Source organism: Marmota monax, unplaced genomic scaffold (genome assembly GCF_021218885.2).
Source record: "Marmota monax isolate L192 unplaced genomic scaffold, Marmota_monax_Labrador192_F-V1.1 WCK01_AAM20220418_F8-fsc00001, whole genome shotgun sequence".
Classification (NCBI taxonomy): domain Eukaryota; kingdom Metazoa; phylum Chordata; class Mammalia; order Rodentia; family Sciuridae; genus Marmota; species Marmota monax.
Genome location: NW_026693777.1, coordinates 58,319,995 through 58,464,173, shown reverse-complemented (window position 1 = coordinate 58,464,173; position 144,179 = coordinate 58,319,995).

Below are 144,179 nucleotides of genomic sequence, written 5' to 3'. Positions count from 1 at the left end.
CTGCTGGTCTAGCAATTAATTTCTCTCAAAAGTAATCTCTCAAAAGCACATGGCTATGGAATGAAAACAATGAAAAATGAAGACAGCATTTCACCGTGTCCATTTGGCTCCACCCAAAGCATGGAATGTGACAGGTAGCTTCCAGAAGCCAGAGGCAGCACCTTAAAGCAAGCCTCCATGGTCAGGGATACATAGAGAAGGCAGGGACCTGTGACCCACACACAGTGCAGTTAAAAAAGACCCTCCTGTCCGAAGATTATCTGGGCTGCGGCAAGTGAGCAAACCCGCCCCAACAGGTAAGGTGGCAGTGGCTGGCTTTACAAAGCTGCTGTGTTCCTTCCATGAACACTTTTATTTAGGATTCCTGTGTTCCACACCCCACGCACCCCAGATGCTTACCCTGGTTGTTACTGTCAGCTCTACCCTGAGAAACAGTTTCCCAAAGAAGAGCTGAGCCTCCCCCAGGGTCAGCCTCTTTCCCGTTCTGCCCAGGCTCTCTAACTTGCCTTCCTGGTGTCCCATGGTCTTTTACCCACAATGCCTCTTGAGTTGCCCTTTCCTCATGTTCATTGATTGTGAGTGGGCCGGAGTTTGTAGAACTCCCCAGGTTGGTTCTAGCAGAAGAAGGTGGGTTTGGCTTAGCCTGTTCTTTGCTGCCTTCACTCTTTTGCTCTTCTCCCTCCTAGCAGGCTCCTGCTGGCTTTGATTAAGCCTGTGGAGCTTCCCCCAAGGCTGGACCTCATGAAACCAGGTGACCCAGCTCACCAGGGTTGCTCCCCAGAGGTTCCTCAGCTCCAGGCTTATCACAACAATTTCTGCTTCACATTTTCCATAGAACAGTGCAACCTGCACAGGAAAACATTGGCCACAAGTGCAGGAGGTTTCAAACAAGAAGGCTCCGGATGCTCTTGTTGCCCAAAGGGCTCAGCCTTTCGAGAGATTGCCAGTGAGGAATTTAGCTTTTCAATACCAAGGAAAATGGCTCCGGGACAGAGCCGGAGAAGCCAAGTCTCAGTCAGCACAGCTTTGCAACTGAGCCACTGCCCTTTCATGCCTCTCAAAGACTGAATGCTGCATGTCTAGCTGTGAGGGCATCCCAATCACCTAGTCAACGCAGCCTACACTTTCAAATCTGGAATTCAAAGTCCTTAACAACTTTATCCCCTCTTCTGACTGGTGTTATAACCCACAACTCTTACACAGATCCTCAGATCTCAGAAAAGGAAGCTACCAGGAGGTGCAGGATAGTGGTTATACCATTCAGAATAGGATGTGTTATGCTGTAATAACAAACTGACCCACAATCTTAGTCACTTAATATACAAATTTATGTTCCTTTCCTGCTACTTGTTCAGTATATATTTATGGGGCCACTGTTTAACATAGACATGTAGGAACTCTGGGGGACACAGGCTCTACTGCTCTGTGATGAGACCACATGGAACACATACAGTGTCCGTTGCCATCTTAGCAGGGGAAAGATTGGGGAATCAGCTCTTTGCTGCTCTCACTCTTTTGCTGCTCTCTATCATGGTGGTTATGAGTACAAGCTTTGGAGTCAGATCTAGATTCAAATGCCTATTTTATTATTAATTATAGATCTTAATCAACTTAACTACTCTATTAAAAACAAGATATGCATACAGTAAACTAATCCTCTTTTGTCAAATGCATATCTTTGGATAACTACCACTGCAATTTGGATATAGAATAGTTCCATCCTCACAGAGATCTCCTTTTCTATTATAAATGACTTCTTCCCCAATTCCTGAAAACGACTGATGTTTTCTGTCCTTATAATTTGCATTTTAAGAATGTTGTATTAGTGGAATCATATGATAGATAGCACCTAATTTGTGTGTAGTATAATGCCCCTGAGATTCATCCATGTGGTACTGTGCATCAGTCACTTATCCCTTTCATCAATTGGTCATGTGCTTTTTCATGGACGTGACAGTGTGTTTACTCATTCACCAGCTGAAGGACAGTTGGTTCCAGTTTTTGTCAATCATATACAAAGCTGTTATAAACATTTGTATCCATGTTATTGGGTAAACATTAGCTATCCCAGGTAAATATTTCTGGGTTGCATGCCCATATGTTTAACAGAAATTGACAAACTGTTTTCCAAAGTGGCCAGACCCATGTTGCATTCCTATGAGGATTGTATGAGAATTTCAGTTTTTACCAGCCTTGTCAGAACTTGTTGTTTAGGGTCTGTTGTTGTTGTTACTGTTAAACTTGCTAACAGGTGGTTTGGTATCACATATTTCTGAGATTTACATCTACATATTTCATTTATTTTTAATGTTATTATAAACTCATTTATTATTATTATTATTATCATCATCATCATCATTAAAATTTCCTTGCCATCTTATAAATAACTTATTGTGTCATCTGAAAATATTTTCGTATCTAGTTAGATGCCTTTTGTTTCTTTTCATCTCTTATTGCTGCTCCAGCACAATGTGAATAGGAATGTTGAAAGCAGGCATACATACATTCTATTCCAGTTCACTGGGAATTTTGATCCTAAGTAGATGTTATCTTTGTCAGTTTTTTTGCATCTATGGAGATGATTATGTGGTTTTTATTTTTTTACTCTATCACAATGGTTTATTGCATTGATTTTTAAATTTTAAAGCTACTCTGAATTCCTGAAATAATCCTGTTTTTATTCCTTGGGTCAACTTTTTAAAAATTTTCCTTTATTTCCAGGGCTGGGGATCATAGCCAGGAACTCAAGCATTTTAGGCAAGCACTCTACCACTGAGCTACATCCCAACCCACACTTGTTGACATTTTATTAAGGTGCTTACATCTTTGTTCATAGAGTATTAGCCTGTTGCTTTGTAATTTCTTTTTATATATAGGTAATTTTATATAATTTATTTTTTTTCTTTTAATATAGTTTTTATATTAGAGTAACATTGGTCTCATAGAATGAACTGAAAAATGTTCTCTTCAATTTTCTTGAAAAATTCATCTATATAAAATTTGTATTATTTCTTCCTTAAATATTTAGTAGAATTAAGCAGTTAAATATATCTGAATTAAGGTGTTCATTTGTCTCTTTGTGTGGTGGGAAGGTTAGAACTACAGATTCCATTTACTTTACATATGTAGATTCTCAGGTTCTCTCTACTTCTTCTTGAGTGGACTTCTATTGTTTGTTCTTCAAAAAACCTGTTTCATCAAAGCTGTCAAATGTATTGGCATAGATTTGTTCAAAATATTTTCTTATTGTCCTTCTAATGTCTTTAAGAACTATTGGGGTGATGCTTCCTTCATTCCTGATAATCTTAATTTGTGGCATCATTTTTTTCAGTTTGGGTAGAAGTATAATCATTTTTTTGTTTCATTGATTTTTAATTATTTTCTCCTTTCTATTTCATTAGTTTTTGCTCTTTGTTCTTATTTTTCTCATTTTCCCCTAGTTTCTTAATGTGAAAACTTGGGTCATTTGTTTGAGTTCTTTCTTCTAATATTCATATATGTACATAACATAATTTGGTCAATTTCATTTTGCAGTTTCTTCCTTTTCTTTTCCCTGCCCCTCTAGTTCCTTTCTCTCTGCTTATCTCCCTTCTATTTTCATGGGGTCTCCCCAGCCCACACACTTTTTCCCCCTCATTTTGGTCTAGCTTCCATATATGAGAGAAAACATTCAACACTTGACTTTCTGAGTCTGGTTTATTTTACTTGACATGATGTTCTCCAGTGCTATCCATTTCTCAGCAAATGCCATAATCTCATTCTTCTTTATGATTGAGTAAAACTCCCTTGTGTATAAATACCACATTTTTAATCCATTCATTTGTTGATGGGCATTTGGGCTGGTTTCATAACTTGGCTATTGTGAACTTCACTGCTACAAACACTGATTGCCTATATCACTATAGTATGCTAATTTTAGTTCTTTGGGGTAAGTACCACAGAGTAGGATAGCTATATCATACAGTGGTTCCATTCCTAGTCTTTTGAAGAATCATCACACGCTTTTCAAATTAGTCGTACTAACTTGCTATCCCACCAAAAATGTATAATTGTATCTTTTCCTCCACACCCATTTATTAGCATTTATCATTATTTGTATTCTTGGTGATTGTCATTCTAACTGAAGTGAGATGAAATCTCAATGTAGTTTTGATTTGCATTTCCCTGATTGCTAAGGATATTGAACATTTTAAAAATATATTTGTTGGTCATTTGTATTTTTTCTTTAGAGACATGTCTGTTTAGTTCTTTTGCCCATTAAGTTATTTGATTATTTATGGGTTTTGATGTTAGGTGTTTTTGTGTTGTTGTTGTTTTGTTTTGTTTTTTAGTTCTTTATATATTCTGTGAAAGAACAACCAAGGCTTGCCGTTGGAGAAAATGCCCGTGTATTGAGGAACAGCTCTGCATATTTATAGAGCCAGGGGTGGTTTGACAGTTATGACAGTTTAATTGTTGAATGGTTTGACAGTTGGCTGGGGTGCTTTCTGATTGGTGGGTAAGGATCATGTGAGCCAGCAGGGCTCACCATTGGACAGCTCTTCTTGGGGGATGAGGAAGTTAGTCTTTGGAGCTGGGTCGACTCCCAACATTCTGTATATTAATCCTCTGTCCAAGGAGTGGCTGGCAAAGATTTTCTCTCATTCTGTGGGTTCTCTTTTCATGCTCTTAATTGTTTATTTTGCTGTGCAGAAGCTTTTTAATTATTGATTCTTGGTTTTATTTCTGAGCTTTAGGGATCTTGTTAAGGAAAATTGTGCCTGCAACAGTATGTTGGAATGTTGACCCCGTGTCTTCTTCCAGCAGTTGCAAAGTTTCTGGTCTAATTCCTAGATCTTTGGTCCACTTTGAATTGATTTTTGTGAATGGTGGGAGGGATCTAATGTCATCATTTTACATATGAATATCTATTTTCCTCAGTACCACTTTTATCTTTTGTCCAATATATGTTTTTGATCTTTGTTGAGTATCAGATGATTTTAACTATGTGGGTTTATCTCTGTGTCTTCTATTCTACTCCATTGGTCTTCATGTCTGTTTTGTTGCCAGTACCATGCTGTTTAATTACTATAGCTCTATAGTATAATTTGAGATCAAGTATTGTGATGCCTGTAACATTGCTGTTCTTAATTGGTACTTCTGTGGTTATCCTGGATCTTTTATTCTTCCAAATTAATTCTAGGACTGTTTTTTCTAGTTCTGTGAAGAATGTCATTGGTATTTTATGGGTATTATATTAAATCTATGTAATACTTTTGGTAGTATAGTCATTTTTACAATGTTAATTCTTCATATCAAAGAATATGGGAGGTCTTTCCACCTTCTAAGGCCTTCTTCCATTTCTTTCTTCAGTATTCTCTAGTTTTCATTGTAGAAGTCTTTCACATCCTTGGTTAGATTTGTTTCCAAGTTGTTTGTTTGTTTAGGTTACTGTGAATAGAATAGTTTCTGATTTCTGTCTCAGCAGATTAGTTATTAAAGTTTAGGAAAGCAATTGATTTTTGTAGTTGTATCTGGTATTCTGCTACTTTGCTGAATTTGTTTATCAACTCTAGAACTCTTCTGATGGAGTTTTTGTTTTGTTTTGTTTTTTATATATAGGATTATGTTGTCAGGACACAAAGATAATTAGAGTTCTTTCTTTCTTATTTATATTACTTTAATTTTCTTCTCTTACATGATTGCTCTGGCTAGAATTTCAATAATTATATACAATAAGAATGGTGAGAGTAGACATTTTTGTCTTATTTCTGATTTTAGAGAAAATGCTTTTAGTTTTTCTCTGTTCACTATAATGTTGACTTTAGGTTTGTTTTATATATCCTTTATAATGTTGGGGGTAAGCTCCTTCTATACTTAGTTTCTTCAGTCTTTTTAACATGAATGGATGCTGGATTTTATCAGAGGCCTTTTCTGTATCTATTGACATGAACAGATGGTCCTTGTCTCTAATTTGATCTGTGTGTGGTGAATTACATTTTTTGATTTGCACATGTTTAAGCCACTTTGCATCCCTGGAATGAAACCCACTTGATTATGGTGCATTATCTTTTTAATGTATTTTTGAATGCAGTTTAACAATACTTTATTAAGGATTTTTGCATCTATGTTCATCAGAAATATTAGTTTGAAGTTTTCTTTCCTTGATGTGTCTTTGTCTGGTTTTAGTATCAGGGTTATACTGAATACATAGAATGAATTTGACACGTAGAATGATTTGTTTTCTGTCTTTTTAGTTCATGGAATAATTTGAGGAGGATTAATATTAGTTCTGCTTTAAAAGTCTGGTTGGACTTTACTGAAAAATCCATCTGGTCTTGGGCTTTTTTAGTTAGAAGATTTTTACTGCGTCAATCTCACTGCTTGATGTTAGCTTATTTAGGTTTTTTGGTATCCTGGTGGTTCAATTTGGGTAGATCATATATATCTGGAGGGAAAAGGGGGCAGGGGATTAGAAATTTGTCAATATCTTCTAGATTTCCAAGTTTATTGGAGTATGAATTTTCAAAATAGTTTCTAATGATCCTCTGAATTTCAGAAATATCTATGATGATATATCCTTTTTTATCTCTAATTTTGTTGATTCAGGTCTTCTCTTTTTGTTTAGTTCAATTACAGATTTATCAATATTGTTTATCTTTTGTTAACCAACTCTGTTGCATTGGTTCTTTGTAATTTTTTTTTATTTCAAATTTAACTATTTGGGGCTTTGATCTTAATTATTTTCTGTCTTTTACTGATTTTAGAAATAGTTTTTTTCCTTTCCTAGGGCCTTGTATTATGACATTATTTACTTGGGATCTTTCTGTCTTTTGTTTTATTAATGTAGGCACTCAATGCTATAAACTTTCTTCTTAGAACTTCATACTATTCATACTGTTCCGGAGATTTTGATATGTTGCACCTCTATTCTCATTTGTTTCTAAGAATTTTTTAAATTTCTCCCCTGATTTCTTCTATGACACATTCCTCATTAAAATTTTAATTAAAATGTGTATTATTTAAATTTAAGTGTTAAAATGTTTTCTTTTTAATCTTGTTGATTTTTAATTTTACTCTATTATAATCTGATAGGATGCTAGGAATTATCTCTATTTCTTGTATTCATGAAGACTTGCTTTGTATACTAAAATTTATGGTGTTTTTTTTTTCTTGAGATAAAGTATCATGTTTTTTATCTTCATTTTTTTTAATGACAGTAGAATGCATTTTGACACATCATACATAAATGGAGTATAACTTCTCATTCTTTGGTTGTACATGATGTAGAATCACACCTATCATGTAATCATATATGTATATAGGGTGATAATATCTGATTCATTCTACTATCCTATCTACCTCCAAACCCCCTCCCTTTCACTCCCCTCTTCCTAATCTGAAGTGTCTCTATTCTTCCCTAGCCCACCCCTTTATTATAAGTTAGCATCCACATATCAGAGAAAACATTTGGCTTTTGGTTTTTTGGGATTAGCTTATTTCACTTAGCATGATATTTTCCAGTTTTAACCATTTACCAGCAATTGCCATACTTCCATTCTTCTTCAAAGCTCAGTAATACTTCAAAATTGTGTATATATACCACATTTTCTTTATTCATTCATCTGCTGAAGGGCATCTAGGTTGGTTCTATAGTTTGGCTACTGTGAATTGAGCAGCAGCATCACTGTAGTATGCTGATTTTTAGTCCTTTGAGTATAAACCAAGGAGTGGAATGATTGGGTCAAAAGATGGTTCCATTCCAATTTTTCTGAGGAATCTCCATTCTGCTTTCCACAATAGTTGCACCAATTTGCAGTCCCACCAGCAATGTATGAATGTACCTTTTTCCCCACACTCTCAACAATATTTATTGTTGCTTGTATTCTTGATAATTGCCATTCTGACTGGAGTGAGATGGAATCTCAGTGAAGTTTTGATTTGCTTTTCTCTAATTGCTAGAGATGTTTAACATTTTTTCATATATTTGTTGATCAATTGTATTTCTTCTTCTGTGAAGTGTCTGTTCAGTTTCTTAGCCCATTTATTAATTGGGTTATTTGGTTGTTTGGTGTTAAGTTTTTTGAGTTCTTTATATATCCTAGAGATTAATGCTCTATCTGAGGTACATGTAGTAAAGATTTTCTCCCATTTTGTAGGCTCTCTGTTCACATTCTGGATTGTTTCCTTTGCTGTGAAGAAGCTTTTTAATTTAATTCCATTCCATTTATTGATTCTTGGTTTCACTTTTTGTACTTTAGGAATCTTGTTAAGGAAGTCAGTTCCTAAACCTACATACTGAAGATTTGGGCCTTCTTTTTATTCTGTTAGGTGCAGAATCTCTGTTCTAGTGCCTAAGTCCTTGATCCACTTTAGTTGAGTCTAAAATATAGTTTATTTTGGAAAGGGTTTAATGTGGAGCTGAGTAGACATGTTCTATAGATGTCTGTTAAGTCCATTTAATAAATATTATGTTTTAGTTCTAAAGAATGTTTACTTCATTTATGTCTTAATGGCCTATCTAATGGGAAAAGAGGTGGATTAGAATCACTCAATGTTATTATTCTGAGATATATTTGATTCTTTATATTGAGTAGGGTTTGTTTTATGTGCATGTTTGTTTTGTGTACACTGATGTTCAGAACATAAGTATTAACAATTGTTATCTTCTTGTTGGATGATTTCCTTAACCAGTATGAAGTGAACTTCCTGTCTCTTCTGATTAATTTTGTCTTGAAGGGTATTTTGTTAGCTATGTAAGTAGTTACTCCTGCTTGCTTTCAGTCTCCCTTTGCATGGTATATCTTTTTCCATTCTTTTTACTTCAGCTGTGCATCTTTGCCTATAAAATGAGTCTCTTGTAAACTACATGTGGTTGGGTCTGGTTTTTAATCCATTCTGCCAATCTGTCTTTTGATTGGACAATTTAGATCATTTATATTCAGTATTATTATACAAGATGATTTTTATTTCCTTCATTTATTTTGATTTATTTCTAATGCTTAATTCAAGCTTGGTTATCTATTAATTAACTGCTTCTAGAGAGATTCATCTATATGGTGGCTCTGTATTTATTTTTCACCTGTATGAAATATTTTATAGAGTATGTTTTGTAGTGCTGGCACAGTGGTTATGAATTTAGTTTCTGCTTGGCATGGAGACATTTTCTTTTTACTCAAAGATAGTCTTTATGAATGTTTTCCATAATCATTCAATTACCTTTTCTGGGCATATTCTACACATAGTTTGAAAGTTTAATGAAAACAGCAACTTGGTATGCTCTGTCATAGATTGGTATAGAATCAAGTCATTTATTCATTCATTTGCTAAATATTTATTGACAATCCTCATAAGTTTAAGTGTACATATTACCTTTTATTTTATTTATTTATTTTTTTAAATTTTTTATTGTTGGTTGTTCAAAACATTACATAGTTCTTAATATATCATATTTCACACTTTGATTCAAGTGGGTTATGAACTCCCATTTTTACCCCGTATACAAATTGCAGAATCACATCAGTTACACATCCATTGATTTACATATTGCCATACTAGTGTCTGTTGTATTCTGCTGCCTTTCCTATCCTCTACTATCCCCCCTCCCCTCCCCTCCCCTCCCCTCTTCTCTCTCTACCCCCTCTACTGTCATTCATTTCTCCCCCTAGTATTATTTTTCCCTTTCCCCTCACTTCCTCTTGTATGTAATTTTGTATAACCCTGAGGGTCTCCTTCCATTTCCATGCAATTTCCCTTCTCTCTCCCTTTCCCTCCCACCTCTCCTCCCAGTTTAATGTTAATCTTCTTCTCCTGCTCTTCGTCCCTACTCTGTTCTTAGTTACTCTCCTTATATCAAAGAAGACATTTAGCATTTGTTTTTTAGGGATTGGCTAGCTTCACTTAGCATAATCTGCTCTAATGCCATCCATTTCCCTGCAAATTCTATGATTTTGTCATTTTTTAATGCAGAGTAATACTCCATTGTGTATAAATGCCACATTTTTTTCTTATCCATTCGTCTATTGAAGGGCATCTAGGTTGGTTCCACAGTCTTGCTATTGTGAATTGTGCTGCTATGAACATCGATGTAGCAGTGTCCCTGTAGCATGCTCTTTTTAGGTCTTTAGGGAATAGACCGAGAAGGGGAATAGCTGGGTCAAATGGTGGTTCCATTCCCAGCTTTCCAAGAAATCTCCATAGTGCTTTCCAAATTGGCTGCACCAATTTGCAGTCCCACCAGCAATGTACAAGTGTACCCTTTTCCCCACATCCTCGCCAGCACTGTTGTTGTTTGACTTCATCATGGCTGCCAATCTTACTGGAGTGAGATGGTATCTTAGGGTGGTTTTGATTTGCATTTCTCTGACTGCTAGAGATGGTGAGCATTTTTTCATGTACTTGTTGATTGATTGTATGTCCTCCTCTGAGAAGTGTCTGTTCAGGTCCTTGGCCCATTTGTTGATTGGGTTATTTGTTATCTTATTGTTTAATTTTTTGAGTTCTTTGTATACTCTGGATATTAGGGCTCTATCTGAAGTGTGAGGAGTAAAGATTTGTTCCCAGGATGTAGGCTCCCTATTTACCTCTCTTATTGTTACTTTTGCTGAGAAAAAGCTTTTTAGTTTTGCTTTCTCTATTTCTACAAGAAATGCCGTTGGGATTTTGATTGGCATTGCATTAAACCTATAGAGAACTTTTGGTAATATCGCCATTTTGATGATGTTAGTTCTGCCTATCCATGAACAGGGTATATTTTTCCATCTTCTAAGATCTTCTTCTATTTCTCTCTTTAGGGTTCTGTAGTTTTCATTGTATAAGTCTTTCACCTCTTTTGTTAGGTTGATTCCCAAGTATTTTATTTTTTTTTGAAGATATTGTGAATGGAGTGGTTGTACTCATTTCCATTTCAGAGGATTTGTCGCTGATATACAGGAATGCCTTTGATTTATGCGTGTTGATTTTATATCCTGCCACTTTGCTGAATTCATTTATTAGCTCTAATAGTTTCTTTGTAGAGCCTTTTGGGTCTGCTAGGTATAGAATCATGTCATCTGTGAATAGTGATAATTTAAGTTCTTCTTTTCCTATTTTGATGCCTTTAATTTCTTTCGTCTGTCTAATTGCTCTGGCCAGTGTTTCGAGAACTATGTTGAACAGAAGTGGAGAGAGAGGGCATCCCTGTCTTGTTCCAGATTTTAGAGGGAATGCCTTCAATTTTTCTCCATTCAGAATGATGCTAGCCTGAGGCTTAGCATAGATTGCTTAGCATAGATTGAGGTATGTTCCTGTTATCCCTAGTTTTCCTAGAGTTTTGAACATAAAGGGATGCTGTACTTTGTCGAATGCTTTTTCCGCATCTATCGAGATGATCATATGGTTCTTATTTTTAAGTCTATTGATGTGGTGAATAACATTTATTGATTTCCGTATATTGAACCAGCCTTGCATCCCAGGGATGAATCCTACTTGATCATGGTGCACAATTTTTTTGATATGTTTTTGTATCTGATTCACCAGAATTTTATTGAGGATTTTTGCATCTAGGTTCATTAGAGATATTGGTCTGTAGTTTTCTTTCTTTGAAGTGTCTTTGTCTGGTTTAGGTATCAGGGTGATGTTGGCCTCATAGAATGAATTTGGAAGTTCTCCCTCTTTTTCTATTTCCTGAAGTAGCTTGAAAAGTATTGGTATTAGTTCCTCTTTAAAGGTTTTGTAAAACTCTGCTGTATACCCATCCGGTCCTGGGCTTTTCTTAGTTGGTAGTCTTTTGATGGTTTCTTCTATTTCCTCAATTGATATTGGTCTGTTTAGGTTGTCTATATCCTCCTGACTCAATCTGGGCAGATCATATGACTTAAGAAATTTATCTATGCCTTCACTATCTTCTAATTTATTGGAGTATAAGGATTCAAAATAATTTCTGATTATCTTCTGTATTTCTGAAGTGTCTGTTGTGATATTGCCTTTTTCATCCCGTATGCTAGTAATTTGAGTTCTCTCTCTTCTTCTCTTCGTTAGCATGGCTAAGGGTCTGTCGATTTTATTTATTTTTTCAAAGAACCAACCTTTAGTTTTGTCAATTTTTTCAATTGTTTCATTTGTTTCGATTTCATTAATTCCAGTTCTGATTTTAATTATTTCTTGCCTTCTACTTCTTTTGCTGTTGTTTTGCTTTTCTTTTTCTAGGATTTTGAGATGAAGTATGAGATCATTTATTTGTTGGTTTTTCCTTTTTTTAAGGAATGAACTCCAAGCAATGAATTTTCCTCTTAGAACTGCTTTCAATGTGTCCCATAGATTCCGGTATGTTGTGTCTGTGTTTTCATTTATCTCTAAGAATTTTTTAATTTCCTCCTTGATGTCTTCTATAACCCATTGATCATTCAGTAACCTATTGTTCATTCTCCCAGTGATGCATGATTTTTCCTTCCTTCTTTTATCGTTGATTTTCAGTTTCATTCCATTATGATCAGATAAGATGCATGGTATTATCTCTACTCCTTTATATTGTCTAAGAGTTGCCCTGTGACATAATATATGATCTATTTTTGAGAAGGATCCATGTGCTGCTGAGAAAAAAGTGTAACTGCTTGATGTTGGGTGGTATATTCTATATATGTCAATTAAGTCTAGGTTATTAATTGTGTTATTGAGTTCTATAGTTTCCTTATTCAACTTTTGTTTGGAAGATCTGTCCAGTGGCGAGAGAGGTGTGTTGAAGTCTCCCATGATTATTGTATGGTGGTCTATTAGACTCTTGAACTTGAGAAGAGTTTGTTTGATGAACATAGCTGCACCATTGTTTGGGGCATATATATTTATGATTGTTATGTCTTGTTGGTGTATGGTTCCCTTGAGCAGTATGTAGTGTCCCTCTTTATCCCTTTTGATTAACTTTGGCTTGAAATCTATTTTATTTGATATGAGTATGGACACTCCTGCTTGTTTCCGAAGTCCATATGAGTGATATGATTTTTCCCAACCTTTCACCTTCAGCCTATGTATGTCTTTTCCTATCAAATGCGTCTCCTGTAGGCAGCATATTGTTGGGTCTTGTTTTGTGATCCATTCTACTAGCCTGTGTCTCTTAATTGGTGAGTTTAAGCCATTAACATTTAGGGTCATTATTGAGATATGGGTTGTTCTTCCAGCCATATTTGTTTATTTATGTTACTAAACATGGTTTGTTTTCCTCTTTGATTATCCCCCCCCCTTTACTGTCCTACCTCCCACTGTTGGTTTTCATTGTTATTTTCCATTTCCTCTTCCTGTAATGTTTTGGCGAGGATGTTTTGAAGAGATGGTTTTCTAGCTTCGAATTCTTTAAACTTTTGTTTATCGTGGAAGGTTTTAATTTCATCTTCCATCCTGAAGCTTAATTTCGCTGGATACACAATTCTTGGTTGGAACCCATTTTCTTTCAGTGTTTGAAATATGTTATTCCAGGATCTTCTAGCTTTCAGAGTCTGTGTTGAAAGATCAGCTGTTATCCTGATTGGCTTACCCCTAAATGTAATCTGCTTCCTTTCTCTTGTAGCTTTTAAAATTCTCTCCTTATTCTGTATGTTGGGCATCTTCATTATAATGTGTCTAGGTGTGGATCTCTTATGATTTTGCACATTCGGCTTCCTGTAGGCTTCTAGGATTTGGGATTCTGTCTCATTCTTCAAGTCTGGGAAGTTTTCTCGTATTATTTCATTGAATAGATTGCTCATTCCTTTGGTTTGGACCTCTATACCTTCCTGTATCCCAATGACTCTTAAATTTGGTCTCTTTGTGTTATCCCATATTTCTTGGATGTTCTGCTCATGGTTTCTTAACAGTCTTGCTGAGCTGTCTATGTTCTTTTCAAGTTGAAATACTTTGTCTTCATTGTCTGATGTTCTATCTTCTAAGTGTTCTACTCTGCTGGTAGTATTCTCAATTGAGTTTTTAAGTTGGTTTATTGCTTCCTGCATTTCTAGGATTTCTGTTTGTTTGTTTCTTATAACTTGTATCTCCCTGTATAGTTGATCTTTTGCTTCCTGGATTTGTTTGTGTAATTCCTTGTCGAAGTGATCTTTCATTGTCTGATTTTGCTGTCTAATGTCTTCCTTGAGACTCCAGATCATCTGAAGCATGTATATCCTGAATTCTTTATCTGACATTCCATCTGCTGCAGCTGTTACCTCTTCTAAAGTTGAGTTGACCTGCATTGCTTGTGGTCCTTTCTTTCCTTGTCTTTTCATACTGCTTGCGTTTCTTTCTGCTTGGTGAAACTGTTGTGTTTTTGAAAAATTTTTCCCCCTATATATTTATATTGCTCTTGTATAGTTGAAAAGTCTCCCTTGCAGGGTTGGGCGGCGGCTCTGCTCTGCCCCTCCTCCAATTGGTGTGACGTGTCTACCACGCCCGCGGACCCCTGGGCCTGTTCTGCAGGTCGGTCGCAGGTCTGCCTACCTTGCAGGCGCGGGCGGCGGCTCTGCTCTGCCCCTACTCCAATTGGGGTGACGTGACTACCGCGCCGGCGGGCCGCTGGGCCTGTCCCGGGCACGGGCGAAAGCTCTGCTCTGCCCCTACTCCAATTGGGGTGACATGTGTACCACGCTGGCAGGCCACCGGGCCTGATCCGCCAGACAGTTGCAGGTCTGCCTACCTTGCAGGCGCGGGCGGCGGCTCTGCTCTGCCCCTCCTCCAATTGGTGTGACTTGTCTACCACACCCATGGACCGCTGGCCCTGTTCCGGGTGCGGGCAAAGGCTCTGCTCTGCCCCTACTCCAAATGGGGTGACGTGTCTATCGCGCCGGCAGGCCATTGGGCCTGTTCCGCTGGTCGGTCGCAGGTTTGCCTACCTTTCGGGCGCGGGTGGCGGCTCTGCTCTGCCCCTACTCCACCTGGGGTGTCGTGACTACCACGCCGGCAGGTCGCTGGGCCTGTTCTGGGCGCGGGCGGCGGCTCTGCTCTGCCCCTACTCCAATTGGGGTGACGTGTGTAACACGCCGGCAGGCCGCTGGGCCTGATCCGCCGGTCTGTCCCAGGTCTGCCTACCTTGCAGGCGCGGGCGGCGGCTCTGCCCTGCCCCTCCTACCACGCTCGCTGACCCCTGGGCCTGTTCTGCGGGTCGGTCGCAGGTCTGCCTACCTTGCGGGCGCGGGTGGCGGCTCTGCTCTGCCCCTACTCCAATTGGGGTTACGTGACTACCATGCCGGCGGGCCGCTGGGCCTGATCCGGGCGCAGGTGAAGGCTCTGCTCTGCCCCTACTCCAGTTGGGGTGACGTGTGTACCACGCTGGCAGGCCGCTGGGCCTGATCCGCTGGTCTGTCACAGGTCTGCCTACCTTGCAGGCGTGGGCGGCGGCTCTGCCCTGCCCCTCCTACCATGCCTGCGGACCGCTGGGCCTGTCCTGCCGGTCGGTCGCAGGTCTGCCTACCTGTGGGCGCGGGTGGCAGCTCTGCTCTGCCCCTCTGGCTTGATGACAAAGTGAGAGAGACTCAGGTGTTTGTGACTCACTTTCTTTACCAGGAGACCAACTGTTTCTGTCGCCGCTGGTATCGATGAAGTTCTCTCCTCCGCCGCTTTCTGATGACATCAGATCTCTGCCATGTTGGTATCCCATGCGAATGGCAGCATTTCGTTCCCTTTGCCGGGTGACCAAAGCAACGGGTGAGTCCTGACCGGCCCTCACAAGCCCCGTCTCAGTCCTGTTGCCACTGCCTATGAAGGCTCGGTTGGTATTTACCTCCACAGTATTCAGCAGGACCCGGACCGAGAAGCAGTTTCTGCGGATTCTTTAGCCCTGGGCCAGAGCAGTTCTGGGAGCCGGAATTTGGCCGCTCCGTGCTCGGTGTATGTTCTGATAGGAGCAGGCTCCAAGAAGCAGTTTCTGCGGGTTATTTAGCACTGAGCCTGAGTAATTTGTCTGCAAGCCGCAGGCGAATGGCAGCCTGAAATTACCTGTTCTATGGCTGAATGAGCTGCGGTCAGTCGAAAACAGGGATGGTGACATCAGCTCTCCAAGATGGTGGCCGCTGGCTTCCTCTGTGGTCTGACCGGTGTGGAGAACCGAACTGGACCGCTTCCTTCCCCCGTCTCAAACCCAGAATTCATCACTGAGTACGGTGATTGCACAGCTGGCAGAAGCCTGCGGAAACTGCAGCGCTGTATCTTTGCGTTGCTATCTCCTCCTTTCCCAGCGCGAGCCGCAGACTCTAGCCGCGGGACGATTTGCTGAATAAGCAGCGTGACCCTCCGTGCGGACAAATCTCTCGCGTTTGAGCCCCCGTAGCTGATCCTCATGCGATGGAAATCCTTCCTCTAAGTTTTGGAGCACCCCAATTTTGCTGGAAATTCCTAACAAGATAGCTTTTAGCCTTTCTAACTCGTCATTCTCCCGCACAGTGACGCAGTACACGGGGGTAATGCACTCCCTTCGCCGCCATCTTCCTCCTCCTGTCATGGAGACATTTTATTTCTTCTTCAATTCTGATGAATATTTTTGCTGGATATAGCAATCTTGGTTGGCACCCATTATCTTTCAGGGCTCCTTTTCAACTTTTAAAATTATATCCTTCTTGTGTATATAAGGAATTTTAATTATAATGTGTCTTAGAGATCTTGGTTATTTGAGATTCTAAAAGAATCTTACATTTGGGTATCCATTCTGTTATTATTTTGTTGAAAAGTTGTGCATTCCTTTAGTTTGTATTTAAGTGTGTTCTTCTAAACCAATGATTCTTACATTTGGTCTCTTAATGTTATCCCAGATTTCTTGAATATTCTGGTCATGATTTTTTAACATCCTTTCTTTATTGCTGACTTTATTTTCAAATTATATATTTTGTCTTTTAGGCCCAAGAATCTGTCTTCTACATTGTCTAGTCAACTAGTGAAGTTTTCAGCTGAATTTAAGTTGATTTATTGAGTCTTTCATTTTCAGGGTTTCTGTTTGATTCTTTTCCAGAATCTCTATCTCTTTAATAAAATGGACTTTCACTTCCTGTATTTTCTCTCTTAGTTAATTTCTTACATCTTCTTTTCATTCATTGAACATTTTGAATATAAACTTTAAAAATTATTTACCTTAAATTTCCTCCCCTGTGGTGTCAATGGGATCAGTTGTTGAAGTATATGGTCTGTTAGGGGTGGCTTGTTCCCTTGCTTTTTCATATTGATTGTATTTCTAATTATCGCTATAATTATTATCTCTTCTACTTATATGCATTTAATGAGATTCTTTCTCTTAAGTGCCCCAAGCTGAGTGGATATCCAAATATTGATACTCCTACTCAATGTGTATCTCCTGCTAAGCCCAGGATCAGCATCACTTCAGAAGATACTAAACCCTATTTACTGTAATCACTCAGAGTAAAACCATGTACTAATAAACCTTAGGAAAAAACATATTAAAAATATTCTCAAAAGTTTCTTTAATTCAAGTATATAATTGTAGTAATGTTCTTGAATAGGTTGAAAAATTAGTTATTTAATATTGTAAAATTCCTATTACACTATAGAGGGGTTGAAATGGGGAGAAGAGAAAATGAAAAAAAAAGAGAAAAGTAAAGATAGAAAAAATACTACAAACTAAGAAGAAATAAAAATGGGGGAGAATTTGAGGCATGAGCAGGTAGTACAAGAGGGTAAAGAGAGACTAATAGCAGCAAGTGTAAACCTGAACTAGGAAAACAGAATGCTTCCACTTAATGCTTAAAAACATTAGAAGAAATACAATCAGTTAGGTTGAGGATTGCAGTATCAAATAATAAGGAAAAAGATCTATCAGCTTGGTATGAAAAGTAATATCTGTAAGATCAAAATTGACTTAGAAATATTTGATCTTCCAATCAAGATGGGGATATATATTGTTGAGTCTTCCTGATTTGGATTTCATCAGAATTTGGGACCTGTAGAAGATTCCCATCACTCCTTGGCTTTAATTCTAAGTTTCCCTGAGTGTGGAAGTAGTGATTACACTAGCTCACCTCTGAGAAAATTCTAAGAGATCCCCTCTTCCCTTCTGATCTTTGGTGTGTTCTGGCACTTACTAGCTTTCTGTTGGGCCAGAGGAAATGGTCCTTTATTTCTGTCACTTACTAGCCAGCTTACTTCCTGTTAGGAATGCAGTCTTTTATGCCTTTCTAAAGAAAAGGTCCACATATCCACTGGTCTCAGATCCTCTGTGTATATTTTGGATATGTGCATGGTGTAGCAGTTTGAAGTAGTCTGGTTGATGTGATGTTGAGTGGCCCATGGCAGGGTGTAGGGCTGCTGCCCCCTCTGGAATGCACAGGTAATGGGTCAGTTGGTTTCTATCTGGGCACACTGGGCAGTGGCTGGTGTCTGTTGGACACTCCTCAGTAAACCTCTTTGTGGGGTGTATTGCTGTTGTGTATGCACTAAGGTTCTCTGCTGACTGCATGGGGTTATCCTCAGAAATTGAATTCTGTGAATCTATGCATTTGAATGAAAATTGAATTAACTGGCAACTTTGGCAGCTGTGAACCCTACTAGAGGTGCTGGGGCCCAGAAAGGACTTCCCTGGTCACTATGGTTTTCTTATCAGCCAGTGCTTGTTAGTCAGTCCAGAGGCCCAAATCTGTGTTTGGAGGGTACTATGTTTGCTAGCTATTTCGGGTGGGTGCAAGGACACAGGATTCAGGTTAGGACTGTCACTGACTACTGTAGGACACTGAGTTCCCATGCCCTCCCCAGGGGCTTCTTTGTAGCAGCATAGAGCTTGGTGGCTGTCTGCAACTGTGGGGCCTGTGAACACAGGCTCTCTGTGGGTGATTTGTGGCACAGACACCTCCACCATGACTTATGAAGGCACTGGGGTATATCTTCATGATTGGGGTAGAGTGTCAGGTGGCCCACCTTTGTCTGAGCTCCTATTACTTGCAGTTTCAAATCACTGAGTGCCCACCCCCTTCCTCTGAGGCAGAAGTTTCTGCTGCTGCTGCTGCTGCTTCTCCTCCTCCTTTTTCTTCCTTTGCTTTTAAAATGTTTTTTTATAAATGTATTATAACTCTACAAAACAGTGAAATTTATTTTGACATAATTACACATGCATGGAATATAATTTTCTCCATTTCAGTCCCCAGTACCTCCTCCCTCCCTCTCCTCCCCACCCCATACTCCCTTTTCTACTCCACTGGCCTTCTCCTCATCTATTTATTGTTTTTATAAATTAGTGCTTTATAGATATACATAAAGGTGGAATTCACCATGATACTTTCCATATGCACACAGTATAATTTGTTCAACTCCATTCCTCAGTTCTTCTCCTTTCCTTTCTCTCCTCCTCCCCCTAAATTCCCTTCCTCCACTCCACTGATCTCTCTTCCATTTTCATTATGTCCACCCTCCCCCGAGTTTTCCCTTATTTTGCTCCAAGTTTTGCACATGAGAGAAAACATTTGATGTTTAACTTTCTGAGTCCAGCTTATTTCACTTAGCATGATGTGCTGGGGCTTCTGTGTTGTGGTGCTCTTTAAGCACTTGGGGACTATCTGCAACTGTGGAGCCATGAATGCAGGCTCTCTGTGGGCAGGTTTTGGCACAGAAGCTTCCACTCTCACTGCTGAAGCTAACTGGGGTTTTTCCATCCCTGTAACTGGGGTAGGGTGTCAGTTGACCTGTCTTTGGCTCCTACAGAGGTAGCATGACCAGAGGTGGTTCACTCTCAGGGCAGCTCCACCACACTCCCCTGTCCATAGTTAGGGAAAAGGCATTTCAGTAATGTTCAGCTAGCAGCAATTCCTCTATGAGTTCCTTCTAGATGAATTAATGAGTCAACCCATTTCAGAGGCATTCCCTCTGGTTTTATTTGTTACTATCTGCCTGTGGGGAGAAGTTGTATTAATTTAATTTCTTCTAAGGAGGCTGGTTTGCTGTTGATTATACATAATGGCTGCCCTGCCCAGGACAGTTTTCAGTCCACAATTTGGGCTAAATTGTGGGATCAACTTCACTGTCTTTGCTTCTCCTATCCCATAAGCTTGGTTTACTTTTCTTTCAAACTGTCATTAAAGAAGTAATCTTATGTGTTTTTCCTCTCCCTCTTTCTCTATTACCTCCACCCCACCCTACTCTTGTCAATGTTGGCAGTTAAGAAATTCTGTTCTTATTTCTGTTCTAGTAAATCAAATTCCAATTACCTCCAAGTCTCAGGCTATACAATATTGAGTTTTAGAGTGCTTACTCTCTCACCCACCTCTATAGTAAGCTGTTCTTTCCATGCCTCATTTCTGGGCTCTGGAAGAGTCTTGGGTTGCTGCCTAGATCTGCTGCATCATCTTCTAAGTCTCCTCCTAGAACTTTCATTGGGATAAAAAACATGATGAATGTGAATGCTATATAAGTTGTTCAGGGCTTCATGAAAAAAACAGTTGTTGTTAAAGTATTAAAGAAGGTCTAAATTTTGCAGCTGTTATATGTTTGAATAGGAAAATATCTCTTGGTTTTTGCCAGGAATCCATAGAGAATAAGCTCACAGAGAATTCACCATGCTCAGAAGCTGGATAGACCCACAATGGCTGTCTACAGGTTGGAGGGTTGGAGGAACCAGTAGCTTCTCTGTCTAAGAGGCTGGAGCCTCAGAATAAGACACGGATAACACAACCCCAGTCTGAAACTGAAGCCCTGGGAACTCCCTAGAGATTCACTGGTCAGAGTCCACACTGGAAGATTGTAGGAGCTGGAGTCTGATGTTCTACAGTGATGGCAGCAGCAAACAAAGCACCTGCTCAATCTTTCTTCTAATATAGGCATGATAGCTTATAATACATACACATAATTAGTTAGGCACTGATTTAGCAATAACTCACAACTTTGATATTCTGTGTTTTCATCTTCATTTGGTTCAAATTTTAATTTCTCTTTTAGTTTTCCTTTGATCTCTGGTCCCATGGGATATTCATAAGTATGTCATTTAGTTTCCAAGTATTTGGGGATTTTCCAGTTATCTATTTGTTATTTTTCCTTAATTTCACTGTGATCAGAGAACACATCTTATAGGATTTTAATCCTTTTAAATTTACTGAAACACATTTAATGGCTCAGAATATGGTCTCTCCTGGTAAATATTCCATGAACATTTATAAAGGATGTGTGTTCTGCTATTGTTAGTGTCAGTTGTATGTGAGTAGAGAGAAAGTGTACAAATGACTCTATCTCTGGTAACATGTTACATAATGCAATGAAGGAAGCAGTTTCTAAACTATAACTGTAAATTATGAAAGTGAAAGTCTTTGTTGTAATTCAGGAAAAGGTCAGGAATTTTGTAAAAAAAAACATGGAAGATTCAGAATTGTAGCTATGATAGACTGAGCTCTCATAGATATGACCATATTTAATATACATAATAGCAGTTTTAGATAAGAACTTCTATCCTGGTTTTATTAATGAGGGCATTCAGACTTGAAAAAGTTAAATAATTTGTACAAATTTATAGAAAGTAATAGGGTGAAAAGTTGAACATAAAACCAGAAAAGCCATGCACTTAACTATGGTACTATAATACTTAGAACATGGGAAAAGCCCAGAATTAGGAGTCACAAGTATGTCCTTGGGCAAGTCACCTCACCTCTATCTGATCTGCACAATGGTAAAGATGCTCTTTTTAACATGATTACAGTGGGGGTCAAATAAGGGCAGTTATGAGAAAGTGTCTTAAAGTCTATAGTTATCATCACTATCCTAATTAGCAACACTGTCAGAAAAGGACATGTTAAAAGGAGTTGGTCTAGACAAACAAAAATATTAGAATTGAACTCTACAAAAGTGAAGGCTGGAGAAAAACCGTTTGTAAAATCATAAAGCATTTATGCAAATCTAAGATATGAATCTAAGATTCTAATATTAGGGAAAATTTTTTAAGCTTCAGAAAAGCAAATTTAGGACAAGCAAAAGAAACTATTACTTTATATAGTGGATGATAAACTTATGAAACATTGTATTATATGTTGAAAATTATTTTTTCTAAGTTTAGATTGATTTACAGGTTATATTTCATGACTTTTTAGGAAAAGCTATATTCTTTGACATACACCTATAAGTTTTCAAGTTTAGAATCAGGAAGTTTTCTCCTAACCATTTGGTACCTATGTTGAAAATGACAATCTGGGCTGCAGGAGCAGGGCCAACACTAGAAGGGTTGAATGAGGCCTGGATCAACCCACTAGTGCAGGTTAGGTCCCAGAAAATCATAGTTGTAGAAGTTGTGTCGACTACAGCAGCTTTTATAAAACCCTTGGAATAATATTAATAATATAAAATATGATCAGGTCTCTCTCTCTCTTTCTCTCTCTCTCTCTCTCTCTCTCTCTGTCTCCCTCTCCATCCTGGCCACCAGGAACAGAGCAGCACTTCTCCATCACACCCTCCTGCCATGATATTCTCTCTTGCCTTGGGCCCAGAGCAATGAAATAGTCTGACAATGGACTGAACCTATAAAACCATGGACCAAAATAAATTTTCCTTCTCTAAGTTGTCCTTGTTAGTTATTTTGGTCACAACAATGAAAAGCTGACTAACATATAAATTGGTACTAAGAAGTAAATTTGTTGTTATGACTAACCTGACCATGTATTTTAGAAGGCTTTGGAACTGGTTTGCAGAATGCATTTGAAAATTTTTGTAGATAAATATTGGAGAAGACTTAGAATGTTGTAAGCAGAGGTTAGTAGGTGATTCTGGTAAAAGCTCTAAAGACCATAATACTGATAAAAATGAGGATAGTAAAGAGAGTGCTCACAAGGTTTCAGAGGAAACTGAGGACAGTATTAAGAAATAGAATTGAGGACATTCATGTTAAAGTTCAACAAAGCATTTGTTTACATTTTGCACACATCCTGAGCCTTTGTGTGAACATGAATTTAAAGATGATGGAATAAAAATTAATCTGGTGGAGAAAATTTCAAGACAGCATGGATTCAGGTGGTGGCATGGATATTGCTATAATCTTTCACCAGGTTTAGTGAGAGAATTGGCAGATAGCAGAGCCCAAAGATCTTAAAACTTTCAGTTTGTCCAGAAAAGTGTATGTAAAATTGGAACTAAGGAAAGTGTGGTTGTTGAAAAGATTATAGTCACTAAAGAGATGCTAAGTATCTTGCACAGAGAGTAGGAAAGATACCTTGAAGACATCTCAGGAATTGGCAAGACCACACCAATTGTAGGCTCAAGGGTATAAAAGTAAAAATTCCTTTGAGACAAGAACATGGGGCACCCTACCCACACAGGAGGCCTAGGAAGTTGTTTCACCATGTTCAGCTGCCCAGGTACTCAGAAGTTGTACATAGTGCTGGCTCTGCAGAAATGCAAGGTGCATTAAGTTAAGGGGTCATGGAAGCTTTCACTGAGATTTAAAGGGGAGGACTGGGAGTCCAGGCAAAGTGTAGCAGGGTCAGAACCTTGCTGACCTCTCCTGAGATGGCAATGCATGAAGTTGTGAAAGCAGAGCCAAAGCTGGAATGGAGACCCTCATCTCCCCCCAGATTAAGTGATGTCAGTAATATGAAATGTCTATCAAGGAAAGCTTCTGGCTGCAGATAGCCAGGCTAAAAGAGAGGCCACATGGGCTGCAACCAGCAAAGGCTAAAAGAGTGAAGCTTTCAAAGACTTTTGGAGAGTACAACTTCTCACCATGTGCTCCGGATGTCTGACAAGGAGCTACAGGACCTGATGTTTACACAGCCGGGTTTTGGTCTTGCTTTGGGCCCATCTCTTCTTTCTATGTCCCTATCCCTCTCTTTTGGAATGGGAATGTTTATTGGATGTATGTAACTAGCTTTTGATTTTTATAGGGGTTAATAGACAAGAGTTTGCTTTGAGTCTCAGAGAAGACATTTGACTTGGATTTTTGGGGTGGCAATGCCAGGACTACTAAAAGAATGGGAACACTTGGAGAAGTGCTAAGTTCATTTTGCATTGTGATATGACATAAGCTTTGTAGGGGTGGGGAAAGCAGGGGTGGAAAGTAATTATTTGGATATGAGGTTCCCCCTAAAACTCCTGTATTAATGCTAAAATATTCAATATTGAACTGACTAGCTGGGTACAAGTGGCACATCCCTGTAATCTCTGTGGCTTGGGACGCTGAGGCAGAATGATCACAAGTTCAAAGCCAGACTCCGCAACAGTGAGGCACTAGGCAATTAACTCAGCGAGACTCTGTTCTCTAAATAAAATGCAAAATAGGGCTGGGGATATGACTCTGTGGTTGAGGGAGTACCCCTGAGTTCAATCCCCAATACCAAAAATAAATAAATTATAAAAGGTGAGCTGATGAGATGAGAGCTATAACTTAATCAATCCATTCTAGTTTGAGTGGACTAACTGGATGGTAACTAGGCAGGAGAGGTGGGCTGGAGGAGGAGGGTCATAGATGGCATGCCCTGGAAGGGTTTATCTTCCTTGTGGCTCCTTCCCCTCTCTCTCTTTGCTTCCTTGCTGCCATAAATTGAGCACCTTTTCTCCATCATTCCCTTATGCCATGTTCTGTCTCACCTTGGGCCCAGAACAATAAAGTTGGTCAACCATAGACTGTACTTCTAAAACTGGAGCCAAAATAAACTTTTCCTACTCTTAAAAAAAAAAAAGGAAAAGAAATGTGATCAAGAAAGAGGAACGAGGGGCAAGAAGCACTAGGACTGGCTTCCCTGCCCCAAGTATAGTCTGTGAGTAGATTATTGCTCTCATCTGACACTCCTCTTTAGCCACCCACATTCCAGGTCACACTGAAGACCTTGTCTTCTACCAGAACTGTTCCATTTCCAGCATCTCCAGGCCTGACTATGACACTTCGTCCTTTAGGCCTTTGGTTCTTTGCCTTCTTCATGTCATCTAGCTTCCTGACACCTCTGTTTCTCCCTATTCATCTTTTCCTGGTTCCATTTCTGCCTCTCCTAGTCTTAATAATCCTTACAAGTAGGAAATTTTGTTCTTCTTCCTTCTATACAACTACCTGCAAACTCCAGCTTTAGATTATCACAACGGTCTGCATCCCCATTCTTGAAACTGGACTTCTGAGTGATACTAGAAAAACTTTCATGACCTTGGATAGCAATCACTACTTATTTACTTACTAAGTGGCAAAAACCTTCCTCTCTGCTCAGTTAACCTTTTCACCTCCAAGGTAAGCCTCTTTCCTACTCCCACAGTGGCCATTGAAAATACTCATTGCTTTCTTCCAACCCCCTACAAACTCTGCATCTTTCACTCAGCAGATGATTTGGACCCCTGCCATCAGATAGGCTGCCTTGACTCCCACCTAGAAGGTGTATGAATCCACCATTACCTTGGCCTCCTTCTTATTGGTCTCAGTGAAGGCAATGACCCTCTGACATCCAAAGCTAATTTCTATGAGTTCTGCACTCCATATTCCCTATCTCCTCTAGGTTCTTGATCTACTAATTCTCTTTTTTCCTTTTTACTCCATATTTACATAACCCTCTTTGCTTTCTCCATCCTCTTACTCCATAAACACAGTCAGTTATCTTCTATGTTAAAATGAAGTAATAGCTTCTTTTGGTTCTTGGATGTCTTTTACTTTTATGGGAATTAGCATTTCTTCACAGCAAATATTTTTATCTTGTTCCCTATACACACTGTTTCTGCACTTTAACTTTCCACTCACTTCTCAATAGTTTTATGACATAGAAAGATGATCATTCTTAGAGTTATAACATCTGGCTCCTGGTTTCATTAAGACTGCTCCAAAGTTGTGATACCTCAAGAAATCATTTCAAACCTTTCATACTCCATTTATGAAGTCTCTGGAAATTAGTATCATCCTGGAAACTCTACTTTGTCTCATTTCAGTTATACACAAATTCACATTCTTGTCTATGAATTTGCTAGTGTAAATAAAGAAATGAATCTTCAACAAACTTTTAGACCTAAGCTTCAAGTTTAAGAAATTTAAACCAACTGTTGAATCCCCCAATTTCAGTGTAATAAAGATAACCTACTTGCCCTGTCTATGTCACATAGGGCTGGGAGAAAACTCATGAAGCAGTAGGCAAAAGAGCACATGCAGAAATATAGACACCAGGTGTCTAAATATATATATATATATATATATATATATATATATATATATATTTCTCTCTCTCTCTCTCTCTCTCTCTCTCTCTCTCTCTCTCTTTCTTTCTCCTCTTGATTCTTAATGGAAAATGTTTTGGAGATAGAATTGTTCAACCTTGAAACAGAGGACCAACAAGGCTTATGCAAGGTTTGTGCGTGGACTATTCCATGACTCAACATGCGATCTTTGAAAGCCAGGCATCATATTGCCTGAAGGCAAAGGGACCAACCTGATGGCCTTCTGGGGTCCCTTCCTGCACATGCCTTCCTGAATTCCAGGAACAATGGCTAGGGAACAGGATGCAGTGGTAAAGAAACGGTGTTTTCACCTGTCCAATCTGGGGCCTGACTAGTAAAAGGTGAGATCACAATGGATAATTCAGGAAATGGCTTGAAGTTTTCTTATTTTCCATCCATTTTATATCCTGACTCTATGTGTGGGGGAACCAGATGAACCATGTGAATGAACCAAGCTCAGATTTCACAAACAGGGTCTGAGGAGGCAGGAAACTCCCTAGCTGTGTGATTTGTTTTCTCCCCTCACTTGCCCACATTTTACAAATCTCTTTCCTCCTTTCCCTTTCTGGTTTCTTACCCTCTTGCCTCTGGCACTGTAAAATCTTGGCAGGCCCTGGAGCCAAGTTTATTTGGGTTGAATAAACAGTTTAATGAGGTTTTATTTTCTTGTTTTACCCTGAATTGGAGGACGGGGAGTTACACCGGTGAGTGGGCCTCTTGGGAAGCCATACATAATTCAGCTGTTCCTCCAGGAAGAGTTCTCATAAATAACCCTTTCTTACAATAAATCACCAAGATGACGGGGAAACTCAGGAGGCCATTTCATACAAGAAAGGTGAATGAACTGAATGAAATGAGTCCAAGTTCCAAATTTGGAAGTGGACACATCTCTTCCTTTGTCCAGTAGTTTTTTGGAGGAGCCACCCTAGACCAGCTCCTTCCTCCGTTTCCTGAAGTGAAAAGCTACCTTTGAAAGAGTTACCTTGACCATGATTCACCATTATGACTAAGAGATAAGATTCATAATTAATTTCTTTTAAAATACCAGAGAAGTGACTTAGGAGGTGCCTCTGAGTAAATGCCTATTTACTAATCACATTTGATTTTTAATCATAATTAAAAATTTTAAATCAGCATTTGTTTATTAATCAAAGACTCAAAGGGTTAAGGGTGCATTCCAGGATAATCCCATTTACCAGTTCAGTTCCCAGTTGTACACTGGGATGCTAGAGAGACTGTTGGGAGTATATAGACCCTGGGTGATTTTGTTTCTCTTTGTACATTATAAACAGTGAAGTGAAAAGTAATGAAGATGAAGGGAGTTAACAGAAATGTTGTGTGTGTGTGTGTGTGTGTGTGTACATGTTCATTCACGTTTGTGAGTATGGATGTAAAATGTAGTTCCACTGAATAGATGACTTATCTGCTGCTCAAACTAACAATTCCAAAAACATACAGGATCGTAAGTGTGATAACATTCAAACTAATGGAGAATACGAAATAAACCACGTGCCTCTTTCCATCACCTCCCCTCACTGCTACTCCCTTGAACTTCTACTCATGACCAGGGAACCATCCATAGGACAGTAGACTGAATATCCAATATACAAATTTTGTCAGAAAGGAAAATCTCTGTGATTCTTGCCAGTATCTAACAACCCTCACTACCTAATTCTCAGTAGAACAGATCTGCTATAAATCTCACTCATTCCAGTTCTATCCTCAGGGGAGGGATTGAGTACATGTTTTCCAAATATTGATATGTTCTTCAAGAAGAAAAGTGACTTGGTTAAACTCTTCTCAACCATTGGGGGAAGAGTATAGAATGGCCAAGGCCAGAATTCTAGTTCCAATTCTTCTATGAACTAAGATAATGATAAGTTCTATAGGTTTCAATTAATGTCCCCAACAGGAGACAGAGAGACAGACAGACAGACTTGGACTTAACTTTCTCTAAGGTGCTCTCCTCTTCTAACATTCCATGTTTCCAGGAAATGTTCAAGACTGAGAACTCTTGTTGTTTTGTATAAAAGAATCAGTGGAACCTATCCATGGTTATTCTATTGGTTTAATCCCCACAGCTTTTTGAAAGATTTTAAAAGTTCTCTCATCTTCTTGGCTAAGGGAAGAGACAAATGGCATCCTCTCTCTACCCTTTGCTCCAATTTCAGTCCCATCTGTCCCAAGAGTATTCTGCAGAAACCTCTATTAACATCTCCTAGATTGTGTACAATAATAATTATGGTAATGATAATGATAATGTAATTATCCCAGTTTATTGATGTCAAGTACATGTTGATTACAAATGGAACAGGAAGTATTTACTTGCCTCCTGCTTCTCCAAGCTGGTTGTGAAATCAGAGCTGGGCTTTGGAGCAAGCATGAAGCCTGCACCTTTCATAATGGTAATGGGATCCAGATGTGGCTCCGTCCCACGAAGGCAAGTGATGAAAGCAGTAAATGGGTCCCATGCACATGTGCTCTGCCCAGGTGGGGTCCACTCCCAGCTCCTTCTCTGAGCCAATACTGTTCTGCATTTCCTCCAATTAACTCTCATGATGTAAAGAGACTGAAATGCTTCCTCCATAGCAGCTTGCACATAGTAGGTGCTCTGCTGACATTCACTCATTTACATTCCAGTGATGGCAGGGAATCACAAGGAGAGTGAGCTGAAGGCGGCTGGACATGTGGTGCTCTTGGGGTGATTCTGGATGAGGTGGAAATTTATTGAAAGACGAATGAGCCAGCCATTTGTGGGAGGTGGACATGTCAGTGAAGAAGGAGCCTGTGAGGGGAACTGCTGCGGAGTGCGAAGGACAAGCCCTGGAGATGGAATGAAGGACAGAGCTCAAGTCTGATGAGTTGGAGGATCACAGAATACAGTGTCCTGGAGGTCAGGGATTGAGAGTGCCAGGAAGGATAAGGTGTTGGGAACATCATGCTCAAAGGTGTCTTTCTTGCCATCAAAGTGCTGCTCTTACGCTTCCACTATATTCAGAGTTCTCCCAGCCAGCAGTGGGATGAGGTGGTCTTTCTCTGCATCCCTGTTTTATGTTTCTCAGCCTCCACAGTTCCTTTCTCTTCTCCTCATTTGACCCTCCAAAATTTGAAGGATATTTCTGCAATGTTAAGCTCATAGTTTTAAGAAAATTGTTTTTTTGTTTTCTAAACTGAATAGAATGAGTAAAAGCTCTGTTTTAATGAGGCCTACGGACAGACAGATCTTCATTAATTTCTAGGAACAACCACGTTTCCAGATAATGGAGACAAGTAGGCAATTTTAACACAGTATAAAGACAAAATGCTCCTCGAGAATAATTAACAACAGCAACCAAAAAAAAAAAAAAAGGCTTTCTCAAAACCTGAAAATTTAATATACAGAGATTCTTATTAATTACAGAGACTCAGTTGTTATATGATTTTAAAAAGAAATGGCCTGGTTTGAAAACCATGCTCCATTGTGACCTACATATTTTTCTAAATTATAATTTTCATTTTTGTTCTAGTGTTCTAGAGTCTGTTAGCATGTAGTCTGAACTGGACATGGTTTTTATTTTTTTGATTCTGTGATTTGGAGATAAATTGCAATGTGTAAATTATTATCAGGAAATTAAATAATTCCTTTAACTGAATATACTGGATAAATGAAACTGATTTGGACAAGAATCAATTTTTATTTTTTATCTTAAAAAAAAATCACATTTCCCCCCATTATACAAATGCATATATTTATGGTATAAAATTTAGAAAATGCAGATAAATCAAAAAGAATAAATAAAAACAAATCTACAACTCCATTTTTCATAAATTATTCACTCACAAATATGCAATAATGGGTGACACCTTTGAGAATGAAAGGGAGCGCTGAGGGAGTGGTCCCCAGGAAAACAAACATAAACAGGCTGTCCTAGGAAAGCCGGCACACATGACCATCCTATTTATTGAACAGCAACTATGCCCCAAATTTTGTTGGGACTAGGTGCCATGTGATGGGGCAGGAATGGCGGTTTGGGGACACAAAATCTTCTGAGACGCTGGGGACGCGGGTTATAATGTATTTTTACCTGTCAGCTCTTTTTCAAAATACATTGCCCAATCTACTCCTCTGTCCTTGTACTCCCCAAATATCTGTGGTCTAGAACAAGCCAGCAGGCTGCCAGGTGGATTGCTCATCATAGGAGCCAGCAAAGCCAGGAACTGAACCAGTAGAACTCAACATAAACGAAGCAGTGAAGTACTGGCAGTGTGGGGAATGTCAGGCTCCTACAATGGCACATCGAGAATGAGAGGGGGTCAAAGACAGGAGCACATTTGTAGTTGCCCAGGACTTGCGTTTTAAAGGGAAATGATGGTGGAAATGGGAATTTGCTTTGTTTTCTGAGATGGTTGATACTTGGGGTTGAAGGGGCATCTCTCCTCTATAATAATTTAGTGTGGTGGTTGGGCAAAGGCAAAATTTGGCCCTTTATCCATCAGAGGGGAGGAGGCAGACGAGGAATGTGAAGGAGCCTCGCCCTTGGAAAGAAAGCTTGGACCTCTGGCTGGAGGTCTGAGAGGCTTCTGGCTCTGGCCTGGGGAGACCTGTAGAATCAGCTAAGAGAGAGCTGGGGTATAGGTGGAAGGGTGTACCTAGGGAACAGAAAATAAATACCAAGAGAAGTTCTGTTATCATTTTGGAAGCTCTGTGATTTCTCCATGCTCTGCTACCCCTTCATGGCTTTATGATGATGAGATGAAAAATGTGAGAAGAAGCATTTTGTTTATTTTGAAGACCAGCAAAGGGAAGCTGGGGCTTTGAGGACTCCAGGTAACTTTTCCCTTGGGCTTGGGAAACAGCAGCTGTGAAAGGAGAGGAAAACAGGATGAGTCTGGAGAGCTGGAAAATTTGGAAAAGGGAAGGGCTGAGTGAAGAAACAAACTGAGGATAGCAGAGTCCCTGCGCTCAAAGAAGGCATGAACGAAGGAGAACACAGTTCCCTTCTCGCGTGGCCTGACTAAGCCTAGCAGGCCCAGTTAAATTTGAGTTCCAGGAAAAGAACAATGAAATTTTAGTATAAGTATGGCCAGTGAAATATTTGGGACATACTTATACTAAGAAATAATTGGTTATTTATCTGAAATTCAAATTAAATGGAGCATCTTGTACTTTTATTCGCTAAATCTGACAGACTTGCTTCCATATTTTTTGTTTGTTTGTTTTGACTAGACATTTAGGCACTCTGTGATCAGGGGTTGCATGAACCCCATATTGGAGAGGAAGGTAGTCCAGAAAGCAGCCAACTGTATTTGAAGTGAACTGCCCACCAGAGGTCTGGAGGCCCAGGGACAGAATCTCCACTTAGGAAAGGAAGTGCTGTACATGGGGAAGAACAGTTCCGACATGTGAGTCAGATACTCATCCTACCTCCTACTAGATTTGTGATCCTGGTCAGGGAATGTGATGTCTTTGAGACACAGTTTTCTCATCTGTAAAATGAAACAAATGACATTTCTCCAATGAGATGATTATGTAATATTCTTAGCATAGTGTCAAGGTAAATTGATAAAATGGTGGGGATCATTTCTATTACTTTATTCATAAGGTACACTTAGCAGGGCACACTCCCTTGGTAATGCCCTGTCTAGAGGAACCAATCCCAATACCCTCCACTAGACATTAGCCAAAATTAATTGTAGGCTACTTGTGTTTCCTTGAAGTCCTTGAAGTTTTGTAGAAGATGTAGGGAATATAGGAGAATTTGGTACTTCATCAAAACTCTATATATAATTTAGGACTTGCCTGGTTACTTCTCTAAAATAGAGCCAAACCATAACAACAACCTCTCACTCCACATAGACTAGAGAAAAACATTAGACATCATGGTATCTGATTTTTGCTGCACTGCAAGCAAATAAGTGCAGACTCTCATGCTGATCTTTCCCTGAGCTGGAGAGCAGGTAGCCAGCTTCCCTCCTCCCAACATTCCTTTAACAAACTCAGATTCCCCCGAATTAAGAGTGTTGCCAAAGAATTTCAAGGCACACAAAGGTGAAGCTTGGCATTTGCAGAAAAGAAATTGCTTCTAGATTGTTTTAGTTAAAAAAAAAAAAAGAAAAGAAAAAAATGCTTAAGTCTATTTATTTTCTCTGAATCACTTTGTTACAAAAATATAACAATTGTCAGAGTTTCAGCTACATTTCTTTGGCTCTGATTTTAGTGGTGGGGGGGGGAAGAGATGGAGGGTAGTCAACTTTGGGGTGGGAGAGATGTTTATTCTCATGTTCTTGGATTCCACCAACAGCATGCAAAGGGAATCCAAGCGGCTGCAACCTTTTCTTCCTCTCATTTATAAAGGAGAGTTTTCAGAGAGATCATCAGAAATACAGCAAGAACAGAAGTCTGGTAATACTAACACTTTATTTCTCTCCAGACCATGTCACAGAATAATAATGCTGCAAGGAGGCCCCATAAGGTCAACTCCTGACTTTGCTGCAGAAGACCGTGGGCAAACCCCAGTTTCTCAGAGCTTCTCACCTCTCATCTATAAAACGACATCCCAATAGCCTCTGTTCTGCCGACCACAATGGTTACAGTAAGGGCAAATGAGATAATGTATGTGAAATGTTGACGTGACCGGGACCCCATCCTCAAACTTTTTCTTGATGTCTCATTCTCAGAAGTCAACTGCCACCGTCACAAATGATTGGCTGATGAATGTGAATGGCTGAGCAATCCTTCCCAATGCCTAATGGATTTTTCAGTTATCTTATGGTCCATAGAGTAAAAACTGAGCCTGCTCAGACCTGCCGCTCATATCTGGGATTCATCTCGAGTCCAATCTCAGCAATTGAACAGGCAGGTACCCACTGTACTTCTAGGAGCTATTCCCACGTCAGACTTCTGTAAAAGTAATACTTGGACCTAGAAATTAGAACTAAAACTCTTTCTCTTGTTTTATGGAAGAAAAAAAAAAGCTCTGGATTTGAGGACAACCAATAAAAAATAATAAAATAAAAACCTGCCTAGCTGAATGAAACTACATTATCCTCCTACATATCTTGTTTTCCACTTGATCAGGGACAAAGAGCTGATGCTGAATACAGCAATCTCTTAGACCCCTGGGTTCTGACTGTCAAGTTGGTGGGAGCAGTACCAGCCAGAAAAATCATGCTATTTGAGGAAGAGAGTATGAGATGTTTGAGGCAAGTACTCTATTTAGATTCTTTGCTGAATTCCCAGTATCTAAAGCAATGTCCAGAACATAGTAGGCAGTCAGAAAACAAATTTTGACTCAATAAATGAAGGTAATGCTTTCAAAGTGGACCAGTACAGATCAGATGTTCATGGCTGTTACATTTCATCTTGGTGATTCATGGGAGAGCTGGTGATATTCTTGTGGGCTGTATAGCTATTTTACCCACTTTACAAATTACTTTCAAACTCCCACATAAACTCTGAATTCTATTGTTGGACAATTTTCAAGGTTAAAATTCCCTCTCTGTAAGCCTATAGTTTTCATGATTTAATGTTTATTTTTTTGTGTAGAGCTATTTCAAAGATAATAGTAACCAGTTATTCTTTGCCTCCTTGGAAGATAATTAAGAGCCAACAGACAAATTGAATCTTGGCATTTTTGTTGATAATTGGGAGGAATTACTTTTCCTAATGTTATGAATGGTAAATCACAAAGTGAGTTGCTTTATCTGGAACCCTTGACAAAACAGAGATTCTGTTATCACTGGTACAGGGTAACATGGTACAAACTGTGCCTGAAGAAAGGGTGTAGGGTTAGAGCAAGGAAGACAAACACATGGTCAGCATGATTCCACTAGTTCTCTCACACACATAGAAGTTATCACTAATCAATTGCAGCACTTCTCCCGCTAAGCCCAGGCAATCATTCTTATTAATGCAGTGCTACCAATTGATGACAGAGTATCATGTCAGATTTAGCCATTTAACAGATATTTATGGAGTGTTGGCTATATGCTTGGTATTAGGGTCTTTTTTTTTTGCATGAACAAAATAAGCAAAAAATTTCTATCCTCCTAGCACTTGCATTGCTATGGGGATTGATGTCAGTAATTGGGATAAATAAGTAAAATATGTAGTATATTAGATGGTAATAAGTATGGTGGGAAAATATATAAGGAAAGAGGGACAGAGTTTGTTGGGAAGAGAGGGTTACATTGTTAAATGGGTTAGCTAGGTGCATTATCACTTTTTTTCCTGAATAAAAATTTATCCCAGAATTTAGTGGCTTCAAACAACATTGTTGTAATTTCTGTAGGCCACAAATGCAGGAGCAACTTATCTGGGTAGTTCTGGGTTGGAGTTATTCATGGGATGCAGCCAAGATGTCATCTGATGGCCTACATGGAGGTAGAGAATCCACTCCAAGGCATCTTACTCTCGTGGCTATTGGCAGACATCTTCAGTTCCTTCCGGCACAGGCTTCTCCACAGACTTGCTGTGTCTGCTTGTGGCATGATGGCTGGCTTCCCCCAGAGTGAGTGATCCAGAAGGTCAAGATGGAAGGGAGAGTGTCTTTTATGACCCAGCCTCAGAAGTCACATCCTGTCATTTCTACCCTGTCTTACTGGTTCCAGGAGTCAGTATATCCAGTGGGGGATGAAGCTATGTCATAGCATGATGCCAGGTGGAAGCTCTCATTGAAACCATCTTAGAGATCGGCAATCACAGTGGGAAGAGTAAAAAGAAAAATCAGAAGAAGAAAAGATATTGAGTTTGATGATAACTGGAGGCAGAAATCTTCAGGTGGTGAGAATAGCAAGTATATAGACCCTGGGGCAGGTGACTGTTACATGTATTTAAGAATTGGCAAGCAGGCCAAGATGCCTATGGTTCAAGTGGGAGAGTTGTGGGAGCTGAAATCAGTGTCACAACAAAGACCAAACTACTGGGAGAACATGGAGCTTCTGTAAGGACTTTGGTTTTTAACCCAGAGTTCCAGTTATCTTTGTTATAAACCACTCCAAAACTTATTGGCATAAAACAACCATTTTCTTGTGCTCATGGGTTCTGTGGATCAGGAATTCAAACAGGGCATGGTGAGAATATCTTGCCCATGTTTTATGGTGTGGCCACAATTATTGGGGCCTCAACTGGGAGACTCAAAGGCTGATAGCTGAATATTAAAATGTTTGAAGTTTTTTTTCTCTCACACATCTGCAGATGATTCTGGCCATTGTCTGGGATCTCAGCTTTGGTTCTCAGCTACAGTATATATATATATAGCCTTTCCATATGTCCTGAGCTTTCGCACAGCATGTAGCCTCAAGATAGTTGGACTTTTTGAGGGAGTCAAAGGCAAGTGTCTCCAGAGAACCAAGGGTAAACTATTTGCTTTATATGATCTGACCTTGAAAGTTACATTTATTTATTTATTTATTTATTGCCATGATCATGAACCTGTCCAGATCAAGAGAAAGAAAATACAAACACCACTTTTCTAAAGTCATATATTATAAGAAGAGTATGTGAGCTAGAAAATATGATTGTAGCCATCTTTGGAAAATGTAATCTGCCACCCTTTGCACAATGGAAAACCAGTGCATTACTAGAAGAGCAGTAACATGATCTAACTTAAATTTAAACTGTATTTTTCTGGTTGTTCTGTTAAGAACAGATTGAAAGGGAATAAGGTTAAGAACATGAAAACTTATTTTAAAAGCTATTGCAATAATCCAAGCAAGTGATTCGGAGTGCTTAGATGATGGAGTAGCAATGGATGTGGTGAAAAGTGACATGGGCAAGACTCTAGGCAAAATAAACTTTGTTGGTAGTTTTGTTGAGCTTTAATAGGAGTTCAGTTTCATGTGTGAAGTTTGAATGCCAGTTCATCATAGAGTCTAGAGTCCATGGAAGAAATACAAGATGGTGATATAAATGCTAAAATAAAGATAATGAAAACCATGAAATTGAATGAGATTACCAAGACAGCGGTAGACAAGAGATGAATTCCAAGAATTGAGCTCAGGGATACATCAATATTGGGTGTCAGGAGGTGCTAGCTTATAGACTGAAGAGATAAGGTAAGAGAATGTGGTGCCCCAACAGCCAATGGAAAGTTCTATAAGGAATTAGGAGTGACAGCTTGTTAGCTATTGGCTCATCGAGGAAGGTAAGAACTCAAGAGTTCCCCATCAGATCTATCAAATGAGGGCATTGCCTATTTTGGTAGAACAATTTTGGTGTGGTGGTGGGGCAAATGCTTGATTGGAGGAAATTTATGAGCAATGGGAGGAGAAAAATTGGTGACAGCAAGTATAATATGCTGTTTGAGAAATTTTCAGTAAAGGGAAGAAGCTGCAGAAGAGGGGGCTGGTGTCAGGAGAAACACCTGCTTGCCACCCCAGGTTGTCATTCATATCAGAATGGAGGTACAGAAAGGAGGAGGTAGCACAGACTCTGAAGTTCGAGTGCCTGATTTTGAAACCTGGCTTTACATTTTACCACTTGTGTGAACCTGAACAAATCAACCTGTCTCAGGCTTGTTGTCTTCCTCTGCACATGGAGATAGCAAAAGTAACTCCTTTTAAGTTAGGGTGAGCAAGTTGCCATATGTAGTGTTTCAAACAGTTCTTGGCACATGGTGAACACTCAAATAAGTGGCTGTTGACAATAAAAATGCTGGTGATATGAGGGGCCCAGCCACATGTATCCTGGGAGAACCTGGAGCAGGAGAGAAGTGTGAACCTCTAATGACACATGGCAGGCTGACCTGTCATCACCCCACATTGGGCGGGTTTGACTTAGGAATGAGCTAGAAGTTGAGCCCAGTGATGGCTTAGAAAGGGACATGAGGCTAGGTGGCAGGAAATGACAACTCTGTAAGTCTCTTCACTCATTGCTGAGAACACACACAATTTTTTGTTGTTCTCATTTTTTTTCCCAATCAGGCACTGCTCAAGGGACAATAGTTTAGTGGCAGAACATTTTGTTTATATCTCCTCATTTCCTGAGGATCCTCCCAGGAATGAGAGATTTGATTCTCTTGTCTTTTGTCTTACCAGGCCTGGTAGATGCTAATTCTAAGATTTGAAAACAATTCTGGCTTTTTACAAAAATCCAACTCCAGTATTATCTGATGGCCTTTAGCAAGTAGATGGATTCCTCAAGTGAAAGGGCACTGAAGCAGAGAAGAATCAACAATCTCCATCAAAAAGTCTCTGAAACTGCCTGAGAGACGTTTTAAAAATTATTGTTGGATTCCTATTGCATTAATATTAGAAAACTTCACAATGTTGCAAAAGTTATTTTTAAACAAGCATCTCTCCTATTTCCATTTCCTAACCTGGTTTCCTTGCTTCATTAAAGACAAACAATTTGAAAAGACAAAACATATTGACTTACAAATAATGTAATATCCATGGGTGGGGGAGCCATGTAACTTGTCCTAAGTGGGACCTTTTCTATTAAAAAGGGACATTCTTTTTTATATTAGTTCTGTTTAGTTATAACATTAGGATTCATTTTGACATTATTATAAAAGCATGAAATATAATTTGTTCTAACTCAGTCCCCAGTACTTTCCCCTTTTCTTTCCCTCCTCCTTCCCCCTGTTCCTTTTTCTCTACTTATCTTTCTGTTATTCATTTACAGTTCTTTTTCTTTATAAATTTGTATCTTGAGGATATACATAAAGGTGAGATTCAATGTGGTATAGTCATATATGTACAGAGGAAGGGTTAGGTGAGATTCATTCCACTGTTTTCCCCTATCCCATCTCTCCTCCCTCCCCCTCAATCTCCTTCCTCTACTCCACTGATCTTTCTTCTATTTTGAAGGAATTTCCCCACATAATGGGACATCCTTAATAACTATGTAGGCATTAGAGATGTAAATGTGGATTGTCCTGAGTAGTAACATACGCATGAGAAACCAGAAGGCTTGTAACTGCCTCGTTATACATAACCAGCTTTCAGGAAGAAGAAGGGATTCCCATAGAGATGAACTAAATATTGAATTTAACTTAACTAAACTAAGGATTAGTTGATGTAGGATCTGAAGATCATTAAAAGCTCTTCTCAGAAATCATTGAAGAGATCTTTTGCTAATGCCCACCACTGCTCTGAGAATCCTGAACAAATGTTCAGATGTCAGAAGATCTAGAACAGGAGGCATGGCCCATCACTCAGTAGTGGGACTGCATCACAGAACTGGTCTCCAGAGCCCATATCCCTCTAAACAAGAACGATATCTTCATACTGGGCCTGAATTCAGAGCCACCCAAAACGACAATCTAATTCCTTCTAATCTGAGGAAGATGGACAGGACATTTTGAGAGGCAGGATTTGTTCCTCAGTAAGAGGAGATGCTTCCTATTTGGAGGACTTTTTGTTTGTTTGGTTTTTGTTTTTGTTTTATTCTAATTAGTGATATATGACAGCAGAATGCAATTCAATTCATGTTACACAAATAGAGCACGATTTTCATGTCTTTGGTTGAACACAAAGTAGAGTCACACCATTTGTGTTTTCATACATGTACTTAGGGGGATAATGTTCATCTTGGAGGCCTTTTTGACTCCAGCGTGTTCACTGCCGTGGATGGTTACCCCTTCCCTCCAACCTCCTGGACCAGTTGAGCAAAGCTTGAGTCACACTGTTATAATGCCATTCAATTAGTGAAATGGCTTCACTATGTGCAATGGTAGGTATAGTGACACCAAATCCATCCTAATATCACTGTGATCCACTCATTGGACCTGACCAGTCTTGAGCCTGGTCTGGGATGTCTTGAGCTAATTGGCTTAACATTTTCTTTTAGGCCAATGTGGAAAGTCTTGGTTTGAGAGCTCAGAGGCAGAGATGTCCATGTGAAATGAGACAGTAATAATAGTGATATTGGTTTGGGAAGCTCCAAGATAATTAAGATTGACTACTGATTCCTGGATTCCTACTGATTCCTGGAGTTTACTACACCCTATACACAGATCATTCCTCACTTCTCTGATGTGACAGCCCAACAGAATCAAGGTCCTCATGAGAGGAAACAAATTCATCTGGTCTTTGCTGAGGTTCCAACACTTCAACCACAGAAAACTTCCTTCAAATTTCTGCTTATTCAAGTCTACCTTGATCTAATCTATCCAGACAAACAACTGAAAGCAGAGTTCTTCAAAGCTGGACTTCAGGAACCACCTATAGTGGCATCTCCTGGGACACTTAGTTTAAATTTCAGAGTCCAGGATCCTACTCAATCACAGTCTTTGGCAGTGGTGCTCAGAAATACAGTTCAAACAACTTTCCTAAATGATTCTAATGCAATTGACCTCAAACAAGCACTAATACAGAGCTACTGCAGTGGTTCTCAACTTTGATACACATTAGAGTCCCTGAAGATCTTCTAAAAATCCTCAATGCCCAGGCTATTCCCCAACCCGATCGAATCATGCTTAGGGATAGAAGTCTCTTAGTCTTCCACATGATCCCAATGTGTGGGCAAGACCAGAAACCACTGTGATAAGTCCATATTCTCAAGATGAAAAGACTGCCCTTTCCAGGTCCTCTGATGGCATCTAGGACCCAGGCGGCAGTCACAAGAAAGTCCCCTGTCTGACTGTGTACACTGGGGCAGATCTAGCTGGTGTCACCCTGCCAGTCTGAGTTCTTTCTTCACTGACCCTCAAGGAGCTTTTGCCATCATAGGAAACAACCATATCATTAAGGATTTTTGTAAAAAAAAAAAAAAAAGAAAGAAAGAAAAGAAGAAGAAGAAAAGAAAAAAAAAACTTCCCTTACGAAGTAAACAGAACTTTGACATATGTTCAGATGCAAATTCCTTATTTCTTAATGCATCACAAACAAATAGTTTGCAGGTAAGCACTTTGAGCAGCACTGACATGGCACAGCTGCCCAGGCATGAGGACAGCAACAAGTCCAACCACTGACTCCTGGCGCAGCAGAGGCCAACCTGGAAACCACCCTCAGCAGGGGGTGTGCTACTTTCTTGAAATGCTAAGCACTGCCTGCAGGACAGTGTACTGGGCACCAAGAAGGGTGCAGTGGGAACTTTCAGGAAGTCCAAACACAAAGGGGCAACCCTGATAAAATCCAATCATCCCAAACTTGGTGCCTCCTAGTTCATCATCCAGCGTGAACAATAGGTAGTTGGTAAAAATGCCCCACCAGTGTACCCCATGATTCTGGGCCTTAGAGCACAGATAGCATATCCTAGGCATGGCTCTTAGCTTATATATATGTAAAATCAACTTCCTCTTGCTTAAAAAAGAAGGAGAATGTATAAGTTCATGTCAGACTGTTATGGTTTAGATATGGTGTCCCCCAAAGCTCATGTGTGACAGTGAGGAGACTATAACCCAATCAGTGAATTAATCCACTGATAAGAATTAACTGAGTGGTAACTGTAGTGATCGGGTGTAACTGGAGAAAGTGAGAATTAGGGTGTGTCTTTGGTGCGTATATTTGTATCTGGCAAGCAGAGTCTCTCTCTGCCACACTCTTCAGCCATGATATTCTGCCTCACCTCAAGCCCAGAGGAATGAAGCCAGCCTTCTATGGACTAACACCTCTCAAACCGGGAGCCCCCAAATAAATTTTTCCTCCCCTACTGTTGTTCTGGTCAGGTCCTTTAGTCACAGTAATAAAAAAAAAGCTGACTGAACCACAGCCTTTGGGCACATAGTGACAAATATGGCCACTGGCAGCAGCATGCACACATTTCCCAGTTTAGCAACCACAGCAGAATGACAGCCAGGCCTCTTCCCGACAGTGACAGCACAGGGACTGACTCCTACTAAGCCAGAATGGGCCGTGTCTCCATCTCTAAGCCAACTGTGATTTTGAGTAGACATATCTAAATCACATGACCAGCATTAGATTCAGGAGGAATAGCAAGTTCCATCTGAATCACATGGTAAGAGGTGGACCCAGCAAAGGAAGCCCATGGGCTCTCAGCAAAAGAAAGGGGAGGGCGTGCTGGGCAGGCAAAATCAACAGCTGCCTTCTCTGAGAGCTCCTCAGAATCGCCAGCTGTGTGTGCTGCACAGAAGCCTGAACCCACATGGTCCAGCACCCCCATGCCTCCATCCTGGCCCCACATCAGTTTGTACTGACATGTGGAGGCACCCCTATAGATACACAGTCCAAAATGGACGCTAAGGGATTTATTGTTCTTGTTGCTTCTCCAATACCAACTGACATAATCTGATTTCTTCTCATTCATTATTTCACTCATCCCTTCGTGTTTCATTCAACATTTATTGAGGACTGCTGATGCTGATATGAGGCGAAACCAAGGCAGATACGGCATATTGTCCTTTTTCAAAACTAGCTGCCTTATAATTCCCTACAAATTCAATTTCCTTTTCTTTCTGAATTCTCTCTCCTTTCAGGCCTGGAGCAAAAGCCAGAGGAAGAAGTAAATGCTCCATAGGGGGCCTCCATGCTAAGAATGAGAAAAATTCTGTCACTTGATTCTCTTTAGCCAAAAAAACAAAACAAAACAAAAAGAGATAATGCTTTTAAAGAAAATACCTTCTCATAAGCTTTCCAGGGAAATGGAACCTGGATCTGGACTAGAGGATTCCTTTCCAAGACTGTTTAGCCAAGTGTGAATTTTACAACTGCCTCCCTAAAGGAATCTCAGGAGTCGCACTGAAAAAGTTTAATAGACAAAATGTGGCACTTTAAATTGTAAACTCATGAAAGAGATGGGGACAAAGATTTCATCTACGACCCTCCAATTCCTGTATTTGACTTGAGAGGCCACAAAAGATAGCAGTGGAGGCAGACAAAACCGAAAGGTGGCCCTATCTCCTCCCCATCTGCAAAGGACCTGCTTAAGGAAAGGGTGGGGCCTGAGGGCGAGGACAGGGTGGGAGGTGAGGCTGAGCTGGCTGCAGAAGTTGGGGTGCTGCATTGTTAATGACACTTTCTACCACCAGAAGAGCCCTGTTCAGGGCCATATATTCTGTGACCACAAAGAAGAGTCTGCAGGAAATCCTCAAGTGCCCCTTCCTACCAGCCTGCAGCATGAACTTCTCATTGCAAGCAACATGGCAAGGATGTGCCCATCTACCTCAGCATTGAGCACCAAGCATGCCACTGGGGACACAGGAGCTGTGTGTTGGAGAAAAAAAAAATGAATGCATGAGGTTAGTTTAGTATAATGGTAATTCACAAAGAAACAAAAATCACTTCACAATTTGCCTGCTCACTAAAGCTGCCTAATTGGGAATTCTTTTTGCCACCTTTGTCTACCCTCCAAACTGCCCTGTGATACTGCAAGACCAGGACATTGCCTGGAGTAAGATGTGCTGGAACTCACAGGAAGCAGCAGTGATAGAGCCCAAATGTACACAAGCAGGAGGGGGACGTGTCTGCACTCCGGCTGGGCACTTCTGTGATGGAGCCCCTTTAGTTGGGTGGAGCCCAATTAGGGGCAGCTGAGCAAAATACATTCTCTGGATTCTAGAGAGGGTAGTTTTGTAAAGGGTGTGTATGTGTGGGGAGTGGGAGGTGGGAGGTGGTGCAGATGTGAGGGAAAACCAGAGAGAAAATGACTGTTAAAAAAAAAAAATCTTTGTTAAGTAGCAAAACCAGCAGCTGGACCAGATTAGCTGTTCCCTTCTCTTTCCTATTTTTGGACTTGGAAAGAAAATGTGCAAAATAATTCCTGTTTTGGAGAAAAGTAGAAAAGGAGGTTGGGAGCGGGGAGGGTCAGGGGAAGATAGGGCTGAGGAACAGGATAGAAAAGGCAAGGGAACTGAGGGGCTGCAGGCTGGGTGATGCCAGTCCTCCCCTGGGGGGGCGGACGACACCAAACACTGCTCTCTTCTGGACAGGGAAGGTGGGAACTGGGTCTCTGCATGATGACTGAGCAAATCCTGGGAGACACGTGCCAAACTTGAGATTTTTGTAGGGTGACAGCTGAGGCCAGATACAGACCTGACAGTACCTCGAAACTCCTACTCTCCTATTCTTGTAGTGGGCACAAAAATGAGTATGGGAAACTTGGCCAGTATTCACTAAACTTCAGCATACACATGTCCTCAACCCAGCCTTTCATCTTAGATATATGTTGAATAGAAATGAATGTACATATGATCATGAGTTATCTAGGGCAGTATTCTTTAAAATTCTGTTATAAAGAAATTATGAAAAAAATATGAAAAATTCAAATGCCCATCAGTAGAGGACTGGATATACAAATAATGCTACATTTACAGAATGAGAATGAATCATCCATCTTTCAGCAACAATATGGCTGAAGCTCAGAAGCCCAATGATGCCAGGTACCAAAATGCATTTGAATGTCTAATTCCACACTTACAAAGTGCAGGATAGGTGAAACCAGCAGATGTTGTGGGAAGTTGGAATAGCGTTACCCTTGGAATGGAACACACAGGGCTTGCCAGGGAGAGGGAGGGACCTTTGGTAGCTACCTACATGTGTGGAGATCACACACTTTTAAAGAGCTATTTATGAAAATGTGTTCTATTCTGAATATTTGCTATAATTCAATTTTTTAAAAAGTTTTCAGGCTCCCTCACATGACTCCAGTCATACTGTGTGAATAGCTGGGCTGCAGGTGGGCTCTAGGTGGGAAGTTGTGACCCTCTGGTTCTACTCTCCACAGGCTACTGACATGTGGCACATGTGTCTTTGTGCCACAGTCCCTAAGGGCCTGTGCAAATTTGTTTCTGGCTGCAGATACCACTTTGTCAAAGTCAAACAAAAATATAGAGACAGATCTCCAATAAAGGAATGTTTATTTGGGAATGAAGAATATGATTGCAATCCGGGACACACATTGCACAGACCAGGGTGGCCTCTGGTATGTGCAGAGAACAAAGCAGAGGTTGGGTGTTTTATTAGGACAGACAAATCTAAGTAAATTATTTTAAATGGAAATTTGTTAGCACTTTCTGTGCTTGCAAGAACTGGCAAGATCTGGTTATAGGGCAGTGGCAATTACTATGTAAGATTAGTCTTAGGGTTGGAGCTGGCAATTGCCAACTGCCTTCAGTTGCTCAATCCTCAAGCTTCCTTGCATTGGTTCTATGAGATTGTTCCTGGCAGGTCTATAACCTGAGAGTTTCCCTTTCTTTCCCATGGCCCTTCAACTCCATTTTGGTGGGTGTGACAAGAATGACTATTTGTATATTGGGTTTTCACACCTCTTTTCTCAAGCCCTCTTGATGGGACCCAGTCTGTGTTCTAGAACTGCCAGATGTAAAGATGACTTCCCTCTATGGGAGAGGCCTCAAAATGATTCTTGTCAGCTGGTCTGAGCTTTTGTTTGTTTGCTTTTATTCTCCTTCATTTCTCATTCCAGACAGTGCTTCAACCTCCAGCCCTCCCCTAGGGGAAGGAATACTTGGACCAGCCAAGAAGACATGGACCTCCAGGTTGTCTGCACTCTTCTGAGCAAAGGGGGCCCAGAGGGGGAGATGCACAACCCATAACCAAGCTCCATGGCAGGGCCTAAAGCCAAATTCATGTGGAAGGAGCTCTGACCCTTTTGGTATTTCCCCAGGGGCACACTCAGTCTTACCTCATTGAAATCATTAATGGGCCAGCACCTCCCCTACTTTCTCACAGATTCAAACAAGCATAATTCCTGGACCAGAAGTGACTTTTCACAGGAATATTGTGAACATGGCACAGAAACAGGCACCCAGAGCTTAGTGTGACTGCCCTGAGGACTGGGCAGTAGTTACACTTGGTTAAGCCCATTTGTTCCCCAGAAAAAGAAGCATCATTAATACCCTGTTGAAGGTCAGCAAGGTCTTCAAGCTCTTGAAGGAAATCTGACCAATAGTCTCCTGCGGTGGTCTCCATGTTCACCATCTTGATTGTCCTCTTTTGAAAATCCAAATTGGAATGATTTGATTTCTGAAGTAGTAAGAAAAACTGATGTCTAACAGTCCATTCTGTTTTAGGTTCAGCCACAAAGTCATTTAAAAAACATTTATGCTGAAAGAAGGGGATTTTTATTATTATTATTATTTAAAGACAAAACAGCCTGTTTATACAGAACTCTACTTAAGACGAAGAATGAAAAATACAGCTCTGGCATGTCAATAAAAGATGTTTTCCTAGCCAGAGAAGAGAGGGCCCCTGAGTAGAATTCCACTTTGCTGACTCTTGATTGTTATAGATTGTATTACATAACCATCACTGCCTGTGTCTAGACAAGACCAGCTATATAATTTGTGGTGCTCAATGCACAGTGAAAATATGGGACCTCTTTCTCAAAAATTACTATGATTTCAACACAGCCAGGGCAAAGCATTAAAGCAAGCCTGGGGCCCTGTGCAACCGTACAGATCACGCTCAGCCCCAAATTGGCCCTGGACGCAAGGAAGCCTGTGTGGGCTGCCTCTAAGATTGGGAAGAAGTCAAGAATGTCAATAATTTACACGATAATGGAGGGTCTGCCTGTGTATAAGAAAAACTACGTGGTAGTAAGAGAATTGAAAGTGAAGAGCTAATACTGTCACTATTGCAGATCTTATGACATAGCTAGAAAAGTATATCGACTGGTGAATGAAGCTTATATTAAGTTAAGAAAGCTCAGTATTTGCAGATAGAACGTCCAAATAAGAATAAGAGGTGAAGAGTGGAAGTGGAGGATGGACTTGTCAAGGGGGTGTCTTTGGAGAGCAGCTGCCATCTTCTAGTAGGAGTGGGAGGGAGGAGGGCTCTACCTCCTTTGCAATCTGCCAGGAAAGGGTTTGGTGCAGTCTTTGAATGCTTTATATTCCCTGGAGGCTAGGGAGCCTTTATAAGGATTTGTATAGGTGTGAGGGATCCCACCCAAGGGGCTCAGCACAGAGGCTGCAGGGCAAGGCAGGGCAGGCAGAAGGCTGACTGGGGAGGAACCTTCCCCTGCTGAGGACAGGTCTAAGGCTCCAAACGTGGGGAAAGAGTTGGAAACCTGCATGGGAATGCTTTGCCCAGGGTAATTACAAAAGGGATTCAGCTCAGGAGGACCACTGCGACCAGAGGGTGATTTTACATAGCGAGCTCTATGTGAAGTCAATCCCAGCATAGGGCTGAAGGAGACTGGATGCTAATTCAAGTCTGGAATTTTCAGTATTAACAAGTAAGGCTGCATGGCTGGAAAGCCAGCTCTTCACCCCTTGCCTGCTCTGTGAATGTGTACAAATCCCGTCACCTCTACAAAGCAGGGTTTCCCCGTCCCTGTGGATTTGGTGTTATTCTCACAATGATATCTACCTACCAAGATTATGGTGACAAAAACAAAAAAGTACTGTAAGGATTACCTCCGATAATCACTGCATGTGGGTTGTATTCATAAAGCCTCTTTCGGGTCCACACTTCTTTAAATACATTCTACGGGGCTAGTTTTTTCCTGCTCCTGGATTATATTCAGGGCACATCTCATGGGTTTCATGGTCCCTTTCAGGTAATAAAAGCAGCGTCAGCATAATAATTCATAATTTTTAGCCAGTGGAAAAAATGAACTTTACACTTGATCCACAGTTGTGGCTTTGCACGCTCACTACTTGGGCCCATAGAGGGGCAGCTGCGGCATCGACCTGGTGGTGATATACAGTTTGGGGCTCTGGTTCCACCTCCCTAATATTGTTAATCATTGTTTCTGACCACTTCAGAATCCGAGTATGGGAGAGAAGGGCAAGGAGGAGCAAGAGTTTTCACCTGACTGACCCTGCTGTCACCTGGAAGTAGGGCTCTCTGGTGTCAGCGCCTCTCCTGGGGACAAGTTTGCTGGTGCTTCTCCCTGTCCACTACTGGAAAAGCATCTAAGTTTTCTCATGAGGTACAACGATTGCTACAAGTTTTTAATATATAACTTTTATTAAATTGATCTATTCCGGTTCTAAACAGGTTTTCTTTTTCTTTTAAATCACAGGTAAATGTTTTTTTTTTTCTAGTAGCTTGAAAAACAATGTGTTTTCTGTTGTTCAATCTAGTAATGAAACAAATTCCAGTGATAGAATTCCCGGTACTAAACCATCCTCAGAGTTTTTGGATGAACTACTTAATCATGATGCCTTTTTAAAAAATTCAGTATCTGCTTTGGTAAGCTAAACTTTTGGTTTGATTTTCACATTTATGTTCACAAGTGAAACAGGCCTATAATTTATTTATTGGTTTTTTATCTGATTCTGTAATCATTAGTACACTAACTTCTTAAAATAAAGAGGCAAACTTTGTCTCTCTTTCTCAGGTTTTTCCAAATCCAGGCATTTTGAAAATTATTATTATTTTTATATATGTATATCAAAATTATAATTAATTGTATGCATAAACATATATAATCATATGCTTAATCAAAATTAATTGTGATAATAATAATTTATTATTTTAAAATCACATTAATTAATTTTAACAAAAAATTTATTTAAGATTAGAATTAACTGTTTCTTGAAAGTTTGGTAGAATTCAACTATAAGACCATCAGGCCTGTGATTTCTGGGGAAGGAGAAATATTTAACTCCTATTTTAATTTTTTTAGTACTTACTTGTCAGTTCAACCTCTCAGTTTTGTTTTTGTTTTTCAGGGCTAATTTTGGCATTTTGTATTTTCTTGGGTATTTATTAACTTTATTTTATTTTAAGATATATGAAAACATAACTTTTCATAACACCTTTTTAATAATAGCTTCATTGAATATAATCTATACACCATAATATTTACCTTTTCAGTGTACCTTTCAGTGGCTATTCAGAGTTCTGAAAACTTCACAACTACCCAATTTCAGAACTTTTTTCATTGTCCTAGAAAAAAAAAATCCTATCCTATTAACTGTTGTTTCCCATTCTCTCCTCCCCACCCCACTGCCCCAGGTCTGGAACCACTAATCTGCTTTCTGTGTATAGATTTGCCTGTTCCAGACATCTCATTTTAGTGGAATCATATATTGTGTGATCTTTTGTTTCTAGCTTCTCTTTCTTACCTTTCAAGGATCATCTGTGGTGTGGCAGGTACCCCTACTTCACCCCTTTGTATGTTTGCATAATATTCTATTATGTAGATATACCATGTTTTTATTTTATCCACTCACTGGTTGAGAGGCACTTGATTTGTTTTCATTTTGCTTATTATAAATAACACTGTTATGAATATAAGTGTTGGCAAACTATAGCTGACCTGAGCTTCCTGATGCACACTTTTGCCTCATTCACATGTCCTTCAAGATACACACAAACACATACAAATGCACACAACACTTTCTTTCCAATGATCACAGAAGTAAAAGGTAAATGCCAGGCAGGGCAGTAAGTCTGCTACAAGACTGCTGGTAATGTGTATTCTTATTGGAAGGAGGCCATGAACTCCTGGTTGTTAAGTACTTTAAATATCAGCCTGGGGTCTTTCCATGAAAGGTTTCATCCCCCCAAAAAGATTTCACAGTGTAGGAGAAAATAGAAAATCATCAATAACCTAATTCCTTTATGTTATATTTGAGGAAACTGAGCTCTAGAAGAGTTAAATCATTTATTCAAAATCATGCCTATAAATCGCACATCTAATGAGTGACAAATTCAGTATTAGATTTCTTCTTCTGCTTTCTAATGTGCTGCCCACTCCATGTGGATAAACCAAATCAAAGAGAAAAACTGTCCACAAAACCCAATAGTTATTTCTTTTTGGATTTATGCCAAAATGTGGGCAAGTTAGTCTATGAGGATTTCTTTTCCAGAAAGATAAAACATAAAGTAGAACTATAAATAAGGATACTATCAGAGACATAACAGTGCCAGAAGTAGGCTTAAAAATTACCCTAAATTTTTTTTTAAACCCACCACAATTCCTGCTTCATATAATGCCAGCCATATTTTTCCTAAAGCAAGTCTGACAGATGCATCTGTGTGGGTAACTCATCTATGAGAGCCCCACCTGTCCATGTGAAGCAGGGTTTCTGTGGTCTCCCTCCACATCTGTGCACTGCACATCTGCATCTGCTGAGTTGGGGTCTGGGATGAGGTCTTGACACTAGGATCCTCCTCAGGCTGCTGCACCTGCTGAAGATTGTATCTTTATTATGCTTATTCATGGGGATGTCCCAGTGTCAGCCATACCCAAGAAGGTCTTGGGGAGTAGAAAGTAGGCCAGGCTGCTCTGGGAAGCCTGGAGGCAAAAGCTAAGAAGTCCTGGTAGGGGCCTGAGTAGAGGCACTTCCTCCCCACTCCCCTGCCTCTTCTTGTCTTTCTTCTCCCTTTCTCCAGCTTCCCTCTCTCAGGGGCTCTACCTTCTCCCAGTTGCTGTAATGCCCTGATAAGGGTGGATTCATTTAACCGCATTGCCTTCGTCCCTCCCTTCCACAGCAGGTAGGGATGGAATCTAGGCTGGTACCTGAAGCTGAAGCCCCTACTGCTGAGCAGAAGACCTTGCTTCCTCCAGCCCCACCTGAAGGGAAACATGGGGGGAGGCTTGTGTAAAAGGCTAAAACTGTGTTTGGAGCAGATGGATCCACAAATCAGTGAACACCTTCCTTCTGAACAGAGAGGCAGGATTGAAGGATCTGGTTATAGAAGGTAGAAATCTTCTATTCAATGGAATATCATACATCCAACAGGGATTGCATTTTTGACAAATTTTAATGATATGGGAAAATGATATCATTATAATATCAGGTGAAAAAGTACAGAATTGTATAGAAACTGATCTCTATTATGTAAAACATGTATTATGTGTGTTATATGTGTGCTTTATTTTTTTCTCTATTATGTGCTTAGGAAAAAAAAGTAGAAAAAAAAACATTGACATTGAGATTCTTTTTTTCCAAGTTATAAGACTATAGGTTCTTTTCTTCCTTATGGCGTTAGGTATATCCCATCTGTTCCATAATGAACATTCACTTCTTATGTTCATAAAGTTATTTTAAAATGATGAAATTAAAATCAACAAAATTTGAGAGCTGAAGTTATTACAGAAGTCATGAATCTCATTTCCTCACAAAAAACTGGAAACTAGGCTGAGTGCAATGCTGCATGCCTGTAATCCCAACACCCGGGAAGCTGAGGCAGGAGGATTTTGAGTTCAAAGACAGCTTGAGCAATTTAGGGAGGCCCTAAGCAACTTAGTGAGACCCTGTCTCTAAATGAAAAATATACAAAAGGCTGGGGATGTGGCTCAGTGGTTAAGTGCCCCTGGGTTCAATCCATGGTACCAAAAAATAAATAAAAAATAAAAAAAAAATGGAAACATGGACCAAATTAAGTGAACTGATCAATTTGTTCTATAAGTGAAGCTGAATCTTGGAACTCCCAGCTCTGAAGTCAGAGTTGGCCCACAAGTTGTTGCCTGGGTGCCATTTTTTTATGTGAGTATTTATTTCTCCTTTTTAAAATTAGAGCATTAGAGTTATACATAGAAGTTGGATTCATTTTTGACAAAATTCATGGAACTGGATTTACTTCATTTCACTCCCCATTCTCCCCAGTCACCTTTCCCTCCTCTCTTCTTTGCCTTCCTCTATTGATCTTCCTTTCACTCATTTATTTATTTATTTATTTTTGATTGGTTTTATATATACATATATATATAACCAATCAAACATATAATATGTATATATTATATTATATATATTTTATATATATATATCCCTGTGGTATATTTATATATGCATATAACTTGATTTTGTTAAAGTGATTCTGCATTTCCTCCCCTTTCACATCTCTCTTCCCTCCCTCCCATGATCTTCTCTATATTTTTATGATTTCTTACCCACCCCCACCCCCACTGCCTTTTCCCCTTTATTTTGCTCTATCTTTCACATATAAGAGAAAATATTAGACCCTTTATTTCCTAAGTTTGGCTTATTTCACTTAGCGTGTGTTCTCTAGTTCCATTCATTTGCTGGCAAATGTCATGATTTCATTCTTCTTTATGGCCAAATAAAACTCCCTTATGTATATATACCATATTTTCTTAACCCATTCATCTATTGAGGGACATCTGGGTGGATTCCATGGTTTGGCTATTGTACATTGTGCCATTATACATTGAAATGACTGAATCACTATAGTATGCTGATTTTAGTTCTTTGGGATAATTACCAAAAAGTGGGATATCTAGATCATATGGTGGTTCCATTGCTAGTTTTTTGAGGAATCTCCCTACTGCTTTCCAGAGTGGTTGTACAAATTAGCAGTTCTACCCTTGATATTTCTTTTTCCACTTTCTAATGAGTTTTTTTTTCCTACCTCAAAGCATTACTTTATTTTTTTCTTTATTTTTATTGTTGGTTGTTCAAAACATTACATAGTTCTTGATATATCATCTTTCACACTTTGATTCAAGTGGGTTATGAACTCCCATTTTTACCCCATATACAGATTGCAGAATCACATCAATTACACATCCATTGATTTACATATTGCCATATTAGTGACTGTCATGTTCTGCTACCTTTCCTATCCTCTACTATCCCCCCTCCCCTCCCCTCCCCTCCCCTCTTCTCTCTCTACCCCCTCTACTGACCTTCATTTCTCCCCCTTGTATTATTTTTCCCTTTCCCCTCATTTCCTCTTGTATGTTCTTTTGTATAACCCTGAGGGTCTCCTTCCATTTCCATGCAATTTCCCTTTTCTCTCCCTTTCCCTCCCACCTCTCATCTCTGTTTAATGTTAATCTTCTTCTCATGCTCTTCGTCCCTACTCCGTTCTTAGTTACTCTCCTTATATCAAAGAAGACATTGGCATTTGTTTTTTAGGGATTGGCTAGCTTCACTTAGCATAATCTGCTCTAGTGCCATCCATTTCCCTGCAAATTCTATGATTTTTGTCATTTTTTAATGCAGAGTAATACTCCATTGTGTATAAATGCCACATTTTTTTAATCCATTCGTCTATTGAAGGACATCTGGGTTGGTTCCACAGTCTTGCTATTGTGAATTGAGCTGCTATGAACATCGATGTAGCAGTGTCCCTGTAGCATGCTCTTTTTAGGTCTTTAGGGAATAGACCAAGAAGGGGAATAGCTGGGTCAAATGGTGGCTCCATTCCCAGCTTTCCAAGAAATCTCCATAGTGCTTTCCAAATTGGCTGCACCAATTTGCAGTCCCACCAGCAATGTACAAGTGTACCCTTTTCCCCACATCCTCGCCAGCACTTGTTGTTGTTTGACTTCCTAATGGCTGCCAATCTTACTGGAGTGAGATGGTATCTTAGGGTGGTTTTGATTTGCATTTCTCTGACTGCTAGAGATGGTGAGCATTTTTTCACGTACTTGTTGATTGATTGTATGTCCTCCTCTGAGAAGTGTCTGTTCAGGTCCTTGGCCCATTTGTTGATTGGGTTGTTTGTTATCTTACTATCTAATTTTTTGAGTTCTTTGTATACTCTGGATATTAGGGCTCTATCTGAAGTGTGAGGAGTAAAGATTTGTTCCCAGGATGTAGGCTCTCTATTTACCTCTCTTATTGTTACTTTAGCTGAGAAAAAACTTTTTAGTTTGAGTAAGTCCCATTTGTTGATTCTAGTTATTAACTTTTGTGCTATGGGTGTCCTATTGAGGAATTTGGAGCCCAACCCCACCGACTGTAGATCGTAGCCAACTTTTTCTTCTATCAGATGGCGTGTCTCTGATTTGATATCAAGCTCCTTGATCCATTTTGAATTAACTTTTGTGCATGGCGAGAGAAAGGGATTCAGTTTCATTTTGTTGCATATGGATTTCCAGTTTTCTCAGCACCATTTGTTGAAGATGCTATCCTTCCTCCATTGCATGCTTTTAGCCCCTTTATCAAATATAAGATAGTTGTAGTTTTGTGGATTGGTTTCTGTGTCCTCTATTCTGTACCATTGGTCCACACGCCTGTTTTGGTACCAGAACCATGCTGTTTTTGTTACTATTGCTCTGTAGTATAGTTTGAAGTCTGGTATCGCTATACCGCCTGATTCACACTTCCTGCTTAGCATTGTTTTTGCTATTCTGGGTCTTTTATTTTTCCATATGAATTTCATGATTGCTTTCTCTATTTCTACAAGAAATGCCGTTGGGATTTTGATTGGCATTGCATTAAACCTATAGAGAACTTTTGGTAATATCGCCATTTTGATGATGTTAGTTCTGCCTATCCATGAACAGGGTATATTTTTCCATCTTCTAAGATCTTCTTCTATTTCTCTCTTTAGGGTTCTGTAGTTTTCATTGTATAAGTCTTTCACCTCTTTTGTTAGGTTGATTCCCAAGTATTTTATTTTTTTTGAGGATATTGTGAATGGAGTGGTTGTCCTCATTTCCATTTCAGAGGATTTGTCGCTGATATACAGGAATGCCTTTGATTTATGCGTGTTGATTTTATATCCTGCCACTTTGCTGAATTCATTTATTAGCTCTAATAGTTTCTTTGTAGAGCCTTTTGGGTCTGCTAGGTATAGAATCATATCATCTGCAAATAGTGATAATTTAAGTTCTTCTTTTCTTATTTTTATGCCTTTAATTTCTTTCGTCTGTCTAATTGCTCTGGCCAGCGTTTCGAGAACTATGTTGAACAGAAGTGGTGAAAGAGGGCATCCCTGTCTTGTTCCAGATTTTAGAGGGAATGCCTTCAATTTTTCTCCATTCAGAATGATGCTAGCCTGAGGCTTAGCATAGATTGCTTTTACAATATTGAGGTATGTTCCTGTTATCCCTAGTTTCTCTAGAGTTTTGAACATAAAGGGATGCTGTACTTTGTCAAATGCTTTTTCCGCATCTATCGAGATGATCATATGGTTCTTATTTTTAAGTCTATTGATGTGGTGAATAACATTTATTGATTTCCGTATATTGAACCAGCCTTGCATCCCAGGGATGAATCCTACTTGATCATGGTGCACAATTTTTTTGATATGTTTTTGTATCCAATTCACCAGAATTTTATTGAGGATTTTTGCATCTAGGTTCATTAGAGATATTGGTCTGAAGTTTTCTTTCTTTGAAGTGTCTTTGTCTGGTTTAGGTATCAGGGTGATGTTGGCCTCGTAGAATGAATTTGGAAGTTCTCCCTCTTTTTCTATTTCCTGAAGTAGCTTGAAAAGTATTGGTATTAGTTCCTCTTTAAAGGTTTTGTAAAATTCTGCTGTATACCCATCCGGTCCTGGGCTTTTCTTAGTTGGTAGTCTTTTGATGGTTTCTTCTATTTCCTCAATTGATATTGGTCTGTTTAGGTTGTCTATATCCTCCTGACTCAATCTGGGCAGATCATATGACTTAAGAAATTTATCTATGCCTTCACTATCTTCTAATTTATTGGAGTATAAGGATTCAAAATAGTTTTTGATTATCTTCTGTATTTCTGAAGTGTCTGTTGTGATATTGCCTTTTTCATCCCGTATGCTAGTAATTTGAGTTCTCTCTCTTCTTCTCTTCGCTAGCATGGCTAAGAGTCTGTCGATTTTGTTTATTTTTTCAAAGAACCAACTTTTAGTTTTGTCAATTTTTTCAATTGTTTCTTTTGTTTCGATTTCATTAATTTCAGCTCTGATTTTCATGATTTCTTGCCTTCTACTTCTTTTGCTGTTGTTTTGCTCTTCTTTTTCTAGGATTTTGAGATGAAGTATGAGATCATTTATTTGTTGGTTTTTCCTTTTTTTAAGGAATGAACTCCAAGCAATGAATTTTCCTCTTAGAACTGCTTTCAATGTGTCCCATAGATTCCGATATGTTGTGTCTGTGTTTTCATTAATCTCTAAGAATTTTTTAATTTCCTCCTTGATGTCTTCTATAACCCATTGATCATTCAGTAACCTATTGTTCATTCTCCAAGTGATGTATGCTTTTTCCTTCCTTCTTTTATCGTTGATTTTCAGTTTCATTCCATTATGATCAGATAGGATGCATGGTATTATCTCTACTCCTTTATATTGTCTAAGAGTTGCCCTGTGACATAATATATGATCTACTTTTGAGAAGGATCCATGTGCTGCTGAGAAAAAAAGTGTAACTGCTTGATGTTGGGTGGTATATTCTATATATGTCAATTAAGTCTAGGTTATTAATTGTGTTATTGAGTTCTATAGTTTCCTTATTCAACTTTTGTTTGGAAGATCTGTCCAGTGGCAAGAGAGGTGTGTTGAAGTCTCCCATGATTATTGTATGGTGGTCTATTAGACTCTTGAACTTGAGAAGAGCTTGTTTGATGAACATAGCTGCACCATTGTTTGGGACATATATATTTATGATTGTTATGTCTTGTTGGTGTATGGTTCCCTTAAGCAGTATGTAGTGTCCCTCTTTATCCCTTTTGATTAACTTTGGCTTGAAATCTATTTTATTTGATATGAGTATGGACACTCCTGCTTGTTTCCGAAGTCCATATGAGTGATATGATTTTTCCCAACCTTTCACCTTCAGCCTATGTATGTCTTTTCCTATCAAATGCGTCTCCTGTAGGCAGCATATTGTTGGGTCTTGTTTTGTGATCCATTCTACTAGCCTGTGTCTCTTAATTGGTGAGTTTAAGCCATTAACATTTAGGGTCATTATTGAGATATGGGTTGTTCTTCCAGCCATATTTGTTTATTTATGTTACTAAACATGGTTTGTTTTCCTCTTTGATTATCCCCCCCCCTTTACTGTCCTACCTCCCACTGTTGGTTTTCATTGTTATTTTCCATTTCCTCTTCCTGTAATGTTTTGGCGAGGATGTTTTGAAGAGATGGTTTTCTAGCTGCATATTCTTTTAACTTTTGTTTGTCGTGGAAGGTTTTATTTTCATCTTCCATCCTGAAGCTTAATTTCGCTGGATACACAATTCTTGGTTGGAACCCATTTTCTTTCAGTGTTTGAAATATGTTATTCCAGGATCTTCTAGCTTTCAGAGTCTGTGTTGAAAGATCAGCTGTTATCCTGATTGGCTTGCCCCTAAATGTAATCTGCTTCCTTTCTCTTGTAGCTTTTAAAATTCTTTCCTTATTCTGTATGTTGGGCATCTTCATTATAATGTGTCTAGGTGTAGATCTCTTATAATTTTGCACATTCGGTGTCCTGTAGGCTTCTAGAATTTGGGATTCTGTCCATTCTTCAAGTCTGGGAAGTTTTCTCGTATTATTTCATTGAATAAATTGCTCATTCCTTTGGTATGGAGTTCTATACCTTCCTGTATCCCAGTGACTCTTAAGTTTGGTCTCTTAATGTTATCCCATATTTCTTGGATGTTCTGCTCATGGTTTCTTAACAGTCTTGCTGAGCTGTCTATGTTCTTTTCAAGTTGAAATACTTTGTCTTCATTGTCTGATGTTCTATCTTCTAAGTGTTCTACTCTGCTGGTAGTATTCTCAATTGAGTTTTTAAGTTGGTTTATTGCTTCCTGCATTTCTAGGATTTCTGTTTGTTTGTTTTTTATAACCTCTATCTCCCTGTATAGTTGATCCTTTGCTTCCTGGATTTGTTTGTGTAATTCCTTGTCGAAGTGATCTTTCATTGTCTGATTTTGCTGTCTAATGTCTTCCTTGAGACTCCAGATCATCTGAAGCATATATATCCTGAATTCTTTATCTGACATTCCATCTGCTGCAGCTGTTACCTCTTCTAAAGTTGAGTTGACCTGCATTGCTTGTAGTCCTTTCTTTCCTTGTCTTTTCATACTGCTTGCATTTCTTTCTTCTTGGTGAAACTGTTGTGTTTTTGAAATTTTCCCCCCCTATATATTTATATTGCTCTTGTATAGTTGAAAAGTCTCCCTTGCAGGTGCGGGCAGGGGCTCTGCTCTGCCCCTCCTCCAATTGGTGTGAGGTGTCTACCATGCCCGCGGACCCCTGGGCCTGATCCGCCGTTCTGTCGCAGGTCTGCCTACCTTGCAGGTGGGGGCGAAGGCTCTGCCCTGCCCCTCCTACCACGCCCGGGGACGGCTAGGCCTGATCTGCAGGTTGGTCGCCGGTCTGCCCACCTTGCGGGCACGGGTGTCAGTTCTGCTCCGCCCCCACTCTAATTGGGGTCACTTGACCACCACACAGGTGGGCCGCTGGGCCTGATCTGGGCGCGGGCGAAGGCTCTGCTCTGCCCCTACTCCAGTTGGGGTGAAGTGTGTACCACGCTGGCAGGCCTCTGGGCCTGATCCGCAGGTCTGTCGCAGGTCTGCTTACCTTGCCGGCGCGGGCGGTGGCTCTTCCCTGCCCCTCCTACCACACCTGCAGACCGCTGGGCCTGATCTGCAGGTTGGTCGCAGGTCTGCCTACCTTGAGGGCTCGGGCGGCGGCCCCGCTCCTCCCCTCTGGCTCGATGACAAAGCAAGAGAGACTCGGGTATCTGTGACTCACCCTCCCTACCAGGGGACCAACTGTTTCCGTCGCCACTGGCACCGATGAAGTTCTCTCCTCGGCCGCTCTCCGATGACATCAGATCTCTGCCATGCTGGCATCCCCTGTTCTATGGCTGAATCCCATTTTCTTCTCTTCCAATAGGTGGAGCTGTGCCCTCTGAACCGAGCTTCTGCCCTCTATGTGCTGACAGAAATCCCTGTACGGTGGCTCCTGGGAGTCTCTCAATCCTGTTAGTCCAGAGCCCTTTCACTTATCCAGCCCCTCCCCCTGTTCCTCCTCCCAGCCAGCCAGCCAGGTCCTGTTCACCAGAGGAGGTTCCCCAAGGATCTGATTACACTTGCAGCCCCACCGCGTGTCCTATATCCCGAACGATGAACACCCTCTCTGTCATTCATCTAAGCCCCAGTGCTGTGGTGGGGTGATCTGGGAACCAACAGTTTAATTTTTCCGGACCCCTTTGGTGGGCACGCCCCCAGAAACTGGCGGCTAAGATCTTGGGTATCGCCGCTGGTGTTAAGGGGAGGTGGGGATCTGGAATCCCCTCTGCTTCCCTACAGACACGCCCCCGGAGAGATTCCCGAGGTTTCCTGGCTGCTTGTATCTGGAGGGGGTGGGAGTCACACACCTGCTAATGTGGATTCCGCTGGGAAGGAATTCTGTCGGTGGAACTCTGGTGATGTCACCTCTCTGCTATGGCGGGCCCCAGGCTCCTTGCCGGAGTGTCCGTAGGGAGGGGTGGGACTGGTCTGTCTCTGGTTGGTTTCAGCTCCCGGTTCGCTATTTCATGAAGGCTTGGCGAGAGACCTCTTCCTAGAGTCCCTGTGCCGCTCCTGCTGTGCTGCGCCTCGGAGGCTATCCGCCCTGACGCGGGGGCGGCGTGCAGGCAGCCGACAGTCGCCGAGTCGCGCGGGCAGCGGCTGGCGGGTCTGGACCTCTGCGCTGCGTGGCGGAGATTCACTCGTCTAGCGAAAACTGTCACCTCCAAAAATCCTACCGATTCCCGGCCGGTCTCTCTTTAGTGGAATTTTGCTAGGAGTTTCTCAGCAGGTCGAATCTAAGCGTATCCATGCGTCTCTCTGACCCCGTTGTTGAGGAGGTACTGAAAGCGCTGCCTCCCCTCTCGCCGCCACGTTGGATACCCCCCTAATGAGTTTTTATTGAGTCATGATTCAGGACTCTGGGGTAGGGACACAATGTACTCAGGTTCCCCTTCACTGACCTTGAAGTACAAATGACAGTGGGGAGGTGGGTGGAAACAGTTCAGATCGTCCCAGGAACAGTGCTTCTGCCATTTGGTCATCCCTGGCTGACACCCAGGACCTGGGGCAGAGGGATTTGTACATAAGCCAGTGCCATCTGCACATGGACACAGCATCCCTTGCAGTGGCCACTGCCTTCTCCCTTGATGGAAGCCCAGATTGGGAGGTCAGTACTTCCTGCTTCTGGGTAGGGAAGCAACTATCAAAACGACAGTCTAGTAGTTCTTGTTTGGGTCTCAATGTCTTTTGCTGTGGTACTGATTCCTAAGGATGGCCAGTGAAGCTCAATTGACCCTTAGTCTATTTTGATATCTTTTGCAGTATTTTGTAGCTTTTAGCATACAGATTCTATATATATTTTATTAGATTTACACCTGAATTTTTTTGTGTGAGTGTAAATGGTTTTCCAATATTGAATCAGCCTTAAATACCTGGAATAAACCCCACTTGTTGGGCATGGCATGTAATTATTTTATATATTGTTTGATTCTATTTGCTATATTTTGTTAAGGATTTTTTTGTATCTATATTCAAGAGATATATTGGGCTATATAAGTTCCCTTTTTAAAAATATCTTTGATTTTGGCATTAGGGCAATACTGGCTACAGAATGTAAATTGGAAGATATTACCTTCTCTTTTATTTTTTAGCATAAATTATGAAAAACTGCTATTTATTCTTCTTTAAGTATTTGGCAAAATTCTCCAATGAAACCATCTGGACCTGGAAATTTCTTTTGGGGGGCGGGGAGTTTTAAAATTATGAATTCAATCTCCTTAGTTGTTATAGGACTACTCAAATTAGTTACTTACTGTTGGGTAATGTGTTAGTCAGCTTTATGTAGCTATCACCAAATTACCGGAAAAGACCAACTTAGACCAGGAAAAGTTCATTTAGGACTCATGGTAGAGGTTCTGTCTATGATTGGCTGATTCTATTGCTTTAGGCCCAAAGTGAGACCCAGACGCATGATGGAAGGGTGCAGTGGAGAACTGCTACTCAGCTCACAGCAGCCAGGAAGCACAGAGCAAGAGCAAGGGGACGAAGGGAAGATGAACCCTCCAGGGCAGTGGCCTGCCCACTCTAGCCTTGCCCCACCATCCTACCATTACCACCCAGTTAGTCTTTTCAAATTAGAATGGGCCCGTTTGGTTGCAGCTTCCATAATCGAATCATTCTGCCTCTGACTATTCCTTCATTAACACAGGAGCTTTTGGGAAACACCTCACATCCAAACCATAACTGGTTAAGTTGCAATGTTTTGTGCTTTTCTTAGAATTGGTCAGTTTTCTTTAATTTGTTAAATACTTTTGTATGAAGTTGTTGTAGAATTATCTTGTTATCTTTTTTGGTGTGGGCCAAGTCTGTAGTAATATCCCCTGTTTCATTCCTGATAGTGGAGATTTCTGTAGTCTTTCTTGTCTGTCAACTTTGCTGGAGGTTTGTTATTGCTATTGATCTTCTCAAAGAATTCTTTATTTTAGTTATGTTCTTTATTGTTTTTCTATTATCAAATTAATTTATGTCTGTTCTTTACTATTACCTTATTTCTACCATTGGGTTTACTTTGCTTTGCTTTTCCTAGGCTCTTCAGATGGGATTTTAGATTATTGAAATTTTTTTCTTCCTATGTATATGAATTTAGTGCTTTAAGTTTCCCTTTTAACACTGCATTAGCTGTGACACCCAAGTTTTGATATGTTTTCATTTTTACTTAATTCAATATTTTATATTATATTTATTTATAATTATAATTAATTTATATTAATTCAATATCTTTATTTCTCTTAAGACTTCCTCTTTGACCCTGGAATCATTTAGAAGTATGTTGTTTTGCATCCAAGGGTTTGCAGATTTTCTTGTTATCTGTTTATTTCAATTCTACTGTGGCCAGAGAATATATGCTGTGTGATTTTAATTATTTGAAATTTGTTTTATGGTCCAGGATATGGTTTCTCTTGGTAAATGTCCCATGAGCACTTGAAAAAACAAAAACGTGTGTTTTGCTTTTGTTGAGTGGAGTGTTCTATAAATGTCAACTAGATTCTGTCAGCAATGGTGTCATTGAGTTCTTCTATATTCTTGTTAATTTTCTATCTTATCATTGTAGTAATCGCTGAGAGAAGGGTGTTGATGCATTCAACTGTTTTTAGGAATTTGTTAATTTTTCCTTTTCAGTTCCATTTTATCACAGGTCTGTGTTTGGTGCATACAGATACATACTTAAGACTACTCTGTCATCTTGATAAATTCATGCTTTTGTCATTATTTAATGTTCCTCTCTGTCTCTAGTAATTATCTCTGTTCTGAAGTATGAAATATAGACACCCCTGCTTTGTTTTGATTTTTTCCATTTTCTTAACTTTCAACATACTTATGTCTGAGTTGATTTTCTTATGGACAGCATATATTTTTGTCATTTTTAATCCATTATTTGTTTTTATGTTTATGTTTTATATTTAAATTATATTTACATTTAATACAATTATTGATATATTAGGACAAATTAAGATAATGAATGAAATCATGACATTTGCTTTTTAAATATGACTACTCTACATATTATTTTGTATATATGAAATAAACCACTTGTTTGACTGTCGCGACCCCCTTGCCAGCAAGGAAGACATGACACAGGATTCTTCTTTCAGCGGTTTATTCAGGCCTTAACTCTAGTTTTCTCTCAAGCGCTCTCCCTCCTGCACCCACACACAGCCTAATAAAGCTTACTCAAGTCCAATCCAAGCCTGCTATGTGGGGTTTTCTCATAGGGTATTGAGGGACAGCACACCAACTCTCCCTAATAAGGAGTTGTTTACCAAGATCCACAACGGAGACCGGCACCATCTTCTAATGGCGGCAACGGTCTACAAACACGGCTCACCACAGTTCCCCCTTATTTCTTAAAAAACAATGCAGGCGAAAGTAGAGGTCCTATCCCACTGTGCAAACATGGCTGCAATGTATGGCTCAGTCCTAAGGAGGCGCCTTCCCTAGATCTGACACCATATCAGCCGACGCCTTTTTTCGTGGGACGGGGCGTGGACGCCAAACCCGTATGCTATAGGACATGCTTCCCTTGAGGTCCAGAGACCGGATCACTCAAGTGCAGTGCCTTGCCTCGCATCCTGCATTGTGATGACGGCGAAAAGGAAAGGGGATTTTACAAGTAGCCGGTCAGTGACTATGAGGTTGGAAGTGGCAATACCATCTCTCAGCCCCTGAGAAAACGAAGAGTCCAAAGCAAAAAGTGCAGCACCAGCATGGAAGCCCACCTGCGTGCAATGGCAACAAGGCCTGCAGAGTTCATGGGCCTTCCATAACTGGGAAGGCAGGAAGAGGAGGGCATGCCAATCCCAGTACAATGTCAAAGATAACTTGGGGTGCAATGGCCAAAACCCAGGAAATTATTGCTTAAGTTGCGCAAGCCAAACTTGTGGAGAGATACCATTCTCTAGGGCTGCAAAAGCCTGGACGATCATAGCCTTTTCTTGGCTATGTCGAGCTCTTAGGCGACAGAAAAGCCACAGACAAAGGACAACCCCAAAACAACACATCTCTCCAAAAATGCCTACTCCCACCCATTCCTTAAAAAAAGAAAAAGCAGAAGACAACCAATTCGTAAATTGGCCCAATGTCACAGGGTCCACACGAGTGTTGTTCAACAAGGCAATTTGTGTCAGCTGGGTCTGAATCAACTTCTCTGCTTCCATGGACCAGCTTCCGGCCAGGTACCGTCTGATAATTTGAGAGGTATTTCTGGAATTATTAAATCTGAGAGATGTTATACATAGATGTGCACGATGATCAACACAACCCAAATGTACTAGGTCTAACAATTCCTCAATCTGAGCTTGGAGGAGATCCACCCTTTGATTAACGGCCAAAATTCCTGATAAAATATGTTGATTGATTTTATTTTGAGACTCTAAAATGCTGGAAGTTTGTTGGATGACCTGATTAACCGTGGCCACAGTCTGCACTTGATTAGCCATGGCCACTCCAGCAGTGACCGCTGCAGCAGCAGACACTGCAACCGCTGTTACAATAGCTGCCGTGATACCAAAATCCCTACGGCTCCTGAGCACCTCAATAATAGGGAAGGAGTCCGGATCCGCAGTAACCGGAATCGGGACGAAAGTCGGGACCTTCATAACAACTGCCGTGCTCCAGGATCCATTCCAACACTCAGACAAGACACATGTACAATTAGAACAGTCAATCATTTCTGATCCTGTAGTATCGGTATCATTGGTCAAAAGGAACAGAAACGGAGAATGAAGGCAGACTGCTGCAGAGGGCAGTGTAGCATTGGACACCTGAGAATTGTATGAAATGTTTTTAAGCCTCCTACCATTACCAGTGTCCTGTACAGAGCCAGACACATTAACCAGCCAGCTCTGGACTCCTCTCAATTGGGCCAGAGCAGAGACATCGGCTGTGGCCCCCTTTTCATTGGAAATCAACCATTGAAACCAAGACCAGCCTGTTCCTGTAGTGGAATTATCCTTGGAAGAATTATACAAATACCTTTTAAGAGAAGGGGAAAGAGAGAAACCCACAGCAACTTGGCGCTTCTCCCAAGAATGATCTTGACAAGGCGTGAATGTCGGGGGGAAAGAATAGTACGGGGTACAATAAGTAGAGGCCTTAAAATAAGTGGCATTACTAGCGTTAGGAAAAGCCACCGGGAGTGACACCTGGGAAATCATAGCCAAAGTGGTGATATTCATTCCAGTCGAATTTGTAGTCTCTCCTGAGCCCTCCTTTTCCCCATTACTCACTCGGTTAAGCACCACAGACAAGGTTCCCAGTGAGACCCTACTGTTCTGTAAGGGGTCCTCCCAATTGGTCAAATTGTTGCGCTGTAAGCGAATACAATGGGTTCTCAAGAAACTGAAGCAGAAAACTCCCGTGAGATTAACATGAGAAAGGTTGAAAACCCATTCCCCGTCTCCTCTAGGGGAGACACAAGGGGCAGACATTTCACATGAAGTAGAAAAAAGAGTGGGGAGGACACTAGAATTTTTATGGACCGGCATCGGCATCGGCCATGTCCGAGCTACCGCCCACCACTGCATCGGTAACATCTGGACCATCATCGTCTGTGATAGGGCCAGGATACTCAGCAGGATGAAGGGTCTCATCGTTGGACTCTTGTAGGGTCCCCCGTTGTTGGTCAGTTATCTTCGAGACTTTTCTCGTTAGTCGTTCAGGGATCCACACCGGCTCCGCTCGGTCCTGTGGGAAAACACAGACAGAACCTCGTGCCCATGCCAGCACGGGATCAGGCCCATACCATTGTCCAGAAAGGACATCTTTCCACTTAACATACCCAAAATTCGGGGCAGAGGGCGAACAATGTCTATCTGCAGCAGAGCGCCCTTGAATGTCCAAATTTAAAAAATTGATAGTAAATAGAGCCAGGGAGAGGCGCTCTTTTGGGGAGTGGCCTAAGCCAATTCCCCCTTTTTGTTTTAGTAACATCTCTTTTAGAGTCTTATGAGCACGCTCTACAATACCCTGGCCTTGTGGATTGTAAGGTAAACCATGGACAAGTTGGATACCCATCTGGCTGCAAAAGGAAGAAAATTGTCATCCAGTATATGCTGGACCATTGTCCGTCTTAATGGACTGTGGTAATCCCCAGGCTGCCCAAGCTTCCAAGCAATGTGTGATAACATTTCCAGCTTTTTCCCCAGACAAAGCGGAAGCATAGATAATGCCAGAACAAGTATCTACAGATACATGGACATATTTAAGTTTACCAAAGTCAGGAACATGAGTAACATCCATTTGCCATATAGTTAAAGGCCGTAAACCACGAGGATTTACGCCTATAGAAGGAGGATGATGTAAAATCACACAATTAGGACAATCCAACACAATCTGTCAAGCATTAGCACGGGAGATGGTAAAGCGTTTCTGAAGTGCTCGTGCATTAATATGAAACTTACTATGAAAGTTTCTAGCTTGATCTAAGGAGGAAATAAGGAACACCCAAGAAGGACGAGTAGCAAGATCTGCCTGGGCATTGCCCGCAGAAAGAGCACCCGGTAAACCTGTGTGGGCTCGAATATGCAAGGGGTAGAAACAGGCGGAACGATTCCAAATCAATGTTTGAAGATGGAGAAAAAGGGAAGACATTACTCCTGATGTATGTATGGGACCCACTGCTTCCAAAACCTTTAAAGCTTGAACCACATAAACAGAATCTGAGATTAAATTAAAAGGAAATGGACATTGTTCAAAAACTTTTATGACAATTTGCAGCTCCACCCATTGTGGATTACCAGGAGCAAACTGATGTTGGATAGGAGGCTGATCATTTACCACATAGGCTCCAATACCAGTCTTAGATCCATCTGTAAAGATATTTGCAGCTCCTGGAATAGGCGTAGAAGAAGTGATTTTAGGGAAAATGATAGGATGTTCCTTAACAAATGTAATAAGAGGATGTGATGGATAGTGATTATCTATCTCTCCTAAAAAGGAGCATCGTAATATAGCCCAATTATCCAAGTTAGCACATAAGACCAGAATTTGTTGACATGTATAAGGAACAATCACAGACGTTGGAGAGAAACCAAAAAATTGTACACTTTGTTGTATCCCTAACATAGCTAAGGAAGCAACTGCATCAGGATAATACTCAAGGGATTTTCCAGGGGACATACGTGGATGTATCCACAGTAAAGGACCATCTTGTCATAAAACTCCAGTAGGTTGTCGCACAGTGGCGAGCACACATAGTTGGAGAGGTTTATCCTCTTGAAACCTACAAAGGCTAGCATGTTGTATAGCCTCTTCCACTTTAAGCAACACTGACCTGGCCTCCTCAGTAAGATGTCGAGGGGAAGTAAGATCTGAATCACCTTTAAGAATTTCATACAAAGGTTTTAATTCAACATTGGGAATATGTAGGTAACTTCTAATCCAATTTATATCACCCAATAATTTTTGGAAATCATTTAGTGTCTGTAATTTATCAGTCCTCAGAGTTATCTTTTGGGGTGTGATAGCTTTACAAGAGATAATAGCACCAAGATAATTAATGGAGTCCCCCATCTGTACCTTATCAGGTGAAATAAGCAAGCCTTTTAACTGTAGCAAATGTATTAAGTCAGTATAAGCGGTCTCCAACATACATTGGGTCTTTGCTGCTAACAAAATATCATCCATATAATGCACACACCTTAATGATGGATATTTTTGTCTGAGTGGAGCAATAGTCGCACCTACAAACATTTGACACATGGTAGGACTATTTTCCATGCCCTGCGGCAGAACCACCCACTCAAACCTCTGATCAGGCTCCTCGTGATTACACGAAGGCAAGGTGAAAGCAAAACGTTCTGAATCTAGAGGATGTAATGGGATGGAAAAGAAACAATCTTTAATGTCTATACATATCACTGGCCAATTTTTAGGAATAGTAGAAAGAAAAGGCAACCCTCTCTGAATAGATCCCATGAGTTGCATTTGAGCATTAATAGCCCGTAGATCGTGCAGCAACCGCCATTTTCCAGTCTTTTTTTTTATAACAAAGATGGGTGTATTCCAAGGAGAAGTGGATGGCCTTATATGTCCTAACTTTAACTGTTCTTGAAGTAAAACATGTGCTGCAGTCAGTTTATCAGAGGGGAGTGGCCACTGAGGCACCCATACTGGCTCCCCTGACTTCCAGGTAATGGGCACCTGATCCTCAGCAGCCCCTAAGAAAAACCCAACCCATGTCTGTTAAGTTTTGGTATTGACTGTATGGGACGTCTACGTCCCTGTAAATTTTTACCTAATCCAAGACCTGGTCTATATCCCATGTCTTGCATTATCTTTTGGGCAACTGCTGAGTATTCATTACTAAGTTGAAACCCCATGTCCTTCATAAGATCACGTCCCCATAGGGAGATTGGAAGATCAAGCACATATGGTTGAAAAATGCCAGAATGTCCTTCAGAATCTTTCCATGATAGATGTCTACAGCTGACTTGTGGAGCTTGAGCATATCCTAAACCCCTCAGCGATTGATCCGAGAGTTGCACCGGCCACCCCTTCGACCAGTCCTTCATTGCTATTATGCTACGATCTGCTCCAGTATCCAATAATCCTAAAATTGATTTGCCTTCTATAGTTAATTTTAATGTGGGACGGTCATCCATTTCTAAGGACAAAAATACACAATTTCCCCCTGTTGTTCCAATCTTATCGTTTAATCTCAAATGAGAGCCAGCAGGAAAACGGGTATGTAGACTGGGTAGAATTAACAATTGAGCAATCCGGTCTCCTGGGGAGATGGACACAATACCTTTCGGAGCTTCTACCATAACCTTTACTGTTCCTATTGTATCTGGATTAATAATTCCAGGGAAGATGTAAAGGCCTTGTAAAGCGGAAGAAGCACGCCCAACTAACAACCCTACAGTACCAGGTGGCAAAGGTCCTTTAAAGTCAGTTTCCACCAATTGGACTCCCATTTTAGGTGTTAATACGAGTCGGGAGGCGGAACAGAGGTCCAGCCCCGCGGCACCTGTAGTGGTTCTCCGCGATCTGTGGGATGTCGTAGGGATGGCCATGTTTCGCTCTTCATGGTCCCATTCTCCATTGCCCCATATATTTGTGGGCCCTGAGGTCGAGGGCCCTTCCGGCTGTTTTTTGGCACCTGTCTATCTGATATTGGCTGTCCATGAATGTCCTTGACTGATCTGCATTCATTAGCCCAATGTTTACCCTTCTTGCAACGAGGACATAGTCCTGGCTGTCGAACAATTGAGGATGACCCCTTTTTGTCCTGTAACTGACATGTTCGGGGACAATCACGCTTAAAATGTCCCTCCTGGCCACATCTAAAACACTTTCCTGTATGAGGGGGTGGTTTTCGGGTTAGCTGGAGAACGGCAGCAGCCAACCCTGCATTAGTAAGGGGCCCACCTATTTCCCTACAGACTTTCATCCATGCCTCTATTCCTTTATTTTTATATGGGGTTATAGCTGCTTTGCATTCCTTAGTACATTGTTAAAAAACAAGTTGTTTGATCAAAGGCATAGCTCTATCAGGGTCTCCGAATATTTTCCCCGCTGCATCTACCATCCGAGCCACAAAGTCAGAAAAAGGCTCTGTGGGGCCTTGAATGATCCTAGTTAGATTACCAGATACTTCCCCTCTGTTAGGCAAGGACTTCCAGGCTCAGATGCAGATGTTGTTGATTTGCTCATATACTTCCGGTGGGTACCCTGTTTGTTGATTGGCAAATCTGCCCTGTCCCCAAAGCATATCCTTATCCCAGGCAGGGCGTCCCGCCGCATGGTTTTGGGCCGCCTGCTCTACTGCCCCCTCTAACATAAATGCTCTCCAATCCAGATACTTTCCTGGAGAAACACAGGCGCGCACCAGGCTCGCCCAATCAGACGGAGTCATACAAAAGCGAGAAAGGCCCTCCACCTGGGTAAGTGTAAATGCAGCATCCACACCATAGGTTCGGACTGATTCAGCCAATGTCTTGACAATTTTAAAGTCAAGGGGTTCATGATATCACCCCCGATTGGCATCTTGAAACACAGGGAATGCTAGACCCATGTCTGAATGAACCTTTCTCCATGTTTGTGCATGAAACGTCCTATTGAGTCCTGGGTTAGGATAGGGTGGAGGGTCAGGAGGAATCTCCAAAGCATCCTCCCCCTCTTCCTCATATCCCACATCTGTCTTTGGGTACTTATGTTCTGTGTAGACAGCCTTACGGGGATCACCTCGCCCTTTAGTTTCACCTTTTCCCCTTTTCTCTCTAGCTTGCCGTGATAGCAATTCCAATACTTCCTCATTGTCTGGACTACTGTCTTCCTCAAAGGCTTTCAATTCAGTCAAATCTGGATAAAGTCTAGTCTTTGGCTGACTTGAACGTTCATCATCTCTATCACTTCCCCCACTCTTAATACTTTCACCTCCCTCGGACCTCTCCTCATGCAATTGTTCAAGAACCTCCTGTCCTTTGGTTAGGGCATCCTGACATCTACTGTCAGATAAACAACCCCTTACTAACTTCCATAAAGGAATCACCCCACCTTCGAGGGTCCCTTGTTCGTGTGCAAAATCTAAATCCCTGCCTAGCTTTTCCCAACTGGGGGTCGTGAGACTGCCCGAGTAAGCAAACCACGGGGCCGCTAGATCTACTTGTTTTAAGAACATCTGCAAAGTACTCTCTTTAACTTTTAAACCTTTAGATCGTAGCAGTCCATCCAGGGCTAACAAAATAGGGCTAGAAGCAGAGGCGCCCATGGCGTTAATGTAGAAGCGAAAGCGAAGAAATAAAGCGAAAGTCCAAAAAATCCCCGCTCTCTCTTTTTACAGAGGAGCAACCCGCTAATTTTTCCGCGGATTCCCACTTACCTGGGAACTTACCGGTGCACCACCCTGACCGCTAAAAGTTCTGGATCCTGGGATTGAGAGGTATTCGGTTCCCCGTACGGGCCACCAATTGTCGCGACCCCCTCGCCAGCAAGGAAGACACGACACAGGATTCTTCTTTCAGCGGTTTATTCAGGCCTTAACTCTAGTTTTCTCTCAAGCGCTCTCCCTCCTGCACCCACACACAGCCTAATAAAGCTTACTCAAGTCCAATCCAAGCCTGCCACGTGGGGTTTTCTCATAGGGTATTGAGGGACAGCACACCAACTCTCCCTAATAAGGAGTTGTTTACCAAGATCCACAACGGAGACCGGCGCCATCTTCTAATGGCGGCAACGGTCTACAAACACGGCTCACCACATTTGACAGTGAAAAATCTGGATCACATTTCCTCTCTGTATTGACTTCTATGCTTGATATACACCAGCCACCTCTCCCGCCTGCTGCCTCCTGGCACCCCTCCACTACTGCCGCTTCCTTACCTGTTGGGGGTGACACCAGCCTCATGACACGTACACACACCCTCCCTTTGCTTCTCAATGCTGATCTTGACAGTGCTTTCCTCTGTGAAGGAAAGGACAGAGGGTAGGGAAAGGAAGAGAGGAAGGGGTCCTACCATGCTTTTAGACATCAGAGGCTTTTAAACAGAAATAAAACAAACAACAAAACTATGAAACGGGCTTACTGACTCCCTTAGCAGGTTCCTCTATAAACTTGGAGGAGCAGTTTGCCCAGGACATCTAACTTCCTTCCCAATCTATAGCCCTCTGTTCCAAAACAGAAGTACAGCTTCTGTGTGACAGCTAAGTAAGGACTGATGGTTGGGTTTTCATTACGATGATTTTTGCAGAAGAAGTCCTTTTTAGGTGAGGGTGGCAGTAGGCTGGGGTGAGTGTCTTTTCAGACACAGAAGCAAAGTCACTGAGATACATAGCTTAGCCTAGAAAGGAGCTCTGGTGATCATCCAGCCCACCAGTTTCTGACCTCCTTGGTGACATTCACTAAGGATGGATGACATTCACGTGCTTGGCACATGGGGTGTGCCCAGGTTAAAAACTATAGCATAGACAAGATAGGCTATGAGTGATATACAAATTCCAGCACTCAGAATCTACCTACTTTTTTTTTCCAAAACAGGAATTTGTCAGCGTGTCATAATACTAGAGCTGAAACTGGTGACCTAGACCACTCCTTCACTTTATATGTGAGAAACCGAGTCCTAGAGAACATAAGTAACTTGCCTGGGAGCCCACAAACAGAATGAGAGATCTTTTTTTTTCTCTTTCCTATCTCTTTTCACCACAGATCCAGAAAGCTCCAGATTGTCAACTGAAAAGCCCAGTTGGATCTCCATAGCAATAACTGGGTTTCTGTGATTCTATTTTGCTTCTGACATTGCCAGGGGGTGCCTCAAACATGCCTATATGTCTTGTTACCTTTGTGCAATCACTTACTCTAGGATTCCAGTTTGGGGCTTTAATCAGATGGATTTAATCAAAAACATCTTGTGAAGAGTTTGGATTCAAATTAGATGTTAACATGTAAAACAGCCATTTAAAAAACAGTTGTCTGTGAAGCATTCTCCAAAAATGACCCTCCCTTTAGAATTCCTGGATTCCTCTTAGATCTCCCTTGGAATAGAATCCTGACTTCACACATGCAAAGCACTCCACGGAGGACCTCACATATAGCAAGTGCCCACAAAGTTAGCAATCATTAGAGAAGCCGTATGGTATGCTGGTTAGGAGTGTGAGTTCTTGAGCCATCTATCTGGGTCTGAGGGCTGACTTTTGTTTATTAATCCCACATAAATTCTAGTTCCACTACTGAGCCGTGGGAACCTGGGGAGTTACTTAATCTCTCCGTGCTTTGGTTTTCTCCTTTATAAAATATTACATAATAAAGGCCTAATAAATGTTATATTTCACTATTGTACCATCCATTCAGGTTTTCCCTCCTCAACCAGATTGTGTGCTGTCAGGGCAGGTGCTATAGCTTACTAAGGTAGGGCCCTTCTAGTCTACAGTGAAGGTCCTGCTTAATTGTTCTCTGTGGAACATAAAAGTGTGCCATCAAAGCCAACCTGACGTGTCTCTCAAAAAAGTATTGGTCCACAAAAGCTTGGAGGAAAATCCTGGTTCTTGGCCATGACAGTTTGGGAAACAGTTCTAAATCCACCCAGAAGGTCTGAAGCCCAAAGTCTCCACACAGCCCCTGGGGCCTAGGGGTCTTGGTGCAACCTTTTGATCTGTTGGCTGATGATTAAAAAGGCTTCCTGAAAAGTTAGTGAAATTGGGGTTCCTTTCTTTCTCCACTGACCTCAGGAGGGAGAAAGAGAGAAGGACAGAAGTTAATGGAGTGGATAGGGCCCTTCTAGGATCAGTGATAGGTTTCCAAAGACCTGCCTACTGGGACTAAGAGTTGTTCCCAAATTTTGCTGTCCATCAGAATCACCTCAGAGCTTTGGAAAAACACAGATTTATGATTTTCTCTAGATATTTAAAATCAGAATTCTTAAGAGGTGGAACTCTTGTGTTTGTGTGTGTGTGTGTGTGTGTATTTGCAACAAATTAACCTGAAAATTTTTGCAGCCAGCCCACGCAAGAGATATCTGGGGAATATTGCCAGAGGAAAGGTGACCCAGGCAGGTCAGGGCTTCACTTTCCTTCCTTTTTGTCTTTGGATCAGAGGTTCTCCCACTGGAATGTGCATCCGCAACACAAAGGGCTTGTAAAAGTAGATCGCTTGATCTTAGCCCCAGAATTTCTGGTTTGGAAGGCGTAGAACCAGTCCCAGAAATCTGCATTTCCAGAAAGTTTCCAAGTGATGCTGTTGCTGCTAGTCTAGGGAACAGACTTTAAGAACCACAGTTTTTGTTCAAGTAGGTCCAGCTGGAATTAGCCTTTTTGTCAGATTCTCAACTGAAGATCTAGACCTCCACTGGTTACATGTAACTGAAATTGAAATTAAATGAATTAGAATTAAATTGAATTCAGAATCTGGTACTCCAGCCATGGGAGACACATTTCAAATGCTCAGCAGCCACACATGGTCAGTGGCTTCCCTATGGGGCTACACAGATCTAGAACATTTCACTTATCCCACAAAGTTCTCAGTTCTTCAGATATTGCAAAGTCCTTAAATTTAGATCAGTCTTGCTTGGACATGATTTCACTAAACAAAGCAATTCTGTGCATTCATATGTAGAGGTTTAATATTTTTTAAGTTTTTAAAATTTGTTGTAATTAGTTATACATGACAGTAGAATGCCTTTTGATACATCATACATAAATGAAGTAAAATTTCTTATTCTTGTGGTTGTTCATGGTGTAGAATCACACTGATCATGTATCATATAAATACGTAGGGTAATAAAGTCCGATTCATTCTACTGTACTTCCTACCCCCCAGACCCCCTCCCCTCCCTTCACTCCCCTCTACCTAATCCAATATACTTCTGTTTTTTCCTAGCCCCACCCCTTATTGTGAATTAGCATCCTCATATCAGAGGAAAGATTCAGCCTTTGGGTTTTGGGGATTGGCTTATTTCATTTAGCATGAAATTATCCAGCTCCATTTATTTACCAGCTAATGCCATAATTTTATGCTCCTTTAAGGCTGAGTAATATTCCATTGTGTATAAATACTACATTATCTTTATTAATTCATTTGTTGAAAGGCATCTAGGCTGGTTGCATAGATTGGCTATTATGAATTGAGCTCTATAAACATTGATGTGACTGTATCACTAAAATATGTTGATTTTAAGTCCTTTGAGTATAAACCAAGGAGTGGGATGACTAGGTCAAATGGTGGTTCTATTCCAAGTTTTCTGAGGACTCTCCATACTTCTTTCCATAGTGGTTGCACCAATTTACAATCCCACCAGCAATGTATGAGTGTACCTTTCCCCCACATCCTCGCTGATATTTATTGTTGCTTGTATTCTTGATAATTGCTATTTTGATTGGAATGACATGCAAAGCAATCCTTTGCAAGAAGAGTGAAGCCGAGATTGCAATACCAGAACTTATACTACTCTACAGAGCCATAGTAACAAAAATGTTATAGTATTGGTATCAAAACAGACATGTAGACCAATGGTATAGAATAGAAGACACAGATACACCCACATGAATACAGTTATCTCATATTAGACAAAGGCACCAAAAACATTCATTGGAGAAAAGATAACCTCTTCTACAAATGGCTGGGAATACTGGAAATCCATGTGTAGCAAAGTGAAGTTAAATCCCTGTCTCTCATCCTACACAAAACTCAACTCAAATTGGATCAAATACTTAGGTACTGGAACAGAGACCCTGCACCTAATAGAAGAATAGGTAGGCCCAAGTCTCCATCATGTCAGCTTAGGACCCAACTTCCTTAACAAAACTAAAGTACAAAAAGTAAAATCAAGAATCAATAAATTGGATGGATTCAAACTAAAAAGCTTCTCAGCAAAGGAAACAATCAATAACATGAAGAGAGAGCCTACAGAATGGGAGAAAACCTTTACCACACGCACCTCAGTTAGGGCATTAATCTTGAGGATATATAAAGAACACAAAAAAATTAACACCAAAAAACCAAATAAGCCAATCAAAAAATGTGCTAAGGAATTGAACAGACACTTCAGAGAAGAAGAAATATAATCGATCAACAAATATATGAAAAAATGTTCAACATCTCCAGCAATTAGAGAAATGCAAATCAAAATACCCTGAGATTTCATCTCACTCCAGTCAGAGCTTTAATTTTTTTTATTTAAATGTTTATTGAGTATCTACTATGTAAACTACTGGGCTACACAGTATGTGAGCCACAAAGATGAGTGAGACAATATTTTTACCTTCAAGATGAACCTATTACAAAGGAGTTGTACATTTTATACCTGTTGAGGTTTTACTCAAAAACTGTTCCCACTCCATGCCACCTTTAAAACATAGTCAGGCAATTCCCAGTCAATTAGGAATAGTCCCAGTCCCAGGCAGAGGAGCCAGTTACTGAAAAAAAATAACTGTAATAATAAACAATGTCAACAAGCACTCACTCATCTTGTGCCTGGAGCAGTGCTGTCTTTGACATGAATGAGTTCCTTCCTCATCTTATTTCTGAGAGCACCAGCATAGCAGGAGGAGAAGTGACTGGGCCAGTGTCACACAGCTGGGAAACAGTGGGGCCAGAGTGGAAGATGGAGAAGTTCTTACTCCACATGGGCCTTGCCTTTAAACGTGATGCTACATTGGAAGGCACTAGAAATCTGTAAGGCGTTGGTTTGAGCATCTTTCTAAGACATTGCCAGCATTTAGATCTTGTGGGGAGAGGTCAAAAGAGGTAAGGAAAATCTACTTTTTACTCTATCTCGAGAAAACTTCAAAATGTCCTGACATTCTTCTATCAATTTTACAAAAATTCTCATTTCCTCTAACTCATCCACTCTGAAGTGCTGCGCTAGTCACAGATGAGCAACGGCTTTAAGGGTGAGCAGGAGATTAGATGTGAGATTCCCACACGGCTACTGCCTCTCAGCTTTCCTCGGCCTTAACTAGTCTGGGTGGCTGTCCTTCATGATTAATTAGATAAAGGCTAATTTTCAGACTGGGCAGCTCCTAAGTAATCTTAGAAAGGCAATTTAATAAAAAAGAAAAGCTCTCTGTGTGGGCCTCACGTTACAAAACTACACGCAAAGGTGTCACTGGGTATAGAAATAGAAGCTCAGAAGGGAAGCAGGCATCAAAGGAATGTAAAAACATTGCACCTTTTTCTCACAGACACACAAAGCAATTTTCTTCTCAAATGCCAAAAGAAGTAATGCAATGATCTAGTTAATACGGGCTCCAAATTCCTGCCCTTGAAGAAAGGGACGATTGGAACATTTTTGTCTAAGAAATGACGATAGGGATCAAATCTCCTAGATAATTTCTCCTCTTCGTTCCCCTTTGCCAGAGTGCTGTTTGCATTTTGAAACGGAAAGCCTGAGTTGAGAGAAGGCCCACTGGACCCAGACACCCATTGTGATGAAAGACATCCAAGGAGGCCTGTAGTGACACCAGGCAAGGCCCACGGCAGCTTCCACACATGTGAGCCCTGCTTTCTCACTGTGCTGGAGGGGGTCAGGCTCTGGCAGATGCACCACACTGACTAAATGCCTTGAGACTCAGAGATTCATGTAAGGGCCAATTTATTACTTTCTGTGGAAAAAAAAGGTCTGGCAAGTTACCTGTACAGGTCTTTGGCTTGGGGTGCTCCTTCTGATAGTCCTCGTTGTTCAGAGAACAAGTAATAAGCTGGGGCATTACTTGAAGAAAGCAGAGTGACAAGGCTCAGTTTCCCAATCTTACTTGGTTATAGAACTGTCCATTATGGCAACTCATCCCAGAATGGCAGACGTTGGGCCTACCTGCCTTGGCTTCCCTACCTGCACCCATGCTGACCTTAACTGACTTCAGCACCCCTCCCAGGAGCCCAGACCCAGCTTCAGATCCTTTCTCCACCCAGCACTCCCGCAGCCAGCAACATTGCAGTCTCACGGGTTGACGCAGGGAGCACTGTGCACAGTGACTTTGGAGCTGTGCCACGTGGCAGCACTATAAAACCACCCTTTTCTTCCCCTCCCAATATGGAACCTAAATTAAGGCACAGAAGACAGACAAATGGTGATCAAAATGCTACCTGCTGATAAAGACAAGCCTATTGGAAGTGGAGGTTTTCGATGTGCAGACAAAGGGCTTGCTCATACTTCCTCCCTGAATTAAACAGTCATCCACCTACTTATGGGTGATATTGGAAAATCACAGACCTTCCCCACAGAAGATGCTGGCCTGAGAGAACAGGCCAGAAATGCACCCTCATTACAGGCGAGCAGATCCGATAACAGGAACTAAGAAAGGGTTGAGCCACATGCCTGAAGTTTTTTCTGAGCCCCTACTCAGATAAACCTCTCTTTCCTACATACCCCCAAGAACCAGCAGTGTTTCTCCAATCCAGTAGTTTGCAAACCTTAGCATGCATCAGAATCATCCAGAGGGTTGGTAAATCAGAGATTGCAGCACTTCCTCTGTACCCCCATTCTTTGGGTCAGCAGGTCTAGGATGGAGTCCTGGACTTCACATTTTAGAAAATTTTCAGGCACCACTGCTGCTGTTCTGGGGACCATACTTTGAGTTGTACTGCAATGGAAGCTCCTCTGTTTGAAATTTTCTTCTAGCCTATCAGCAGCAGATCAGGACTTGCTTGTAAAATAGCACATAAATGCCAAATCGCACTTTAATTTGCTAAATGCCAGATGAAGCCAACTTTTTAAAGTCTTCTCCGTCCCCTTATCAACTACCCATAATTTATCAAGAAGAATATACAGTATACAGCATTTCCAGAACTTATTTGACCATAGAATACCCCTTTCCATTTCTTCTTCTTTCAGAGGAAATAGAGCAAAGCATGCCAAAGAGATTATGATTCACCAGCCACATTTGGGGAAACAATGGATTAGACTAGAACTTCCTTCAGTTGCCTTGAGACCTGAATATACACTCAGACCACAGCAATAAACATGAGGATTCCTCATGCTTCCCCCTTTAATCTCTCCTGCAAACGGAACAGTTTTATTTGATTCTCACTGCATCCCAAACCTTAGACTGGCACTGGGCTACAAAGATGCATGATCTACTTCAGGGGCTTAGGTTGCAGGGAGGTGAGATGGGCATACAGTGGCATCCACATGATGAGTGTCACACAAACTAGTCATACCAACCGAGGGAACAGAAGAGCAAGAGCCCTCTCTGATGGCCAAGAGCAAGGGTGAAGAAGGAAAATCAGAGACTTCTTGGAGAAAGGATGCCTGAGAGGGATGTTAGAGCAGTAGAAACTTGGTCCATGTATTTTTTGTTGTTGTTGTTGTTTTAATAAACTCAAACAATTGTTTATTATCTTGGCCCTGTGGGAATTCAAGGCATGAAGTCCCAATTATTTTCCACTGAGTTATTTGAAAATTCCAGCATCCTCAGCTCTTTTAACAGCTTTTGACAACATGTCTCCCTATATTCTCATTCTTTTTTAAAAAATATTTTTTTTATTTATATATAACAGCGGAATTGCACTACAACTCTTAATACATACATAAAGCTCAACTTTTCATATCTCTGGGTGTTTTAATCACCTTTTCCACTTCTGGAACCAAAAGATGTGACAAAAACAGTTTTAGAGGAGGAAAAGTTTATTTGGCATTCATGGTTTTAGAGGTTTTAGTCCATAGACAGCCAGCTCTATTTCCCTGTGCCTGAGGTGAGGCATAACATCATGGCGGAGAATGAGGTAGAGGAAAGCAGCTCAGGACATGGTACCAGGAAGCAGAGAAAGAGAGACTTCCCCCACCACAGACAAAATATATACCCCAAAAGCATACTTCCAGTTTACCCACCTCCTCCAGCCACATCCTATGTGCCTACAGTTACCACCCAGTTAACCCCATCAAGGGATTAAAGCTTGGATTAAGTTAAAGCTCTCATAACCCAATCCTCTCATCTCTAAATTTTCTTACATTGTCTCACATGAGCTTCTGGAGGATACCTCATTTCTCAACCTTAACAAAGGGTGAGCAAGATCTGCATGGTTCCACATGCTTATGGACCATATGGTGGGATAGGTGACTCCTGAGGATAACTCTTCTCATCACATCCATATTGGTTTTTAGTGGTTAAATCACAGAAAATAACTTCTCTGTGTCCTGGTCTGTGGGCTCCATATGGCCATGTGCTAAAGACACTGTCCTCCTGCCTTCCTCAGGCTTTCAGGGGTGGACAAGCAGCGATGATTGCCATAGACTTTTTGTTTCCTGCTGCATAGAACTGGCCAGAAGTAAGACTCCACTGCTTCATGTGTCACTCTGGGGACTTTGCCTGCAGATGCAGTGGACCATTGCAAAGGGCGCACCCCTTCCCTCCCAGGCATGCCCTTTGGGCCATGCCATGTGGTGTCCAGACATCAATACGGCCACACCTGTGTGTGGGAGGAGAGCATGGCTGCTCATGCCTAGACACTTGCCAGATGTTGACATGGTTCTGCTCTTTGTCTCCTCACTGGCCAGCTGAGGACAAGGGGGAAAAGACAAGGAGAACAGTTTTATAGAACCTTTGAGTTCCCTTTATAGCCTTGACCTCAGAGAGTATCTGATGCATATGTTTTCACAGGTTTATTTTTTTTCTCTTGCTTATTTTCCTAAATAGTCTTGGAAATTCTATCTCATAGCATATTTCCCACATTTTGATTTTCCAAACCAGATTTAGCAATTACATTTCACAGTACATCAAAGATCTAAACAGTTCTAGTGAAATTCATGCAAGCCTCCAACTCTCTGATGTCCAAATAATGCAGCAATCCTTGGAATCCTGTTAGCCCCAGTGGGTGAGGAGAGGTCTCTTTTGGTGTCATTCTGGCATTTTTTATTTGGATAAAAAGTCACATCTCGACGCTTAAGTCTGGCATTGATTCAAAAATTAACCTCACACCAACTTTTATTTGTGAAATATTTGATAGATATTATCTCTCTAGAATCAATTCACCAAATGGACTTCCTGAAATTGACACCTTTCTTTACTTCCATGTTGTCCAGTCAGCATTTTTAAAATAGAGAAAGGAGAGGAAATACCAAGAGAGACAAGATAAAGTCCTCTCATATTAAATAAAGAACACAGCTTTATTACTTCCCATGGTCGTCTCTATAATAACCTTGAGAGACCAGAAGCTTATAGACATTCACATCATGCAGGTCATACATCATCCCCAAGGCCATTTTGGCTTCTCAGATGATTGTAGAAAGATGAGTATCTTGATTGATTGTTTCCTTATTTTCAAACCTGTCTCAAAGAAAGTGAGAAAATGTGTCCTCTTAGGAGTGGATTTCTGGCGATCTCTATTCAGCCAAAGCCAGGATAACACTACAAATAGCAGTGATGTCTTGGAGTGAAATGGTTACATGACTCCTCTGTGGCTATCAGAGGGTGTGTGGTGGCCAGCGTTCCAGCCCAGTGTATCTCTGTCCACATCTGGTGGTCGGAAGTTTATTGAGAGTCTGGATTTTGTATTTATAAGGCTTCCATTACCTGTTTTAACTAGGTGTTAACTTGATAAAGAACTTCACTAATTGTTAAGGATTGTCTTTTTTTCTCACTTTTATGAACTGTTAAGAATATTTCCAAGAACCAAAACGTGGGAGATGTTGTCTGATTCTCTCCTTCCTTCCTTTTAAAATTATAGGGCCAAGTTTCCTGGATTCATGCTTTGCCATTTTTTTTTAAGTTGTAATGAAATATTTAAGATATTTTTCAATCCTTTAGCAGAAAGAGCAGAGGGCTAGCAATGATAAAACAGACCAACTCTTTCTTACCACACAAGTTCAGTTCAAGCTCTAGCACTGTCCCAAACAAGCTTTATTAACTTAGGCAAATCATTTAACCTCTTTGAGATTGGCTCCTTGTTTGCAAATCTGGGATAATAAAAACCTGCTCCTTCTGCTTCACAGGATCCCTGTGAAGATCTAACGAGATGCAAATATCTTTCGTAAAAAACTGTTTATAATATGATCACAAGCAGTCCAGCCAAGCATCAGCTATAAATTACCCCCTTTAGTTTCATTCATGCTACAGGACATTACATACAAATTCTATCTGATTATATATTGTATCCTCTAGGTCAATATGTGTGAAAACAAATTGCTTATTATTTTAATATTTTATTCATATATCAAACTCTTGTCCCAAGGTCATGAAATACCAATTACTCACTTTGACCACCAGAGGGAGCAAAGCCTTTTTCTTTCCTTTTTCCCAAGTAGAGAGCATTAATTCTGCTTGAGCCATTTAGACAGCTTTTACCATGGCACCTACTAAAGCAATAAGCAAATATGTAGAATTACAAGTAAGTCAATGGACCATGACTTGTGTCTCTTTGGAAAATATCTCAGAAGAAGACAGAAAATGTATCTCTTCTTAACTAATTAAAACTAAATTAAAAGAAATGTGTAGCTAATATATGTGTTAGAATATAAATCTGTGTGTGTGTGTGTGTGTATATATATATATATATATATATATATATGTAATATATGTATTTCCTAACTCTGTTTAGAGAAGTCTAGGAGTAATGGCATCTCAATAGCAAAAAGCACACCTAGCACCCAGATCTTGGTTTCTAAATACCATTCTTCAATTAAAAAAAAAAAAGCCAGAGTTCCATGGAGAAGTGGTTGATTCCAGGGTTGGAATAGGAAAAAAAACACAAGATGAGCTTGGAACATCTTGTGGTACCATAAAGTATGTAAGTGATACAAAACATGGTGGCTACATATTGCAAGAACACTGGCTCCAACTTCAAGGAATTCTATGGATAAAGCTGGAACTATCTGAATAACAAAATATATAATAATGTTAATAAAATAAAACTGATAATGATGAATGCAATTGATATAAATAAATAAAGCAGAGAAAAAACAGTTCTTCTTACAGTATAATCTAATAAATAAATGTACAAGGAATAATGAGAATAGAACATCACACTAATCATTATTACTGGCAAGTTACTAAAATTAGTGGATGAATGTTTGATAAGAAAATGGATAGTTTCACAGTCTCAAAGTGTCTCCCTATAAGATGATTATTAATTTTAAAGGACAAATTGTATCTGCAGAGTGGAAAAATCTGGGTATCGCCTTAATCAAGCAATCAAAGTTAGCATCACCAGTTATAAGACTCATACCCAAGAAGATGTCTGTGGTGTTTTGCTAAATGTTTATAACCTTGGCCTAAATCCTGAGGAAGTGAAAGAGAAATCCAAATTTAGGGGCACCATGAACAATAACACCAGTATTCTTCAAAATGACACAAAGTACTAAAGAGCTGTTGCATGAAAGATTAAAGAGACATGAAAATTGAATGCAATGACAGATTCCATATTGAACATTCATGAGAAAACTGGTAAAATTTAAAGATAAATTGTAGATTATTTAACAGCTTTTGTATTAATTGGTAAGTGAGAAGTGTCGAGTTCCTTGGTTTTTTTGATCATTGTGCTATGGCGATTAACATGTTGTCATTAGAGGAAGCTTAGTGAGGAGTATATGTGAACTCATTTCAAAATTAAAAATTTCAAAGTTGAATTGCATTAAGAAGTAGCAAATTCTTATGTAAAAATTCACTAAAATGTCAGATATATCTTAAAAGAACAACAAAAAATAACTAGCAAATTTTTAAAATGTTGTTAACATATACCTGGAAGTGTTCTAAGTGCTTACATAGACTACGTCATTTAACCCTTGCAAAAACTACATGAGAAGGAGGGGAGGGGAGGGGAGAGGTGGGGAGGGGGGAGGGTGGATGATGGGAAAGGCAGCGGAGCACAACAGACACTAGTATGGCAATTTGTAAATCAATGGATGTGTAACTGATGTGAATCTGCAATCTGTGTATGGGGTGAAGGTGGGAGTTCATAACCCACTAGAATCAAAGTGTGGAATATGATATGTCAAGAAATTTGTAATGTTTTGAACAACCCACAATAAAAAATTAAAAAAAAAAAAAAAAAAAAAAACTACATGAGAAAGGTGCTATATTATCTCTGTTTTTTAGATGAGGAAATTGAGGCAAAGAAGGTGAAGGCCATTACCTTTAAAAATTACATAACTCCTAAATGGTAGAGCCTGAACTCAGCCACAATCATCTGGCTGCAGAGTTCCTTTTCTTAACCTTACATTGGGTTGCCCCTCATGTAAGCACTATGTGCATAGCTATTCAGCAAAGAAATATTCGCTGAGCATTTATGAAGTGAAAAATGCTACACCCAATCCATAGTCTGCAAAGGTGAACCAGACAAGGTCTTCCCTCCAAGTAGCCTACAGGTTACAAAGAGAAGGACATGATTGTCGGAAGTGAAACCCATTTACCAAGCACCTGTTACATACTTTATGAATACAATGTTCCATTTTAATGGTATAAAAATGAATTGCAAAGAGATTTAATGATTTGTCAAGGTCACACAGTTAGTAAGTGGCAGAGCCAAGATTTAAATCTTGAGTTCCACTGTGTGTCAAGTAGCAGGCTGGGTGGTAAGAATGCAAAAGGAGTCAAGCAGGACAACCTGCTCCCAGGAACCCTTCCACAATGTTCAATACTGGGGCCAGCATCTTACAGCTCAACTCTGAACATTAACTTCCTGGTACTAGCCCCCACCCACCGACACACCATTCTCACCTGTCCTGTTTTAGAGTGTTAGGGACATCTGTGGCAGCCAGGAGACCCACTGTTTATTCCTTTAAATGCAGCTTGATGGCAGCCATGCAGCTCTTCAAAACAAAGACCTTTGCTTGCCCAGAGCCTCTAACTGGGTCCTTCTCTGAGTATAACTCCTTTACTCTCATGCTTAGTGGCTGGCTCTCCCCTCGGTCTGCCACCCACTCATGGTTACTCAGGCACAAAGATTCAAGATGGCTTCCCTGAGCCTTGGTGCTTGGGCTTGGCCAGTGAGAAAAAAAGAGGAATAAAACCCATCCATCTGGTGAGGGTCTTTTCCCAACCATTCCTTTCTGCCTTCTCCCCAGGGATGAGAAGAATTACTACTTTCTGAATTTGCCTTTTGGGCACCTATTGAAACATCAGTTGTGGCTATTTTAAACTATTGCTGTAATGAAGACTCGTACTGTGGAATCATTCTTGCATTGCTGGGATAAAACCTGGTCATGAGGTACTCTTAATATCCTATTGGATTTGCTATATATTTACTTAGGGTTTTAAAAAAATTCTTCATAGGTGAAGCTGTTTATGTGATCAATTTTGTTGGCTATGTATTTTGATATGATGACAGAGGCCGATACGGGTTGGAAGCAGAACCCACAGGTTGGGTCACCCTGGCTTGGCTCCTCTGGCTTCGTTCTCTGCTGCAGTGTTCACAGTGAGAACCACATTGACTCTGTGCTGAGCACACACACCAATGTTCTGGTTTTCTCCAGTGACCCAACCAACCATCCCAAACAAGAAAACAACAAGAGCGTGTTGGAGTGAAGACGTGGTGTGAGGAGTCTGTTAGTGGAAGCCCTCTATCTCCCTGATGTACCACCTGGTTGCTGGTCCGTGTAACCTGACTCTGTGTCTGTGGTTTCTCCAGAATTAGGAAAAGCCATGCTTGTCTGTCCAGGAGCTCTCTCCTACCTGTATCTTAGGATACTGTTGTTGTCTACCCACCTCCCCCCCCACACCATTAACATTATTCCATCTTCATTATTGCTTAGAAATTCAATTTCTGGTGGTACTAGTTTCTATCTTCCAGCACATTTTTACTTTATTTTTTCTATTATTTCAAAATAATTTTTGAAAGAAAGGGGACTTTGAATTAAGTTTTCTTTGAACTAGACATCTGTTTTACTCAGCTTTTTTTGCTGCTATGACTAAAAATCTGACCAGAATAAGGAAAAGTTTATTTGAGGGCTCAGAATTTCAGAGGTCTTAGTCCACAGAAGGCCAGCTCCATTCCTCAGGGCTGAACATCATGGTGGGAGAGGGTGGCAGAGGGAAGCAGCTCACATCGCCAGGAAGCAGAGAGCACAGTCTACTCACCAGATACAAATATAGACCCAAAGCCACGCCCCAATTCCCACCTCCTCCAGCCACACCCCACCACTTCAGTTACTACTCAGTTCATCCCTGTCAGGTGATTAAACTACTGATTGGGTTAAGACTCTCACAACCCAAAATCCTTTCTTCTCGGAACCTTCTTGCATTGTTTTACACATGAGCTTTTGGGAGATACCTCGCATCCAAACCATAACAACATCTGAGTCCGAGTTTCTGTGCAAGCTCACCTCAACCAGTATTACTTCTTTTTCTTTCTCATCTATCCTAGTTAAAGTCTTTATGTTATTCAAAGAATTTTGACTTTACCTTTCCTTGTCTTTTATTATTGCTCTTGAGTACTACTGAAAGCGGGTTCTCACCTGTGCCGGTTGTTCATTTACTATGTTGATTTTTATAAAATCATAGCTGGTTTATTCTGCAAATCCTTCTTTAAGCCCCATGTGACAGGCACCCTGCTAAGGTTAATACTCAGCTTTAATAGAGCTTATAACCAGAATGTGCAGTTCCTCAGTTCACAAAAATACTTGAATAATATACATTTGTTCCTGGAAGACTGTTCTAGAAACCTAGGGCAATTTTCAAGGTAAACACCTCCCAAAGGCTGTATCACACGTGCATGTCACACCTGTTGCAAAATGAAAGATGCTGGAGTAGAATTGATTGTGAAAATTTAGTGATGCTGAAAAAACTAGGTATGACCAGAATGTATCAATGAAGTTCTCCCCCAGGACAAAGAAAAATACAAAGGGGTCCCCAATTCTAGGAGTGGCCTCAGAAGATAGGAACCCCTGGTCAGGTAGGAGAAAGATCCTTATTTTGGATCTTAATTGATTATCTCCAAACAAAGAATTAATCGTTGCTATAGACATGAACAATTGTCTAACCCGTGTTCTCAGGTTCTGGAACAGAGGAGTCTAAAATCCTGGGGACCGTTTGGGCCTCCGGACATCTCTGGTCTGTTAAGGGGATGACCATTTCTGCTTGGTTAGAGTACTGGAGTGACTTGGAGGAGCGCCTATTTGGCAGAAGCTTTAGGGCAGGAGGAAGGAGGGGCCCAGGGAAATCAGCTGGGGAGACTGCACCAGAAAAAGAGAAAAAGTTTGGAAACCACAAGCATCCTGTTTAACATTTCAAAGACTTCCTTCATGGCAGAAATATCCCTCAGACAGGGGTGGAAGAAGAATCCAGCGCTCCAAGATTAAAGTTTCTTACAAATATAGAATTGGTGTCAAGAAAAGGGATTCCCTGTCATCCATCATTTAACCTCATGTGACACATCCTTCTTCATCTCTCAAAGCTTGGGGTTGGGCTAACCATGCTGTCATTCACCAAATCTTAGCCATTTTAAATGAACCTTGGCAAAGAAATGTCAGAAAATGGAAAACACTGAAGATGTTTGGTCTAAAAATGTGGACAGCTAAATTCATTGATATGGCGTCCCCCCAGTGAAGTCTTATGCATATTTTCAGCCAAGTATGTTGTTGAAATCCAATCAAACTTACAATTAATTATCCAAAGGAATTTAAATATACTGCATTGGTATGTGACTTTTGTTTTATTACTTTATTTGTTTTGTTTCATTTTATGGTGCTGAAGATCAGACCCAGGGCCTCACACGTGCTAGGCCAGCACTCTACCCCTGAGCTTACATCCCCAGCTCAGTGACGACCAACTTAGGTCCCCTATGTGGCATGAGGAAGAGTGCTGTCATAACTGAAGTAGAACCAACAAGGTCCACCTCATCTGTACATGTGACGAACTGGGCAACTGTAATACTAGAAATCAGAGCACAAAATAAAAATTCCCAAATGAAACAGAACACCTAGCACTAAAGGAAACGACTCAGAAGGAACCATGGGTGTTGGTGGTCCTTCAGATCCAATGAGGTTCCAGCATGATTCCTTCAGCCCCCTTGCAAGTGAGGAAACATTAAACACAGGAAACTGATGCTTACATTTAAAGTTGCTCTGTTTATGGGTAATTAAAACTGTTAGCTTTCAGTGTTTCAATATAGTTGATTCGTAAAATACAGGCATGTTTAAGGCAAAATCATTTATCTTTAATATCTGATAATACTAAAAAGCACTTTGTTAATACCAGTGATAATACCACTGAGGCTGGGAAGGGTGGGTATTGAGCCTTGACTGACACAAGGGATAAGAACAAATATCTACTCAAATCCTACTTTTCTTCAGAAAGCATCCAGTGCACAGTGGACTTTTTTCTTCAGAAAGTGCACAGTGACTTTACTATTCTAATAGCCTCTAACCTAAACTCCATCATGGCTTCTATGACGGCAATTCATTCCATCGAACTTTACTGAGTACCTACTATGTATTAGGCTCTGCTGAGTGCAGAGGCTATCGTGATGATCAAACAGGCCAAGTTCTGTTCTCAGCTTTTATTCGCAAATGTGTCTTCTTTGTTATCAGCATTCATGCTTTCAGGTGTTGGTAGGAGAGGTAAGAGAGGCACCTGCTCAGATCCGTTGCCTTGTAGGCCTGACTATGGCTCCCTCCTGCCACCCCAGCACACAAAGCAAGGAGCCCACACTCACATCCAGCCCCCACTTTAAGCACCTGGAACCCCAGAATTTTCTACTTGTAGATATACTCCTAAGCTCAGAGTAGCCAAGGATAACCACATGCTGGGGACTTGGACAGAATTTGAATGTGTGAACTGGTGAGTCCACAAATGTACACTCCAGGCCTTCTGTGTTGAGGAACAGGAAGTGAAGGCAAGTGGGCCTCTGGCCAGGGCCACTTCTCCCTGTACCACCTTGTTCCAGCAGAGAACTCCAAGAGCTTGAGGACTATAAATCCAGCCTGGCCTTCCACATCATCATAGGGTTAGGTTTGTCAAGGTAGGAGGATAGGACATATTTCACTTAGCAGTTTGTTGGTTTGATTTATAACTTTTAAATATTTAGACACCTGGTGTGTGGGCTCTGCCAAGGTAAGGGGTGGGCCTGACTTTCAAAGTAGTGGGGGGTGAGCCTGACGGTGATGTCCCTCCCTATGCTTCTCACCCGTGCTCCACCAAAGAGCAGCTGTCTTTCAAGATTGGTTGTATTTCAAGGCATGTTTCTCTTCATACAGTCCTACTCCCCACGCTAAAAAATGGTCACCTTTGCAGACTATGGCTGTAGTATAGACTCTTGGGTCAGCTAAAGACTGCTGACTGCATTTTTTTTTCTTTTTGTTACTGGGGATTTAACCTAGGGGTGCTTTACTGCTGAGCCACATCCCCAGGCCTTATTTATTTATTTGTTTGTTTATTTATTTATTTTAGAGACAGGGTCTCATCAAGTTGCTTAGGGCCTCACTAAGTTGCTGAGGCTGTACTTGAACTTGCCATTCTCCTTTCTTAGACTCCTGAGTCACTGGGATTACAGATGTGTGCCACCATGACCAGCTGACTGCACTTTTTAGGTCATTTTCCTTGCATGCTGCTTAAGTGAGCCAAAGCGAAGTTTGACCCCAACCCATGCAGTTGCAAGGCATCAAACCCCCCACACCATTGCTAAGAAGGACATTACACATTTCTATATGATGGAGAGAAGAGGATGGTGCAAGTGTGCTCTGTGACCCAGGGTGAAGATCACAGGCTGGGCTCTGCCACTTATTTGGTGTGTGCATTTGGGCAACTTCATATTTCTGAACCCTCATTTTCTCCTTGTTAAATAGGGGCCACGTCAAATGATATTTAAATGACCTAATATAGCCCAGTTTCTGACAGCTAGTGAGTACTTGAAGATAGCTGCTTTTGCAATACTACTAACATTACTGATAATTAGAATTACAGCTACATGAGGTAATAGTACTAACTAAATGCCACCTAATTGTGGAGGCTTTATTCTGTTTAGGGAGCAAGAGGGAAAAAATGGGTAAGAAAATTTTCAGAACAGAGGTGTCCCTTGACTGGGACCTTGAAGGATAAGAACTATGCCAGGTGGCAGAGGAAAAGATAATGGATATACTCCTAAGCTCAGAGTAGCCAAGGATAACCACATGCTGGGGACTTGGACAGAATTTGAATGTGTGAACTGGTGTGTCCACAAATGTGCACTCCATTGGACCAATGCTCTAACAATACAAGCAACTTGTGTTGGCCCAGTCTCCCTGCCTATGGTGTGTCAGGCTGGAGGGCAGAGAGGAAGACTGGGGAGGACTGGAAGCCCTTTTGTCATACTGGTTAGGCAGCATTTCCATTGCTGTGACCAAAATATGCAACAAGAACAATTTTGAGGAGGAAAAGTTTATTTTGGCTCGTGGTGAAACAGAGGTCTCAGTTAAGACTCTGTTGCTCCAGGACCAAGATGAGACAGACCATCCCATCATGGAGGAGGGACATGACAGGGTAAGCTGCATCCCTCCCGGCAGCAAGGAAGTGGAGAGGGGGAGGGGGTTCTGCAGGGTGATGCACCCTTCCAGGGCAAGGATCCCAGGAACACCCCCTCCTCCAGCCACACCCCACCTGTCTACAGTAACCACCAGTCAGTCTACTCAAATCAGGATGGACTGATTAGGTTAGGACTCTCACAGTCCATGTAACCTCCAAATATTTCTGCATTAACATAGGAGCTTCAGAGTCACCTCACATCCAAACCATAACACATACTAAGAAGATAGCAGACTAAACCACCCTGTAATCTGATGCTTGGTCCTATCTGCTAGAACAGAGGCCAGCAATTACACAGACTGAAAGGAAGGCCAAGGTCACACATGCTAAACCCAAACATTGAGGGGGACTTTGGAAAGCACTTTGTCATAATCAATATTAATGTTGATGTCCACATGGGAATAACCTCTAAGAAAACAAGCAGTCTGGGGGCTCGGCCAGAGTTACACAGCCTCAGAAGCTGAGGAATCCAAGAGTTATGCTGATTCAGAGGACCCACTCATTTATAAGAAAATAGATCTCTTAACATTTAACTTAAAAAAAAAATTTAAGGCTTTGGTGGATTATCAAGAGGTTTCAGCATGTGGCTGAATGTGCAATGTGAAGTACTTTTCCATAAATAAGTAAATAGAAACTAACAAATGAATAGTTGGAGAAGTTTTCCAAAAAGGTCTTTGATTAGGGGGAGGTTGGATTTCTCCTTCTTCCCTTCCCCCTCTTCCTCTTCCCCTCTTTCATTTTGGATCTAGAGCAGAATAAGTTAAAAAACAAGGGAAGGAAGGAAGGAAGGGAGCAAGAGAGAAAGAAAAGCAGACATAGGGACAGGCTATGGTCAGCCAACTTCCTTTCCAAGCATTTGGTCCTGAGCAGCTCCTATGACAGTCAAGTGCGCTAAGTGTGTAGGAATGTGGCAATCCATTTGCTTTATTTCTCTAAAATTATTGATGATTGCAGCTTTAGGGGAGGGGTGCATGGGAGAAATCGGCTGCTGTATTCCATCTGGTCTAGGAATGCGATTCTGGGATATTCTACCTTTCTTAACTGGGCAGTCCACTCGGGGCTTCCTCTTGCCCTGGACTTTGACGGCTGGAGGAAATATACACAGCATATTTCTGCTCTTTTCCAACAACAGTGATTGTATATCTCAGGCATCAGACCAGGGAATCTTCACCTCAAACAAAAACACAGACTGACCAGAGGTGAACCTGGAATCACCATTATTTTTTAATCAGTTTTTATAAGTGATTCAGAAATCAAGCAATAAGGCTGAGGAAACATTGTACATGGTACAGAGTTTAAACAGTGATGAAATAAGATGCATATGTACTGAAATAGATGAATGTCCAAGGTAGATTAGGAAAAAAATTACAGTGCTGGCATAGCATCATCTTGATATTATGATTCACAAGAGAATCAAACAACTGGAACTTTGGTTAGGCAAGAAAAGATGCCTGGAGTGGTATAGAGTATGTTATAGATAAACCTCTTCACAGTTGTTATTCAAAAAAGTGAAGAAGAGAGAAAGAGATCTGCATTTGCATTTTTCTAAGAAGTAATTCTTGGGTAGTTAAAAAATAAAATATAAAAATACACAGGAATAAAAATCAATACTTTTCATGGTATTTTCATTCAATTTTGGAGCTTCTCTGTGTGGTGTAGCTTATTAAGTATATAATGTACAGGTATTACCCTCACATTCTATAGTCATGCCAGTCCATGTGTTTAATTAAAGTGGTTGCCAAGAACACAAGATTACAATCTGAGCAATTTCAGAATGTACCCATTCATCTTTGTCAGGTTTCTTTTTCTGAGCCAACGGTCTTTTCAGTTAACATTTTTAGCGGATCTGTATGTTTGTGGGGCCACATGCTTCAAGGCCTCTGGGAGCTTGCACCATGTTATTGCATTCTTCCTTGTATACTAAACATGTATGAGGTGGGGGCTGGGCTGGAGAGTTTTCAGTTAGTTCCCTTATAAATTTGTATGCCTTTATAAGCCTTGACACCTATGGTGAAGTGCCTGGTATCATTCATAGCCATGTCTCCCAGGCATCAGGAGAGTGAGCTAGGGGCCTATGGGCTCTTTGATTACAACCAACTCTCACTAGTTGAAACAAACAAAAAATTTTTTTAAAAGTCATCCTAGTCATCTCTCATTGCTGTAACAAATGACTAGTGACTAGGAGTCTTAAACAAAAATCTTATACTTGTGGAAGCTGGAAAGTCCAAGATCAAAGTGCCAACACACTAAATGTCTGGTGAGGGTCCACTTTCTGGTTTGCAGTTGGCCACCTGCTTGCTGAATCCTTACATGGCAGAAAAAGGCAGGGAAAGACATCTCTCATGTCTTTTATATAAAGACACTAATCTCTTTCATGAAGTTTCACCCTCATGACCTAACCATCTCCCCAAAGCCTCACTTCTTAATACCACCACATTGGAAATTAGGGTTTAAACATATGAGTTGGAGGAACACATTCAATCCATAGCAGAAAATCATTGGAAAGATACAGGAAAAGATAAAACTGAACTAACTGGCATTGAAAAGCTGAGCTTTGGGGATCTAGATTCTTCTTATGGTTTGGATCTTAAATGTACCCAACAGGTCCATATGCTAAAAGTTTGGTTCCCAGCCTATTCCCAATAGCCTATGGTGCTACTGGGATGAGGTGCAACTTTTAGGAGGTAGGGTCTAGGGGGGAGAAGTTAGATCTTTGTGCCATGCCCTTGAAGGGGACATTAGGACACTGGCCTTACTCTCTCTTTGCTTCCAGGTTGCCATGAGGTGAATGGCTTCCTCTACCACATACTCCCCACCAGGATATTCTGTCTCACCACCAGTCCAAAGCCGCAGAGCCAAGTGACTATGTATTAAAATCTCTGAAACCATGAGCCAAAATAAGCTTTTCCTTCTTTAAATTGTTTACCTTAGGCATTTTGTCACAATGGTAGAAAGCTGACTAATGAAATGCTACATCCCAAGGACCATTTATTTAGGAATGAAAGCTCAGCCATCTGCCATCTGTGTCACTCTTTCTGGGATAGAGACTCTGGGAAGCCAAGCTCAGGGCTCCATGTTCACCCTATGGCTGTAGGAGAGGAATTCCTCAAAGGAAAATCAAGGTGCTATCACCAGATAGAAAAGAGATGGAGCACCTTCTTGTAGCAGGTGTGTGCTACAAGAAGGCACGTTGCCAGTTAAAGATGCATTCCCCTCAAACCCGAAAGATTCACCACTCCTCTGGATGCCAGTTTCCTTTCCACCATCTGGAATAGCAGTTTATTCACGTAGAGTGGCCTTTAGAATTTAATGCCAAGGTAAGGTTTTCCCCAGATATAATGACATCTCTTCCCTTTGATCAGTGGTTCTTTCATATCAGAGTTTCTGAGTCTCAGAATTATTGAAATTTGGGGTTGGAGTCTTCTTTGTTGTGGGGGATTTCCCATGCATGATAAGATTTTTAACAGCATTCTTGGTCTCTACCTGCTAGATGCCAGTAGCATTCTCATTCCTACCCCAGCCTTGACAGTCAAAAATAGCTCCAGACATTGTCAAATGTCCCTGGGGGGACAAGATTGCCCATATTTTTGATAATTGCTGTTTTATATGCAGATAAGAGGTTATATCACATGTTTCCAGCCCTGAGGACCTCAAGGTTCTGCAAAATACTACAGTGACAGCCCTGAACTTGCTGTTGTCTTGTTTATGACACTCTTCATTTCTCACTATCACCAGGCCCCTTTCAATCCTAAAGAGTCTGTCTGCTACTAGAGCACTAAGCCATCCTACCACAAAAGCCCCTTCCTACTGTGGAAAGGACCAGTGGTCACACAACAGCTTGTAGCAATTCCTTGTGTCAGGCAAGATCATAACCATTAGATTGTCCTTGAATACAAAAGGAAGGAAATGACATCACATAATCAAGGGTCTCAGAGACAAAGATATTAAGACGTATACAGTTTCTTTAGAGTCAAAATTTGTTAAGAGAAGTGTTTTTAAACCCTGAATTGGGCTTGATGCCCTTGCCTGAAGACACGGATGAGTTAAATGTCTTCTCCTAAAAACCAATGTAAAATATTTGCTTCTGACAAAATAATAAATTCATTTTATGTTGTTACCTGGCATATGGCCTTTGATGAATGCTTTGAGTTTGTAGGTCAGAACCAAATAAAGCATTTGAAGACTGTCCACCAGCCTTGTTTATACCCACCCAGTGTCAGGGAATATTCTTAACAAGGTGAGAACCAGAAAACCCTGCCTACCTCCTCCTTCTTTCTTTTTAGTGCAGTAAATAAATGCAGATGTGGTTTTATCTTATCTAGAACTGGGAGTTAGATTAGGGCCAGACTAATTCCATCTCACTAGCTTCTATCAGGCTCTCCAGAGCAGTTCTGCTTCTATGGGCTGCCATGGCCCTTTCCACGGGCTCGCTTCCAAAGGTTGGATAAGACTGGTTGAAGGTAGAGCTTAGTCCTTTAATTCCCCAAAGGACGTTTCAGTTAGACTTTTTTTTAACCTCACTATATCATTTCCATATGGTCCAAAATAGACAAAGAGAGTTTATTTAGGGTGGAAAACATTTAAACCTCACTTAAAAAAGTGAGCTTTCTAATATAATCACCAGGCATTGGGACGTCATTAGCAATGCTTTTGGGGAGAGTGGCGTTGAGACTCACAAGGAGTTCGGGTCTAGCTTATAAATTGATTGACAGCCTTAAGCTTCCAAAGTAAATTTCTAAAATCCAAGTAATTTTTTCACAGACATGTGAAACTTCAGAAATCCAATGGGAAAAGAAAGCTTTATTTTTAAAATAAACTCTTAAGTTCGAAAACAAAACCAGACAAGCAGTGCAGAAAGCACTGCTCTAAATTGAATTTCAAAGTGTGTCCTTGTATCTGGGACCCTCTCTTCTTAACTTCCAGCCACAGCCTTAATTTTAGTCCCCATTTGGACTGCTATAATGACCTCATGGTTGGTCTCTCACTGGGTAACCATGTTGCCTCTGTGGTTTAGAAGCTTTAAAAGCTGCTGCCTAAAGCCCACTCCAGCAGATCATGTCCCCCTTCTACTCCAAACCTCCACTCTTGCTTCCACATATTGTATGCATTTTTAAAATTTTACATGTAGTATATAAAGCTCAAGCTCCTGACTGTGGCATTCAAGGCTCTCTAGGATGTTGTCCAACTTATTTTTTTCTAGTTTTTTTTTTTTCATTTTGGGCTTTATGTTCAAGATCAACAAGATTAATCAACTATTCCTAAATAAAAAATGTACTTTTCCACTTTTATGCTTTTCTAAAGGCCGGCTTCATGGACTTGCAACCTATGCAGCCACATAGGGTCCTAAGGTCCAAATGACCATGCATTTGGCTTAATGCACTACTATGGCCATCTTTACATTCTTAGTAATTTTTTTCTTTGAATTTTATCAGTAAATGAGGTGCAGTGGGCCAGTGGAACATGCACAGAACATAGAAGATACACCGAATAAGCCTGCCTGCAGCCTTTGACTCTATTCCATTCTCCTATAGCATTTGTGGTCCCATGGCATAGAATTCAGGTGGCCCCACAATCAGCAAGATCTAGAGTACAAAGTAAGCATGTTGCTTCTACAACTGAGTGAGCAGGATGTGGGGTGGGAGGCTGACAGCCTAAACATCCCAACGGTCATGCTTTTGTTTGAACCAGGACTTGGTTCAAACACAATGGTGTTAAGAGCTTGGTGCTGATAATGCCAAGGTCGAGGGTTCATTCCCCGTATGGGCCACCAAATGCCGCAGTCTGGCTGGGCACAATTCAGGAGCCACTTGTCAAAAGAAACGAACTTTATTTTTAGAACCACACACGCCAAACAAAACAGCTCCTCAGGAAAAACCTTCAGAGCCCAACTGCCACCACCAGCTTCCCACAAGCCTCTCAACCTCCCCCACTCCTCCTGCTCTTGAGGCCGATTGGCTGGGTCGCGTGGGCGGAGCCAAAAAAAGTCCCCCAATGAGCAGCTCCACGGTCTGAAAGGGCGGGGAAACAGCCCAATGAGCATCACCGCAGAGGAGCCAATCAGTTGGCAGCTAGAAGTTGCTGGGGCCGCTGTGAGCCAATCATCAGCTAGCAGCTGGAAGTTTTCTGGCAGCTGGAAGTTTGCTGGGGCCCCTTTGGCTGTGGCTCTCAACAAAGAAACACAAATGGCCAAGGAACCCATCAGATTCTTTCTTGCTCATGTTACTTCCTGTACTGGCATCCCCCCAGCCACCTGGCCATGGTTTTGCTTTCCACAGTTTTAGACATCCATGGTCAACCATATTCCAAAAATATTAGTAAATGAAAAAATACCACAAATTAACAATTCACAAGTTTAAAATAACTTTTATTATAGTTCATTGCTATTTAATTGTTAGTTATTATTGTTAGTCTCTTACTGTGCCTAATTTATAAATTAAAATTTATCATAGGCCTGGTGCAGTGACACACACCTGTAATCCCAGTGGCTTGGGAGGCTAAGGCAGGAGGATCAAGAATTCAAAGCCAGTCTCAGCAAAAAGTGAGGCACTAAGCAACTCAGTGAGATCTGTCTCTAAATAAAATACAAAATAGGGCTGGGGATGTGGCTCAGTGGTGGAGTGCCCCTGAGTTCAATCACTGGTACCCACCCCAAACAACTTATCATAGGTATGTATGTTTAGGAAAAAACCATGGTAGATACATATATAGGGCTCAGTACTATGCAGTATCCATGGAATGTCTTGGAGTACATCCCCAGGGATAAGGAGCACTACTTTGTTAGCCAACTGCTTATGAAAATGATGACACAGGAAAGAAAGGAAAAAACGGGCCATCCATAGTTCCTTCCCTTTTCAGCCTTTTCTTCCTTATCAGTAAGCCAAAGTATAGAGATATTGGTAGCATGTGCACTCATCAAGAAGCAAAATGTAAAGAGTTGAGGAAGTCTTGTGCAGTGTTCCCATTGTTTTGGTGAGAAGATCAAATGCATGTGCAAACCAGGAAATGGAAAAGGCAAAATTTTGGTGCCTCCATATATGAGTTAAATGCTCTTATATTTGCATTTAAATTGACTGACATTGCACAGTCTTCGATGAATGGCAAAATTCATGCAATGAATTTGAATTCTTATTTTTATTTTACTTACATTAAATACCAAGTGGAAAGAAACCATAACAAGTCAAGAGAAACTGTAAGAAAGGAAGGAAGAAGCTTCATATTTTAGTACCTTCAGCAACAATTTTTTTCTGCTTTTCAACAAGAGGGATCCCTTGTTTTGCATCAGGACCTATAAATTACATGGCTAACCTTAGCCTCCATTAAAACATCCTTTCCCCACCCCCAGAAAACCTGTCTCCTCTCTCCTTTCTCCTCTGCCACTCTTCAGTCTCTAGCTATCAAAATCCAAGTCTCTCTCTTTAAACTCCATTCAGATGGTCTATCTTCTAGACCTTTCCTTAACCTTTCCAGAATAATTATTCTAGAGCATTGGGCAATGTTGAGGTCACTTAGCAGGGTCTTTTGGTATCTATCCCATTTTCCTTAATAGCTGCCAACTAAGTTTCCTGGAGGCAAGATACCCAGGCTCTTCTTTGCCTTCCCTACAGCCTTTGTGCATCCATCCTTGAGTGATCCTAATTTTAAAGAGTTTGGGTTGAGAGGACAACAACATAGGGAAACTGATTTGGCTGCCCACAGTTCATTTGCACAGGGACAAGGTAGGCCAAGAAGTTTGCCTCAATTTATTGCAGGCCACACAGTTAGAGGTTTCCCTTCTACTATTCCCAGGTTACTTCAATACCACTGAATTGGGGTTTTGTTTTTCAGTCCTAAGGGAAACCTTTGTCAGATAAATGCAAAATGTGAAGGTTCTATTTCTACCAAAATTCAAGGTGGTCTACTGCTATAGACTCAATTGTATCCTTTCAAAATCCAGCACTGAAGCTATAACTCCCAGAGTGACTGTATTTGAAGCTAGAGTCTTTAGAAAGTGATTGAGTGAAGTCATAAAGGGAGTCTGATATGATAGAATTAGTGTCTTTGTAAGAAGAGACACCAGAGAGCTTACCCTCTCTCGCTCTACCATGTGAGGACACAGTAACAAGGTTGGCCAGGAAGCAAGTCTTCACCAGAAAGTAAATTTGCCTGCACCTTGATCTTGGACTTCCCAGCTATGCACAGGGTGGCCCTAGGACGAGCAGGCAAATGCATCTTGCTTCATGGGCTTATTCCCTTCAATGTGTCCCACAGAGAGCTCTGGAATATGTCTTATACCTACTCAGGGACAGGCACCAAGCAGGCACTAGGAATCCATGGGAAAACTTGACTTTGTTCATGCCCTGGAGCAGGGGGGCAGAGCAGAATAGAAATGTCATACCTAAGGAGAAGGATATACCCTCTTCATGCACAATATGGGATGTATAGCTACAGTGACCCTCACACAAGAATCACACACATCCACCTGCCATTTTTCAATTAAAACACACACATTGAGAATCAACTAAATACAAGGCAAATCCCTGAGGTAAGAAATGTGTGTTAGCACAGTCCCTCATCTCTGCAGCCCAGCCCAGAGCTCAAAGAAAAAACAACAGATTTAAAGACTTCCAGGAAAGCAACTCGGTAGCCACACACAACTGACCCAACTCATATAACTTCTCAAATTTAGATTTCACTATAGATTTGGGGGCTGAAAAAATTAACTCTTTGAAACTGCAAGATTTCTTCATAACTCTAAGTTGAAGTATGTTATTTACCCTATAGTTTGATTAAATTTATTTGGTAAGTTATAGGCTTTAATGGTACAGAAATATCCTAAGTCTCCGTGTTTACTTAGTAGATGTTTGCCTGAGGTGGACTGGAAAGAAGCCACACCTAATCGATTGGATTTAATGTCCTGATTATGTTTATTTCATTTATTTATTTATTTATTTATTTATTGTTTTGTTTTATTGGCAGCTCTTTGAGATGACCCCAGGTCCTCCACCTTTGATGAGTATATTTGAGCAAAGGGTTCAACATTTAAAGCATACTTGGACTCAGTTCTTTTGAAATGGGCAATAAGCATATTATAATTCTTTAAGTTTTGGTTTTCATTTCTTATTTTTAATAATCTGTTGAACATTAGCATCCCATGAACAATAATACTGTTCATCACTTCCTTGTCTTGTACATTTCAGAAATTTAGAAAGATTCCCAAATCTAAGGGAGGTGAGAGTAAACTCAATGGTTAAGGGTGTGCAGCATGAGCACAGTTTGAATTCCAACTTTGGCTTTGCCATTGTTAGCTGCATGACCTTACTTTACTTCTTTGTGCCTCAATTTCCTCCTTGGTTAAATGTGTACATTAATATCTGCCTCTGAGGGTGGCTCTATAAGAGAAGTCAGAAAATACAGAAACTATATCTAAATCAAACCAGAAGTTATACAAAGCACAGAGCCAGTGCAGAGACCTTCAACATGGTCTCTGTTATCATTTCTCTTAGCATTATTATCTAAATCTTCACACTCTTTCCCGATGCCTCATAACTATGAAAGTCTGGTTCTAGTGTATTTGTTCATCATCTTGTGTAATCATTTCCAAAACACAGGTAATATTCATGTGGTCCCCACTTCCCATGAGGAGTATCATGTAGAGAGGGAAGAATGGAAAAATATGAGCACCCCCAAATCTTCCATGGACTGAAAAAGAGAGGATTCTACTTCTTGGGCCATAAAACACAAAGTCATTGCACAGATTTGTAAACACAAGACCCATGAAGGGAAAAGAGTTCACACTGGAATAAGAAAGAAGTTCTCAAAATAAAAACTAATATTTGAATGAAGACAGAATATTTCCAAAGGCATTTACTGAGCACTGATTAACAGGAAATATATCCATCATTTTCCCACACTTATTTATCTATTGATTCACAATAGAAACCTTACATAACTACCACAAGAATAATTTATGATAAAAACTGAGTAGTCTGATATTTTTACTTTCCAGGAATTCCTAATTTTTTACATCATGAATCCTTTGGCCGTGTGATAAAGCCCATGGACTCTATCTTATAATAACATTATTAATGTTAAATACATAAGCATGACAAAGGAAGTCAGTTATATTGGAAGATAGTTATAAAATTTTTAAAAATTACAAAACACATTTGTAATGTTACCTGTGTATACCAGCTGTATTTAAAAAAAAAAAACAAGGTCTATTGACACATCTAATAATTACCATAATCTCCAAGAATTAATGAGCATGAATGATATTTGGAAATATTTGCAACAACTGGAATCTTCTATGAAAATATCCATGACTACACCGAGCACGGAGCGGCCGAGTTCCGGCTCCCGGAACTGCCCTGGCCCAGGGCTAGGAGCCCATGGAAACTGCTTCTCGGTCCGGGTCCTGCTGAGGGCCGGTCAGGACTCACCCGTTGCTTTGGTTGCCCGGCAAGGGGAACGAAATGCTGCCATTCGCATAGGATACCAACATGGCAGAGATCTGATGTCATCAGAAAGCGGAGGAGGAGAGAACTTCATCAATACCAGCGGCGACAGAAACAGTTGGTCTCCTGGTAGGGGGGGTGAGGCACAGACACCCGAGTCTCCTCAATTTGTCGTCGAGCCAGAGGGGAGGAGCCGGGCCGCCGCCAGCGCCCGGAGCAGGCGCAGCAGCTCGCCAGCGTGGTGACCGCATGACTCCAATTGGAGAGGGAGCGGAGCGGAGCCACCACCCGCACCCGCAAGGTGGGCAGACCCACGACCCAGTGGTACATGGGCGTGGTAGGAGGGGCAGGGCAGAGCCGCCGCCCGCGCTTGCAAGGTAAATAGACCTGTCACAGACTGGCGGGTCAGGCCCAGTGGCCTGCCAGTGTGGTACACACGTCAGGCCCTGCCGGTGTGGTGGCCACGTGACCCCAATTGGAGTGGGGGCGGAGCGGAACCGCCACCCGTGCCCGCAGGGTGAGCAGACCTGTGACCAACCTGCAGATCAGGCCCAGGGGTCCGCAGGCGTGGTAGGAGGGGCAGGGCAGATCCGCCGCCCGTGCCTCCAAGGTAGGCAGACCTGCAACAGACCGGCGGATCAGGCCCAGGAGCCTGCCGGCGTGGTACACACACCACCCTAATTGGAGTAGGGGCAGAGCAGAGTCACCGCCCGTGCCAGGAACAGGCCCAGCGACCTGCAGGCGGGGTAGTCACGACACCCCAACTGGAGTAGGGGCAGAGCAGAGCCGCCACCCGTGCCCGAAAGGTGGGCAGATCTGTGACTGACCAGCGGGACAGGCCCAGTGGCCTGCCGGTACGACAGACACGTCACCCCATTTGGAGTAGGGGCAGAGTAGAGCCGCCGCCCGCGCATGCAGGGTAGGCAAACCTGCAACCGACCGGCGGATCAGGCCCGGTGGCCTGCCGGCATGGTACACTCGTCACCCCAATTGGAGTAGGGGCAGAACAGAGCCGCCGCCAGCGCCCAGAACAGGCCCAGTGACCTGCCGGCGTGGTAGCCACGACACCCCAATTGGAATAAGGAGAGAGCAGAGCCGCCGCCCGCGCCTGCAGGAAAGATATGCAAGCAGTATGAAAAGACAAGGAAAGAAAGGACCACAAGCAATGCAGGTCAACGCAACTTTAGAAGAGGTAACAGCTGCAGCAGATGGAATGTCAGATAAAGAATTCAGGATATACATGCTTCAGATGATCTGGAGTATCAAGGAAGACATTAGACAGCAAAATCAGACAATGAAAGATCACTTCGACAATGAATTACGCAAACAAATCCAGGAAGCAAAGGATCAACTATACAGGGAGATAGAGGTTATAAAAAACAAACAAACAGAAATCCTAGAAATGCAGGAAGCAATAAACCAACTTAAAAACTCAATGGAGAATACTACCAGCAGAGTAGAACACTTAGAAGATAGAACATCAGACAATGAAGACAAAGTATTTCAACTGGAAAAGAACATAGACAGCTCAGCAAGACTGTTAAGAAACCATGAGCAGAACATCCAAGAAATATGGGATAACATTAAGAGACCAAACTTAAGAGTCATTGGGATACAGGAAGGTACAGAGCTCCAAACCAAAGGAATGAGCAGTCTATTCAATGAAATAATACGAGAAAACTTCCCAGACTTGAAGAATGAGACAGAATCCCAAATCTTAGAAGCCTACAGGACGCCGAATGTGCAAAATCATAAGAGATCCACATTATAATGAAGATGCCCAACATACAGAATAAGGAGAGAATTTTAAAAGCTACAAGAGAAAGGAAGCAGATTACATTTAGGGGTAAGCCAATCAGGATAACAGCTGATCTTTCAACACAGACTCTGAAAGCTAGAAGATCCTGGAATAACACATTTCAAACACTGAAAGAAAATGGGTTCCAACCAAGAATTGTGTATCCAGCGAAATTAAGCTTCAGGATGGAAGATGAAATTAAAACATTCCACGATAAACAAAAGTTTAAAGAATTCGCAGCTAGAAAACCATCTCTTCAAAACATCCTCGCCAAAGCATTACAGGAAGAGGAAATGGAAAATAACAATGAAAACCAACAGTGGGAGGTAGGACAGTAAAGGGGGGGAAAATAATCAAAGAGGAAAACAAACCATGTTTAGTAACAGAAATAAACAAATATGGCTGGAAGAACAACCCATATCTCAATAATAACCCTAAATGTTAATGGCTTAAACTCACCAATTAAGAGACACAGGCTAGTAGAATGGATCACAAAACAAGACCCAACAATATGCTGCCTACAGGAGATGCATTTGATAGGAAAAGACATACATAGGCTGAAGGTGAAAGGTTGGGAAAAATCATATCACTCATATGGACTTCGGAAACAAGCAGGAGTGTCCATACTCATATCAAATAAAATAGATTTCAAGCCAAAGTTAATCAAAAGGGATAAAGAGGGACACTACATACTGCTTAAGGGAACCATACACCAACAAGACATAACAATCATAAATATTTATGCCCCAAACAATGGTGCAGCTATGTTCGTCAAACAAACTCTTCTCAAGTTCAAGAGTCTAATAGACCACCATACCATAATCATGGGAGACTTCAACACACCTCTCTCGCCACTGGACAGATCTTCCAAACAAAAGTTGAATAAGGAAACTATAGAACTCAATAACACAATTAATAACCTAGACTTAATTGACATTTATAGAGTATACCACCCAACATCAAGCAGTTATACTTTTTTCTCAGCAGCACACGGAGCCTTCTCAAAAATAGATCATATATTATGTCACAGGGCAACTCTTAGACAATATAAAGGAGTAGAGATAATACCATGCATCTTATCTGATCATAATGGAATGAAACTGAATATCAACGATAAAAGAAGGAAGGAAAAAGCATACATCACTTGGAGAATGAACAATAGGTTACTGAATGATCAATGGGTTATAGAAGACATCAAGGAGGAAATTAAAAAATTCTTAGAGATTAATGAAAACACAGACACAACATATCGGAATCTATGGGACACATTGAAAGCAGTTCTAAGAGGAAAATTCACTGCTTGGAGTTCATTCCTTAAAAAAAGGAAAAACCAACAAATAAATGATCTCATACTTCATCTCAAAATCCTAGAAAAAGAAGAGCAAAACAACAGCAAAAGAAGTAGAAGGCAAGAAATAATGAAAATCAGAGCTGAAATTAATGAAATCGAAACAAAAGAAACAATTGAAAAAATTGACAAAACTAAAAGTTGGTTCTTTGAAAAAATAAACAAAATCGACAGACCCTTAGCCATGCTAGCGAAGAGAAGAGAGAGAACTCAAATTACTAGCATACGGGATGAAAAAGGCAATATCACAACAGACACTTCAGAAATACAGAAGATAATCAAAAACTATTTTGAATCCTTATACTCCAATAAATTAGAAGATAGTGAAGGCATAGATAAATTTCTTAAGTCATATGATCTGCCCAGATTGAGTCAGGAGGATATAGACAACCTAAACAGACCAATATCAATCGAGGAAATAGAAGAAACCATAAAAAGACTACCAACTAAGAAAAGCCCAGGACCGGATGGGTATACAGCAGAATTTTACAAAACCTTTAAAGAAGAACTAATACCAATACTTTTCAAGCTACTTCAGGAAATAGAAAAAGAGGGAGAACTTCCAAATTCATTCTATGAGGCCAACATCACCCTGATACCTAAACCAGACAAAGACACTTCAAAGAAAGAAAACTACAGACCAATATCTCTAATGAACCTAGATGCAAAAATCCTCAATAAAATTCTGGCGAATCGGATACAAAAACATATCAAAAAAATTGTGCACCATGATCAAGTAGGATTCATCCCTGGGATGCAAGGCTGGTTCAATATATGGAAATCAATAAATGTTATTCACCACATCAATAGACTTAAAAATAAGAACCATATGATCATCTTGATAGATGCGGAAAAAGCATTCGACAAAGTACAGCATCCCTTTATGTTCAAAACTCTAGAAAAACTAGGGATAACAGGAACATACCTCAATATTGTAAAAGCAATCTATGCTAAGCCTCAGGCTAGCATCATTCTGAATGGAGAAAAACTGAAGGCATTCCCTCTAAAATCTGGAACAAGACAGGGATGCCCTCTCTCTCCACTTCTGTTCAACATAGTTCTCGAAACACTGGCCAGAGCAATTAGACAGACGAAAGAAATTAGAGGCATAAAAATAGGAAAAGAAGAACTTAAATTATCACTATTTTCAGATGATATGATTCTATACCTAGCAGACCCAAAAGGCTCTACAAAGAAACTATTAGAGCTAATAAATGAATTCAGCAAAGTGGCAGGATATAAAATCAACACGCATCAATCAAAGGCATTCCTGTATATCAGCGACAAATCATCTGAAATGGAAATGAGGACAACCACTCCATTCACAATATCCTCAAAAAAAATAAAATACTTGGGAATCAACCTAACAAAAGAGGTGAAAGACTTATACAATGAAAACTACAGAACCCTAAAGAGAGAAATAGAAGAAGATCTTAGAAGATGGAAAAATATACCCTGTTCATGGATAGGCAGAACTAACATCATCAAAATGGCGATATTACCAAAAGTTCTCTATAGGTTTAATGCAATGCCAATCAAAATCCCAACGGCATTTCTTGTAGAAATAGAGAAAGCAATCATGAAATTCATATGGAAAAATAAAAGACCCAGAATAGCAAAAACAATGCTAAGCAAGAAGTGTGAATCAGGCGGTATAGCGATACCAGACTTCAAACTATACTACAGAGCAATAGTAACAAAAACAGCATGGTTCTGGTACCAAAACAGGCGGGTGGACCAATGGTACAGAATAGAGGACACAGAAACCAATCCACAAAACTACAACTATCTTATATTTGATAAAGGGGCTAAAAGCATGCAATGGAGGAAGGATAGCATCTTCAACAAATGGTGCTGAGAAAACTGGAAATCCATATGCAACAAAATGAAACTGAATCCCTTTCTCTCGCCATGCACAAAAGTTAATTCAAAATGGATCAAGGAGCTTGATATCAAATCAGAGACACGCCGTCTGATAGAAGAAAAAGTTGGCTACGATCTACAGTCGGTGGGGTTGGGCTCCAAATTCCTCAATAGGACACCCATAGCACAAAAGTTAATAACTAGAATCAACAAATGGGACTTACTCAAACTAAAAAGTTTTTTCTCAGCAAAAGAAACAATAAGAGAGGTAAATAGGGAGCCTACACCCTGGGAACAAATCTTTACTCCTCACACTTCAGATAGAGCCCTAATATCCAGAGTATACAAAGAACTCAAAAAATTAGACAATAAGAGAACAAACAACCCAATCAACAAATGGGCCAAGGACCTGAACAGACACTTCTCAGAGGAGGACATACAGTCAATCAACAAGTACATGAAAAAATGCTCACCATCTCTAGCTGTCAGAGAAATGCAAATCAAAACCACCCTAAGATACCATCTCACTCCAGTAAGATTGGCAGCCATTATGAAGTCAAACAACAACAAGTGCTGGCGAGGATGTGGGGAAAAGGGTACACTTGTACATTGCTGGTGGGACTGCAGATTGGTGCAGCCAATTTGGAAAGCAGTATGGAGATTTCTTGGAAAGCTGGGAATGGAGCCACCATTTGACCCAGCTATTCCCCTTCTTGGTCTATTCCCTAAAGACCTAAAAAGAGCATGCTACAGGGACACTGCTACATCGATGTTCATAGCAGCACAGTTCACAATAGCAAGACTGTGGAACCAACCTAGATGCCCTTCAATAGACGAATGGATAAAAAAAATGTGGCATTTATACACAATGGAGTATTACTCTGCATTAAAAAATGACAAAATCATAGAATTTGCAGGGAAATGGATGGCATTAGAGCAGATTATGCTAAGTGAAGCTAGCCAATCCCTAAAAAACAAATGCCAAATGTCTTCTTTGATATAAAGAGAGTAACTAAGATCAGAGTAGGGACGAAGAGCAGGAGAAGAAGATTAACATTTAACAGGGATGAGAGGTGGGAGGGAAAGGGAGAGAGAAGGGAAATTGCATGGAAATGGAAGGAGACCCTCAGGGTTATATTGTGGAGGGGGTAGAGAGAGAGGAGGGGAGGGGAGGGGAGAGGTGGGGAGGGGGGAGGGGGGAGGATGGGAAAGGCAGCGGAGCACAACAGACACTAGTATGGCAATATGTAAATCAATGGATGTGTAACTGATGTGATCCTGCAATCTGTGTATGGGGTGAAGGTGGGAGTTCATAACCCACTTGAATCAAAGTGTGGAATATGATATGTCAAGAAATTTGTAATGTTTTGAACAACCAACAATAAAAAATTAAAAATAAATAAATAAATAAATATCAGAAAAAAAAAAAAAGAAAATATCCATGACTTCAATTGATAACAAAGGCACAGGCACTGTCCCTACAGCTGTGGCTAGCTACTGATATTCAGGCTGAATCAAAGTAAGAACTTTTAGTAGAAAATGGGAAAAAAATATGTGTTTTTTTTTTTCTCATTGAGTTCATGGATTTCCAGATCAAGAAGCATGATTTGAACATATTAAATCAGGGACAAGTAGGAGGCATTTCCTTGCCTTGCTTGTCCGTAGTAATCTTTTCCACCCTCAATGTGGGCAGTGGGCAGTGCTTCTCATTAACATCCCTCAGGATTAATATCCCTCACGAGTTTCCCCAATTCCCTGTGAGCTTTTTTTTTTCCTTTAAAGAGAGAGAGAGAGAGAGAGAGAGAGAGAGAGAGAGAGAGAGAGAATTTTTTAATATTTATTTTTCAGTGGACACAACATCTTTATTTTATTTTATGTGGTGCTGAGGATCGAACCCAGCACCCCACGCATGCCAGGCGAGCGCGCTACCGCTTGAACCACATCCCCAGCTGCTGAGAGCCACAGCTGAGTGGGAATGGCCCCTGGCATTTTGCCAATAGTATTGATTGACAGGCAAGGCATTACTATCTGCCTCAGCCACTACTTAGCAGTTCTCACGCTACTTTGGAGTTCCCATGGGTATTCCCGGAGAGTTCCCATTGGTTGGGGAAGTGCAGAAGGAGGGATTCCGGAGGATATTTCTGGCTGCTGGTTCCTGGAGGAGCCCTGTGGCGTTAGGGAGGAGTTCCCAGGAGCGTGTGTGGAGCGTGCTGGTGGAGTTCAGAAATAAAGTTTGTTCCTGCTTCAGTGGCTCGTGATTTGTGCCCAGCCAGACTGCGGCACCCTGCCCTCCCTGTGAGCTTTCAGGACAGCAGAAAAGCAACATCGTTGCCATGCCAGCCTGAAGGAAGTGAATGCCTTCCAGTAATAGCCACATTTTCTCTGGAGCCAGTAACTAATCCATCTCCACCAATGGCGTTGGTCTGTTCCACCACAGCACCTTGAAAGAATATGCTAGTATTTAGCATATTCTTCATGTTTGAGAAGAAAGTTGTGAAGAGCAAGATGCTTACCAGCCTTGTTCTTCTGGGGGGATCTCAGCCACAGTGCATCCAGGGAAACTCCATGCCAAGGAGAGACTTTGGGCCCTATGCTTCCAACACGGCAAGTATGAGGAAGCTCAATGCTGCCTCTCCAGGAAGCAGCACCTCCTGATGCTCCAGACCTTCTCCCACCTGAATGGACTGTGGCCTGGCTTTAGTGTTTAACACCTTTATCTTAGACAACTTGAAGAGCAAACCAAGTGCATCTTGACATGTGATTAGTGTAGCTGTGCTGATACTATCTTCTGCTGGTTGGCCTCCCAGCACCATATTGCTTGTCCATAAGTCCAGGAATCATCTTTAAACCTCCACCCAGGCACTCAGGGTGCCCACTGCAGGCAGCCATTGGGTCCTGGCCAGAAGCTGCACACGTAAAGGACTTCCCCTTTATCCAACCAAAATTGACATATTTCCACCTAATTTTTTTCAGGGCTCTGCTTTCAACTTTCCTAATTACATGATACAAGATGAGGTGTGAGTTGATGGAAGACGGTTAGTCACTGGGGCAGGAGTTCCCTCCCCACACTGGGTAGGTGGAGAAAATGCTTTACTTGAAGCCACACAGCAGTAACATTTAAGGACAGATCTGCAGGATTGAGGAAAAGAGGAACAAGGGAAGAATGTGCATAGCCCTTAATTAAAGATAAGTGCATAATTTATGATTCAAACTAGAACAACTCTGAGAGTAATAGGTGGCTCTATTAATTTTCCAGGACAATAGTCATAAACCAGGGTTTATGGTGACCTTACCTTTAGAAGGTGCTGAGTACCCAAATTTTTGTGCAGTCATGTGAGTTTTTCTAGGAAGATGGTCCATAATTTTCATAAAACTCAAAGAAGCCTATTGCACATAAAGGCTGATAGTCAGTAGTGTACACACACTTAAAGTCAGGCAGCGTGATGGAGTCTCAGAGGGAGTAAATCTTTGTTCCAAGACTTAAAACCGTGTAATCTCAAGCAAGTGAGATTTGCAGGCTCAGTTTACTCAGTTAACAAAACAAGGATAATACCTACTTTGCAGGTACACATAAAAGATTTCCATCTTTGATGTTCAAATTTATACATAATTCATGTATAAATATTATTTTCCCCTTTGTTCTCTTTCTTCTACACTTTTCTTGACTTTTGTGCATTGTTAAAACAATTACATAATATTGTTGTAACATGTAACATATAATTTAATAATTTATAAAATTATGTAATTTAGTTGTATATATAATTGTTGCATAATTATGTACAAAATAAAGATTAAAATGTATTCAGAATTTCACCACCCTAACACATTCTTTTCCTTCCTAGTTTCTATTTCTTAATGTCATAATTAGTCTACATACAATTTTGCCTTCTACATTTAGTCTCCATCCAAGACACAAATCATACATTTTTTCCTTATTTTTATAGCATCATAAGAGTTTACAGGGTTTATGTACTATGATGTATCTTCTTCTTTACAATATATTCTTAGTATTTTAATTAAAACTGTAAAAGACATCTTTACTTTCTTTTACCTTTTGATTAATTTCTTCAGAGACATATTCCAATATGATCTCAGAATTTTCAAAGCATATGAATATTATTACTACTCTTGATTATGGGTCTAAATTGCTTTCACAGAGCATTCAATTAATTTTCACTACCCCAGCCCTTTACAAATGCAATCAATTCCACTCTAACCTGTTCAATATTGGAAATTATTTTAAGTTTTTAATTTAACTTTGGTCATGAATCAGTGCCTTGACTTGGTTTAACTTGCATTTCTTTTTTTTTTCTTTTTAAAAAATTTGTTCTGATTAGTTATACATGGTAGCAGAATGAATTTCAATTCATTGTACACAAATGGGGCACAACTTTTCATTTCTCTGGTTGTACACAATGTAGAGTCACACCACATGTGCAGTCATACATGTACCTAGGGTAAAAATGTTTCTCTTTCTGCTGTCTTTCTTACCTCCATTGCATTTCTTTTTATTAAAAGCAAATTTAAATACTAATCTCTTAAGTAGATTATTTTGTCATTTTCCCATTATCCTCCTGATGTTTTTATAAATATGGGGGTTTCCAATCAATAAATGGCAAAGAAACTAAACAGGCAGTTCTCAAAAGAAGAAATATAAATTATCAACAAACAGATGAAAATTGTTCAACATCTCTGGTAAATAGAGAAATGCAAATTAAAATAACATTGAGATTTAATCTCACTTCAGCCAGAATGGCAATTATCAAGAATACAAGTAACAATATATGTTGGTGAGTATGTGGGGGAAAAGTTCACTCATACATTGCTGGTGGTTAGTGCACCCACTCTGGAAAGCAGTGTAGAGAGACCATTCTTGGGTATCTTATACATTTGTCACTGTTATAAATGTTTTTCTCTTCTCTTTTCTAACTACTTATTTCTGGGATACGAAAGTTATTGACTTTTTTACATTTGTTTTGGATATTGTCAACTTCCTGATCATTATTAATTATACAATGATGCTTACCAAAGTTGTCTGCACATTAGAATCACCTAGAATCAGCCCAGGTCACATCAAAGACCACTTAAGTCACTGCCTTGGGAGTCAGGTCCAAGCATCAGGGTCTTTTGACATTCCTCAGGGGAATTCCAATGTATAGCTACATTTGAATTCTAAAGTATTTTAACTGGTTCTCTGGGTTTTTGAGAAGCATTCTATCATTTTCCAATAACTCTTATATTTCCATTTAGAATCATTGTATTTTTATTTTCATTTCTTGTTAGAGTATATTTGACATTTAAAGAATGTCAAGTAACAATAATGCAAACATCCACAGTGGCTTTGTTTTAATGAAAATAACTAACTGTACCACTAGACACAATGTTAAAATTTTGCATATAAAGATTAATTTTCTTTATATTGTCAAGGAAGGATTCTCTGTGTATTACATTAAGACTATTTTTTTAGACTCCACTTTACTGCTGGGGATATAGCTCAGTTTGTAGAGTGCTTGCCTTCTATGCACAAGGCCTTTGGGTTCAATCCCCAGTGAACTCCACTTTACTTTTATATTATTAGGTAAATGTTCTTAGCTTACCCATAGGGAATTTGTAATTGTTTCCTTTCAAATTTAATTTCTTTAAAACTTAGAAATTTTCTATTTTTCAAACATCAAATATTCTCTTATCTTCAGCATTTTTTAAACAAAAAGTTTAACTATTTAATCAATCCAATTATAACCAGGGGGGTGACTATTTGGATTATAAACAGTAAAGTCCTGATTGTATGATTTATATTCCTGTGCTATTAGTTACATAATTATGCAAGGTCACATAATTAATGATTTTGTAGACAGTTGCCTATATATCATGCATGTGGCAAAAAGATCAACTATGCTTGGTACTCTCAGGTCCTCATTGATCTCCCCATGGCAACCCCTGTCTGCCTGATCTTTCAGGTATTGGAAGATGAGGGCTGTGGTTTATCTCTCTGGTGGCTTGGTCAGAGTTCGTTGACCCAATGCCTGATAGCTTCTAGACCTAGAGTTGGTTGACCCAATGCCTGATAGCTTCTAGACCTAGAGTTGGTTGACCCAATGCCTGACAGCTTCTAGACCTACAGACAGACCCCTCACTGTTTCTACAGTGGGGGTGGACTTTATCCAATTTTGCTAAAGGTCATAAGGCTCTTCCCCATGAGGTGTCCCTGACAGGATCACTGGCTCTCAGTTCCATTCCTTTTCTTCTGGCTCCCTAACTAAGATGTCAGAAAAGCTTCTAGGACTGTCAGACCATACAAGAGCCTGAGGAACAGCCTCCTCCCTTCTCTGAGAGAATGTTGGTCCAGGCTACCCACCCATCATGTTGGTGAAGAAATCATCCATAGGCGGCTGCCCCAGAAGTCTGAATCCACTGCCCCCATAGTGTCCTCTTGTTCTTCGTATCTTCAGGAAGACTGAGGTTGGAGCACAGGTCTTTTCTCTTGCACTCTTTGAAGCTATTCCCTCTTCCTTCTTCCCTTCACACCCCAGAACTGGAAACAGTATGCTTTTGCTTTTCCTCTGTCCTACCTTTCCTCCAGTGAAGAACACTGGCCTCTTGACCAAGATGTCAGTCTGTAGCAGAACTCTAGAAACAGTCATTCAGGCAGGGGTCCTGATATGCCAAAAGGAGAGAAAAGAAAGACTTTGAAATTATACTAAGTGTAAAAGTCAAGTATCAGCCTTCCGACTTGGGAGGTGGATGGGCTGCCAGGGGAATAAGATTCAAAGGGAAATTAAATGCATTAATTTAACATTTTCAAAAGTATTTTCTCTACATCTACTAGAATACTAAGTTGTACTTTGGAATAGATATCCTTTACTTTCTTGGGGAAGTAGCTTTCTGGCCTATTCAAACTATGTGGAATCTTTAATGTTGAATTTAATCAATTAAGGACAATATTTAAATAATCAGCATGCTGTATTATCACCTTTTCTTATATGTAAACCTATATTTCTGGGATAGCTCAACTAGATTGTAAGGTATTCATCTCTTAATGTATTAGCAAATTCTATTTGCTAATTCAAGAGAGGTTGACCTCTGTTTTTCTTTGTTGTTATAAGTCTTCAATTTTCTATTTTCTTCACTATCTTTTCCAGGTTTGGAATGAGGCCATAGAAATTAGGCAGTTCTTCATATTTTTATTCTCTGAGAAGTTTTATGTAACACGGGAATCATCTGTTGTTTAAATGTCTGGAACTGTTTGGAATGAACCCCTGGTGTGGGTTCCTTTAGGGGAATGTTCCTTGACATTTTCAATTACTTCCACGCTTATCCGTTGTGTTTTTTTTTTTTTTTTAAGGATTTCTACTTTTGGCTGAAAGTTTTAGGGGAAAAAATCATCTTATTGAACTATTTACACTTATTAATATATCATTTATGAAAATTTTCTTTTTTTAGGTGAGCGGTTAGTTCCCTCTCTAACGTTGTACATGTTCCTTTCTTGGGTTTTCTAAAGGAGCTGATTTTGCTAGAGTTGCAGATAAGCAAATCTGATATTTAATTATCGCCTCATTGTTCTGTTTTTCTAGATCACTTTTACATTTAGTTTCACCACAACTCTCTTTTCCTTCAGGATGTTCATTGCCTTTCTAAGTTGAACGCATCCCTCACATCTTAAATATCAATTTCATTGTTTTATTTGCCCCAAAAAGAGTAGGATGAAATAGTATAGTTTTATCTGTTGCCAACCAAGTTAGAGTTCAAGGCTTCAATTAAAATGGAAAAGTACAGTAGAAGACAATTTGGGAAACATTCCAGAGAAGTCTACCATACATATTTCTAAATAACTTGGTGTTTGAATTGGGTAGAATAGTTTATACTGTGCACACCTCAGGGTACTGGTTGTGAGTCAAATACAGCATAGTCATGAAACCATTTTGTAAACTCTAAGCTCTATATAAGAGACTACAATTATTATGATAACTACAAATTTACTTTATTTAATCGTTGAAGTGCTTATATTTCCCTTTCTGTTCTAGATATGAGTGGTATCAGAAACAAACTTCTAGCAACCGTCTAGAATAACGTCTTTGTTAATATGCCAGCACCTGCCAGTTGGATGGGGAGGTAGATGTCAGGGTAGGGGTCAACTGGGAGAGGGTACTTGGGCTGAGTCTCAAAGGATGAGAAAGGGAAGGAAGGGAAGGATTGGCCAGGAGACAAAAGAGCCAGAGGGCCTCTGTGAGGAACGACCTGGTCAAGGGCACAAGGAACAGGGCTGGAGGGAGGGAGATGGCAGCAGGACTGCTAGCCTGGGGTGCAGTTGTAGCTCACACACTTGGCCAGAAGACAGGAACCTGAGATGGAGGGTCTTTATCAGGTACAAATATACACTTTTCCCTAAGGACAAAGAAAAACATAAGAGAATTTCTTTAAAAATACATTTAAATATGTCTGAAAGAATATTTGTTTTGATATACAATGTGGAGGCAGGAGGCATAGAAATATAGAAAGAAGAAGGGAAAAAATATCATCCAATGTTATGCTACTTAAAGAAAACCCCTGCTAACATCCCACCTCCAATGTCAAGGATTCTAGTCAAGGTCACAACAATGTTTTGTTGTTTTTATGTGAGCATAAAGCAATGGGTACTAATATTTTTTTAATGCTGTAAGTTTGAGCAACTGCTTATTATCAACAGAATTCATGGTTGGGCTTTCCTGGGTCTCTGAGACATCAGCCCCTTTATTTCCCACAAAACAATTCCACCTCAATCTCCCCAATTAATCACAACCATCAAACCATGCTTCAGAAACAATCTGGGCCCCTGGCCCTGTATCCCCAGATATCATTCCCATCCCTCCCAAAGCAGCTGAACCAACATCTCTTGAGGGTGACCAAATGGAGGACACATCACTGGCACACCCAGTGTCCACATTTGGATTTCAGCAACCTTCTCCTGACAGATTTCTTCAGAGTTCTAAAGGGGCCTGTATTCACATGATGGCCCGAAAGGCTGCCGGGTGACAAGCCCACCGCCCACCTAGGAGAACATCTGGAGGAATGGGACAAAGGGCATTTTCCACCCTCCTCTGCGATCCAGACCACCAAGGGGCTGGAGAGAGCTTGAGATCTGGCTTGGGCTAGCTGATTCAGCTCAGCCTCCAAAAGTGACCTGGACAAATCAGCTTAGCATCATGTAGGGAAAATGATAACAGGGTTTTAATAAAGAAGCAGTGAACTTAGTGCTTTGGAAAAATACAAAACAATATTTATATGGAGAGCATGTACTCCTTTTGCCCCAAAAAGAAGATATCTATAAAAATGTAATTTCTAAAATCTACAACAGTGGCCCTGGATAGAGGAGACCCTGATATGATTAGATGACAGACAGATTAGATAGACAATCAGGTAGGCAGATTATAGATTTATGTATGGGTATATTGTATATAGATGGATAGATTTTTCTAGATCATATTTACATATAAAATACTAATACGGTGGACAAAATCACTCTTCTAGCCTCAAGCATGCCTTTATTTTACCTTTTTAAAATACTACAGCCTCTGTCCACCCATCTTATACATTTTGTTGTTGATCTCCTAGCTCTCTGGGTGGTATTTGGTGTGTGTGTGGGGAAAGTGAGATGGAAGAAACCTCCTTAATTGTGACTCGAGATAAACAACAACAGAGGGGCTGGAGGGACTTTATCCAAACAGATGACCCTTTGGGGCTCTAAGGCAGGCCATTTGGTGGCTGGCATATGCAACATCCATTTCAAATCTCATGAGTGACCTTATTACTGAGGGGTGGTATTGAGGGGTTCGCTGGCATTAATCTCAAAACAAATTATTTTATCTAAATTTCTTGTAGTTATATAGTATTTCCAGAGTTTTAACTCCTCCAGACAATGCATTTGCTCCAGATGAAGAAAGAATGAGATTCAATTTGTGATACATATTGCTTTTTGTATACTACAATTTAGGCCAAATACCTGTATGGATAGGGGTAAGGATGAGTGTGGAAAGAACATGCTTCATTTCCTAATTATTATATTCAGCTAGTATTACATGCCTCAACCTGTCTAAATTCTGTAAGTACCAAAAATAAATGATACATCTGGTGCAACTATTCTAGGGATGATTGCTGCATCACTGAGTAAGTTTCTTGGGTGTAGATGAGCTCTTAGAATTCATCTGTCTCTTAGGATTCAGCTTATAAGTCCCACCTACTGGGTTCTATTTTCAAAAAGTCTCTCAGAAAATGTTGGGAGTTTTTTCAATGGTTAGCTTGTTTGAAGAAATTCTTTGGGAAGAATTAATATGAGACTTGCCAGCAACACCACTGCTTGATAAGGGATCCACGTCTTCTAATTCCAAGTCCAGTCTGCCTCATCTTGACAAATGGCAGCCAGTGCAGGCCACCAACTGTGACTGGATGATGATGGAGATTGAAAGGACTGGATATTATCTCAGTAACTGGTTTTGGGTTATTACTTAGCCTGGGTCCCCCTGATCCTGGATAAATGCTTCTGTGTCAGGGACAAGTTGAGAAGATAGGCTGACCCCAGCTCACACGTTACAGTCACAACCATTTGTTTTGTTAACCTCATGTGAACATTACAAATGTGTGGTGGAGCAGAGGCCACCTCCTTCTGCAGATTAGCAATTTCTTGAGTCAACATGGCCCCTTTACCTTGACCTTCAAAGGAAACACTTCAAAGGAAAAAACCAAGGTCCTCATCAGATGGTAGAAACTCTGGGGTGGCTCTTCCTTTTAACTCTAGGGCTTGGGTGTCAATGCCAACTGGTTTGCCTTTTTGTGTATGAACATCTGTGTGGGTGGGTGTCTCCACTCTCTTTTCCTCTTATGTGTTGCTGGTGTCCTTGTTTTAAATTATTCTTTAAATGAAAAGACCTGTGGACAGCATTATGGGGGAAGTTTTCCCACAAATAGGCTCAAGAAAATGAACTTATGTTTTTATAGAGGCTGACCATGTGCTCTCAAGAAGAACATGTTTTAAACAAGAGTAGCCAGGAAAGAGCCTAATGCCTGGTAGTTACAAAGTCTGAATTTTGGGGTACAATAAGTGAGCAAATCTAACACAGCCAACACTAACCACCCATGATCCCTACTCCCCCCAAACCCGAGTTCTCATCATTTCGTGGCCTATCTTCTGGAGCTAGAATTGAGCTTCCCATTCTCTCTGTGCACTCAATTGGTAAACTAGAAGGTTCTTTAAAAATCTAAAAGGACAGTGAAAAAAAAAAAAAACCAACAACGTAGCTGTGAGATAGGAAAGAGGCAATTAAGCTCAATGATCACATATCTAGTTACTGGGGGACCCTTCCTCAGGGAAAGAAAGGCCTTGTAAGAAATAACAAGCATATATGATTGTGTCTCCACTCTTATTTAATTAAAATTGGGGAATGAAAATGTTGTTATAACTTGAGGACCACAGGCTGCAGAAGCTGGTGAAAAGACCTCTCTCCCCATCAGCTAATGTGTGTAGACAAGTAGGCCAGCCCAAATCAGAAGGGCCTGGACTTGGTTTTCACAGCTTGTGCTTTAGCTAACTGATTTTTGAATTTTTGATGGGATAGTCTCCTCCTTACTTTTCTCATTTAGAACATGTGTTGATATTCTCCCTAGCTTATTCTTCCAGGTAAATGTAGAGTCATTTATGTAAATTCTAAGAAAATTCCAGCTGGCATTGCACTAAATGTGTAAATTATTGGGGGAAAGCCTGAAAGCTTCTTGTTAGATATATTCCTCCTTTTCAAGAGCATGACACATTTCTCCAGTTGTTCAACATAATCAAAACTCTCAGTAACATTTTTGTATTTTCTTCCTATATGACACTTATATGTCTTATTTGAATTATTGGTAGATGAGTGTGTAGGGGAAATGACACTCTTTACATCACTGGAAGTACACACTAGTGCAAATATTCTAGGAAAGCAGTTTGGCAAAATATAACAAAAAGTTTGGAATACTTTTCTACGAATCTAAATGAGGTTATCAGAATTGTGAAAGTGGGTTTGGGGACAAAGATATCAATTGCATTAATATTTAAAATAACCCAAAATGGAAACCTCCTAAGCTTCTAACCATGGAGGTTACATTTATGGTACATCTCTTTAATGTAATATCATGCAGCCATTAAAATTCATGCGTGATAGAGTATTTAATGACAGGGGATATTGTTCATAGCATTCATTCAACTGAAGAAAGAATCAAGTTTCAAAATTGCATGATTGTATAGTCCTGTTTCAGTAAGGAAAAATATATATGCATAGCAATCTTGAGAAGTTATCTCAGAACGTCTTAAAAATGTAAAGAAGATACCTCAGAGCAGAGGTTTGTGGGAGGTTTTTATTCTTACGACTGTGACTTTCAAGGCTTTCCCTCCACATTTTCATATAATGAACAAATACTCATTTTTCAGAAAAAAGAAAACTTTCATATGTCTTTTACAATATTCCTACGTGATTTCTATATTGGTGGCTGGGCAGTGGAAGTGAGGAATTCATGCTGACTGAACCTGATTTTTAACAGAAATGCACTGGTTCGAAATATGTACTCTTTAAAATAAATAAATGCCCTTCTACTCCTCTTTTTTTTTAACAATATTTTTCCTAAAAGAGGCATTACCCTTTCTCTAATGCCTTTTTAGTCTACTGAGATGACCCTATTTTCCATACTGTAAACCCTATTGTTGTGCTTATTATTCCAATAGATGTTCTCATTATGACCCATCATGCATTGCTGGAATTAAAACCATACGGTGGTCTTTGTGTGTAGTTACTAATAGCATGACCTTAGGCAAATTACTCTTCTTTGTGTACCTCAGTTTCTTCATCCACAAAATGACACCTCAACAGGATGTTATAAGGATTAGATGAATCGATGTATGGAAAGCTCTCAGCCCCAGGACTGGACCACAGAAATGTCTCTGTGTCTGTTTCTGTTATTATTGTCATTATTGTTGTTGTTAATTTATTCAATAACTCCGCTCATTTTATTTTCTTGTATTTCATTTAGGATAAATATTCCTAATAGAACTTGATTTGCAGTTTTTTCCTCCCTTTTTAATGATATTATGATCAGTTCTGGGCATCAAGGTTACGTTTGATTTATGTTATGAACTGGGTAGCTGCCCATCTTTTTCTATGTTCTGGAACAATTTATATCACTTGCATTTATGTAAAAAAAGAAACACACCAGTCAATTATATCAAATGGGCAGCATGCCAAGCTATAGAACATGATACAGCTGCTAATTATACCAGCGTTCCCAGGTATATTACAATTTGGGCCCAATAAGTGCACGTCATTTAATTGTATCATTTTTCAATTTAATTCCATGGACAGTCATGAGATATATTGTTCAATGGAAAAATAACTTACAGATCAGCCTGTGAAATATGATCCAGCTTTTCTTTACAATTCACAAGTATTTTATGCGCATGCATGTGCTTGTGTGTGTGTGTGTGTGTGTACTCCAAAAGCTCAATGCTAATTGATAAGGAGGGCTAGTAATTAAAGTCATTTTTAAAAATTGTTTTCTCTCTTTTTCTTATCTTTTTTTTTACATTGAATATATGCTACTCGTGTAATTAAAAAGACACTTATAACCTCTACACACATTTATGATTCAGTACAGACAATATTCTTGACTTGGCATGGACGTAAAAAAAAAAAAAGCAAGCAATCCCATTCCTGCTCTCAGGAAGTCTGTAATCTTTCTCTAAGTGGAAACAGACAACAGTGAAATAGTTCTGCAGAAGTACGAGAAAAGGACTGGAAAGAGGGTGACGAGCCTTGGTTTGCCGGACAATGATGGTTTCCCTGGGAAATGGAGTTTTCCCATGTTGACACATGATAGTCCCAGGCCAACTAGAGCAGTTTTCACCTTGCTGGAGGTGCCTTTGGCAAAGCAGTGCTGACCAAATGCTCCTGCGAATCCTTGCATTTTCCAGGCTCCCCTCTGGTTCTGCTATGATTGAGCTCTCAGGAATGGGAACAGAAAGGTAAGTGATGGGTGGCTTCTGACCAGAGGCCATTGAGAGTGGGTATCCATTCTTCAGGCCTTCCCTCTCTCCTTGGCACTGGAAGCAGGTCAGTCTCAGATGGTAGAGTTGAGAGCTGGAAGCAGCTGAGATCCCCATGTCACTGGAGAAGAGCTACAAGAACCGCTTCTTGACTCACAGCACACTGTGATATGAATGGGTAATAATGGAGTTGAGCCCGAGATTTCAGGATTTATTTGTTGAAGTGGCAGAGCATGATGGCATTCTGACTGGAATACCTCAAAAGCAAGAGATCAGGGAAAAGAGAAGTAGACATATATAGTGAGCATGAAGACTTGATAAGAATTCTATGTAAAGAAACAAAGTGGTGGGGGAAAGCAGTCCGGGTGGAGGCAGAGCCATGTAGGCAGAAAGAGCAGGCTCTAATTTAAGTAGAGGAAGTAGTTATTTGTTGGCAATAAGGCTGGAAGATTGGTTGTGCTAGACTGAGGAGGGTTTTGAACTCTTCAACTTGGGTTTTATTCTTGGAAAAACAGGCAACAATTGGACATTTGGCAATGATGTAGGCTGAAGGGAAGATTTTACACAGGAGATATTACAGTGGGATCAGAGATAGAAGCAAGAAGGGATGAGGGCCTGAACAGAGCAAGGGCTGGTGGTGCATAGTGACATTTGGGAAGCAGAATTTACTGGACTTGGCTCTTCCTAGTTAAAAGCTCTCATAAATGGGAGAGAGAAGTGGAAGATGATGTTGTAATTTCCAACCTTTGTGGGTTAGAAGGTACCGATCAATGCTGCTCAGAACAAGGAACCAAGGAAAAAAAGAAAACGTAGGAGAGCAAATGACAGGGTCATTATCTGTTAAGGTAGAAGAAGGAAAAGAAGGTCAGGAAGGGTTGTGAGAAAGAGAAGTCATGGCAGGACAGCACAATATTTCAGAAGTCAAAGGAAGCAAGAATTGGACAAGAGTACCACAGACTCCAGAGAGCCAAAGTAGGCTCTGAGAGGAGACAATGCAAGTTACACTAAGGAAGTTCTCCAGAAGAATGTGTCACAAGGAGGCTGATACAGAAGGCAAATGAAGAGTTTGGGGTGTGGGTGATGGGAATATAGCAACTAGTGGGAATTAGAGAACTTATAACAAATAGGGGAGAAGCAACTGGTGTCTGCTGCCCTTTTAATCTGACAGAGATTTATTGAGCTCCAGCTATTTATGGGTTCGGTTATCTGGGGCATACAGCGATGGGAAAGACATGCTCTGCTCCCTTAAGGAGCTTAGAGTTCAGTGAGGGTGAAACCTAAATAAACGAGCAGTTTAGTTTCTTCAGATAATCACTAAGACAGGGGTTCTCAGTAGAGAATGCCAAGTCAGCAGGGAACTCTTTGGTGTCCAGGGAAGGCTTCCTGGAGGAAGTGATGTGACAGCTGATCTGCCAAAACATGAGACCAGAATTAGGAGAGTCAGCCAGGCACGAACACAGGGTGGAGTGGGGCAGGAGAGACAGTATTTCAGACAGTGGAGATGGTAGGTTTAGATGCCCCAAAAGAAGAGAGAGTCTGACACTTTTGGGGAACTTAAGATAGTTTGGTCTGACTGGAGGTTGAGGCAGGAAATGTAAACGTGGAGAGAAGCATGATGAGTGTTAAAGCTCAGATCAGCATGGCCCTGTCAGTCACTCTGGGGAGAAGTAACTTACACCAGAGCATGGTGTGCAGAGCAAGAGGAGGCACTGAGAGGGGCGAAGGAGATGAACATATCTTTGGGGTTGGTCTGAAGAAAGCAGATCGGTCTTCATCCCTGGCCATGGAGCAAAGGAAGAAGCAGGTGAGGGCACAGGGGGAAGTCAGGGTCGGGCAGGAGGAGGCCAGGATGCCTGGCTTTCATCCTCCCAGGAAAACAGGAAGCAAACAATTGCCTGAGGCCAGGAGGATGCTCAGGGTATGACTGAGGGTCAATGAAAGCCAAAGAAGTTGAAATAGCAGCTGCAGAGACTAAGACAAGGTCGACTAGGGCACATCAAAGGATTGCTGCAAGGTAGCAAGGACCTAAGTACTTCTTTGGATCTTTGTCAGCTACAGGAAATGAAATTTATTCTTTTCCTTAAATATGTATTAACACAGATGCTAATCTTGAGAGCCTCCCCACTGCTTGGGAAAGAACTGATTTTGACTAGGGGGTTTCCTCTGGCCCAGGAACTGTCATCCCTAGTTGAAACCAAGGGAGATAGAGTTGGTTGCTCAGGATTCCACTGTTCCTGTTCCTGTCATCATGGAGATTTAAGAACTGCAGTCCACAAACTGAGCCAGGCCTGCATGGAAGTGGACCCAAGGTGTTCTGCATGGTGTGCTGGGTGACTCAGAGCTGCCCTCACAGCAGATGACTCCCACCCTCCCTGGAGTTTCTCCTTGAGTCCAGACAGTGCCCAGAAACAGTGGCTTCTAAAAGGTAACCTGCCAGGTGATCAAGGTCCACCTCAAGAATTGATAGCAAGTCCCCTGATACAATTGGGTGAAGATGGGCCTTGACCCTGTGGTCTTCTTCCTAAGAACAGGAGACACCAGTTCAATCATGAAAAAAAAAGAAAAGAAAAAAGAAAAAAAAAACTTCACACCAAGCCTAACAGAGGGGAATTCTACAAAATACCTGACCAGTGCTCCTAAAATGGTCAAGGCCAACAAGAACCAGGAAAGTCTGAGAAACACACCACCAAGAGGAGCCAGGGGAGACAGGTGATGAAATATGATGTGGTAGCCTAGACAGGATCCTAAGCAGAAAAGGACAGTGCAATCTAAGGGATTCTGAACAGATTGTGGATTTGAGTTCATAATATTATATAAATATTGGTTCATTAATTGTAATGAATGTGCCGTGTGTGTGTGTGTGTGTGTGTGTGTGTATTAGGGGAAACAGATGGTAGAGTATATGGGAGCTCACTGCGTGGCCTTTCCTTCCACACAGGATTGACAGCTATTGGTGTCCGCTCATAGTTGCTTCCGGCTTTCCTCTTGTATGCAGACCTTGTCACAATTACACAGCATATGCTTAAATTCTCTGTTAAAAAGTAAAATGTGGGCTGGGGTTGTAGCTCAGTGGTAGAACACTTGCCTAGCATGTGTGAGGCACTGGGTTTAATTCTCAGCATAGCATATAAATAAAATTAAGGTCCATTGGGAAAAAAATAAAATGGATTATCTTTTACAACAATAAAAAAAAGAAAAAGAAAAACATGGCAGACAGAGTTATTTTAGATTCACCAAATCCTATCTGCCTCTCCAGGGAAAAAATAACATCAATAGCATTATATTGAGAGTTTTATACAAAGCAATCTATGAGGCAGGCATCCTCCCCATTTCCCATCCCTCTCTCTCCCCCCTTCTCCCAAACTGATCACCATCACTCACTGTTGCTATTTTAATGTAGTCTTATTAGGTTCAACTTTCACACATGCACACATTCCAGACAACATACAGTATTCTCCTTTATGCAAGTATTTTCACTCAAAAAAATGGTATGATTTTCTTTTTTCTCTCAACATGATTTTGATATATATCCATATTGACACATATAAATCTAGTTAATCTCTATTAACCACTGTATATATTCCATTAAATAAATAAATAGAAGAAAATAAAAACATTTTATTTATTCACTCCCTACTGATATAAATGTTGGTAGTTGCCAGTTTTTCAGTGTAGCCATGAATATACTTATCCATGTCTTGTCTGCCCATGTGGGAAAATTTTCCATTGGGTATTTGACAAAGTATTGTCAAGTTCTGTCTCTGTGTCTGGGAGGTGACTTGGGGAACCTAGTTGCTTTTTTCACAAGATGTGTTGGGTTCCCAGAGGAGACCTCCAGTAGGTACTGCTTTTTCAAGTTCTGAACAAGCTGAAAAATAGAAATAAGAGCCAATAAAAGTCAATAGACTGCCTGTACTGCTGATAGATCCACGTTGGAACATCCATCTGTGCCTGCTGAGGAAACCCTGTGTGAGGCACACTCACACCTGTCACAGACAGCTAGGGACCAGGCAGGCTTCCCTCGCCCAGTCCTCCTGGCCACCCAGGGGCCAGTCTCTGGAGAAGCAGCCCAATGCTGGCCCTGAAGGCAGCCCACTCCCAAGAGGATCAGATGAGTCAGTCTCTAGAGCAGGGGAAATCCAGCAAAGTATTTCTAGAAAAACAGAAATGAGGTAAAAAGAATTTCCCCCTATCTTCCTTCTAGGTCATTAATCAGCCATCCTTTGCTTGGTAGCAAGAGCCCATCCTGGTCTAATCAGGTGTGATCAGGGAAGGGGTGACTCTCCCAAGACAACCTATGGCCACCTATGCCTACAGCAGGGCCTGTGTGTGGGTAAGTTGCTTTCTCTTAGAAGGGACTATGAGTGGAGGCACTACCACATGCACACCAGCACACCTTAACTTCTTAATGATATGCCCTTGATTTGTTCATTTCAGGGACAAGCCAGACTTGTTTAATTGAAGTTATTTAAACATGACCTATTTGGGCGTGGACAAAGGTAAGTTTTCCCCCCAGCCCCCAGGACCCCTTTTCTCCTCAGAAACAAGACTAAAACAGCAAATACATGATTCTACATACTGACATTTGAAGAATGAACACAAGAACAATAACTACATCTACTTATTGAGCACCTTCTACGTGCTGGGCATTGTATAAAGTTTATACAAAGCAATCCCATGAGGAAGGCATTCTCCACACCATCTACAGATAAGGAAACTGAGAAAAGTTACTCAGGCTTAGTAACTTTCCCAAGAAACAGGAGGAGTGGTAAAGGGGAAGACATTGAAGGAAGATGGGGAAGAAGGAAGGGAGTCACTTGAGCAGAACCTGGACCCAGCATCCAAGAAGAGGCTCTGGGACTTGGATGAGCCTGGTGCCTCTGTACCAGCTGTCCTTGCCCCACAGCCAGGTTCCTACTGGCACCATTTTGCCCTTTTTGGAATTCCTCTTTTTTAGCTTTTTTAGGTTACCCTTGTCAAATGTTGGTATTAGTAGTATTATGCTGATTTAATTTAATTAATTATTGTTTGATTGTACATAATTACATGGTACAGTATAATTCAGTACCTGTATACAATATTTAATTATGCCTATTCCAGATTTTCCAAAGTAATTATCATCCTGAATTCTTTCTTGGTTATGACTTCACACTTAATTTGAACAAGCCAAAAAAGATTCTGTCATTGGGTTAGAACTGAAGCAAAGCATTTGGAGATGATGGGTTTGCTTTGGATGGTGGTTTAAGATGGGTTCTGGTTTCAGCAACAAATCAGTTCTGGGAAAATTTAAGAATCTATTTAGGATCATTCAACAATTAATCAAAGGTGAGCATTTCTATTTTAAAATGTTTTTAAATTGATATAAGTATATTGATACATATTATTATACAAATTTGGGAAAATGTAGAAAGAAAAAAATTATTCCTAAGCCACAATCAAGTGGTAACCTCCTCTAAAATCCTACTTTTTCCTTCTTATGTGAATTTATGCATCTGTGTTTATGTATGTATGTATGTATATCTAGATATATATACATACATACTAAGAGTACATATATTCATGTGTGTATATTCTCATAAAATGACATCATATTGAAAATGTTTTGAATCTTTCTTTTTTCCCTTAAAAATATACCACGAATATTTTATATAATAAAACTGGCAATGGTTAAAAATTGTTGAGAGTTTACTGCACTCTTTCCATGGATTTCTTGTTTAATCCTAACAACCCTAGGGGATCTGTTCTATAATTATTCTAATGTTGAAGATGGTGCTATAGTTTGGGTCAGTGTCTCCCAAAGCTCCTGTGCTAAAGACTTGGTCACCAACTTGTGGCACAATTGGGAGGCAGTGAAACATTTAGGAGGTAGGGTTCAGTGGAAGTTAGGGTACTGAGGGACGCCCTTGAAGGAGATACTGGAACCTTGGTTCCCCCTCCGTCTCTTTCTCTTCACTCCAGCTTCCATAAGGTGACTAAGCCTCCTCTACATCATACTTCTATCATGATGTACTGTAATGCCAGCTCAAAGTAACAGGGCCAAGCCACCATGGACTGAAACCATAAGCTAAAATAAATGTTTTTTCCTTATTAAGTTGTTCATCTCAGGTATTGTCATAGTAATAGAAAGCTGACTAACAAGGATGGAGAAACTGAGGCTAAAAGAAGGGTTATAAAGTCTTTGTTACTGAGATTTAATTTTTTGAGATTTAATTTTTAGTAGCTAATTCCAACTCAGTTGTTATTTTTCAGTGGAAAAAAGGTACTTTTTACTCATCAATAATAGGAGTTTTTATATATTGAGGATCTTAACCTTTAGGCTATCAAGGAGAAAATATTTTCTCCTTTTGATTTTGATTTTTTTATTTTTTGGTAATCTTGACATATAGAAGTTTTTCAGTTTTAGATAGTTAAATTATCAATTTTCTTTAATAGCTACATCCTATTTTATACTTAGAAAGGACTTTCTCACCAAAATGTCAAATAAATTATTTACCTAGCTTTACTCTAGTATATATTTCTACAATATAACAAGTATATCCTAGTAAATACAAATATTTTAGGGTTTCATCTGGAATTACTTTTATTGTGTAGTGTGAGGATAAAGATATAACCCATATCTTTGCTTATATCTCTGTTCATTGATTGTAATTTTCTCACTGATTTACAATGCCATTTTTATTGCATAATAAATTCTTTTTTAATATTTATTCTTTAGGTGTAGATGGACACGATGCCTTTATTTTATTTACTTATTTTTATGTGGTGCTGAGGATCGAACCCTCTACCACTGAGCTACAACCCCAGCCCCACATAATAAATTCTGACATGAGGTGTGATCTGTTTCTAGACTGCCTATCTAGTGCTATAGCAGACTTTGCAGGCCATTCACTTAACTTTTCCTCCTGCTCCTTCTTTTTTTCTTCTTCTTCATTATTATTACTGTTGTTATTCTTGTTATTCCTTCTGGGCACACAACAGCTTTTCCCAGACTCCCTTGCAGTTTGCTGAAGTCCTGTGACTGGGGAAATGTAAGGGGCAGTGATGTCAACCACAGAATGGCCTCTGAAAATAAAATTTTACATAAGCAATTTTCCATGTTCTTTTCCCCTTATCAGCTGTCTGGATTTGAGAAGCTCCAAGACAAACTTGGAAGCTATGTATTAATAGAGAAGATCTATAAATAGAAGGAGCCTGGGTCCTTTAATCTTTCTCGTCAGAGTTTCTTGCTCACCTGAGATCTCCATTTTGGACTTTATGTTTATACAAAATAAATTTCTATTTTGTTTAGTATTATACTTTGAAGGTCCATTTGTCTGTTAGTCCATTCATTTTAAAAAGTCTTGAACATTAACTTAAGAATTATTTTGGTTTCCCCCAAATTGTAATTTTTTATTGAAATTCCATTTAACTAATAAAATAATGTGGGAAGAATTTTGTCATTTATACAATATTTCAATGCATACTATATATTATATTTACTTCATATTTTTATATTCCTCATTAAAATTGGGTGATTTCACGTAGAGTCTGCCTATTTCTGATGTATATCTAAATATGTTGCTTTGTGGACATTTAAAAATATTCTACAATTTATTATTGCTGTAGCTGTCTTTGGTCTGTTTTACAGCTGAACACCTGAGTGGTTTCTCAAACTGGTTTTGCAATTCTCTAAATCAGGGGCCAGCACTTTTTTGTTGCTATTGTTTCTGATAAAGAGTCATTAGTAAATATTTTAGACTTTGTGAGCAATATGGCCTCATTACCATTATTCGATTCTGCTATTTTCATGTGAAAACAGCCACATAGATGGAAAGACCTGGCTCTGTGCCAATAAAACTTTATTTATAAAAACAGTCCACTGGGCACACGATAGCTTTTCTTTATTTGAACTTTAAACCCTACTTCATCCACCACTCTGATCTAGATGAATAATCATATTATTTGCAAATTACAATACTTACTCTATTGTGTTTTAAAGCTTACACTGTTATCTAGAACTTCCATACTCTGTGATGGAAAGCGTTGATGATGGTACCATGTTATTTCTTCTTTTAGTGAGACTGTCTTTAGCATTCCATGATTAAGAATGATGAAGCATTGTTTCATGACCACTGGTTTAGAGGAGAATGTGTGTGGGTGTAGATGTGTGTGAGTGCGAGTGTGTGCATATGTGTGTGTTTGTGTGTGTGATCATATATTGAGATAATAATATAATTACATTTATAGATCTCCCAGTTACAAACTATTCATGAATTCATAAATAATACAATATGTCCAGGTATATTATTTTTTTAATACTGCTGGGTAGTATTTTTACATGCTTATTAATCTGTGAGATTGGGATACAGCTTTTTTAGGTTATCCTTGTCAAATGTCGGTATTAGTAGTATTATGCTGATTTTATTTAATTAATTATTGTTTGACTATACATAAGTACATGGTACAGTATAATTCAGTACCTGTATACAGTGTTTAATTATGCTGATATTAAAATGAATGTTCAAGTGTTTTCGCATTTCCTTTTCTTTGAAAGAATGTTATAACAGGATTTTTCTGATCTTAGAAATTTGAGAAATTGAATTGTACACTTTGAGGATGTAAATATTAGTTAGTATTTTTAAATTTCTTCTACAGTTTTTCATGTTTTTAGATTTCCTACTTATGAGCTGGATGAATATTTCAAGATATACAAATGTCAAGCTGAAAAAATACAGAGTAAAATAAATGTTTTTGAAGATGCTTGAAATATGGGAACATTTTTTATGAATCAAGGTAAGAAACTAGTATCTTCTTGCAAATAGTTTTGATTTCCTTAACTTTGTTTGTCTATAATCCGACTGCCACCACCTCATTTGTTTTGAATGTCTCCAAATAATTTCTATCTGACAAATAACCAATTTCCACAAATAGACCTCAATAATCCTAACAGCAGAGGTGAATTATTATAAAGCACATTTATTTTTGGGCAGAGATGAAATTTCAAGGGTGAGCCCCACCAGAGCTTTCTCCTCCAAGCAAGAGTTTGAGGCCTGAGTGCTGCTCTAAGCTGTCATTGCCACCCAGGCAAAAAGTCCTCTCCTGCCAACTGCTTAAGAGTTGCACAGAGCACTCTCTCTTCACCTTCCCATAAGGGAGAACAAAGAGACATTTTCTATCCTTCTGACTCTCACAACTCATCTGACAAGAGGTAACCTCCATACTGTCAAGTTGTGGAACTTTTGCCAGTGACTAAACGCGCATCCCAAATGGAATCTGGTCTTTTGCCTTCTTGGTTAAATTTATTCCTAAATTCATTACTATTTATTCTTTTTGATGCTATTGTAAATGAGATTTTTTAAAATTTCTTTTTCAGGAAGTTCTTTATACAGAAATGCAACCGATCTTTGCATATTGGTTTTTGCATTCTGCCATTTTACTGAATTAACTTATTAATTCTAGCCACTTTTTGCTGGTGTCTTTGGGGCTTTCCATACATAAGATTGTGTCATTTGCAATCAGAGGCTATTTAACTTCTTACTTTCTAACTTCTATGCCTTTTATTTCTTTGTCTTAATAATTGCTCTGGCTAGGGATATAGCTCTGTCTTGCACAGAACTGGTGAGAGTAAGCACCCTTGTCCCATTCCTGATCTTAGTGGAAAAGCTTTCAACTTTCCACCACTGAGTATGATGCTAGCCCCAGTCCTCCTTGGTCACTGCCCCAAACATGTTTCTTAAGACTCCCGCAGGGTCTGCCCAGCCTGTTACACATTTGCTCTACATCCCATTAGTGCAGTCCCAAGGCATTCAGACATATTATTCTAAGCCAGTGTTTACTATGCAGTGGACTTCAGACCCCTGGGATGAAGCAGTGAGATCATTACAAGGAATAGCTATGAAACCATACATAAACCACATCTTGAACATTAACTGGGTGAACCCAGTTCTTGCACCTATTCTGTTTTCCAAATGCACATACATATTGCTACGGTGGAAAATGTAAACATAATTTTCAATGCAAATGAATGTATAGTAGTTTTATTATTATTTTTCAATTAATTGATTTTAAATATGAATGTTCAATGACTATTATTTCAGTCTCTTTGTGCCAGAAGATTTTGGGAAACACTATCTCAATTATTTCTATTTTCAGCTCAAACTCTTGAGTTCTTCAGAAAGTTTTATCTTTCTCCAGTTGATAGTGATCTTCTCCAAAATTCTTTTCTTTTTTTAATTGCACCCTGTTCTAACCTGTTTTTCTTACCTTCTCAATTGAGATTTTTCTCCTTCCCTCAAGCAGACTGGAAGCTCCCTAAAGGGCAGGGACTTTGTTTTCGGCTTCTTTGCTTCTCCCAAATGCTGGCTCAGAGAGGACTCTATAAGCAGTGTTCTGGTGCCCTTTCCATAGACTTCTTTCAGTTACATCATTATAGAAGCTCCTCAACGTACAGAAAGTTTCCATTCTAAACTTTTAGTGCTTTTCCTAAGGCAATTTTTTCAAGTCTAAAATTAGTGCATTTTTAAATTCATTTGGGTAGTTTGTTCATTTACAAGCAACTGTAAATTCTAACTGTGTTGGACAAAATGGCCCTGCTTTGCTCTGGCTGGAAACTAGTCTTTTCCAAGAAAGTAAGTCAGTGAGTTTGTGAATAGAGGACCTTCTGTATACCACGACCTTGGCTAGATGGTAGGCAAATGCCCTTGTCTACATCTTGTTTTATATCTAAATCCTGATTGTGGTTTCATTATTTCACTTCGAACTGCTCTCTCCTGCCATATGATCTCTGGAAATTATTTTTCTCATTGTTCATAAGTCCCAAGTTTGTTTACTCTAGAATACAGGAAAAGCAAAAATAGAATGTTAGGCTGTAATGGGCAGTGTCTGCCTGAGCTGTTTTTTTTTCTGGGGAGTGATAAATGATGCTGGGTTCCCCCTGGGTTAGAGGGCACCCAACTTCAAATAACTACAACATCCGATAACAAAGTTTTTCTCCATCATTTGCAATCCAAACACTAGGAACACAGCCCTGCGGACCCCTCATCCTTCATGTTCAATTGTAAATCCTGATTAAATAGCTTGCAGGTGTCAGGATTAAAGTATATGCAGTGGGAGCCTAAACAGAGGGCCAGCTGGGTTCCTCATTTGCCAGTCGCAGTTTCTTCTTTGTTTTGAAACTGTTGACAGTACAACTAAAAATGTTCCTTAGGGCCCAGACTGAGTTAAATAACAAGCAGGATGAGTAAGAGAACAGCTGTAGATATTTTTCTGTGTTTAACATACCTGCCTTGTTGATTTATAGGAAGACCCCCATATAATGTACATTTTGTAATCCAAAACATTTAACCTTTGCAGCCACGTCTGTGATAGAGACATCAGAAACAGGAAAGGTCGTGATGGACCTTGTGTTCCAAGTGGTTTTCCCCACTCAAGGAAAAGTGAAATGAGGGAATAACTTCATTTTATTATTAAAACGATCACTGTAATGTTGTCTAGGCCTCATCTGATACTCACTGTGAATCAGTGAGCAAATGAAGCCACAGAATCCAGGATGGCCTGTCCAGAGCAAGCATCTTGGGAGTTCATCATGGAGGAAACCCGCTTTGCATCAATCATCTGTCCCGCCTTCAGGGAGAAATGTGGACAAGTGCCTCTGTGGACCTGAAAACCCTCAGAAAGGGACTCTGGACCACTTCTGAGTTCCTGCTTTTGTGCTAGAGCACCAACATGAGTTTAGAGACACTGTGGAATCCTTACAATCTGTCCATGCCTGTGCTAAACTGGTCTAGGGTATTAGGGAACCTTAAAGCAGAAGTAGGATTAGACAAGTTTGAATGGTAAAACCTAAATCTTTTACACCATCACTGTCAACTATGTGTTAAAAACCTATTGTGTTCATGGCACTGGCCTGGGTACCAACTTGAAACTGTAAGTCTGAAATAGTGTCGATGGCTTCCCAACCAGACACCATTCCCTTCCCCATGGATTCATTCAGGCTATTTAGGATCATTTCAGTCCCCTTGCTAGAGATTGGTTTGGGAATGGGCTTGCGACACAATTCTCACCAATGAAACAGCCAACTGCTCAGGTCTAAAACAATTTCCACAAGAAAGATACCATCTGAAGATGTCTTATCCAGACGAGGAGAATCAGGGGATGTGAGGGCAAAGTGGACATACAGGATAGTGGAGCTGAGAAGCCCAAAGGGCTGGGGTTCTCATGGCCATCACTGAGCAGCTAAGTCAGGCCCCAAGCCCACTCCATGTCTGAGCTTCTTGTTACATGACAAAGTATATTTCCAACTTGTTTAAGTCAGTATTACACTCGATCTTTCTGTACCTTGCAATCAAAAGCACTCTAAGTAATGCAACCTTTAAACATGCTATTCTCTTAAAAAAAAATGGAGTGTGTATGTCAGTGGAGGAGGCAAAAAATTAGACAAATTTAAAACTTTATTTTATTAAGAAACAATGAACCTTACTTTATTTAGTTCTTGCAATGTGGAACAACTCAATTGGCATATTTGCATTGGAGGCATGTTTTTAATTCCTTCACTCCCTAGAGGCATCCCAGATGCCTCAGTGCTGATGAGGTGGACAGAGGCCCCTGCTCAGTCCTGCACAGCCCAGCACTCGGTGGATGGAAAGAGCCACAGAGGCCAAAACTGACTAGGGGAGTTAGAAAAGTTAACATCTGCAAGGATTCTTTTAGAGTCAGGGTCTTGGCTTCTGCTAGGTTAGAGTCTAGTGCATCCTGGAATGGTGGAGCCCTCACTTCCCACTCAAGAATACCCTATGGGACACCTAGCCAGGCCTCCTTCTGGACATGCATCTTGGCTAAATAAATAGGACTTCTGAAAAACTCTGATATTGGAGAGGATGTGGCTTTCAGTGCCAAAAAGTCCCAACATACTCTTAGCCATTCATTTATGAGTAGTGTTTTATTATTCTCCTAGGGACTATGACATGCACACTAAGAAAGCCTAGAGATGGGGCTGAGGATGTGGCTCAGTGGTAGAGCATTTTCCTGGCATGTGTGAGGTCCTAGGTTGAATCCTCAGGACTGCAAAAATTAATAATAACAATAATAATAATAAAATAAAGGGTGTGGGGATGTAGCTCAGTGATAGAGTGCTCCTAGGTTTAAAGCCTAACACAATCCCTAGCACCTTGGCCTATAATGTCTAATCCTAAGACGTACAAAGACAAGCATGGGCCTATGTCAAAGCACTTGGAGCTTTCCATCTAATGCTCTAGTCTACTCTGTATTGGATCTTCCCAAGTGATCCTTTATCTAACTCCATCTCTGGGAAAATCTGGATTAAAAAAAAAACATCTAATAGCCATTTCTGGGTCTCATGCTTAATGAGCACTTCATAGATATTATCTGATTTAATATAGCAGTTCTTTGAGGTATGAATTATTGTATTGCCAGATTATAGATGAGGAATTTGCTCAGTCACATAGGTATAAAGGCAGATTTAGAACTCGGACCCAGTGTTGTTGAAGTCATATGTGGCCCTAACCACTTTTTCCCTACTGCCAAGACCCACAAAGAACACCCACATCATTCACTCTCACCCAAAAGCAGCCACAATCCTGACTCCCAAAGGATTCTTGCAGATGTTAACTTTCCTAGGTCGATGCTTTCAGGAGAGTGTTCCTGGTTCATTGCAAATAAAGCTGGATCATGTCTGCCAAGCTGCTGTTCCAGACTTGTACCTGTCTACAGTGCCTCACTCAAAACATCCTAACTCTAGCCCTCAGGAATTCCTCAAGGCACTTAAGGAATGGGTGAGAAATTTTTATGTGCTTGGGCACATTATGCAGTTGTAATATAGTGTAGTAGAAAAGATTTGGGTGCACTTAACCATTATAAGACCCTGTGCTAACTACAGTAGTCCTCTCTGGTACAAGATTTTGCTTTCTGTGGTTTCAGTTATCCACAGTCAACTGCAGTCTGAAATATTAAATGGAAATTTCCAGAAATAAACAATTCACAAGTTTTAAATTGCACGCCATTTGCCATAGCATGATGAAAGTGCACATTGTCCCGCTCTGTCCCACCCAGGAATTGAATCATCCTCTCGTCCCACCAATTGCTGCATAGACTACCTGTCTTTATTTGTCCATATTCTTTTGCTGCTTACAGACTGGGTAAGTTATAAGGAAAACTGATTTATTTTTGGCTCATGATTCTGGAAGGCATTGGTGATGACCTTGCTGACAGAGTCCAGACATAGGGCTTTACATAGCAAGCAACAGGAAGTGTGTGTGTGTGCATGTGTGTGGGTGTCTGTCTGTATCCTGGTCTCCATCTACCCTAATAACCCTATCTAATTCTAATCACCTCCTAAAGACCCCCTTGCTCAACACCAGGGTTTCCACCCTCTTGATACCTAATAATAGGGATTAAATTTCAACACACAAATTCTTGAGGAACATACTCAAACCATATCCAAACCATAGCATTGCCTATCAGCCACTTGGTCACCATCTTGATTATCCAACTGGCTGCTGTTGTATCAGTATATTATTATAATTGATCTATTTTATTATTAGTTAATCTCTTATTGTGCCTAATTTAAAATTAAAAGGGTTGTATATATAGGAAAAAATAGTATGAATAGTTTCAGTACTAGCCATGATTTCAGGCATCCATGGGGGTCTTGGGACATATTCCTGTGGATAAGGGAGATCACTGCATCTAACTTCTTTGTACCTCAATTATTACTGTTGAAAAATGAGAATATACTGTCTCTCAGAAACACTGGGGAAGGGGGGGGCTAAAGTGTTATGTGTAAAACACTCACTGGGCATAAAATCAGAAGTCAGTATTACTTCATTTTTCTCTTCTCTTCTAAACTTGGCCTGTTTAATTGCACTTGTGGGTTATTCCATAGATAGCCCAGAAGAATTTCTTTTCAATCATTATTGTGAATGAACCAAACTTAGACCTATTCTGACTTCAGAGCTCAATTATGAGAAATTACCAATACTGTAGTTGCCTCTTTATTTGTCTCTTTCATTAGGCTATGACCTTGAGGACAGGTCTTTGTCTTATTCTTTGTATAATCTCAGCCCCTAGGGCAACAGCTAGCACACAGTAGGCACATAAAATATAAAATAACTACTGTGGCAACCAAGAGAAGTGCAAAGCAGTGTATGAAGAACACAAGATTGGTACACATTTCAGGAAAACAAAGTTGTTTTTAAGTGTCTGGACTTAGAACATAAATTATGGGAACTAAGCTTGAATGTTTCCTCATGTGATTGGGGAGGTTGCTCACGAGTGTAAATCTCAACATCTTTATTATACAAAATGAGAGTCACTGGGTGGAGTTACAATATTCCAGGGGAGGAAAAGCCAGCCTCCTGAGTTTATTTTATTATGATTTGACTCTTTTTCCAAAAAGAAAAACAAAACACCTGATGGCAAGAAAATAAATCCAGAGAATCAATATCCCTGTTAAATTAGAATACAGTTGGGAACTCTAGTCCTGGTTGGCATTGTTTCAAGACAACAGTTATCCGACTTTTAGCCTAGCCAACATGTCTCAATTTCCAGGTTCGCTTTCTCTTATCATTTCCTGTAACTGTCAGCCCTAAGTTTGGTGCTATTGCTATTATCCCAGATAGATACTTTACAGATTAAAACATTGCATCACAGTGAATCCTTACAACAAAACTCTGCAGCAAATATTACTGTCCACATTTTACAATGAGGAAACTAGGCTCCAGATGCATGTGATAGAGCAAGGACACAAACTTGACTTACCCGCCTTCCCTCCCTCCTGCCTTCCTTTCTTTTCCTTTTTTTCTTCCTTCTTTTCTCCATTCATTAATCCTGCTTTATTTAGCCCCTGATGAATGACAGATTTCTAAGGTACTCACAAAGTCAGATTAAATAGTCTCAGACAAATCTGAATCCAAATGCAGCACTTTCCTCTGTAGCACAGCTGCCTCCCATTGTGGGGAAGACCACACCCTTCCCTACCTGAGCCCTTCATCTGGATCACAGTGGAGCTGCTTCAGGACACCCTGCTTTTAGGCAAGTCCCTATGCTTGGCCCACAGCCAAACATGGCATTCCCTCCAGAAAAAATATAATAATGTCTGGAAAGAGCCTGTGCCCACTTCAGCCATGACCCTGGATCCCCAGACAAAGAGCAGCCAACTGCCCCCTGTAGAGTCCTTGCTGAGTAGACACAGACTGGTCCACCACAGGAGCAGTGCTTCTGTATTATGCCAGAGCCACTCCTTTATTTGGTTCTCCTGACCACCGAGGAAGCAGATGACATCCCATTTACAGACAAGGCAATCAAGGATCCAACATACACTCATGGTCACTCAGTTACCTGTGACCAAGCAGGGACTGAACTTAGACCTATTCTGACTTCAGAACTCAATTTCCCACCCTAAGTAAGAAATGCTATTATTTAAAGAAAAATGGAAATCAAGAAATCAGTTGAGGGGCTGGGATTGTGACTCAGTGGTAGAGTGCTCGCCTAGCATGCGCAGGGCCCTGGGTTCGATCCTCAGCACCACATAAAAATAAATGAATGGAATAAAGGTATTGTGTCCAACTACAACTAAAAAAATAAATATTTAAAAAAAAGAAATCAGTTGAAAGTAAGGATACATGAAGATGTTTCTAGGACTTCTCCTTAGACTCCACGACTTCTGAAAAGATAACATCAAATCTCTGAGCTGGAAATGTAACTTCTAGAACAAATGGACCAAAGCTCTCCTCGTGGGAATGCCATATTTGGTAATGGGTAAAATTAAGATGGGGTGTGACTGAGTCTAGGGCAAACGGCAGGCCTCCGGCCTTGGCCAAGTGCTCTGCTCAACACGTCAAGTGGTCTTACTCCCCTGGGCCCAGTGACCTGGCCCCTCAGTTAAAACACATCACCAGCCAAATCTACACCTTCTTGGTGGAATCAATCTGCACTTCTCTGAATCAATTGCCTGCACAGGCCCTAGCTCATGAGAACTTCCCCATCCTTCCCCATGTCCACCTGAGATTCTTCCGTATTCAACAGGTCTCTGGAGCCTCCAGGATCTAAGAGTGTCCCCATTTTGGTGCCTTGAGTGAGGAAGACTGTGTCCCAGGTGCCCAGATGAAGGTCACAGGAAGCCCCAGCACCACTGAGCTTAGCCCTCCTGTCTGATCGGCATTCCCAGAATCACTTTACAGCAGGGGCCAAAGATCAAAAATTTTATGGGCACTTGGGGAATGATTCCTCCCCAATGCATCTGCCCTTTCATCTGCACACCCACTGCCCCAGAATAGCAAACAGCTCACCGCTCCAGAGCTCTTTCTCCAAAGACTTCACAGCAGGAAAACAGAGGCTAGAAATATTTCAAAAGCTTGGCCACAGCTGTCTGCAAGAGCCCATTTGAAAACTTTCCCGCAGAAAATTTCCTTCTTCCTTTAAAGCTCCAGCCACCAGCTTTGCTCAGCTCAGAAAACTGCAGCCTCCCTGTCAGCCTTCAGGCCTCCTGCCTGCCTGCACAGGGGGGAGGCAAGGTTGAAGCACCCCTGCTTAATGGTGAAATCACATTAAGGGAAAGAAACTTCTAGACTCTGTGACCAAGCATTTGTCTAAGAGGAGTTTCCACCCCTGGCCCTACCTCAAGGACATTGCCTGCAAGATTCCATCCTTCCCATGACTGTCTGTGGGGTGTCAGCCTTCACTTTCACCCACAGGATGCCCTGGGGTTCCATTGCCTTGGCTCTTTCTGGGTTGCTGAGGCATTGCAAACCCCAGGGTAGAAGCAGCCTCTGGAGAAGCAAGGAAGGGCCTTTCTTACTGTCTAGGTGGGTAAGTCTCCTCAATAAAAGAGCAGCAACTTCTTTAGATCTGGCAAGTTGGACGCATGCCCTGGGTCCACTTAGGCCCCCTCCAGCCATTCCTCTTCCTATGAAGTGAAGAATATGCAAGCTGGGGAATTTGCACTCCTAGAGTCTACACCTTGACCTAAGACCCCATAAATCCTTCCCCCCGCCCCAAATCCCTGAGCCTCCTTCTAGGCCCATGAAGCCATCTTCTTTGGATCTAGCCTTCTGTGAAAAAGTAAGACCAGAGAGATGTGCAACCAAGGGGTGGCCAAGGGCAGCAATTTGGTAGGGTGAGGGGGCCCAGAGCTGGGAAGTATGAGGCCTCTCAAGGTAGAAGCAGAGCTTGGGAAAGAAGAGGAGCACCCAGGCCCAGAGATGCAGGTCTCCAGCCAGCCTTTCCTGGCCATGGCGAGCCAGGACAGAAAGTAGAGCAGTCCAAGATATGAAGGCAGATCTCTCAAGGCAGGAGGGGAAAAAAAGTATGTATTTTATAATTTTTTAGATTGATTTGTAACTTGCAAACCTTCAGACACATGGAATGTGGCATTTCTTCCTAATCTTGCATGAATATTAGGAGTGAATCTAAATCAGGATTTGTCACAGAATAAATAAGAAGCAAGTTCATTCATTTCTTCATTCATTCAACTATAAGTTTCTTGTGCTAAGTAGCTTATATCAGCAAGTACTAAGGAACTTAGAACTGGCGTGTACTGAGCCTTGTACCTGGGACTGTGTATACCACATCTGGGGAGTAGTAGCCAGTGAATAAAGAAAGCCATATAGGTAAAATGCTAGTGAAAGCCGAGAGGAAGACTACAAGAGCAAAGGCTGATTTTTTGGTCAGAACCTAACTCTTATCTTTAGGTCAACTTCAACTAATAATGATTCTTAGAGGTATATGTCCAGCAAATAACTTAATTCAAAAAATTACATTATCTGTTTCACTTAGCATTTTACTAAGCTTTGGGAGACCAGAGGTGCAAGCTGTATATCTCAATGACATCCAATTTAGAGAGGCCCATGAAAATAAATACTAGTGATTCTGAGTCAAGGTAGAGGGTAACTATGGCAATACAAGATAGGAGAGATGTGTTTAATTTCTTCTAGGTGGTCAGGAATGAAGGCATACTAGACCATAACATTTCAATTAAGTTTTTCAGCATAAAGTAGAATTTAGAAAGAGCACAGAAACATGGACAGACATTCCTGGATGAAGGTGGAGCTTGTGCAAAGGCACTGAGACAGGCCTCACGCTGAATGACTAGTTATCCCCACAGCCTTCACATTATATCCATACTTGAGGATGTCAGGAGCAGGCTCCCAAGGCAGGATGGGACTCCTACCAGGCTAAGGAGTCATTTCTGAAGAAGTGGGAAAATATTTTTAAATAATCCTTCAAATGGCAGTTACTAGAGGTACTGGAAGAAATTTAAGGCAAGGAGGCTAACAGAGGGCTATTTGGATGATTTAGTCAAGGAAGGAAATGAGGTAGGAAAACAAGGTTCTGTTGGTAAATGTAGATTTAGACTTGGTAATTCTGAGCATTAATCTAAATACAAAAGTGATCATTTGTGTCCAACTCCTTCCTCACAGCCACCTTGCAATAGTCAAGGATCATTTGTTGCAAACAGTAGCCACCAACACTGCCTGCCAAAGCAGCAAGGCATTTATCAGATGGCTCACAGAACCTAGGGGAGGCTGATGTGGAGCCATGAATGATGGTGGCTCTAAGGCTCCAAGTGGCAGTCACAGGAGAAGAGCCTCCCATCCACAGCCCCATAATGCTCTCCAGGTAAGAACAGTGTTTATTCCCAAAGCTACCGACCTGTACCCCTTGACGGTAGAGACTCCTTCTGTTTGTTCAATAAGCATTCCTTCCCAGTACCTGGGAGGATGCCTGATACCTAGAATGTGCACAGTAAATATCTCCTGACTGCAGATCATGTAGCAAAAACAGCAGGTGTCCCGACCACCGTCACCAGACTCCTTTGCACAGCACTGATATCTCTCCCCTCCTAGGTCAGAACATCGAGCACACCCCCAGATGTTTGGGGAACTTGTCAATCCATTCTCAGCTCCTCTTCAGCCCAAGTGATATCCTTGTGCCAATTTTTCAACTGTCCCAGGGTATTCCCCGTAGAATTTCTTTAAGCTGATTGTAATTTCCTGTTGGAGGGGATGTTTGGGATTTGGGGCTTTGTTTTTCTTTAAATACTGTTTCTATTTAAAATGTGAGTGTATTTCTTCCGGAAGTTCTTTCTCATCGTCTTTTCTCTCCCAGGATTTTGGCACTGTGGGCCTTCCTGTTATGGGCCCTAGAATGCTATGTTCCTGGAGAATTGCTGGGGAGGTGGGGGAAGGGGCGGTGATCACTTTACTTGTTGGGGGGTTTGCAGTCTTTTCCCATCCCCAGCACTTTGCAAGGCACTCACAATGGGGTATGTTCCCTCCAACGTGAGGAGCCTTCCCAAGATGGAGGCCACTGCCAAATTGGAGCCTGTCCCCAGATTTCAGGACACGGGTTTCAACAGACACGTGGAAGCTGCTGACCTTCAAGAGAGAGCCAGCTTCCTTGTTCTAGGCATTAGATTCAAGTAAACTTGTAAAAGAAAGGAAGGGAGGAAGGAAAAGAGGGAAGGAGACAAAAGAGAAGAGGGAGGAAAGAGAAGAGAACAAAAAAAGGAAAGAAAGGGGGGAAAAAAAGAAATTACCTGTTTGGCATGAAGTTGCTACTTTTTTAAATCAAACTGGCCTAGCTCTGTTTATGGCTCAACATCAATATTAACTCATCATAAAATTGGAGGTTTATGGTCCCTAAAAGAAATATTGAAAAATGTATACATCCTATAACTCCTAAAATATGTTGGCTTGATTTTTTCCATATGGAGAGTAGAAATATTTGCAGAGCTGTTGGGCTGGGCCACGTCTGTGTGCTAACAGCTATAGGAGGACTTTCTCTGGCTTCCTGCGTGAGGTTGGGGTGGTTGGAGGCCTCTGTAGTGAAACCACCCTTCCCGACACAGACTCCAACTCATTACAAATTCCCATTGCTCCCAGAACCAAATCTCAACTCTGGACCGTGGCGGCCAGCTCCCCCTGAGGCTGCCGCATCCCCTCCGCCTGCCCCTCATCACTGTGCTCAGCCACACTGGCCTCCTTCCCTTCTCCAAGTTCAGTCCATCAGGAGGTCATCTGCAGTTGCCAACCCCTGCCTGGTGTTCACCCTTTTGCTCTTCATCTGTGCTCTCTTCCTCTCCTTTTAGGTCTCGACTGAAGCATCAAGTCCCCAAAGACCCATTCGGCTCCCCAGTTACTCTGTGGGGGCACGCTGTGTTTCTGTTGCTGGACCTGTCACACCCTGGAGACACCATGTTTGTGCACTTGTCTTCATGTTATTCCTCATTGAATGTGAGCGCTGCCGCAGTGAACAGAGTGCCCTGCCCTGCCTGTTTCCTGTTGGACCTCAGTGCTTTACACAACGCCCAGCACTTACTAGCAGCTCAGAAGATGTTTTCTAACGAAGACAGCTCATCCAGATGAACTGGCCACCTCATCCATTGGAGAGAAGTTCTGCTCATTTGGTCCGGCTGCTCTCTCTCTTTTTTTTTTTTTTTCACAATACTGGGGCTGGAACCCAGAACCTGGCACATGCTACGTAATCATTCTTTCACGGAGCTCCAACCCCCATTTTTCAAAGAAGTCTCACTATATTCCCCAGGCTGGTCTTGAACTCCTGGGCTCAGGGAATCCTCCTGCCTCCCAAGTAGCTATGGAACTACAGGCATGCTCAGGTGTTTAGCACCTGTGCCTAGAGCATTTCAACTCCAGCCCCACCCCCATCCTGCAGTTTCTGCAAAAGGTGACAAAGGAATGCTAGCCCCAGGTCCTCCACTCAAGCGGAACCTCTCTCTGGCTGTGTGATCCTATCTGCATTGGGACCTGCAATTCCTCCTTTCTCAAAAAGCAAAATATGTTACTTCTCTAGCAAAGACACTGTGCAGGAAAAGTGCTTTGCATCGCACTGGCCAGTGGTGGATGCTCTATAAATTTTCTTTTCCCTTCCCTCTACCCAGAAAAACAAAACTTCAAAGCAAAAGCACTTTTAAATGTAATAATTGTGGTAAAATACAAAATGTAAGATTTACTGTGTTAAATCTTTAAGTGTGCAGTTCAGTGGTATTAAATACATTCACATTGGTGTGCAACTGTCACCAACATCCATCTCCAGAACTTTCTTCATTTTGCAAAACTGAAAAACCTATTAAACAAAAAAAAAAAAAAAAACCTATTAAACAAAACTCCCTGTTCTTTCTCTCCTCCAGTCCCTGGTGGCCATTCTACTTTCTGTCTCTATGAATTTCACCACTCTTTGCCTGATACAAGTGGAATCATACAATATGTGTCCTGGGTAAGTGGTTATTTCACTCAGCATAATGTCCTTAAGGTTCTTCCATGTTGTAGCATGTGTCAGAATTTTCTTCCTTTTTAAAGCTGATAATGCACCATTTGTGTGTGTACAGCACCATTTGTTTATCCACTCATCTATTGAGGAACATTGGTTTGCTTTTTTTATCCATTATTGTGGATAATGTTGCTACAAACAGATATCTTTTTAGAGACCCTGCTTTCAATTGCTTGAGGGATATACCCAGAAATGGAATTGATGGGCTATGTAATATTTCTATTTTTATTTGGGGAGGGAAATATAATACTGTTTTCGAAAGCAACCGCACAATTTTACATTCCCACAACAGTGCACAAGTGTTCCAATTTCTCCACATCCTCACCAACACTTGTGGATTTTGTTGTTGTTGTTGTTTGTCCAGTGTTGGGGATTAAACCTAGGGCCTAATGCATAGTTTCTGTTTGGCTGCCTTCTTTTGTTTTTATAGTGGCCATTCTAATGGGCACAAGGTGATATCTCACTGTTGCTTTAATTTGCGTTTCCCTAGTCATTTGTGATACAAGCATCTTTTCATGTGCTTATTGATATAGTCTGCCCAGAAGGTAACACGGCTGAGAGACAAGGCAGGGGGAACACCCAGTTCTCCTGTGTCCTAGTCCAAAGTCCTCTCTACTTTCTAGCAAATAGAGTGACTCTGGGCTTCACTGTTGTGTCTCATCAGAAACAGCTGGGGAAACAAAATGGGCCCCTGGAGCTGGTGGGTTCCCTCGAGACAGGGTCAGCTGGCCCAAAGTCCAGAGTTCTCTGCCAGGAGCTTGTATGGGCTTATTTCTGTTAGGTAAGAAGATCATTCTTCACAACAACACCTGGGACCACCAGACATGAACAGCATCCAGGGGAAAGATGTTGCAAACCAAGTGGGCTCCATGTTCAAACACAAGGCAATTTAGTGGAAGGTAGATTTTATTCACTGGTAAGAGGGAAAAAACATTACAGTCGCTTTCCATGTGTCTACCCTTTGCGTCAGTGGCCAGCAAACTGGAAAAAACGTGTTTTGAAGCATTATCTGGAAGTAGGAAAAGAAGACAAGGGGACTCTAACAAACCTATTAGACTAAGGCCAAGGTTGGCAAACACAGTCCACCAGTTAAAGCAACTTTCATTGTAACATAACTATGTTTGTTCATTTATATATTGTTTATGGATGCCTTTTCACAGAGACTGATTTTTTTTTACCAGCAGACACTCTAAAAAAATATAGTTTGCCAACTCTTGGACTAGGGTGGCAAAAAGATAGTTGAGTGGGCACAATGGCAGAAGCCCCATACCTGCAGGCAAACCCAACACTCCAGGTCCTTGGGGCCCAGGTCAGGCAGGAGTGTGGCCTTAGCCACATCAGGAAATGAGCTAGGGGCAACTTAAGAAAGGTTTAGCTATTCTGCACTGTCACACTGCCTGCCTTGGCTCAGCCCAGTGTGGATCTTACTTCTAAGCTCTTGTAATTGTTGTGAAGTCACAGAGCAAAGGAGAGGGTAAGAGGCCCATGGAAGCTGGATCCCAGCCCCTGCCATGTTCACTGGCTACACTCTCAAGACATGATAAGGATTCTGGTCCAAAGACAAAGTGCAACTTAGAATAACGGATGGACCACGGGATGGGGTACAAGTTGATGCTTCACATTGTCATTGTTTTTAGATTTTTTAAACATGCTACTAATAATTCTTTGCTCTCAAATTTGACATAAGTTAGTTTTCACTTCAGTGGTGTGGGTAATTCCCAAATTTCTCAGCCTGCTCCTTTAGAAAGTGCCAGACAGACAAGGATCCAAATAAATCTCAGCTCTGTGAGTTAGCCTTGGAAAAGTGGCCTCGTTCTGCTCACTTCTGTTTCCTCCTCCATGAACAGGAGAATGATTCCAAGAGTCACAGGAAGAATTTGTTGCAAGAATGGGCATGAAGCTACCAGAACCTACCGCAAGTGTTGGTGTCCTTCCCTTCAACTGCTTGGCACAAATCACCATCAGTACTCTGAAGTCTGCATCTCCTGTCTCCTTCTGTCCTCCACACCCCTCAGGCTCCCCACTGCTCTGGCATGTGCAGCAGGCTCCAGTTGGCTCCACGCCTGAACAAAAAATTGTGCTAACCTGTAAAAGATTCTCAAGGTGCATGTGTAGCAATTTTGCCCTTTGGTAAAACGTTCACTCTTTGGAAGACATTGTAGGCTTAGCACAGTTCCAAGAAGTACCACCTAGTTTTTAGGTCATTCCCACACCTAAGGATTCCTGGAGATAAGGCCAGTTCCAACACCAGTTAGCTTCTCTTCAACACTGACTCAGGACTGTTTCCCAGAGACTCACAGATAGCCTTACAAAGCTCCTGGATGCCAGGGCTCCCAGCTTCTATTTCCTGACTTCACCCTCAGCAGACAGTCATTTCTACCAAACCAGATGCTGGAGGCCTAGGCACCCAGACAAGACAGTGAAAATATTTACCCCAGTGCTGCTTATTATAGTGAGATATCATGGGCCACTGTGACCTAGGGAGCTGGATAAATCAATTGTACCACTAAGCAGCTATTAAAATGTGCATTAGATCTGCATTCATTGAAATGAAATATTTATCGTATTTTCAAGTCAAAAGCACATTAATTAGTTCATTTTTACATTTGTAAAATGCAAATATTTACTCACATATATGGATGCACATAGGGAAAAGTGTGAGAAGTTAATAATAGTTGCCTCTTGTGGTATTATAGATGGATTTGATTGTTTCTTTATGTACTTGAGAATTTTCTTAAGGATTCAGTATTGCTATTTCAGTATTTCCTTTGTAATAGGATAAAAAACATGCAATGATATTTTCCTTTTAAGAAAAACACACAAAAATAACAAAAACACAAGAGCAAAGAATAGCAATCTCCATTCCTGATACAGATATGTGAATAAAGACAAAAGACTCTGCCTTCCAGGAGGTCTACTTTATTTGACACTCTCGTAGAGTGACAGAATGATGAAACTCCAAGTCTCAGTTCATTCTTCTCATTGTGTTTAAGGACTGTATGTCATAGACTTTTACATCCATGCCATGTATAAGCAGGAAAGCCTGCAAGACCATATGCACTCACATTTACAGAGGCCAGAGTGATGTGTGGCCTGTGAATCTTGAGGCCAGCTTTTTTCTTACTGTTGTTTATGCTCCCTGTACAGGTCCTCCAAACATCATCTTTAAAGGACTATTTGACCCAACCTTCACCTTCAGCCCTTACTTGGTCAATGTCCTATAACCAGTCCTGGGGTGACAAATAGGTAAATGGGTCCCAGAGGAAGGAACATTCATTACAAACTGGAAAGGAAACTTGCCTGGGACTTGGGAGATCCACGTTCTCCTTTGAGGTTTGATCCCTGCCTGGTGACCTGAACTCCACAAACCTAGCTTTCTTAAACAACAATCTTAAAAAGTCACTCAGTCTGATAAGAACATGGGGAGGATCCACATAATATCATGGTGTCTCCAAGAAAATCACATTATATGACTGTCAGGTTTGTTGAAAGCAAGTTCTTCAATAAATCTTCAGCTCAAAATGGTCCAACATATTGACTTTTATTTTTTTTAACCCAAAACAAGCACCTCGAAGACTCTATTGCTATAAGAACAATCAATGAACTTGAAGTGTAGAAGTTATAGCTAGTGGGAAAAAAAGCAATCACCAACACAAACCCCATGGCATCTTAAATCAGTAAATATCCCCAAAGCAATCTTTTCCTTGATGAAGGCTGTGATTTTTTTTTTTTAACATAAACTTCCCCCCAAGCCCCTAGAGTGGTTTCTCTGAGACCTTGTTAACAAGCCTCAGCACTTCAACCCTTGCATTGTGGTGATAGAGTACAAAAATGGAAACAAGACCTGGTGCCTTCCCTAAATGAGGGCACAGAAAGTCAACAGGCAGTTGTGGTGCTCATGCCCAGGCGGAGGCCCAGGCTGCCGTGGCAGGCCACAGTGGAGGGATTAAGGCAAAAGGGAGTGTGGAGGGAGGTTTCTTGGAGGGAGTGGTGTCAAAGCTGAGTCCCAAACCACAAGTTAGATGAGCTACAGAATGAAGAGAACTCAGAGGACCCAGAATTCAGATATTTCACTATTCAAACTGAAGCTTCCTAAAAATGGAACTTCTGGGATGAATTCTGGAAGCAGAAAATGCGTGAATTACGACGTGTGGAACCTGGCTCCCCTCAAGTGCTGTATTTCACAGGGTTTTCACCACCACTGCTTCCATTTCAGATCCCTGTTGACTCAAGCCCTGCCTCACCTTTGAGATCAGCATGGGCCAGAGTAACGTGGGAACACTTGCTCATACCTAAAGGAGAACTGCTGCTCAGGTGGTGGCTCCCAGGCCACACCCCCCTAGGATGACCCTTTGCCTGGATATGAGGAAAGGCGTGCAGGGGCTCCACCAGCCACATGATGAATGGGCATGTCAGAGGGTGTGACAAAGGCAGCTGATAGGAGCTGACATTCCCGGTTGTCCCCACCTGC